General features: G+C 49.6%; 2 protein-coding genes across 3 annotated transcripts in view; one reads left to right on the top strand and one right to left on the bottom strand.

Moving 5' to 3' along the window:
* Positions 1-33,828: 33,828 nt before the first annotated feature.
* On the bottom strand, positions 33,829-76,987 carry PIANP (PILR alpha associated neural protein). Of its 2 annotated transcripts, none has more exons than XM_077345787.1 (6): positions 76,573-76,987; positions 51,053-51,120; positions 49,317-49,885; positions 48,200-48,281; positions 39,129-39,356; positions 33,829-36,012 (listed from the first exon to the last, which is right to left on the bottom strand). In XM_077345787.1, the coding sequence occupies exons 2-6, from the start codon at positions 51,067-51,069 to the stop codon at positions 35,991-35,993; spliced, it is 918 nt and encodes a 305-aa protein (XP_077201902.1). In that variant the 5' UTR covers positions 51,070-51,120; positions 76,573-76,987; the 3' UTR covers positions 33,829-35,990. The 2 variants fall into 2 exon arrangements, with proteins under 2 accessions (XP_077201902.1, XP_077201903.1); XM_077345788.1 differs by lacking the exon at positions 76,573-76,987 and adding an exon at positions 51,372-51,402.
* Positions 76,988-109,026: 32,039 nt separating this feature from the next.
* COPS7A (COP9 signalosome subunit 7A) overlaps positions 109,027-111,238 on the top strand; it is an 11,422-nt gene continuing 9,210 nt past the window's right edge. The window contains exon 1 of the mRNA XM_077345786.1: positions 109,027-109,178. The gene's annotated coding sequence lies outside the window, so the exon portion shown is untranslated. The remainder of the gene's footprint in view (positions 109,179-111,238) is intronic.

Raw genomic sequence — 111,238 nt, 5'->3', positions numbered from 1 at the left:
TTGCTGACTGTCCTTCAAGCTAGAAAGGGTGTCATTGTTTCCCATGTGCAGTGCAGTAAGCTAAGACTACTGCCACTGTCTACCCACATACAGGGCCACACATCATTCACCTCCTAGCCTAGGCTTACCCATTTCAAGGGCCTGGAATTCCGATGGATCTCCAGATGTCAGAAATCCCACCGAAGAAACGGCTGCTTCGGAAGGCAGACAGTATAGCATAGGTGCCGAACCTTTCTGAGCCTGTGGCTGCCTTTGGGATTCTGACATCGGGTAGTGGGTGCAACCCCAAAACACCTGCCTTGGGAAGAGCCAACTGCAAAATGGACAGGCATGAAGTTTAGGTGCCTCTCTGATGAGAACTCGTCAGCATTTCAAGCAGAAGCTCTGTATAACAGGATGCTTTCTAAATGAATATATTGCTTAAAAATATCTTCCTGTAGGCACACAGTAAAGACCCTTCTGGTTTCAATGCACAACCAGGGTGGAGTCTGCATGGAGCTTTTATTCCAATCCCAGGTCGATTCAGTCCATGCCATCTGCACTGAATGCAATTTACATTTTGATTTTGTACAATTTAAATTTTCCCTTTGCAACAAGCATGATTGATCCAGAGTAACCCTACCTGTATCCTGCAATATCCTAGAGTGGTTTTAATCTTCAATATTTGAAGAATCGGATTGAGAAAGCATGAGAAAGCATGAGGAGCTCCAGCTGCTTCAATTTTGTTCCTGGACTTCGTGGTAAAGAAGCCCTGATTGGCCAAGGCTGCCCAGGTGACAAGCTTGCATTAAAGGGGAAGCCCCTAATTTCTCTCAGCAGAAGCTCCCAGAAGCATTAACTTCTCTCAGCAGAAATTTGACTCTTGGTTTTGTTTCTCCCTCCTCTGCTGCCTCCAGTCCTCTCTCCCCCCCTTCAAGAAAACAAAGAAAGATGCTCCAGCTGTTTGGCTCTCCCCGCCCCTTCTGAACAACCCTAACCATGTGCAGAACACTTTTTTGTTTCAATGCGGGTGGAGAAGAAGATCTGAGTTCAAATTGATCTGGATTCAGCAGGATCCACAATGGAATAAACAAAGTAAGTGCAGATTCAGCCAAGATCTCCAAGAGCCAACAGGAAGCCCTGCTGGCCAAAGCCCCATCTGGCTCCACCCACTCTCTTAAAACACTTGGCCAATGCCAGGACAGGGATTAGCAGCAGCAGCTGCCACGGTACATACGAGCACCACGTTGGGGACACCTGCTCTGTGATGTATCATAAAGTCGCGGATAAAAGAGTGAGGGCATCCTAACATCCCAGCAGAGCTCTTTCCCCAAATTCTGCCCTGGCACTGCCTCCAAATCTCCAGCAATTCAGTGCACGTACTAACGGGCTCTTAGGCTCCGCAAAACACAGTGAGCTTTTGTGGATTCAGCTGGACCAAACTGGAATCCAAATTCCCTTTTTCCAAAACAGGACTCTTTTCAAAGCAAGTCATGGGAACCAGGACACCCAAAAGTGCCATCACATCCAACCCACCCCTACCCCGTGCTGTAGAAATTTGCTCTATGGTAAAAATCATAGAAATTGGAGACATTCCTAGAGTGTTAGGTGTGTGTGTGACATCATCCCCCCATTTTTCTCCATCTGTCCCACTGCCCCATCTTTCTTCAACTGCACAGGCAGTTGAAAGTGATGTGAGGCTGGGGTTCACCTGATACCTGCAGCACCATACCTGTTGTGTCGCTAGTTCAGGGTGGTGGTGGAGGTTATTTGGAGATGTTGCGGGTGGAACTAGGGTTGCCAGCTCTGGGTTGGGAAATACCCAGAGACTGGGGGTGGAGCCAGGAGTGGTCAGGATCTGGGATGGGGAGGGACCTCAGTGGAGTAGAATGCTACAGAGTCCACCCTCCAAAGCAGCCATTTTCTCCAGGGGAACTGATCTCTTTAGTCTGGAGATGAGCTATAATCCCAGAGGATCCCCAGGTCCCACCTGGAAACTGGCATCCTTAGGTGAAGCCTCAGAAAGTGGGGTCTGGCGTGTGGAAGGATCTCAGAGGGTTTACGATGTCTTGAGAAAAATCAAATAGTACCTTTAAGACCACCCTCCAAAGAGTCCAACCCCCAAAGCAGCCATTTTCTCCAGGGGGAACTGGTGCCTGGAGATCAATTGTCCTAGCTGGCCCCCCTCAGCCTAGTCCCCTCCTCTGCCTTGCCTACTACCCATGAGAGAAAGGTCTTTGTAGTACCCTCTGAAGCGTGGTGCCTACGGGTAACCCTACCTAACATCCTAGATCCTAGTCTGTTTCCCGTACAAAGGAGGCTCTTGTTCCTTTCTCTCTCCTCTCCTTCCAGCGTTTTCGCAGTCTCTTATCCCTCACCCGCAGCACGGCGCCTTCCCTGCTGACATTTAGAGTGGAGATGGTTTTGATTTGGCAGGCTTGGCTCAAGATGTGAAGGCCCAGTAACGTGTAGGGAATTCCTTTTCCCCAGAACTTACCCTCCCCCCCCCATGTTTTTCCAACAGGAAAACAAAATCTAGCTGCTGAAGGAGCACAGAACAAAATGACTATTCAGAAATCATTTCTTTTTTGGAAGGATTCAAATGTTGGAATGAACGAGATCTGCCGGGCGCGTGAGTCAGCAGCGTGAGAAGGATATCCTATGGGGAATTGGAGCAGATGTATATTTAGGGCCATTTCGCACGGCTTCAAAGTAGCAGAATGGTTGCTATTTGGAAACGCTACTAATTTGCCATAACCCACGACGTCGTAGACAATCTGCAACAATCCTGAAACCAATCAGCAAAAAGCGCTTCGTTGTGGCGCTTTCAGGGGAATCCAGAAAAGTGGATTCACCCTCCGGATAGCGATACACTCCTGCAACCAATCTGCAACAGTAGCGCTAAAGACCTGTGGGTTACCATTGTTGCTGGTTCTTCAAAGTCCCTCCCCCTGGCTCTCTCCTCCAAACTTCCGGCGAAGCGATCGCCATTTTTTTTTCTCCGAGCGAGCGGGGATAAACGCACCGGCGAGCCTCTTTCTGTTTAGAGGCTTCCCTGGCTTCAGTCCTTCACCTTTAGTCACTAAGCACAAACCACTGAAAAGCCCGTTTGCTGAAATAAAGTCCCTTTATTTTTTACAAATAAATTCAGCCGAAAATCGGGCCCGTGAGAGGGGGGGGGGATTTTTTTTTTATCACTCGAGGCAGCGTGCAAACGATCATACAATCAAACGAAAGCTCACATTAGGCAGCTGGATGGGTCTCTCCGTAGCAACGAATCTACCTAGATTCGTTGCTATGGGTCGTTTTTTTTTTTTAAAAACCTTTCTTAAAGGGAAAGGGGCTGTTTGGGAGCATGCTAACGGCTGCCCATTGGCTGCTTGACGGCCAGGGGCGGGACGAGCTTGGCAATAGCGCTTCCTTTCTAGCGATTTCTGCCGAGACCGGAAGCCTGTGGGAAACGCTAAAAAACGCAACTGATTCCACTACAAAGGCAGGTATGCATAACGACGAATTCCACTATTTTAAATGGCGATTTTTCATTCCGCAAACAATTTGCAACAAAGATCCCTGTGCGAAAAGGCCCTTAGAATAGTTAGAACAGGAACTTCCTGATTGGTTCAAATACTCTCCACCAGTATCCTGATTGGCTCCTTTGGAGACTTCCTGCTCCTTTGAGCTCAGTTCCTCCCTGCTTGCCTCCAGAACTGAATGACAGAATTTAAAAAGAAGAGACAAGACTCTCTCTCTCTCTCTCTCTCTCTCTCTCTCTCTCTCTCTCTCTCTCTCTCTCTCTCTGTCCAAAGCTGTTTCTCGTCTTAATAAAACCATTTTATTCCATAAGCTGTCCGGTACTGCTATCCTCTTTGCGTATTTAAACTCTGCCAGGATGAAATACTTTTTAAGCCAAAGTTTTACTCACTCAAAACATATAGCATGGACATGTTTACATTAGAAAATCACAGCATTAGATAACAGTAATTTCTCTGCGCGCTACACACACGGGCGCCAAAGTTTAAGGATACATTTAAATGTGACTCATGTTGCACACAGCCAATATGCTCTAGAAGATCAGGATACACAGATTCTGGGCTCCTCTAACAACAGTGTATGTTCTCCCCGCTTCTGGGATATTCCCTTATCTTACAAATCCATGCCCATGTATCTCCAGATTTTGGAGACACACCAGTTAAGAAGTGCATTTCTAGTAGCTCGCTTAAACATCTTTCCCTCAAATGTCACCCGAGGTAGATTTTTGAAGATCCCTCCTCAGGAGAGATACTGTTTACATGGATGTAGTGTCCCTGACACGTTGCACCATATACTTCTGGAGTGTCCTAAGTTTGAAGTTTTTCGTCGCCCGTTAGCTAATCATCTGAAGAAATTGAAATTCAGCTGTGTTAATGAGAAACACTGTGTTAAAATGATATTAAATGTGAGGGACAGAGCAACTATTATAAAAGTAGCAAAGTTTTTACTGGCAATTTTAAATGAAAATCTTTTACGATAGATTTTACATCTGAAATTGTTTGAAAATTTCATTTTATGCTTTGCAATTTTATGCCAATAAAGGTATTCTGATTCTGATTCTGCTCTAACGTGAACGATGATAATGCTCCATTGAAATGTTCAGTGTTACAAAACAGAGGTCCCCAACGTGGAGCCCATGGAACCTGCCGACTCTTTCCCTGGCAACCACAGAGTGTTTTTACAAAGTGAGCCAGACCAGCAGGGCTCCAGTTAGCCATGGAGAAGTGATTGGGTGTTCAGATTAGATGAAAATGGTGTTGGCAGCTTCTGCCATCAGAGTCTTGGTTTTATTCTCTCCCTCATTCCTAGAGTTTTAAAAAAATAAATGATTATTCCTCTTATCCCTTCCATTTGGCCATTTGGTCTCTCCCTCTCCCTCTGTGGCTTGTTGGCAACTCCTCCTATGGTGCCCTTTTATAGCCAGCTTTGCTTCTTGTGGCTCAAAAAGCTGGAACCCATTATACAGCGTACCTTCATATGCAGAAATGTTGCTAGTCGTCTTGTGCCTGGCTGTGATGTTTTCTGTCCAAAGGATAAACTTTCTACAACATTAGTTTTCTCTTTCCACCTATTCCTCAAGATGGCAAAGCGCCATCCCTTCCTCTCCCCGCGACAGGTACCCTTTGAGGTAGACGGGGCTGAGAGAGCCCTGAGAGAACTGCTCTATGAGAACAGTTCTATCAGAATTGTGTCTAGCCCAAGATCGGCCAGCTAGCTGCATGGGGAAGAGTGGACTTGCACTTCTTGCACTTGCCAGCAATGGTGCAGTGGTTAACAGCGGCGCTTTCAAATCTGGTGGGTTGGATTTGATTCCCTAATCCTCCACATGCAGCCAGTTAGTCGCAGTCCTGACAGTACTGTTCTCACAGAGCACTCCTGCAAGAGCTCTCCCAGCCCTGCCTACCTCACAGGGTACCTGTCTCAGGGAGAGGGAAGGGAAGGCGATTGTCAGCCACTTTGAGACTCCTTCGGGTAGTGAAAAGCGGGGTATAAGAATCAACTTTGTCTTCTGCTGCTGTTTTTAAAAATTGGATGGGGCCTTGGCCAGCATGGCTTCTGACTGCCCACCAGAGATCTGATTGACTGTACAGACTTTTTTAATATGTTGCTTTGGTAGCAGCTTGAGCTGGAGAAGGCTTCTGCGGATTTCATAGACAGCAAAAGGTACACGTAGGAAAATACTAGTATGGTGTTTGTAGACCTGTGGAGCTCAAGCTCAAGGTCTGAGGCAGGATCATAGCTTACAGTGTAACTCAGTGGTCCCCAACGTTTTTCTCACCAGGGACCAATTAACGCTTGACAATTTTACTGAGGCCCGGGGGGGGGTAGTCTTTTGCTGAGGGATGTCACTGCCGCCTGAGCCCCTGCTCCGCTTGCTTTCCCGCCAGCACCCCTAACTTCCCACCACCCGCTGGGGGGCGCTGGCAGCAGCAGCTGCGCAGTGCCATGCTGAGGGGGAGCCCCAGCCATGGCGGCCGCTGGAGAGCACCAAAGGTGAGCCGGTGGCAGAGTGGCAGGGCAGCCCCTGAGGCAGCAGCCAGGGAGGAGGACGAGGAGGAGCTGCAGCCTGGTACCAATTGATCCACCGGTCTTCGGTGTAACTGACCAATGTGCAGCTAGATCTCATCTTCTGGATCCAGTCACTTTAAACTGAAACTGACCAATGGAGAGCTCTGGTGAGAAGATCCATTGTTTGCTTGTGTATATAAGTTGGGTTTGGGGGGGGGGGGCTTGTTGGTTTGGTTCACGTCTGCTTGTATCATGCTGGGGTCCTAATAAGAGCCAAAATCGCTTCCATTGTCTGTGTCCACCTCTGAGCCCACGCCTTTAACAACTAGAGCACATAAAGCCTCATCTATCCCTGGAAGGCAAAATCCGAAAACTCTTACTGTGGCTGTATCACACAATGCAACTCAATGGAGAGAGCAATTGTGCTAGACCCAGTCAGTGGTGAAAGGAAACCAGGCCGACAAAGAATACGGGGGTCAGAGACGATCAAAATGGACACTGGCCAGGGCATTATTCAACTAAGAGAAGAATGCAAGATCGAAAAACATGGCGGCAGTTGAGCCGTGGGATTGCCAAAAATCGGACACGACTGAATAGTTGACATCGCAGCACACCTCAATAACACAAAGATTTTGACTTTGACTGATCTGTGTCTGGCTCCGCCTCCTGGAGCAGCCATTTTGCGGCAGCTGTTTTTGTGGCTTCACCGCCATTCTGTGCCGGAATTCCAAAGGCAGCTGTAGGCTCCAAATGACTGGGACCCCTGGACTAGGAGCCATGCATGAAGGTAGCAGCAGGGGTATCTGTTGTGCCGTTGCAAGACTGCTTATAAAAAACCAAGAACGTTGTATTTTAAAATCTAATCAATGTGTCCGCTCGTTCAATTTTTACACGCTAAATTAGAAATGGTGCTGTTTTATGAGATTAAAGCAATAAAACAAGTTTAGGTTGGATAAGGAAGAAATGCAGAGGTTTCATTTCCCCCAACGTTTCTGGCTCTCCCCCCTCCTCCCCTCCCGAAATATCATCATTTTCCTTTCACCTCAAGGGAACGCTTCAGAATTTCTGGGCACTCTTCCTTATCCAGGCTTGGTTAAAAGAGAAATTGGTGGCAAATTTGGCACTGGATGCCACGGGTCAGGGTGTTTAACGACACGGCTGATTCCTTTGCGTAGCTCTCTGGAACATTTGATATTTCATTTAAGCCGTAAGCTTTTACTGGCACAAGCCACCTCGAGGACCTCGGTGGTCAATAAAGCAGGGTATAAATATAAATGCATCTCTATTCTGGCCGCATCAATCTTTCAGCAGTCCTGGCCGTTGAACTTTTAATTGGTCGCAGTCGTGATTGGAATCGTATCTACGCTTGGCCTTGGGGAACAGAACCCTCCCCCGAATAAAAAAGGAGGGGGAGTAATTAGCAGAGGACAGAAGATTTCTAAGCCGTAGGAAATTCTCAAGGAGTGGGAGCGAGACATCAGCCGGACATGCTCCATTCGCGTCTCGAAGGGAGTGAAACCAAAGGGCAGCAGTCCTGTGAACCGGAGGGAGGAAGTGTGACCATATTAATTGGCCATAGGATGGTCTTTGATTGCAAAAATTCCAGCCCCGGTTTAGTCTTCAGACTCACTGCCCCCTCCCATCCTTGAGACTGTTCGTGTGGTGGTCGGGCTGTCAACCTCCAGGTGGTGCCTGGAGACCTTCCAGAATTATAGCTGATCTCCAGGACAACACAGATTAGTTCCCTCACAGAACACTGGTGCTTTGGAACATGAAGACTATGACATTGTACCGTGCTGAGCCCCCTCCCCTCCAGGAGTTGGCAACCCTAGGAGGTAGCTGATGCCTTCCTGTATTTGACTGCTGGAGATAACAGCAGTCTCATTTAATTTGCAGTACCTGGGGAAAGTGAAAGGTGGGTTGGGGGAGGGGATTGCTCTCCTGGAGCCATAAGGATGCCAGCCTCCAGGGGTGGGTCTGCACTTGGCTTTTTATCCTCTCCAGTCCCGAATAAACCCCCCACTCTGCACTTCATTTGATTTCCATTTTGATTTTAATTGGTTTACATTTTCATTCTGCAACGTCCATGATCAAGTCTATGGTGACACTACCTTTTCTCTGCGATATCCTGGCATGGATATAACTTGCTACATCTGAGAAAAAGCACTCCGCAAGCAAGTGTAGATGTCAGCATTTTGCCAGATTAACTTCTTTCCCCTTATCTGCACTTCCAACACTGACGTAGCAAAGCAGTCTGTCACTGATTGGTCAGGGTGTCAGTTCAAGGAGTGCCTGGTTCCTGGTTGCCATTCCCTGGCAAGACTTATTTTTGCCCTCATTTTGGGATCTGTTTTAAAGTGACTGCGTTCCAAAAGCCCACATTTCTGTGAGCAGAGATTTGCCACTTGGATTTACTTTCCCCTCCTCATTCTCTGTGAGGCTGCTACCTCCCCTCCCCACATTTCTGCATGAAAAGAAAGACAAACAAACAACCTTGTGCTGTACTTGCCCCTTCCCTGGCTTGCTGTGGCTGTATTGTAAAAGGCAGGAAATAAAGCACTCTCTGGCCTGGAGTCAGACAAGGAAGGACACTTGAAAGGAGAGAAGGCGCCAACCTCACTGTCTTATCAAACTGTCTTCTTGCTGCCCCCTGCAGATTCTTCTTCTTCTTCTTCTTGTACGAGATATTTACCTTTTCCAACAGAAATAACAAAAAAGGGTGGGTGGGTTGCAGGCCATGTGAGCGGGGACTAGCAGGGAAAGGCAGGGGATGCGCGGAATAGAAGACCTATGGAATCAGAGCAGTGAGGAACCATCTAGTCCAGCATCCTGTCTCACACAGTGGCCAACCAGTTTCTCTTTGGACAGAACACTATTCAATATCTTCATGTGCAATGTTGCCCAACCAGTCCAAAGCTATGGCCTAGGCCAGGGGTAGTCAAACTGCGGCCCTCCAGATGTCCATGGACTACAATTCCCAGGAGCCCCCTGCCAGCATTTGCTGGCAGGGGGCTCCTGGGAATTGTAGTCCATGGACATCTGGAGGGCCGCAGTTTGACTACCCCTGGCCTAGGCTGTCACCAGTCTGCTGATGACACTATCTCCTGATGTACGGTCAGTCTGATAACCCCCATGATTCCTTGGCCAGATGTAAGATGTAACAGAATGGTTTTAGCATAGTCATATAAAGCTCAACCCCTCGAAGACGGAGGTCCTTTGGGTAGGTGGGTAAAGGTCAGACCAGGAAGCATACCTCCCCGGTCTGAATAGTGTGCAAATTAAACAGCACAATCGGTCAGGAACCTGAGCGTGATCCTTGACATCTCTTTAGCTATGAAATCTCAAGTCATTAGAGTAGCACAGTTGCATTTTCCCCTCTCTGCCAAGGCAAGCTACTAGCGCCCTGCTTGGCCTCAGAACACCTCACCACAGTGATCCATGCAACGGTCACCTCTACGTTAGATTACTGCAATCCGCTCTACGCAGGTCTTCCCATATCCCTGCCCCAGAAACTAAAATTGGTCCAAAATGCAGCTCGGGGTGCTTTACTCTCTGTCCAACAGCTGCCACCACCTGGCCTTTGTAGGATAGAAGAGTTGTTTTTTAAAATCCACACGCTTTTCTCTACCAGAGGGAGTCTCAAAGCGGCTTACAATTGCCTTCCCTTCCCTTTGCTCACAACAGACACTCTGTGAGGCAGGTGAGGCTGAGAGAGCCCTAATATTACTGCTCAGTCAGAACAGCTTTATCAAGGCTATGGTGAGCTCAAGGTCACCCAGCTGGCTGCATGTGGAGGAGGAGCAGGGGATCAAACCAGCTCGCCAGATTAGAAGTCTGCGCTCCTAACCACTACACCAAGCTGGCTGTCCTGTCTAGGTAGATATCATCTGTCTAGCCGTGGGGGGAGGGGGACATGGCCATCCCATTGTCTATTGCTAGACCTCTTTGCCTCTCTCTTAGGATGGTGGGGCGAGGTTGGAAAATAATTGCTCTGACTTCTCCCGTCTGCCAAGAGGGAGAAAAACTCCTTAACGCTCAAGGTGAAGGTTTTGCTCAGTTCACAGCTCCAACAAAAAATGCATTTCTTCGTACATCCCAAATGGACAAGGAGAGCCTCTATTTTTAATATAATTGGAATAACATGCATGGAAACTCCTTTGCTCGTCTGCTGGTGCAGATCCTGAAATCGCACAATTGACCGTTGGGGAGAATCGTCATTCATGTCAAAGAAAGCAGATTTGGTCAGCCTTCTCTGACCTGTCTTATCTATTTTGATACAATCGCAGAGGGTCAGTTCCGGGCCGGGAAGTACTGAAGCGGGGAAAGCAGACAGAGAGGAGGAAGAAAGAAACAAGTTGGGAATAGCAGAATGAGATACAACCCAGAGAATGCATCCCCCTAGAGGTATTCTGTTAGAGCAGGGGTAGTCAAACTGCGGCCCTCCAGATGTCCAGCATTCGCTGGCAGGGGCTTCTGAGAATTGTAGTTCATGGACATCTGGAGGGCCGCAGTTTGACTACCCCTGTGTTAGAGGAAGTGCTACTCACCAGCGGACACAACCCAAGATGCCAGGAAATGAGAAGCCTTACGGCTTCAGGCAGACTTGCCAATTCTGGCTTAGGAAATTCCAGGAATTTTGGGGGGGATGCCAAGGAATTTGGGGAGAGAACTCAGCAGGGTTGTGATGCCATAAGAGCCTGCCCTGCAAGACGACCATTTTATCCGGGGGAACTGATGTCTGCAGTCAATTGTAATTCCAGGTGAATTCCAGATCCCACCTGGAGGCTGGCAAATCTAGATCCAACAAAGGGGGGTTTGGACTCCTGAATGTTGACACTCCACCTTCCACCGCAAACCAACACCGCTCCTCTCCATTGCGGAACCCTAGTTGCGTTGTTGTGTTGTCTTGTGCGTGTTGCGGAGACAGAGTCACAAGAGCGCTCTAAGATCTATTAGGCACAGCATCGCGTGAGACTGCTATAAATAAACGCCACTGGCTGATTTTTCTTTTTTTCTTTTTCTTTTACAAAACGCAAAGAAATCCCTGCCTGAATATGCAATGCACAGGCTCACTTAATTGCTTACAACAATCCTCGGTCCTCTTGAGAGGAAATGATATATGGCTCCGAAATCGGGAAGGCGTTGCATTTGCTCCCTTTGAGGACCTTCCGTTTATAGCATCCCTCAGGCAGTCAAGTCTCCCCTCACAAAGCCGTAACGCCAGAGCTCTGTTCGCAACCCAGAAACGGACGGAGACATTTTAGGGACTGGCTGAAGTGGATGTTCCAACTGGTGACTTTTCGCAAGGGAGGTTTACATATATAGATATACGATCATAAACAAAATCACTGACCCTTTCCTGCTTTTTAATGGTGTCCTGAAATTTCTTTCACTCATTGGCAGAGTTTGAATATGTAGGGGGAGCCGAGCACCAGGCTGCTTAAAGAATAAAATAGTTTTTATTCAGAAGAGAAACGAATATGGGGAGAGAAGGGGGGGGGAGGGAGAGAGAGACCTGCAGTCTGATGTCTGCAGTCATTCTGTTCTTCAACTGCTGTTTTGGAGGCAACCAGGAAGGGAATGTGCTTAAAAAGCCAAAAGTCTCCTGTTGAGGCAATCAGGATGCTGCCGGAGATAATTTGAAAATCATCAGGAAGTTCCTATTCTAACTATGCTAAATATACATCTCCTCCAGTGCCCCCTGCAGGACGGCCTTTATATTCCGCTCCATTATGTGCCCTGCAGAGCTTGCATTTCCCAACCCAGAGAACCCTGCCTAACACACAGGGCCGCTCTGTCATCGCCCACCTTCCAACACGGCCCACACGGAACTGTGGGGCTGCATTTCTCCTGCGCCTCTCTAGCGAAAAGGATCCTGTGGAGACAATTGTTGGCACTTTTCAAATAAAAGGAACTGGCAGGCCCAATCACTCTGGTAATTAATTTCCTTATTAATTGGGGTTGTTTGAATTGCTTCCTGAATATTCATGAATTCTCATCATTTTCCCTCTTCAATCTACCGCAATTTATTCGCCCGCTTGACAGATCAACCTCGGAGGTGACATTTCTACCCCAGTGTCAGGGCTCAGCCGAAGAGGGGGCAGGATCCAAGCGGCATGATGCAAATCGGGTCTGTTCACCGCTGAAGGAGAGCATGAGCCGGGTTTCTCTGGGCCCTGGCTCTTCCCAGTGATGGACTCTGTCTCTCTCCCCGGCAATTATTCTGGTTAAATCATGCCCCCACGCCGCCTCAGACAGAAGGAAGGGACGCAACGGGAAAGAGACGGATGACGAATGCAGTTCTTCAGTGTCAGAAATGGCCAGCATTCAAACTCGCGCCTAGGGTTCTGTGTGTCAGGAGCCGGGCTGCAGTTGAAAGCACAGGGCCAGAAGCAGAAAGTGGGACACATACCCAGGCGAGCAGTGCACGACACGACCAGCGTCGTGCCTTTACTTGAGGATCATTTGGATCTCTTCAGCCCCCGTAGTTTGGGGGAGCAGCAGAAGGAGGCGGAATGCAGGGATGTTCAGGACCTGTTCCCGTCAAGAACATCTTTCCCTGGAAGGGACGTGCAAAAATCAATAGGAATTCTTGGCAGCAGGTTCCGCAGAGCCCAGGCAATGCACCTTCTGTAATATCTGCAGGAAAAACGGAAGGCACAAACAACCCCACTCTTGGACGTACCAGCAGGGCCAGTTTATCTATGCAGCACATTAGGATGTGCTATGGGCCCCTGCACTTCCAGGGGTCCCGCAAGGTGCCTTCCTCCTATGGATCAGGGCCATAGACTCTCTCCTCCCCTCCTTTCCCCACTTTAAGGGTACTCAGATTGACATCCCTTTCCACCCTTGGGGGCCTTTCTGCTCCCCGTCTGGCTGCTCCAGCCACAATTGCACTCTGTTAGGGCTCTGCAAGCCCTTAAACTGGCTCTGGTGCTACCGGTCTTGCAGATCCTTAAACTGCTCCTGCATACCGGACATCTATCAAAGCCGGCGTCCCCTGTCCTGACTGGTGGTCAGTGTCTGGGCGCTTGGGCAGAGCTCTTTCACACCACCCTTGACCCGACACTTTTAGCTGCAGACGGTGACTGGAGAGCAGGCGACCGTGGGACAGACGCCCCGGTGTTTTCGTTCTGGTGCAATGGGGCTCAGCTCCCAGCAAGAACGAGGCAAACTGAAAAATAAAGCCCAAAAGCACTTGATGCCTGTTAGGAAAATCCAGTGGCCCTCAAAGACATTTGCCCCAGACTCAGGCCTATTCTGCACTTACTTTGTTTTTTTTCCATTGTGATCCTGCTGAATTAAGATCGATTCGAACTTGGGACTTCCTCTATTTCTCCCCCTCCCTTTTTGAAACAGAGTGTTCTGCACTTGATTGGGGAAACTCAAAGCAGAGAGGTTAGCCAAGTGCAGTAGGAGCCTCTATCTTTCTTTTCTTGAAGGGGGTGGGGAAAGATGATTGGAGACAGTAGGGGAGAGGGAATAAATCCAAGATGTAAATCTCTGCTGAGAGAAGTTAGGGCTTCTGGAGCGCAGTCACTTTAAGACAAGCCCTGCAACCAGGAACCAGGAAGTCTTTGAACTGATGCCCTGGCCAATCAGGGAAGACTGCTTTGATACAGCATTGGAGGCAGAGGCAACAAGTTAATTCGCAAAAAGCAGAGATCTGCACACTTACTGATGGCGATTTTTCAAATGCTCTGGATACTCTAGATGCTCTGGACACTCCAGAAAGCCACTCCTCAAATCACAGGCTGCTTTTCGGCACAGTTTTGTTTCTCCTGCCCAACCTCACTCACAACCGGCTCAAGGGGGTGGCAGGTTACAATGGGTGAGTGATAGGGTTGAAAGTGTCCTGCTTAGGGTTGGACTAGATGACCCAGGGGGTCCCATCTAACTCTGTGATTCTAGGATTCTAGGATTCTAACAGGAATGGTTGCCAATCATGGGGCCAATCCCAAGGAGAGAAAGGACTTGGGGTCATTTTTGCCAACTGTTGGCACCCCCATTACTCTTCCCCCACCTATTTTGCCTGTCGAATCAAAAATGCAAATATTTTTGCACAAACGCTACCAGTTGGGGAAACTTCCCCCCTTTTGTGCCATCGTTGGATGCTAGCATTTCGAGAAGCCCCAAGGCAACACAATTTCCCTAAAACAGCATCAGCTCCTTTAAGAGAAATGTGTAGATCCCCCGTCCCAGATGATGAGTGTCTTTGCTGCACTAAGACATGACTCTCTGGGCCAGGGCTCTTTTTGGCTTCTCCTCCTGGCCTCGCCCCAAAAACCTAACCTTGCTTCGTCTTGGGCCTCTTAAAGAGCTCCACATGCCTGCCAACTCCATACCTGCCATGAAGCTGCCGCATACTGAATCAGCCTAGGGTTGCCATCTCTGGGCTGGGAAAGACCAGGGGGCTTTGGGGATGGGATGAGAGTGGGTGGGATTTGGGGCAGGGAAAGACCTCAGAGGAGTATAATATTATGGAGTCCCTCCTCCAAAGAAGCCATTTTCTCCAGGAGAACGGATCTCTATCACCTGGGGTTGAGCTGTAAAACTAGAGGATCCCCAGGTCCCACCTGGGGACTAGCACCCCTAATTTGGCTCACTTCCTTGTTCTCTGTACCTTGGGAGAAAACCTGCTGAAGGAACTATACCCAGAACTATGCCCCTCTGCCTGTAATTTCCAGTGGGAATGAATCGCACAGACATTTGTTATTTAGCTTTCATGGAATCCCAGTGTAGGAGGGGTCCCTACAGGCCGTCTAGTCCAAGCCCTGGCTCAGTATTTCTACAACTTTTGCCCTGCGAGAGAAGCAACGGTGGTCTTAAAAATAGCAAATACGGCTTCATATACATAGAAATCGGTAAGCCACCACGAATAAAGATTCTGTTTCAATTGGGGGGGGGGGGATAGAGGAAACCTGAGTTCAAACCGATCTGAATTCAGCAGGATCCACAACGTAAAAAACAAAGTCAGTGCAGAATCAGCCTAGGTTTGCTCTGGATGGGGAAATACCCAGAGGTTTGGGGGCTGGAGCCTGAGAAGGAAGGGAATTGGGGAGGGGAGGGATTTCAGCAGGGTGCAATACCATAAGATCCAGTTTTTCTCTGGGGGTGCAGATCTTGGCAGCGGAGATCAATCGTGCCAGCAGGAGGCCACCGTAGCTTAATTCTTTCTGTTTTGCTGACCTAACACAACTCCAGGGAGCCCCTCTTTGCCCTTCAAGGGAAACTGATAGCCATTGAGACTGGGCCGCTGTCTTGCATATTTGAGGGTCCCTTGACCTCCTCTGCGGAGAGCCTAGCGCTAGAAGAAAACAGGCGGCTAAATATCCTTCGCTCCTTTGCCTGGCAGTCTCCAGTTGTCAGGAGCTGGACTGTCTTTATAAAAAACCTCTGCCTGGGTAGCCGGAACGTGCTGGAGGAGCAGACAGCCGGCATTCCAGAGGCCGTGCACAGCTGCATATAAATGAAAGACAATAAAACGCAGCTAATAAACGGACCCCCTGAATCACCCGCGCCAACGAGATAGCTGCTGGAATCAATCTCATTATAAACTGCGCCGGGGAGGAGGGGGAGAAAAAAAAATGAAAATAAAATCCCGAGCCCACCATGCCGATAGAACAGGAGACGTTCAAAGGCAGAGGCTCCCCGAATTAGGAACGGCTACAATTCAAGGCTGCTGGCTCAACCTGACCCCCCTTCCCCAATTTGGCACACCACAAACTGCTTAATTACGCGGCCTCATCCTGCTTCCAGAAACCGGCTTCGCTCAGCACCCGAGATGGATGGCAGTGGAATGAGGTTAGCTTGCCAATAATCTTTCTCCGGCTCATCACTGGGTACCTGGCCCCGAGCCTTATTTATCACACGCCACGCGAGCGCTGCTCGGAATACGGAATCATCCATTCTCTCGTCCTGTTGATTTCCGCGGCACCAACCCCTGCAGTGTCTGTTCCTTCCGCGGCGTCTCCTTAGACCGCGACGGCGCCACGTTTGAGGAAAGATAACGTGGAAGGAGCCCTAATCTCATGGAGACGCTGCTTTCGGCGTGGGCTGCGTCCCCTCGGCTCGTCAACGGGAGCCACTGCAGGGGAAGTTTTATTGGTTGTTTGTTCCACAGGCCCTGTGTGGTTTCTCTTAGAGGTCTTGTCAGAGGCAGCAACCAGGCACTTCTGCCAGCGGTGCGTTGCTGGGCCTGGAAAGATCAGCCTGTGGTTACTGCGACTGGGATTTCGAAAATCCGAGTCTTCTCAGCGTCTTTCTGCTTGGATATCTAAGCCTTTCGGTCCTGCTTGGCTCCCGCAACGGCTTAGAAAGGAAACAGGAAACTAAATGTAATTTCAAAATAAGAACTAAAAACATAGAGCAGAGTTCTAACTTCTGCAGTAGCCGCAGCTGAGAAGTTCCCTTGCGTGCCATGGCCTCCGCCAATACCTTTTCTGGTGCCCACAAGGTATTTTTGGGCAGTGGGTGGGGTTAAGTAGGGCTTTTGCCCAGCAAGGGTTCTGATTGGCCATTGAAGATTTGATTGGCTGTGTACATTTTTTTAAAGCGCTGCTTCGACAGAGCAGGGAGGGGAGCCAAGTACAGCAAGAGTCACTTTTCTTAAACGAGGTGGGGATGGGGGAATTGAAGACAGCAGGGGAGGGGGAATAAATCCAAGAGGTAAATCTCTGCTGAGAGAAGTTAGGGCGTCTGGAGCGCAGTCACTTTAAGACAAGCCTTGCAACCGGGAACCAGGAAGTCTTTGAACTGACGCCCTGGCCAATCAGGGAAGACTGCTTTGCTACGTAGGCATTGGAGGCAAGAGGCAGGAAGTTAATTCGCAAAAAGCAGAGATCTGCACTTTTACTGATGCTGGTTTTTCAAATATTGAGGGTTATATCTACTCCTGGATATTGCAGAGGAAAGGTAGGGTCACTCCGGATTAATCATGAATGTTGCAGAGAGAAAATTTAAAGTGCCCAAAATCAAAGTAAAAAGTTAATTCAGTGAAGACGGGAGGGATTTATTTGAGCTGATGGTGGGTAAAAAGCCCAGTTCAGACTACGCTCTACATTAAGTGAACACTCCTCGTGCGCCATTGTTCCAATTCAATTTGGGCCTGTGGCCCAGAAATTGTCTTTGTCATGTGTGAATTGGTATGGATTGCCTTGTTTTAGGCTGCTTTAAATCATAGAGTTTGAAGGGACCACCAGGGTCATCTAGTCCAACCTCCTGCAGAATGCAGGAAACTCACAACTACCTGCCCACCCACAGTGGTCCCAGTTCCATGCCCAGATGATGACCCCCAAACCAGTCTGGCTTGGAGAAAATTTGCCTCCTGACCCCGAATTTACAGAATCAGAATTTCTGTCAGGTGGCTTTCTAGCCTCTGCCTCCCAAGGAAGCTTCCATAAGGGGGCTGTGCCAAGGTGGGGGGAAGGACGCTGCACGAAAAGGGGAAACATCTTTTGTGACTGAATAACCCCAATGTGTTTCGCATGCAGCCTCATCAGGCGGAATTTAGTGAAATAATCTGAAGCACAAAATACATTTAGTCCATCATGTTACAATGTTGATAAATTAAAGGACCGTTTCACAGTGCATGGACAGAGTGCAATTCATAACCAAGTTGTTAATGTGCAGGAAACCGAACCAGCATTAACCTGTATGACAATTTCCTAAAGCATGTACAGAATGCAATTCACAGGATGGAAGTCCAAAGGAATCTCTCTTTCAAGTACTTGTTAAATAGGCATGAGAGGACCACGCCGACCTTTCATACTCTTTTTCACTTCCTTCCTCGTTTCCTCTCCAGTTCCCCTTGAATCTGCTCTTTCTCCCTATCCTCCGGGTCAAAACTCCATGGGAGGTCACCTATAACAGGGGTAGTCAACCTGTGGTCCTCCAGATGTCCATGGACTACAATTCCCATGAGCCCCTGCCAGCAATTGTAGTCCATGGACATCTGGAGGACCACAGGTTGACTACCCCTGACCTATAATTCTAGGAGAATTCCAGGGCGCACCGTGAGGAGGCTAACCCTATTGCTGGGTAGGGGGGACGTCTCTCCATTCAAAGCCACCATTTCAGAGCACCTGTGAACTTGCCAGATTTGGGTTGGGAAAGTCCTAGAGATTTAGGGGATGGAGACTGGGGATTTGGGGTTTGGAGAGGGCTGGGACTTCAGCAGGGCATAATGCCAGAGAGGCCAACTTCCAAAGCAGCTGTGTTCTCCAGGGGAACTGAGCTTCGGCACTCGGAGACCAGTCATAATTCTGGGAGATCTCAAGTCACCACTGGGATGTTGGCCATTCTCTTATGAATTATGTTTGAGAACAGGTTTCATCCTTCTTCTCCTTCCTTTAAGTGCCGCTCAGAAATAAATCACTTCCTCATACATGGGGGGGGGAAACCCATATTTTGGTGTTTTGTTCTAATTGAGACCCTAGACCAGGGGTAGTCAACGTGTGGTCCTCCAGATGTTCATGAACTACAATTCCCATGAGCCCCTGCCTGTGTTTGCTGGAAGGGGCTCATGGTAATTGTAGTTCATGGACATCTGGAGGACCACACGTTGAATATCCCTGCCCTAGACCAGAGTGGAGCCTTGGTATGGCAAGAGAATAAGCTACAGTTTGCACACTGGAGAGGAAAACAGTCTGCTGTTGTTCAGTCTGATCTGACAAAGGGAGCTTGGATTCTCAAAAGCTTATCCCCTCCCAAAATTTTGATGGACTCTAAGAAGTTACTGGACACAAAACCTGGTGATCTACTGCATGCTAATGTAGCTACCCTGCTAAATCTGTTATTTGTCACTTCACAATACTTTATCATATAAGACAGGCAAGACCTTGATTAATGGACTTTCTAATGAATTCCACTCAGCCGTAAGAAAACCACTTCCTAAAGGGCTTGCTAATGAACTCCACCCACACACAGAAGTACTTCCTAATGGACTTGCTAATGAACTCCACCCAGACGCATAAGTACTTCCTAATGAACTTACTAATGAACTCCAGCCACTTCACCTACCTCATGGGGTATCTGTTGTGAGGAGAGGAAAAGAAGGCAATTCTAGGCCACTTTGAGACTCCTTCATGTAGTGAAAAGTGGGATATAAAAGCCAACTCTTCTTCAGACACAGGAAAAGGATTTCTTAGTTCCCCTGGGAGTCTCCCTTATAAGACAGGAATGTGATGTGTTAAATCTCAAGAAGCAAATAAAATGCCCAGCTGCTGTTCACACACTCCACACTTGGGCACGGAGGGACTCCCATCGTGCTGTGTCCCACCTCTGAAGATACCAGCCACGGTTCCCTGTGAAACCTCAGGGACCAAAAACACCAGACAGCCCGGAAAACTCACAACCATCGTGTTCGCTGATGACTCTTGCCTCTTCCTTTCAGAGGTGTGAAACAGTATCTCTGCATTTGGTCTTTTAGAATTCTGGAACCATTCGATGTATTTCATTAATTATATGTGCATAATACATTTTCTGTCCTGTCATAGCATTGACACACACACCCTCTTTCCCGAGAGAGAGAGAGAATCGCTCCCTGTACACTGCACTGAAGGTTCTCAAAATGACATATTCTACCCAGAATGGTCTTTCTTGAACTGGGGATGCTTTAGATCAGCAGTCCCCAACCTTTTTATCACCGGGGACCGGTCTACGCTTGACAATTTTACTGAGGCCTGGCAGGGGGATAGTCTTTTGCCGAGGGACGTCGCCACCGCCTGATACCCTGCTCCACTTGCTTTCCTGCCAGCACCCCTGACTTCCCACCACCCATTGGGGGTGCGCTGCCAGCCATGGCAGCCACTGGGGAGCACCAAAGGTGAGCTGGTGGCAGAGTGGCAGGGCAGCCTCCGAGACAGCAGCCAGGGAGGAGGAGCTGTGGCCCGGTACCAACTGATCCACGAGCCAGTACCGGTCTCCGGGCCGGGGGTAGGGGACCACTGCTTTAGATACTTGGAAGGGGGCTTCAGGGTGTCAGAAGAGAAACGCTTGGGTCAAGAATTGCTGCTCTGGAGGATTGAAAGAGAACAGTTTTTGTTAACCACCTCAAGGGTCTCAGAGAGTGGATCAGGCTCAAGTAGGGTCATTATTCTAGGTGACAGATGTCAGCCCAGGCCAGTGGCGGTGGGGAGTGGGGTCGAGGATAGGAAGGCTCTTGCTACAGCAGGAGACCTCTGGCTTGAACCACATTGTCCTGAGCCAGCCTCTGACCAGGGGACAGGCAGAGCCCCAACAGGAGAAGAGGAGGCAGCTCAGGACTCTCAGGCAGAAACATCACAGCTTAACAGCTTGGCCTGTCTGCCCAGCTCAAGCCCAGCCAAAGAGCAGGCTGCTCAGGACCCCCTAGTAGGAGTGCCTGCAGAAGTTCCTCAGACCAGTTGCAGGTCATCACCGGCGTCTTTGGAGAGAACTGACAACTGCTAGTCCATCATCCGTTGCTTCCAGGGAATGAGTCATCTCATGATGAGGACTGAGCCAGCAAAGATGCCTATTTAAGCACAGCTGGGAGTCCCAGCTAGTGTGGAATTAAACATCAGCTAGGACCCTGGCACCTACCTTGTCTGATTCCTGCCTGTCTCCTGCTTTGCAAGTCATGACCTCGGAACAGATTTGGGACTATGCTTCTGGATTTCACCTACCTGTTTGTTAGGCACTGTTTAGCTATGACTTGGCTCCCTTTGGCCATACCTTGACCAGCTCAGTCTTCTAATTAACTCCACCCAGACACAGGAAAAACACTTCCTAATGGACTTGCTAATGAGATCCACCCAGGCACAGAGAAATTGCTACTTAATGGACTTGCTAATGAACTTCACCTACCTCACCTACCACACGGGATTGTGGGGAGAGAAAAGGAAGGTGATTGTATGTCACAACATCGCTGGAGCTGGCAACCCTACTCAGGCTGGCCCCAAGGAGTTCTCCCTCTGGCCAAAGTAGGCCTGGAAACAGCCCTGCCTTTTACAGACAGAACCAAGCCTGGAGTCTGTCGTTGCTTAGCAACAGCCATGAAGCTCCCTCCTATCATTTTCAGGTTTTTAAACACCCAGATGCATTTATTTTAAGATGTCCGATATTTCTGCAAACCTGGGCCCCTTTTCACAAAATGGCTGCCACAAAATGGCTGCTGTAACCAGATATCACTGTGCCAAAGGCAGCAGTAGGGCTTCCACCAATAGGGGAGGGCAGGGGATAAGGGTACTAGATCCATTAGGGGAAAGTCCTGGAGATATGGGGAGCTTGGGGAGGAAAGTGGGGCACAGTGCCATGGTATTGTGCCCTCCAAAGGAGCCATTTTCTCCAGGGAAAATGATTTCTGTAGTCTAGAGATGAGCCGTCATTCCAGGGGATCCCCAGGCCCCACCTGGAGCCTGGCACAGGGAGGATGCTCTGATCACACCTGCAGAGAGGATCTCTCAAAGGTTCTGGGTGTTTTGCTGAGGTTTCAGGGGAATGGGAGGGGAGGACATGCCACTAGTGGAAATGAGTGGCAGTGAGGGAGCGCATGAAGCTGGGCAGCTCTGGTAGAACATTTCTGTCTGTGTGCAAGCCATTGCGATAGCAGTCCTCACATTGTGGAACAGCAAGTCAGGAAGGCATCCCCTTTGTTGACATTTAGGGAATGGGAGGAGGCGGAATTGTTTAAGAGGGATTTTGACTGAACGGTTTTGGTGGGTGGAAATAATGGTCCCTGACCCCATTGCTTGAATGATTGATAATCATCTGGGGAGGAGTGGCCTAAGAATTCACAGCCCCCCCCCCCCCGAACAAGAGCCTGATTCAGTGCAAGGTGAGTTAATGTATGATTTCATGATCTGTAGCTTTCAGTCTGTCAGATACCCTGAGCGTGCTTGCAGACAGGGTGTGATTACAAGCATTTTCAATGAATGGGAATACATTCTGCAGGCCTGACGATTGTATTAAGAAAACAGAGAGGCCCAATTCGCAACACAGGAGAGATTTCTTGGCACTTAGTGGATGGGTGGGATCTGCCAGAGCCCTGGATGGCAGGTCTAATTAATATGCACATGGAGCAGACAGCATGCCCCATTAAGGCTGCACGCGATTCCCTGATCTGCCATGAATCTGGCTGGGCAGTCTTAGGCCAGTCTCCTTCTGTCAGCCTGCCTACCTCACAGGATCGTTGTGGGGGTTAAAATAGGAGAGAGTCATGGGTAACACCTGGAGTGCCTCAGCGGGAGGGTGGGATAAAAATGCAAGAGCTGGGTACCAGGACAGGGATGCGTTCTGGCTTGGCAGCACCTGCTCACCTGCAGCCCACGTGGAGTTGCAGCGATCCTGTCAATTCGCCGGACCTCTGCCGGATTGACTCGTGGGTAGCGTTTTTCTCCTCAGGTTATATTTTTAGATCCAACACCACCCACTCTCAGCTGCCGCACAGTCGTCCTGTAATTATTGTGAGAACCGCGGTGCACATGTGATCAGAATAATCTGATTTGGTGAGCCGGCAGAGGCCTGATACCTGTTGGATTGGATGCATGGCGGTCTCCTCCGGATGCCTCTGTATTCAGAGTCGGAACATTGTTTGCTTTGAGACATAAAGAGAAATTGCCCTGTGGAGGCCGAAGACAGAATCCACTTCTCTATGATCTCTCCCCCCCCCCCATTAATCCACACATGGAAAACTCAGGACAGAATCCACCCTCTGCATTAACGTCAGCTTCCTGCCCCCCCCCCACCTTGTAACCTGCCCGATAATGATTGTTGGATTTCCACACACACTGAACAAAGTGATATTTTATTCATCAAACAGCACACTGAAACCAGCATTGTTGAGTCGAGGTGCGGCGGAACTTTTGTTTCGTTTTGCTATGGCAGGAATGGTTGCCACCCTCCAGGCGGGGAAACGAGAAGGAAAAAATGGCTGGACGGCACAGGCTCAAGCCATGGAAAGAAACATCTGTGGCAAAGAGACAAGAGGGCATACTTGAAAATATTCAATGAGTCCTTTGAGACGGAAAATAATTCTCTTCCGCAAAGTTATTTCATGAATATCTCAATTGCACGCGAAGATAATAAATCCCAGCAAAAATAGAAAGCCAGTCAAACAGCCTCCGGTAAAGTCGATTTTGACCTTAATCAGGCCTTCTTCAGGACTTATAGCCACGTCACTGCTTCCATAGAGCCATTTCTTCACAGGAGCTCCCGACGTACATCGAAATAGACTTTACTGTAGGTCGTTTGACTTTCCATTTTTGCTAGAATTTATTATCTTACGTGAAATTGAGATATTCATGAAATAACTTTTCATGGAAGAGAATTATTCCCCACCTTGCAGGACTCATTAAATACTTTCAAGTATACCTTGGTCGAGTCTGCACTTTGCTTTTTATCCACCCCCAGCCCGAATAAACAGCTCCCCTCTGGACTGAATTCGTTTTCCATTTTGATTCTGGGCGCTTTATCCGGGGGTGGGTATAAGTCAGGATCTTTGAAAAACCGGCTTTTAAAGCCACTGGTAAAAGTGTAGATGGTCCGCATTTTGCCGGATTAACTTCTTCCCCCGCACCTTCAAAGCTGACCTAGCAAAGTAGTCCGGCCCTGATTGGTCAGGATGTCAGTTCAAATACTTCCTGGTTCCCTGTCCCAAGATTTGTTTTTGCTGTTTTAAAGTGACTGCGCTCCAGAAGCCCACACTTCTCTCAGCAGAGATCTGCCTCTTGGATTTATTTCCTCTTCCTCATTCACTGTGAGGCTGCTATCTCCAATCCTCCCCCCACCTCATTGAGGAAAAGAAAAATCCTTCTGCTGCACTTGGCTCCCCTCCCCACACTGAGCTTCCCCAATCAAGTGGAAAATACTTGCTTTAAATTCGGGGCGGGGGAAGGAAGACCCGAGTTCAAATCAATCTGAATTCAGCAGGATTGACAATGGAAAAGACTAAGTGAAGAATCAGCCCTTGTTTCTTTTTGTCTCAAAACATTTTTCAATGCTTCAACCTCCAGGTAGGACCTGGTGGTCAATCAGAATTGCAAATGATGTCCAGAGGACAGAGATCAGTTCTTCTGAAGGAAATGGCTACTTTGGAAAGGTGGACTCCAAGTTATCATACAACAGACCCTCAAGAATTCCCCCATCTGGAGTTAGCCACTTTACTCCATCCTCGGAATCGTCTCTTTCCCAGAAACTTTGCAGAACTCTGACCTTCTCTGTATATTTGTGGGAAACAATTCTTCAAATTAGCCAATGTGGGTTAATGTTGTGGGTTTTCCAGGTTGTACGGTCGTTGTCTGGTAGTTTTAGTCAGACATTTAGGTAATTTCCCCAGATGTTTCACCAGTAACTGGCTGGCATCATCAGAGGTTGCCATGGCAAGAGGAGAATCTCTCTGTGTCAAAGTGTGTGAACAACTGCTGGACATTTTATTTGCTTCTTGTGTTTGTATCACATTCCTGTCATATCTGGGAATCCCCAGGGGCTGGACTGGAGCTAGGAAACTCCGTTCCTATATCTGGGTAGAGTTCATTAGCAAGCCCATTAGGAAGCCTTTGTTTTGTACATGGGTGGAGTTCATTAGTAAGTCCATCACTTTTGCCATGGAGCTCATCTTGCTGTATCCTACCTCTGAAGATGCCAGCCAGTTACTGGCGAAATGTCAGGGACTAAAACTACCAGATCATGGCCACTTGGCCAGGAAAATCCACAACAACCAGTTGACTATGGCTACGAAAGGCTTTGATGATTCAGTAGGGGTTATTTAACTCAGTCCACACTCAATCAAGAACAGAAGCGAGGCCTAAAGCGTGCTACTGGGGTGCTCTGCCCAGCTTCCAGAAAGGCCTTCCTTTCCCTACCGTTGACTGCCAGAATTGATGAAACGGGGGAGTTGAAGTGAATCAGAATAGGCCACTGCAGAGCAGCCCTAGAAACCCACATCTCCCAGCAGCGGCAACAGCAGCCTGGGCAGAAGAGAAGACCTAAGAGCCCTAAATAGAAAATGTGGAGGCAGCTGTGAAGAAGGCAGAGAGTGAGTTTCCTGCTCCCTGCCTCGCTCTCCCTTTCCTTCTAGCTATTTCTGTCCTCTCGAGGCCCCCCCCCCACCCCCACGCCTCAGCCTGAAATTAAAACGTTAAAATTCCCAGATTTTTGAAGATGGGAAATTGTATGTTCTGGGCAAAGTGGCAATTAGAGCATGGAGCATGGAGATTGAGAGGCAGTCCCGCCACAAGGGAAGAAGAGGCAGCTGTTTGGGGGGGGGGGTGGATTTAGGATGTTATTACGGGTGGGAGCCTGTCAAATGGGGCTGGTGGAACTCAACCCCTCAGGAAGTTCTCCCACGAAAGCGCCCTTGAAAGGAACAGAGGCCTGTTCCCGTCAGTGGCAGGAGACTGTGTGGGTTCAGACTCCGTTAAGCATCAGGAAATTATAATTACTGCATTTATTTTCCGACCTTTTTTCTGAGACACAGGGCGGATTACAGAAATGAAAAGCATATCAAATTGTAATATAAAAAAAGGAATTTAAATACATAAAGTTATAAATATTAAAACAAGAGTTAGATTTGCTTCCTCCCTCCGATGCCAAAATATTTTGGGCTGGTCCTTTGGGAATTCCTGGCAATTTGAGCATTGCAGAGTCTCTGCTTGAGGTGTTCCATATCCAGGTTTTGAGGGGTCAAAATATGCTAATGCTGGGCCTACCATATTTAGCATAGGCCCTACCATGTTGCCTGGGAGAGCATTTCCCTTCCCTTCACACACATGCTAACCCACGCTTTGTGGTTGTCTAAGCCGTCTCCCTAGACAAGACTTCACTCGTGAAGAAGCGATTCAATCATCAGCTTTTCGCTTTTGGTGTTTTTAATAAAGATTTTATTACGTTTGTTTTTTTTAAAAAAAAGAAATGTCGAAACTTAACATCCCACAAGAAGAATCTTAAGAATTTTCACCACGAGGAGAAGAGAATCCTACAAAAATATATCGTACAGTGCACGAGGGCGGGAGAGAAGGACACGGAGACCCTGCACACATTACAAGGTTTCTATACAGATTTATCACTTCCATGAGGGAAAACGGGATGTACGCTGTCCAGGTGTTATGAATTCATACACCAGTTCTGCTTCGCGTCGCCTCTGTGGGGGTCCCGTGGCATGTACACACAGCGAAAACGGTATTTGTTACATGTGACAGTATACACCCTAGGTACGCCATGTGTACCTTTTAAGAAATTTTGCAGGTACATTTGGCCTCATTGCTGTAGCCCCGCCCCTTCTTTAACCACCCCCATTCGCTCACCCCACCCACAATGGACCACACCCCTTCTTTAAAGCGACAGCTCCACTGTAATGGCACACCGTTAGTTGTTTGATTTGTAACCACAAACCAGGCAGCAAATGTTGAAAAGCAACTGAAATTCCACTGCAACAATTAAAGCAGGGCTCGACATTTGACTGGTACTACTGCCTGCTCACGTTCACCACTAGGGTGGACTTGCATTTCTTACCCAGCTGGCACTGTTGTGTGTAGGAAATTTCTCAGGTGTGAAGTAGGCCCGCAGGAGGCAAAGGAAGCAAAATGTGCGTAAAAGAAGGAAACATTCCTCTGATCTCGCACAAATTCATCGACCTGCCTCGGTCTTCCACAGCTGTGTTCTTTTTCCCTCTCCTCAACTCTCTTTTCCTGCATTTCTTTTTCTCCTCCACTCACTTCGGTTTTTCTCAATTTAGTGAAGGTTGAGGTCTTGACAGTCACATTTAGTACAACTCCCCTCATTTGTGCCTGTGGTTACCACAGGGGTCTGTCACACAGTTGCTGTGCTCCCATTCTTTCCTCTTTACTGCCCTTTTCTCCCCTTTGCACGGTTTCACCAGCAGGTGGGTGGTCTGTTTCATCACGGTCTCAGGACACAGGTGAGGTTTGGTGGCGTGACAGGTAAGTATTGTTTTGGTTTTCAGCATCTGGACCGCTTGCAATAATTACTTTTTTTTAGAAAAATGATATTTAAGTTATGGCACCAGTGAGAACCGACAGCTTTTCTGTTTCTAGCATTTGGCAATATTACTGGCGTCGTGAAATAATAGCACTAATTGGTTTGAACTGTCAAAAAATTGTGTAGGCATATCTACCAATGGCAGCGGGCAGAGGAGAAAGCGGATTTCTGATCACAACAGAAGACGGTCTCGTGTGGATTGGAAAATACGGGAGGTAAATTTTCCCAAAAGAGCAATATTCCCCACTACATGGGGTAGCCTGCCTTTCTGAACCTTTGGAGGGCACCATCGGAACATGGCCGCCGCAGAAGGGCCAACTGCAGAATGTCAGGGCGTGAGTTCACGCATAACTCTCAATAGCAAGCCCTCGACATTTCAGGCAGAAGTGCTGTTTTAACAAGATGCCTTTAAATGTTAACATTTTGCTTAAAAACATTCCCTTGCACAGCTTACCCAAAGTCCATGCGCTGTGTCAGCAGCAGCTGCCTGAAGTAACTTTTTAAAAATCTGCACTGCCAGTCAAGTCTCACGGTCCACTGGAAGCTCAGTTTGGCAAAAGCCCTGCCTGTCTCCTCCCACATTTGTATGGCATTAGAAAAGATACTGGTGGGCATCATGGTGCCCACGGGCACTCTATTGGGGAACCCTCCTCTGCTGCAAGAATGGCAACATCTTCTTTGTAGACAACTACCCTAATGTGGAACCACCCCTGGATCTTTACATATTTTCTGTGGCATCAGAAGGAAAGATAACATTTGTGCCTTCAATAAAGCTAAAGCCAGCTGCTTAGGTCCAAATGCTATGGAAAGTGAAATGACATGGTTAGCATGTTCCACTGGTTTCATTGGGTGGGTGGATCAAATTAGGGTGGAGCTTGTGACGGGTATCTGACCAGCCATCCATGAAAGGTCCACTTTCGAATTTCCCCACATTCTACATTCCTGCAGCCCCTTCTGACACTGGAAAGATCATTCTTGGGGCGCATGATCCATGCGCAATAGTTCTGCGGGCTGGGATGTCGAGGGGATGAACTCGGACCCTTTCCTCCACAGAACTGGGCATGCATGAAAAGGAGAAAGGATTTCACCGTCGTCCTTCAGTTCCCCCCAGCTCCCAGGGTTGTCCCCCTGCCTGGGGATCAGCAGGAACCATAGGAACAGGAGACTGTGGGAGAATTCCATGCTTCATGCACGGTGTGGTAGGACCCAAGCCATTACCTATAAGCTGAGAAAGGGAAAGGGGTCGAAAAGAACGAACGAAAAGAACCAAGCTGGACAGTGGAAGACGACACACATCCTTCAAGCAGGGCTATCAAAGGCTGGAGACTTGAGAGGACAAGAAGACTCACAAGCGCTCAAGAGATGTGCATGTCAGCTAGAAAGAATGAGGAAGTCTCTCAAGTGGGAAGAATTGGGGGGTGTCAAAGCCTAGGCCAAGGGTGGCCAAGTTGTGGCCCTCCAGATGTCCATGGACTACAATTCCCATGAACCCCTGGCAGCTGCAGTTTGGCTATCCCTGGCCTAGGTCAGCCTAGAGTTGCTCTCTGCCGGGGGGTGGGGGGTGTCTTTACTTTCAGAAACCTGCTGTCTTGGGCAGCTCTCACACACGCCAACCCAGGGTCTTCTTCAAGTATTTAAAAGGGTTCCATAGAGGATGGAGCAGAGTTGTTCTCTCTTGTCCCGGAGAGACAGAGCAGAATCAATGGGAAGAAATTATTTCAAAAGAAATTCCGTCTCAACATCCGGAAGAAGTTCCTGACAGAGCGGTTTCTCAGTGGAAGGGGCTTCCTTGGGAGGTGGCGGGTTCTCCATCTTTGGAGATTGTTAAATAGAGGCTAGATTCTATGAAGGTTCAAGGGGGTGGCAGGTTACAGTGGATGAGCGATAGGGTTGAGAGTGTCCTGCATAGTGCAGGGGGTTGGACTAGATGACCCAGGAGGTCCCTTCCCACTCTATGATTCTATGATTCTGGGGTGGTCATGCAACAAACCCTGGCATGTGCTTCTGAGGCACACACAGTCTCGTATTGGGCACAGAATCTGGCCTCCCAAGAAGTTCTTAGCCCCTACAGTGTGGGCAACAGTGGATGAATAACGTGTCCAGAAATAGTGCTTACCAGACTCCGTCAGACCAGACTCCGTCAGACTGAAAGATGAACAGGTTTCCCCTGAAGAACTTTTTTTGGCAAAATGTGCAGGGACGTTTCAGAGACTTAAAACTGAATGTTTTAATGCTTACCAATGTTGACCAATGTTTACCTCATTGTTTTGTACCAATGGTACAAAATGTTTACCAATATTTACCTCACCCTCATTTTTTAAAAATATTCTGGGACTGGATTTTCTTGTCATCCTTAGAAATATCAAGAAATACCAAAACTGAATAAATTAAGAAGAGTTGGTTCTTATATGCTGCTTTTCACTACCCAACGGAACGTGAAAGGGATTAACAGTCGCCTTCCCTTTCCTCTGAGAGCGCTGGCAGAATTGCTCTGTGGAAACAGATCTAACAGGACTGTGACTAGCCCAAGGTCAGCCAGCTGGCTGCATGAGAAGTGAGAAGTCAAACCCATTTCTCCAAATTAGAGGCCGCCGCTCTTAACCTCAACACCCAGCTGCCAAAACAGCTAGAAATCTGCAAAACCATGCAATACAGGAGCTATTGTCAGATCTGCGTTGTATATACAGATCTCAGACTTGACACGGTCAAACCTATTTTCCCAGTCACGAAGGCTTTGATTTGTTTTAAACAAGAGCGGCAGATCTCAAAGTTAAGGTTCTATACCTAGGCTTGTCTTGATGCTTGATTCCACAGCATGCACCCGGAACAGACAACAGCATCTGTGGCTCAGGGAGAATTGGTTCTCCCAGGTCCTTGAAGGGCTCATACATCTTTCCCTGTTGCTTTGGAGTATTAAACCAGAATCGTCCTGAAGCAAAGCCAGAGAGCTTATATTCCGGAAGTTTCCTGAGCCAAGGGTCATGCCAGCTGCGCGGCTGGCATCCCTCCCACGCAGACTGTACTCCCTGTGTAAGTGGACCACCAAGAAATGGCCCATGAACACTTCGGCACATGCCTACTGCATGCTTTACGTGAATCTCCCCCCTCCCGCCCACCCTTTTTGGAAATCTTGCTCGCTGATTTAAAGTAGATGTTAAATGCCAACGGTGCTGGGGATGAACGGATAATAATCCTGATGTTGTGGGAGTTTGCTTTCCTTTAAAAAACCCTAATCGGAGGGATTTCGGTTCCGTAGGGCCAGAGGCAATGAGCAGTTTTGTAGCGAGAGGGAAGGGGTGGGTGGCGGCAGCATTACTGCCGGGGGCAGGGTCAGCGGTCCATTATCATCCCCGAGCGTGGGTTTGACGGCGTCTGGTAAGTACTAGAAAAGCCTGCGGGACCCGTTTGCCCAGCAGAAGTGAGGAAATAATCGTGCTTACCAGTAAATAACCAGTCTCCCCTCACCCCCGGCCATCCTACTGTTTTTAAAAGCTGCGCTAAGTACGAAATAATGGTAGAAGGGGTGCTTTTACAGCAGGGGTTGTCAACCTGTGGTCCTCCAGATGTCCATGGACTACAATTCCCATGAGCCCCTGCCAGCAAACGCTGGCAGGGGCTCATGGGAATTGTAGTCCATGAACATCTGGAGGATCACAGGTTGACTACCCGTTTTACAGGACAACGTGCTTGCATTTATTTATTTCTATCTCCCTTTTCTCCCCCATAGGGACTCAAAGCAACTTTTAGAACACGGTTTTCCTCTTCTCCGTTTTCTCACAGCAATCCTGTGAGGTAGGCCAGGCCGAGAGTCTGTGATGGTCACCCAGCGCGCTTCCAAGGTAGAAGAGGGGATTCGAACCCAGGCCACCAGGGGTCCTGTGTCCACCACTCATATTCACCACACTATGCTGGCTGCAGTGTACTGATCAGGTATGGATGCCGCTAGGTTCTTATACACTGCCCGGCGATTTGAATTGGGGTTTGAGCAGGAGACATTTCTGGCTCACTGGGCCCCGTGCTACTTAATGGGAAGCACTTAATGCCGTGTGAAATAAAACGTCCCGAGCCGTTCCCAGTTCGATACGGTTTCAACGGCATGCAAAGAACTGTCTCCCCGCCCCCAGCCTGACAAACTACAACAATAACATGCTGTGCAGAAGAACTCCCATCATCTCCACGTGGACATTCCAGACACAGAAACTCAACACTGAATTCGACAGACAGAAACAACAAGCATTCTACAGTCAGTCTCTTGAACCCTCCCCTTCCTGTCTTTCTTACATCTTTCCTGACTTTCTAAATCAGGAACAGGACGACCCCTAAAGCAATCAGTTGCTTTGGAGCAGGGGTAGTCAAACTGCGGCCCTCCAGATGTCCAGGGACTACAATTCCCAGGAGCCCCCTGCCAGCGTTCGCTGGCAGGGGGCTCCTGGGAATTGTAGTCCGTGGACATCTGGAGGGCCGCAGTTTGACTACCCCTGCTTTGGAGCCTGTAAAAACACACACACACGCACAATTCAAGGGGAACTTTAGGCAATAGCTGAGATGGCCAACTTTTCACCCATGCCCCTGCAGCTATGCATTTAACAGCAGCCGTGGCTTGTCCATTGGATGAGAGGGTCCAATCCCCGTGGGGGTTAGGTGGGCAAAGGATTTTGCTTTTCCAGGTTGGAAATTCCTGGAGATCTGGAGTGGGGTCTAGGGGGATCAGGGCTTGGAGAGGGGACAGAACTCTGTAGGCTGTAATGCCATAGAGGCATTGGTGGCCAAAGTGTGGCTGTCCAGATGTCCATGGACTACAATTCCCTGCCAATTGTCCATGGACATCTGGAAAGCCACACTTTGGCCACAGGGGCTCATGGGAATTGTAGTCCATGGGCATCCGGAGAGCCACACTTTGGCCACTCCTGAGTCCACTTTCTATAGTGGCTATTTTCTCCAGGGGAAACAATCTCTGGGATCTGAAGATCTCCAGCCACCTTTTGCCATCTTGCTGTAGTGGTACCAGGCAGTTTGTGGGTGGGACTCTCCCCAACAACCGCAGCGTCACTTCCTGTCACCTGGCTGTGATGTCACATGCATGTACCTCAGTGGCTCCCAGGTCTGGAATGGTTGAAGATCCATGACTTAAGCCTTCATGAGGGTCTTCAAAAGAGATTGTTTTAAAAAGAATACTACAGAATCATTTTAGATCACTGCAGCTTTTATGTATCCCAATAGCGCTCAGCAGGAACTTGCAGATAAGGTGATTTCAACATTCTATTAATTGTCTAGAAAAGGCCATTTTCGCTGGTCCAGCTATTCTACACAATGAGCAGTATAAAAATGGTGCCAGAGGTCTTCTCATCCTCAAGAATGATATTCATGGCTATCCTAAACCAATTTGAGAAGAATCAAATTTTAATTAAGACCTGTGTTTTTGTACCCCCGCTTTTTACTACCAGAAGTCTCAAAGCAGCTTATAGTCGCCTTCTCTTCCTCTCCCCACAACAGATACCCTGGCAGGTAGGTGGGCCTGAGAGCTCTGAGAGAACTGTGACTGGCCCAGGTCATCCAGCAGGCTTCATTTGTCTCAAAGGGACTTACAATCGCTTCCCCTTCCTCTCCTCACAACAGGCACCCTGTGAGGCAGATAAGGCTGAGAGAGCTCTGAGAGAAGTGTGACTGGTTCACAGTCACCCAGGGGGCTTCATGAGCAAGAGGAGTGGGAAATCAAACCCGGTTCTCCAGATTAGAGGTCGCCACTCTTAACCACGACACCAAGCTGGCTCTCTGCAGAGTCTTTCCCCCCTCCAAAACATGGGAATTTTGCAGGCTCTCTCTGGGTTCAAGCTATATCCCCCTAAGGTCCCAGAAGGTCCTTGCAGGTGGAATGTGCTCCTTATCTGTATCTCGTGGCCAGGAACCTGCAGTATATTGGAAGAGATCCTGAAAAACAAGCATGGCTTGGCAAAAGGAATGGAGGGGCGGGAGCAGACTGCGGAAGAGAACTGTATGGAGCAGCAATTTTGTTCCCATTATCCAAGGTCAGAAGCCATCGACTTCCATTCTTGATATACTTTTCCCAACAGAGGTATTAATCTTTCTCCTTAATAATGCCCGTGACAGAGTCAATACCGCAAGAAGCAGGCCTGGCTCAGGAGACGAGGGGGAAAGAATTATTCTTCTCATTAAGTCATGTAGTCCCCGTACGGGCCGGGCACAGACGAACCACCTTCCGGATCCATAACCCTTGTGGAATTTGCGGCCACCAAACAGGTCACAGAATGACTTTTTATGTGTGGGACAAACCCACCCATCATAGATTAATTAGCCGTGATAGCTAAATGGCACTTCCACAAGCAAAGATGGTCTGCACACCTGATGCAAGAGGCAAACAACAGAGGATGCTCATCACCTTCACGCCCTCCTTGTGAGATTTCGGAGGTGTCTGGCTGGCTAGTTTTAAAAAGCAGACTTTGTCTGACCCGGCAAGACAGTTCTTACGTTCTGAATTGACATTGGAAAGTTAGTTCCAAATCCCGCCTTTGGTGCCTTTTCCAGGGGGAGGACGGGATGCTAGATGGGACCAGAGCCAAGGGACAAGGATAATTTTCGCAGGGTTGCATGCTGGCCCAGATCTGAGCCAAATAAATTGTGTGATTCCGCCAGTATCGGCAAGGGCCGCTCTGCTCAGCTCAGCTCTCAAAGGCTCATCTACCGCAGCAGTCTGCAGGGGTCTTTCCTGGGTCGAGACTGCACAGGGCTTTTTATCGTCTCCCGGCCCGAATAAATCCCTTTCACCTGCATTGAATTCGATTTCCATTTTGATTTTGGGCGCTTTAAATTTCCCCTCTGTAACATGCATGATTGATCTGTGGTGACCCTATTCCCCCCCCCCCCCGCCGCAATATCCAGGAGTGGATACAAGCTGCGATATTTGAAAAACTGCCACCAGTATAAGTGTAGATCTCTGCTTTTTGCAAATTAACTTCCTGCTCTGTGCTTTGTAGCAATGCAGTTTTCCCTGATTGGCCACGGCATCAGTTCAAAGACTTCCTGGTTGCAAGGCTTCCCTCCCTGTTTTAAAGTGATTGCGCTCCAGAAGCCCACACTTCTCTCAGCAGAGATTTGCCTCATTCTCTGAGAGGTTGCTGCTGGCTTGGGAGTCAAAAGAAAAGAAATAAAGCACTAGTGCCGGCTGGACTTCCCCCAACCCCCATCCCCTTGCTCGTTCAAGGGAAAAAATAAACAAGTAGCTTTGCAACCACCGCTCTCCTCCCCCCTCCGAGCTCCCCCAATCAAGTGCAGAACACTTTCTGTTTCAATTTGGGGGAGGAAGGAGGAAGACCTGGGTTCAAATCGACAATGGAAAAAACAAAGTAAGTGCAGAATCAGCCCTGGTTAGCAAAAGGGAATTATCTGTTCTACCTCACAGGAAGGAGGACCCTGCTGCACGCTTCGCAATGAGACACCTTTAAGGGCGACATGCTCTTTTTCGCCTGCCCCCTCCTTTATCTAACTCCCCACCCCAATCCAAGATTCAGAGCTTTTTGATCATTTCATCAAACCAGCTTAGCTAAGGCCAAAATTTCCCCATAAGACCTTCTTTATTAAAAAGAAAAGATGCTCCGAACTGCGTAAGAGCAGGAGCAATTTCATCCGTGCTTCCTGAAAATTAAAAAAAAAAGTCTCAGCACTTTGGTATAACTCTATTCCACATCTGGCAGAGGTATAAAGGAACTGCATGCTTTGGGGGGGGGGGTAGGGACGGTCTGGGTCGGGGAAGCAGTTCTCGAAGTAACAACCAGAAGGGTAGACTGTCTCCTCCCCAACGCTGTCTTCCAAGTTTGCCCAAAGGAAATGGTCCCAATATAGCAAACAAGGAACTTTTACGGCCCACAGACCTTATTGGGACTTGGCTTCAGAGTCCAAATGCTCTTAGTTGTGCCAAAAGCATTGTTCCCAAACAGGATCCCTTGGCAATTGCTGTTTGGGCTCTATCAAGCTTCCCTGGATCGGGGCCCAAATACTGAGAACTGATAAGGAGAGAACAGCTGTAATTATGGCAAAATGAGTAGCCACCCCCAGCCCCCGAACAACAAGCACAAAGGAGACAGATATCACCACCGCGTTTCTTTTGCCTTCTCTCTGTTAGAAGGATCTCACTTTTAAAAGTCTGACCCTATTTGTTTGACTTATGCTTTCTTTGGAATGCAGACCTACTTGGGTAGGCCCCCAAGTGACATTTGGATACGAAGTGGTGCATTATTAGGGAGGGGGAAGGGGAGGGGAAACGCAGGCAGAGGCAGGGGAAAGGATGCCACCGGGAAAGGCAGCGGCGGGCAAGAGATGAGAGGGGAGGAAGTAACCATGCAGCTGTGCTAGGGTCTGAAGGAGGGTGGAGGGGAAAAAGAGGCACTATGGAACACAGGGGGAGGATGAGGCAATGCGCCGGTTGACTGTGAGTGGAGAGCGCATACTTCTCCGCTGTCCCCACTTCCGCATTGTATGGGGTCGGTCCCTGCCACACTGAAGGCTTTCGTCACCCAGGGAAACAGCAAGTCGCCCTCTGGGAGACGCCGCCAACCACACGGTGCAGGAAGAGGTGGGATGAACGGAGAGACATGAGGCCGCCTGCCTCTTTCCCCCAGAATCAAGCATGCTCGCTCACAAAGATCAAAAGTGCACACATGTGGATGCGTGTGGAGGTGCTCAGGGAAGGAGCTGCATGTTCCCAGCCCTGGAATCTCTTTTCCCTTTGCCCGACCTCCCAGACCTCCCCATGAGGCTGTCCCCGGACCTCTTGCCCAACTCGGCAGGCGCCTGTCCACAACCTCGGTTCGGCTAGGTCCGCGATGGCGATGGAAGGTCGAGACACAAAGGGATCTACAATGCGTCTGCTGTGTCAGGGGCGGCAGTACCACGCTCGCAGGACGACGGGGGCCAAAGACGGGGCTGCCAGTTCTCGGGGGTCAGCCGCAAACTCGGCGGTTGGTCAGCCTGCCAAGGAAGACGGCCCGCTGCTCCCAGTGCCGCTACAGGTTCACCAGTGGGATCCTGGGGGAAGGGGGGAGGGGACAAAATCAAGGAGGGGTGAGGAAGGAGAGAAAGAGACGTGAAAGGCAGAGCTCGGAGGGAGCTGTGGTTAGCCCAAGGTCACCCAGCTGGCTGCACGTGGAGAAGGAGAGGGGAATCAAACCCGGTTCTCCAGGTTAGAGTCTGTCACTCTTAACCACTACGCCATGCTGTCTCTCAAGCGATGAAAGTCGGCATGGTTTCAGATCATGGAAGCTCAGCAAGGAGACCACCAAGGAAGGCTCTGCAGAGGAAGGCAGTGCTATACCACCTCTGCTTCTCTCTGGCCTTGAAAGCCCCTTGCTGGAATCAGAATAAGTCAGCTGCGACTTGAAGGTGCCGTGTACACACAGTCTAAACTGGGAGATGGGAGATGGTATGTTTTAGCCCCATCTCAGAAGCTAAGCAGGGTTGGTATAGAATCACAGAGTTGGAAGGGACTTCCTTGGTCATCTAGTCCAACCCTCTGCGCTATGCTTGGATTGGTATACGATGCTAAGCAGGGTTGGTACTTGGATGGGAGAACACCTAGGAAGGCTCTGCAGAGGAAAGCACCTCTGTTTCCCCCTTGCATTGACAGCCCCTTACACACGCACACAAAGAGCCTAAAAAACACCACACTTGTGAGTCCTCCGGGCAAGATAATGGGGTAGGATCCTACCCTTATCCGACCATTCCATTGAGCAAGGCTTATTTCTTTACACCCCACATTTCTTTTTGGCTCGGGTTTGATGCCAAATTGCGGTTTGGCTGTGAAGCCAACTTGAGCGTTTCTTCGATTAGAGGAGGGATGGCCAGACTGTGGCTCTCCAGATGTCCATGGACTACACTTACCACGAGGCCCTGTCAGCATCATATTATTTATTTACTTATATTAGTTTTTATTAACCGCCACTCCCGGACCCTGCGGCTTAGAATAAAATCCTTAAAACAAATAAAACTACAACAATGATGGTGGCACAATCCAATTCTAAACCTACCCTTACCCCCTCCATGCCCGGTAACAGAGATACAACACCCTTCTCGGGAGAGGTAGTCCTTGCCTAGATGTCTTGCATGCGGGCTTGTGCAGGGAGGGACCCGATCTTCCTCAACCGAATGCCTGGTGGAAGAGCTCTCAGGCCCTGTAGAACTGTGATAGTTCCACCAGGGCCCTCAGCTCTTCCGGGAGCTCATTCCACCAGGTTGGGGCCAGGTGTATCTCCTGAGGACCAGGAACAACCAACAGATTCAAACCCACAAAGTGGAGAACCCTGCCTAGGGCTTAAGGAGATAAATGGTCCCTCAGTTATAAGGGACCCAGACCACAGATGGCCTTAAAGGTAAGAACCAAAACCTTGAACCTGATCTGGAAGCTAACTGGTAGCCAATGCAGTACCTTAGCACAGGCTGGATATGGGTCCTCCAGTATGACCTCGTGAGGTCCCTAGCAGCCGCATTTTGCACCAACTGCAATTTCTGGGTCAGAGGCAAGGGAAGGCCCATGTCGAATGAATTACAGAAGTCTAATCTGGAAGTGACCTTTGCATGGATCACGGTGGCCAAGTAGTCTGGGGACAGGTAGGGGGCTAGTAGCCTCACTTGGCAAAGATGGTAAAACGCCACTTGGGCTACCTTCGTGACTCGTGCCTCCATAGAGAGGGAGGCATCAAAGATCACCCCCAAATTCCTGGCAGTGGGTACAGCCATAAGGTGCATCCCATCCAGGCAGGGGAGACATGCTTCCTGGTCCTGACCCTTTCTGCCCAGCCACAGGACCTCTGTCTTGGAGGGGCTGAGTTTCAGGTGATTCTGCCTGAGCCATGCAGATACCACTTCCAAACATCTGGTGAATGTTTCCAGGAGGGGAATCCAGCCATCCATCCATCAGGAGATAGAGCTGGGTGTCATTTGCATACTGGTGACATCCCAGCCCAAAGGCCTGGACCAGCTGTGCCAGAGGGCACATATAGATGTTAAAAAGTGTGGGGGAGAGAATCATCATCCCTGCTCTAATCAAAGAAACCCTCAAGTTAGCAGAAGGCTCCGTGGGGCTGGAGGAGGACCCCATGGAGGAAGAGCAGATCTACCCTGGTAGCTCCCCAATCAAAGCACCCTCGCCACTTTTAGGAGAGCCTTTGGCCAATTAAAGGATTTGTAGTTTGTTAACTGATGGCATGCCCTTGAAACAAGGAATTAACTTAAATAAATGGGTGGCTTATCAACACGTCGATAACGGCTGGGTTTTCAAGGCGCGGAAGCAACTCGAGAGAACTCCAAACAGAAAAAGCAAAAAGGGTAATTCATTCACAAAAGATCGGCAGTTTCAGATTCAATATTTCCCACTTTGCCTTAATGGACCAGAACCATAACTGTCTCGAGGCCCACGTCAGTAGCGCTCCTAAAACGCACGGCTCTGCCAAGTAAGACTCGCTACTTCCTGAATAAGGAGATCAACCAGCGGGGCAATCCCGCATGTAGCTAAGCTTGCTTAAATCCTCGGGAAGCGGTGGGTTGTGAACAGGCTAGTTCTAGGCAGGACTGCAGCCTGGCTTGATTCATCCTCAGACGAAAACAGGTTCACACTCTCCTCCTTCTTTTTCAGTGCTACAGCTGTCCGGTTGACACATCCGTCCAGGCACTTTCGGAGGTGATGCTGCGACGGCAAACACCCCCCCTTTCCCCGGCGTCAGCTGCCTTGGATGTGTGTCTTGAATTTAGGGAAATGCAAATCTTCACCCAGATCCCCACCCTGGATCCTATGACTGTTGTCTGGGGTGATCACCACAAGAACCGGCTGGGACTTTGGCAGGAGGGGAACACGGCAGGAGAACAACAATCCCTCTTCCGGCTTTGTGCTTTTTAAATCTTTTAAAGCCAGCTTGGTGTAGTGGTTTGGAGTCCTGACTACTAATCTGGCGAGGCAGGTTTGATTCCCCGCTCCGCCACATGCAGCCAGCTGGGTGACCTTGGGCTTGCTACAGCACTGATAATGCTGTGGCCAGTTAGGCTGCCTAAATGCCTCCCACACTCCCTCAGAGCTGTCCTCATCGCCTTCTCTTTGCCCTGTCCCTATGCCCGGGCATTCCCGTGCCCTTCTCTGTATTTCCATCGCGTACCTGTTGAGCTGGAAGGCGCTGGTCTTCCCGATCCCCTCTAGCTTGTCCAGGCCCTCCAGGCCCTGTCCGGTCTTGGTCATCTCTGGCGGGGGAGTCTGCGGGTCCCCGTAGGGCCCTAGGATGCTGACTGCAGCTGGCGACAGATCTGTCAGGGGCTGCTGACTACCTTGCTGCTGCGCTCCACTTTGCTGACTCGAGTGGCGGCGGCGTTTCTGGTTCCGGTCCCAGCTGTGGGGAGAATTGCAAAGGGGTGGGGGGTGACATGGGAGGAAGAGCAAGCCAGCAGACCAGACCCAAACCCATAGCTGGTAACAGAGACACTGCAGTAGAAGATGGTCTCTGAAGAGCCAGACATGGATCTGCAGCCAAGTGCCAGAACAATGGCTCTCCAGCTCTCAGTTGGCAACAGAGAGCCATTTCTAAGCAACAAGAGCCACCTCCCCCATCACCAGAGCCTTAGGAACAGCATAGAAGGAAGAGTAGGAGAGAGTGGCAGCAGGACAAAAAGCACAGCGCCAGATTGATAGCACAGCAGTGGCTCAATATCAAAGATGAGGAGGAGTGCTAGCAGGAGCAGGACTGAGGTGGCTGACTTGTGTTTAGCCTGATGAATGAAAGAAGCAAACATGTAGAAGCAAGTTGTCTGCTTGCTGCTGGTCTTGCAGTCTGTACTGTGGACTGATTTCCTCACATCTGACCCTAACCTGTACCTTAGACACTTTGCTTATTGATTCGCCTTTGGAGCTTGGAGCTGTGAATAATTTCTAACCGTCATCTAATCTTTGGAATTGCATTCTGATAGACTCTGATGTTGAGAAACTACTTCCATCTGTCTGCTGTACTCTGCAATCAGAACCAGGGGTCATGTTTGGGGGCAGGAAGGCCATCACTGGTTGGACATTTGGGATTAGGACCTGAAGTAAACACCATCAGGACCTCCTCTCCACCCGCCAGTAGTGGGAGGGGCGGAAGTTGAGTTGCTGATCTTGCCATGTTGGTAATGCTGGGAATGTTATTATTGTTTTAATGGGGTTTTAACAGGGATTTTAGGATGTTGTAACCCGCCACGAGCCGCAAGGTAGTGGCGGGGAATAAATATAAATATAATAATAATAATAATAATAATAATAATAATAATAATAATAATAATAATAATAATAATAATAATAATAATAATAATAATAATAATAATAATAATTCACTACACAGCTCTTCCAGAGGAATCCAGATGTTGATCTTCCAGGTCATTCACCTGTTGAAGGGAAATTGCATTTTCCCATCACACAAATTGCAGTTTTGGCAGTAGGGAAGGCAAAGTTTCCACCCCGATGGTCAGCACATGGCCTGGGCTCCCTTGCTGAGCTGAAGCAAGGGGATTTGATGAATTATGCGGCAAGGGTCAAGTTACGGGAGGTTTTCCAGCTCAGAATAAAGAGCAAATTAAAAAGATGGCGGCGGTCTACAAAATTACGCGCAGTGTAGAGAACGCGGACAGAGGGAAATTCCCTCTATCAGAGAAGGTGATTAGGTCTGATTGCTTTTAATGCAAACCAATTTGATAATGTTTGTAATGTTTATTTATTGTTTTGTTATATCTCATAAGCCACCTTGAGCTCTCGGGGAAGGGTCGGATGAGTTTAGACGGCAAGGGGGAACAAGCGCACACCTGCATGATGCTTCCCGGCTGTGAGACAAGCACCTCTGCTGTAAATGAGGGAGTAAGGGAAAAGCGGGCTGGGAAGGCATGATGTCAGGTTACTGCCCACCTTGCGGCCACTGGGTCTGCCTGCCTTTCGTGACTTTGACTCTTTGGATCGCATCTCAACTTCTGAATCTGCCCTGAGCCTGCCCTTATGACTAGCTTCATGCTTGACCCATAAACTAGATTTTGACCGTGCTACACTGGATTGTGCCTTTGCCTTGCCGAGTTTGTAGTCTCGTTCTGCGAAAGAGCCCCATGCACGTTCCAGGACAGGTAGATTCAAAACAGAAGTTCTGTGACCCACGTTGGACAGCTGTGGACCTCACTGCCATGAGACGTGCAGAAGGCCACTAGCAGAGACAAGGCCTAAAGGGGGCTGGACAGATTTAGAGAGGATAGGCCTCTTAGAGAGGTTAGAGTAGTGTAGTGGTTAGGAGGGCGGACCTCTAAGCTGTGCAGCCGGGTTTGATTCCCCGCTCTCCCCCATGCAGCCAGCTGGGTGACCTTGGGCTTGCCACAGCACTGATAAAGCTGTTCTGACCGAGCAGGAATATCAGGGCTCACTCAGCCTCACCCACCTCACAGGGTGTCTGTTGTGGGGAGAGGAATGGGAAGGCGACTGTAAGCCGCTTTGAGACTCCTTCTAATAGAGAAAAGCGGCATATAAGAACCAACTCTTCTTCTTCGGTAATCAGGCTCTCTCAGCCTCACCTACCTCACAGGTGTGAGGAGAGGAAAGGGAAGCCACTTTTGAGACCCCTTCGGGTACAGAAAAGCGGCATATAAGAACCAACTCTTCTTCTTCTTACAAGCCCAGTCAAATGGGCATCCAAATTAAAAAAAAACTGTCGGCAAACTTTTCTAATGGGCCCTGGTTGTGGACTTCAGTGCGGTACCCGAACAAACAGCAAACAGGATACAGGACTAGATGGGCCACTATTCTGATCCTGCCTGGGTGCTCTTCCCTCACATTTGTTTTCCTGCTTTAACATCCCACAATGACCTCCTCGCCATCCCGTGCCTTCACTCACTACAACGCTGGACAGAATTCTGCTGTGAGTGTCACAGGTGTCTGTTTGACAAGCAACAGCATCCCTCTGCACAACTCCTGGGCTAGTCTTAAGGCGGAATCATGATGGCCCCGCATACCTCCTGGCCCATAAGGAACAGACTATTGCTCAGAGGCAGAGCATCCGGTTGATGTGCGGAAGACCCCCAGGTTTGATTTCCAACATTGCCAGTTAAAAGGGTCAGGGAGCAGGTGATGAAGAATACGCTTGCTGAGACCATGGAGAACTGGTGCTACTTAGAGTAGTTGATCCTGGTGTTGATAGACTGAAGGTTTCACTCAGTAGAATGCGTCTTTATAACTTCAGGATGACCTTCTCCCACCTCTTCCTCCCCTGAGCTTGGCAGAGGAAGCACTACTTTGCCTAGGATGGCCAGGTCTACCGGGCTGGGTGAGGGTCCCACTACTTTCTGGACTCACGTCGCCCTCCCAATTTCCTCCCAAACTTAAACTGGAGGAAAGCCACGTTTTAATGCAATGTGCTCTGGTTCTTGGGCAAAACACGTTGGTCGAGGGATGCTCTGGCTTTTGGGCAAAACTCTATGGTGTGAAGCAAATTCGACCATAGAGTTTTGCCCCAAAGCCAGAGTATCTCCCTATAGACATGCTGACGTCACTTCAGGTGATATCATCACATTTCGGCGCTCCTGTCCATTTCCAGAGAGCTCTCCCCAGTCCTCCACCAGCAGCACTGAAGGACGTGGCAACCCTAATATGGCCCCTCCCCTTTTCCAAAGTAAGACTGAAGAAGACTCAGGAGTTCAGTCTTTGAGAGGTCGTTGCTTTAACCCTTTGTAACTCCAGTGCTGGATTATGATATGTGAGAACTAAGTCTAAACCTCCAGCCTGCAAGGGAGCGTTTGTGGGATTGCCTAGGGCCAGCTGCACTCTCTTGGCATAACCTGCCTTACAGGGTTGTTGTGACGATAACATGGGGAGGACAAAAACCACAAAAGCCACTTTGGATCCCCATTCCGGAGAAAGTTGAGATATAAATAAGTTTTTAAAATAACATATTCATATTCCTGTTGCCATCGGACCCAGCAGAGGCTAGCCCAGAGTTTTCTTTTTGCGCTATTATTTACGGCGCTGTCTGGTAATCTGTTTTCCTGCCTGTATCTGGATCGCAAGGTCCCGGTTTTTGCATTGTTTTCATTTGATTTTGCAGCCCCTGCCTACGCCAAGTGGGAAAGCGGTGCATGAATAATTTGCAATAAATAATAGCAACAAATGCTGGAGCCGTTCTGTGACCTTTGCAAATGTATTATTTCACTTCTGACATATTAGAGACGGTGTTTTCCCTGCTCCAGCACGGAAGCACGCCTCCGTTATGAGACCCTTTGAGCCTCGCCCTTTACAACCTCAAACCAGAAGGATCCGGTATTGTAAGGATTCCCCGTCCCATCCTCCCCCCGCCCTTTCCCAGGACTGTAACTAGTAGCAGGTGCCTTTTTTTGAGCATATGCCCATCTCTTCCCTTTGGGGGGGAAATTAAAACCTGCTCTGCTGCAAGAACACTACTTCAACCACCAAGGCACATTGAGGGGATTTATCTGTGCTCCTTGGTTATGGCTTCCACAGATTCAAAGCCCCATGTGGTGAAGGTCCTGCGTATCAAAAGGACCGTCTGTCTATGCTCCCCAAAGAGCGGCTCGCTTTATACATTCCAACAACCTAGTAATTCCTGGCCCCAAAGAAGACCGCCTGGCCTTGGCCAGAGCCAGAGCCAGAGCCTTCTCATCTGTGGCCCCAACCCGGTGGAACGATCAAGGCCCTATTGGAACTCAAACAGTTCTGTAGGGCAGTGGTCCCCAACCTTTTTGAGGCTGGGGACCGGCAGGGCAACTGCCCACCCGCGCATGCCGCACATGCGTGGCCGCGCCATGCGCGAAAGTGCTGCACATGCGCGATTTCGGCCGTGCATGCGCAATGCGCTGGCGCGGCCCTGATTCCCTCTCCCTCCCCTCCCGCAGTAAGAAGCTTCCCGGGCCGCAAGCTTGCGGCCTGGGAAGTTTTTTACTGCGGGGGGGGGGCGGGGAGAGGGAGTTCTTCCGCCAGGCTTTTGGATAAGCCCAGCAACAAGGACCCCAAAATGGACCCGATCGCCAGGAAACTGCAGCACCGACGCCCTGTTGTCCCTCTCATGTTAGGCTGTTCTTTGTGATATGTTATATATCAATTATCAATTATATTCCCTTGTTTCTAATGGTTGAAAATGTTATAATGCATTTTCTAGTTTCTATGGTCTATGTACACTGCCCCTAAGACATTAAGTGAGGGGTGGTATGGAAGCTGAATGAATGAATGAATGAATGAATGAATGAATGAATGAATGAAATAAACGCTCAAAGACAATGGGGGTGGGTTGCCTTAAGGCTCTAAGCCAGGGTTTCTCAATCTTGATGGTCCTGGAAGGGTTTCCCAAATGAGTGCGAGTTAATTCATTTATATATATATATATATTTTAAAAAATTAGTTAAACATTTATCAGGTGATACAATCATATATGATCATGCTGACCCACGTACCCCTCCCAAAAAGGCCAATGCTGGGCATGGAGGGGGTGGGAAGGGGAGGGGCCCCAAGTGGGCATGTACGCAGCTATACTTCCAAACCATATTCTGCACAATTGCACCACTTCTCAAAGTCTGAAGAATGTTTCTGGGGTTTCTCGACGGTAAAAAGGTTGAGAAAGGCTGCTCTTAGCCAACTGTTAGCCGCTGGAATGAAGACTATGCAGCTTACTGAATTTCATTAAAAGCATATTTCAGCCTTGTGGAGCCTCAATTTTCCTCAGGGCACCTTCAGGGAATGTAGAAGGTGTTTAACCCTTCGAATGCCACTTGTTTTGCCACTGGAAACCAGCCTCCTAGCCAGTATATATCAATGGTTAATACAGCTGGCTAAGGTTTTTTTTTTTAATAGGTGCCGTGTAATATAAAAAATCTCAGAGTTATGATGACTGTGTTACAACTTTCTTCAATTCAATTTGGCATCTCAGGAACATCGAGATGGTTTTCAGGACAAAGCCAGACATAATATTTATAGGGAAGTCACAGGGGATTTTTTGCCAGCAGCATAAACTGAGCCACCTTCTGGCTCCACAACTGGCACAACAGACACACATTCTATCAAGTTACATGCTGGGTTAACCAGCTGTCTTTGTTCTCCTGTGCTTCAGGTGACCTGTTCAATTTACATATACATATAAAGAACCCTGTCTCTCCGTGTCCATTTATCCCCTTGTCCACCTTTTCAGAAGGCAACATTATAAAAACAGGGTTAGTGACAGCACAGGCGCTAGCCAAGCAGCACCCCCTTGCAAACAGCTCTGTTGGAGAACATGAAGCAATACTCCCCCCATGCACACACACATAGAATTCAACCCTGAAAAGAGACAAGGGCTTTTGTGACAAATACAGTAAGGGAATTTCTAAAGGGGCTCCACAATCGGTACAACTTCACCCAATCTTGGAACTTTTCTTCTTCTCTTCCGAATAACTTCTTCACAGAGAAACAGTGCTACTATGCAACTTTTACATACCTACACCTCCCCAAATCAATCTCAAAAAGAGTCTAAGGTATTTTTAAAATGTACAAATATAATATGGAACCTTAATTATATATTCTTACCTTGCTGAAAAGCTGAAACGATACAATCCCATCTTTATACCGCTCTGCGGTATAAATAAAGCAGTAAGCGATGTGGGGGTGGGCGCTGTCCGGGATGGGGGGGCCAACGATTGGCCCCTTGGCCCAGGAATGACCAGTTGGGAGGCGCCTCCCAACCCGCCCACCCCCCAACGTGGGCCATGTTCGGCCCATGGCTGTCATTACCGCACTGTCCGCCGACACGCCAGGCAGGCCCGAGGCCCCAGCGTCGGGCGGGGAGGGGAGGCCTCGGCCTGGCCAAAGGGACAGCCCCGCGGCGTCGTGAGACACGGCAGAACTGCCCCTTTGCCCGACCCAAGGCTAGCACCCGCTGTATTTAACATACAGCAGGCTTGCTTTCTAGTATTGTATATTTGGGCAGCATGTGGCCTGCAAGAAACTTCTTAGAGGGTTGGATCCAAATGAAATTTTGGCCCGCTCCTCTTTGCTGCTCATGTAATTCCATGGGATCCCCTCTCCTGCAGGGACAGCATTTTGTGGAGCTCAGAAGGCTGGGGGGGGGGGGGAGAGCAGGACAGTTCCATGCTGCTACTGGAAAATGTAGCCTGGGTTCCTCCCATAGTGACTTACAGTGCAATTCTAAACAGAAGTGCATCCTTCTAAGCCCGCTGTTGCATGCAGTCAGAAGGCCATAACTCTGTCTACGATTGAGCAGGCAATCTTATGTGTAGATTCTGATGCATATTCTGCACAAGGTCTGCTGAAACGCTGCCAAATGCATTCTGGCCTGTAGGTCTTCAGCAGCTCAAAATATCAACAGCTCAGCATGATCGAGGGTTGCCAGGTCCAGGGTGTAGTCTGCACGGAGCTTATTACCGACTCCCAGATTGACTAAATCCCTGCAGTCTACACTGAATGGGATTTACATTTTGATTTTGGGTGCTTTAAATTTTCTCTCTGCAACATGCATGACTGATTCGTGGTGACCCTACCTTTCCCCCACAATATCCTGGATATCAATATTTCAAAAACTGCCATGAGTAAATGTGCAGATTTTTGCTTTTTTCGAATTAACTCACTGTGCCTCAGAGCAAAGCAGTATTCCGTGATTGGCCAGGGCATCAGTTCAAAGACTTCCTTGTTCCTGGTTGCAAGGCTTCCCTTAAAGTGACTGCACACCCTAAGCCCTTACTTCTCTCAGCAGAGATTTGCCTCTTGTTATTTCCCTCTCTTCTGCTGTCTCCAATCCCCCCCTCCCCGTTCAAGAAAAGGAAGAGACTCCTGCTGCAATGGGCACCCCTCCCCATTCTGAGCTTCCCCAGTCAAGTGCAGAACACTTTCTGTTTCAATTGGGGGGAGGGGGAATAGAGAAAGACCTGAATTCAAATCGATCTGAAATTAGCAGGATGCACAACAAAAAAAAAACAACAACAAAGTAAGTGCAGAATCAACCCAGGAAGGGAAATACCTGGAGATTTGAAGGGGTGGAGCTTGAGAAGGGTAGGGTTTAGGGTTGCGTGCTCCAGCATGCTTTGGCGAGTACCGAAGCCTGAGGCAGCCAGCTGGCATGCCACCGGCACCCCTCTCCTCCGTGCCGCTGGCTGCCTTGGGCTTCAGTGCTTGCCAAAGTGGCCTAAGCACACCGGAGCGCACAACCCCAGTAGGGTTAGGGGAAGGACTTCAAAGGAGGCCATTTTCTCCAGGTGAACTGATCTTTGTCACCTGGGATTAGTTTCTCATTCCGGGAATTCTCCAGCCACCCCCTGGGGACTGGGGAGCCAAGCATGATACACCTTTTCGTGTATATCATTTCTGCTTAATCTATCATGCTTTGTTCTGCACTTTCTTTGATGAGATCTGATTTCATGCCAATTCTATTCTGCCCTTCTTCAAGCGTTGAGGGTGGTTCTCACTTGCTCTGAAAGGACTTATTTCTCACTTGCTCTGAAAGGACTTATTTCTCTTTGCTGAATTATCTTTTTCAGGTCACCTTTTCTTGGGAACATCTACGCATTCCCAGCCTTCTGTGGCTTGTGATTTTAGGCTAGCCATTCTCAACTTTTCCACCGTTGAGAAACCCCTGGAACATTCTTCAGGCTTCGAGTAGCGCGATGGTACAGGACATTAACTCCCACCCAATCAGAAACCCTGGTAGAGAAAGCCTGTTTTAGGCAGAATCAGATCTTCTAGGGAACGAGTCCTTCCGGCATTTGGTGGAGTAAAGGATATTGTTGTGCAAATTGCGCATGAGCGCATGGTGGTACCTCCCGTAATTCAGGAAGCCCCCGATAGCCAGATGATGAGCCCTTAGTTTATCCAGCCTAACCATGTGTGAGAAGGTCTATTTGTGCAACGGAATTAATAGAACCATAAGAGTTGGAAGGGACCTCCAGGGTCATCTAGTCTAACCCCGAGGAGTGGAGGAAATTCACAACTACCTGCCCACCCACAGTGACCCCAATTCTATGCCCAGATGATCCCTCCCCCACAAAAAAAACCCCAGAATCCCTGACCAGTGTGCTTGGGGCTCCTGGAATGCTACAGGAAATACCCAAAGAACCCAGAAGCGGGTGAACCCTGGGTTTATGAGGACTTCCCGTTCAGGACCTTCCAATGCTACCCTTCCACCTTCATGGTGCTCCTACTGATGTCAAAGGTAAGGCGGGGCCCACATGAAGATCTACTCACCAGAATTTGAGTATTATCGCCATGGCAACTAGTACGATGATGACGGAGATTGTAATGGTGACATACAGCTGAGGGTCCACTCCTGGAAGGGACAGAGGAGAGCCCGTGAGAACGGCCCCAGAGTCAGCTTGCATCATCGTGTTGCCCCCAAATAGGTAAACCTGTTGCCTCCTGCTGTCCACACCTGTGGCAACACCACAGGACTACAATCCGACAGGGGGCGATGCGGGCCTAGCGAGAGATACCCGCCCTGTTGCCGCTGATACCTGGGAGCAAAAGCTACGCCCTCAAACATCTTTGGCACTGCGTACTTTAGCCTCAAAACTGCCCCTGGGGCCTCCCGACCATCTCTGGAGAAGATCAGATTAGGTTAGATGTGTTTTTCTGAGGTAGCCAGCATTTATTTCCCAAAGCAAATGAAAAAGGCCTGTCGGCTACGAGTAGCACCAGAAATGAAAAAATGCTTATGTGAATGGCGATGAACATCTCGAAATTCTCTCCCTTATTGCAATAAATCTCATAAACTCTTATAAAATATGTGCTTCATTCCAATGTATAGCCAGTGCTTTTCAATATCAATCAGACCGCAGGATCTAATAGTCCGACATCCTGTGCCTGGCTGAGATCCTCCTTTTTATTGGGAAAAAGGAAGAGAGTTATTGAGGAAAGTGGCTGAAAATGAGTTTAAGTACGGACCTCGTTCTAGCTCTTGCTGTTTGGCTCTTGCTGTTAAAGAATAAAGAAGACTTTTGCGACGTTCATAGCCATTCATGTCGGCTTTTTTCCATTTCGGGGCATTTATTTTCCAGGCCGGAGTCCTGTGCCAGAAACCCACCAGGCGGAGCATCCAGCGCAGAGGTAGTCAAATTGCGGCCCTCCAGATGTCCATGGACTACAATTCCCAGGAGCCCCCTGCCAGCGAATGCTGGCAGGGGGCTCCTGGGAATTGTAGTCCATGGACATCTGGAGGGCCGCAGTTTGACTACCCCTGATCTAGCGGCTGTCGCCAGAAGCTTGACCTGTTGGATTCCTGTTATTCAAGCCTTGCCGGTGGGGGGGGGGGGAATAATGCCAACCCTCCCCTTGGAAGGAATGGAGGGGGAAAAAATGGGGTTACCTTCTCCGGGGGGCCCAAAGAGAAAGGGCCTAAGCGTGGCTGGCGTTTGGCGCAAGTTAAGCCCTTCATTCTGCAGCAGCGAGTGCGAATTTGGTTGCGCTGTCGCCATTCCGCTGGATGAAACGAAGGTGTAGCCCAGCGGGGGGAGACCCGGGTTGGCCGAGTTGGGATCCCCACCATCCTCGACCGATATCGTGGGGCCCCAGACGATGGCCCAGGGGTACTGCGAGGAGGACAGGCCATCCTCCAACCCCGAGGGCGTGGCGGGCCGACTCCCCTGGGCCTGGCGCCTCAGCCGCGCCGCAGTGCGCCGCTCGGCCCCTTTGGGAATGGGGGACCTCTGCCGTAGCGAGGGGGCACGAGGGCCTCTCTCCGTGGGCGGAGTCTTGCCCCAGAGGCAAACGGATCTGGGGGTGGAGGGGTTGCGATGGCTGCAGAGAGGTCGGGTTGCCAAAAGACCCCGGGGCCGAAGAGACCAAGCGCTGTGCGGCGGGACCACCGAGGCCAGAAGCAGGAAAGGCCACATCTGCAGCAGACGGAAGCAGGAGACCAAAGGGAGCATCACAGTACTGAGGGAGAGAAAGAAACAGAGAACAAGAGATGGGCGTTACTCATTCGGAGAGTCTCCTCTGTTTGGCAAAACAAGCCGGGTCCCAAGCTTACAGTGGGGGAAGGGGAATCTCTGCCAGGCCTCATTGCCCACGGCCACTCTGAGCCTCGGGTGCAAACAGGAAGTTACCAAGGGCAACTCTAGGAATCACCAGACTCTCTATGGTTTTACTTTATGGTTTGTACTTCTGGTAAGTATGAGAGGATGTGTTTTGCAAAAGAATTTGCACTTCTTGGGGTGTGGGGAATGTCTCCAGTGTGGCCGCCCAGAAATAACGCTAGGATATGACTGTTCTCTGCTCTTGTGCTCTTTGCAAGGACAGTCTAGGGTTCCCATCCTCCAGGTGAGGCCTGGAAATCACCTGGAATTACAACTGATCTCCAGACAACAGAGAAGAGCTGCTCTTTTGTATCTCACTTTTTACTACCTGAAGGAGCTTCAAAGTGGCTTACAATCACCTACCATTCCTCACTCCACAACAGACACCCTGTGAGACAGAGGGGGCTGAGAGCTCCGAGAGAGCTTTGACCAGCCCACAGTCATGTGGAGGAAGGGGGAATCAAATCCAGTTCTCCAGACGAGAGGCTGTCGCTCTTCACCGCTACACCGAGCTGGCTAGAGCTCAGCTCCCTTGAAGAAAATGGCTGCTTTGGAGGAAGGGTTCTTTGGCATTGTCCCCTGCTGCATTCCCGCACCCATCACTCCCCTCCCGAGAATCCACTCCCCAGATCTAAAGCTAATTCCAGTGTGAACCCTGCTGAGGACCTCTCTGATCCCGTCACCCCACTTCTCTTGGGGTCCCCCCCCCGTCTGTCCGGCTTCCCTCCCTGCTTCTCGGTGAATGGCAGCTCCTTGAACCCATAAGGGGTGTGCGCACCCAGCCACCCTCTTCTGTTGCCTCCTGTACTGTCGGTTTGCTTGCTTGGGACTCCTATGCCATCCCTTTCCCCTCTTTACTGCCCGGGGCATTGCACTTTTCCTTTGCTTGCAGGTGACATGCAACCGAGCCCTCTTCCCATCCTCAAGGTAGGAACCCAGAAAGCCAATGAGGTGTGGCACATGCCGGCCCCGCCCTCTGGTCCCATCTCCCGACCTGCTTACACCAGCAGCAGCGTTGTGATCTTACCAGGTCCTCTTCTCCATATCAAAAGGCAGCTGCTTCACCAGTCAGCCGCAAATGTGTCATAGTCCTCACTAAAGCCGGGAAGAAAAAAGGGAGAGAGGTTAACTGCATGTTCTCTGTTCTCCCCCACTCCCCCCTCCCCCCCCAAAAAATAATGTGCAGCTGAGGTATGCTTCTCCAGGCCTCTCTGGCCTCCACTCTTTTCTGCTGACTCCCTGCTGGAAATAGGTCTCTGTGCGATGTCTCCTGACTCAGACAGGAACTCTCTGCACCATGGTGGGATCGATAGGGACACTGACTCTCGCCTTCTGCCCTCACCGACCTGTCCTTAGAGGGCAATTTCCTGTTTCGTGAGTCCTTCCTTCCCTCCTCCGCCATCCTTCAAGAATGCAACGTGGTGGGTGCAGAGATGCCTCAAGCATCTCTCTCCACCCAGCTATTTAGATTAGAACAGGAACTTTCTCTTGACCTCTAAGTATGTAGAATTAAGTTGCTAATAAATAGTTACTATCTTTGTTAAGTGCCGCCTTGGTGAATGTGCTTTGCTTTGTTTGTTGTTTTCTGACTGCATGCACTCTGCCCACGCTGCCATACTAACGCACTCTGCTAACTTTCGGGATATTAAGACTTTATCACAAGTCAATCCAATATTTAATATCCTTCCAATGCATCGCAGGCTGGAACGCGCGCAGAGAGGCTCAGGAACGTGCACGCTCCGGCGCATGTGCGCCCGCGCCACCACAAAACACACATGCGTATTTTCTGGGCATCCACAGAGTAACCCATGAGGAGTTACGCGTACAAGCCCGGCTTATAGGAACGCCTGCGCTGCTCCCCGAGGAACCCTTGGGGGGGAAATTAGGTGCCTCTGATTTCTGATCACCAAAAACAAATGGGATTCTAATTCCTGGGTGTATTTATAGCTAAGAGCGTGGAATCCATTTAATATCAAGAGCCACTTTTGCTGAGTGTGGAGACAAAGGGCGAGGGGGGGGGAGGTGGAAGAAAGAATAGGAATAAAATTAGAATGATCAACAGAGGAGATAGCAAAAGGGAATGAATCAGCGGGAAAAGTGCAAGCCTGTTAAAGTATTTAGGGGGGGGGTGCCTCCATAAAATATTCAGTGTTTACTTTCCGGCTGGCTAGAACAAATTTTCCACACTCCCCCTTCCCCCCCCCCTTGACCTCTTCCATCACCGCCCCTTCAAGGCTTCTATCCATCCATCAATCCATCCACCCAGCCCACTTTTTTCTCGCACAAACAGAATCACTTTTGAGACCAAGGCAGGCGTCCAGCTGGACACGCAGCCAAGAGGGCAGGCCTGAATCCTGTCAACTCAGGCTTCCTGGTTGCCAGAGAGCCTGGCCTTGGAGCTGGTCTGAGGATCCCCAGTCTTCTCAAAGGCGAGCTGTCCTCTGCATCCAGGGGGACATCTAAGGATCCATGCATGGAACAAGATCTCATGGGTGGTGGTGGAATTGGAGGTGCTCCCTGGAGGTGTCAGACAGACATTTGCACGGCTGGCAGAAGTCTTCGAAACTTAGAAGGGGCGGTGGGGGGGGAGAGGGGGGGAATCAATGTGTTAACATTTTGCTGACTTGTTCGCCGGAGCTGTCAGACAGACGACGGTGAGCCTGAAAAGACAAGAGCGGACTCTTCCCTTGTCTGTCAGTTTCCTCTGGTGGGGGCGGCGGGGGGGGGGGAATCCTCCTCCACCCCATCTTGTCCCCCTCCCCACCCTGGATTTTGGGTCCCTGTGCACGTAGACACACCTGGGGAGCAGGAGAAGACAGGGAGAAGTGACATCTTAGAACATAACGGGAGCAGATGGCCATATTCTCAAAAAAAGAAGAAAGAAACAGACAAAATGCAGGGAGGGTATATTTTTGTCTCCCGACAGAAGAAGAAGAAGAAAATAAACTTGCTTCTCACTTTATATTCTGGTAAATCTGACGTACGTTTTTACAACATGCTAAAATGCTTCTTTTATGGCAGGCAATTATTGCTTTAATACTTTGAACACGCTCGCAAAGAACATGATTCAGTGGTGATTAGACAGTTATGCTGTATTTAAGGAGAGGCCACGATCCTTGGGTTAGAGCCCTGCTTGGGGTGGGGGAGCTGCTCGAGGGCAGGGGGAAAGCCCGGTCCCTTCCGTGCAAGGGGGCTGCCAAGGAGATATTAGCTGCTCCTGTTTCGGGGTGTGACATCGAGTTTGGCCCGGCCTCGAGAGAGAGCAGGTAGGGAGGAGAAGGAAAACATGGAAACCATTAAGTTTTTTAAAAACGTGTAAAATTGAGATAAGATTTGCTGGCAATGTGATTTTTAGATGAATGATGACAGAAGAGAAATAAAAGGAGATGTGATATCTGCAACCTGGGTAAGAAAATGAAATTTTAGAAGGGAGATTTCACCAACAGAGGAATTTTAAAAGTCGTACCGTATATACTCGCATATAAGCCGACCCACATATAAGCCGAGACACCAAATCTGACCACAAATCATGGGCAAACTTATTGACTTGCATGTAAGCCAAGAGTGGGAAATGCAGCAGCTACTGGTAAATTTACATTAATTGAGGCATCAGTAGGTAAAATGTTTTGGAATATTTATTTCAAAGAAAAACAGTAAACTAGCTCTGTAAGTGCAAAAAAGGGTCAACAAGAACATCCAGTCTCCCCCCCCCTCAACAAATACAGAAAAGGCAAAAGGATGAATCAACAAATACAGAAAAGGCAAGAGGATGAATAGCTGCTGGTTTTTATACCCCGCTTTCACTAACCAAAGGAGTCTCAAAACCGCTTACAATCACCTTCCCTTCCTCTCTTGATGCCAGACACCCTGAGAAAGCTCTGACAGAACTGCTCTGTGAGAACAGCTCTGGCAGGAGAACCAAATAGTGCCCCCCTAGACCAACAAACCAGAGCAGAACAACAGTACCATAAGGAGGCAACAAGTACAACACCTTACCAAACTGGGAGAATGGACAACTCTAACTACAACTACAGTCCTCCCCCCCACCCCAGAACAAAACATTGAAATAAAGAACTGTAAAACTGAACACTGAAATAAAGAACTGTAAAAAATCAACTTTTAAAAGAACCCCAAGAAGAAAAGGCAAACAATGCTACCCCTCAGATAAAAGAAGAAACACTAGGCGAAAGAAACAGTAAACCCCCAAGCACCACAAAACCCACTCCACCCCAGGCCCAGAAACCAAAAGAATAGTTTGGAAGAAGTTATTAGGAAGAGAAGAAGAAAAGGGGGGAAAAAAAAGTTATAGTCCCTCTGTCAAACCTTTTATGTCCTACAAGCTGCCAGAGCAAGAAGCTCAGCTTGCAAACACATTGCAAAAGGCAATGCAATGATTGGCTGGCTGCATTTCACAGCCGGAGAAGGCTGTTATTTCAATTGCTGTATATACCCACATATAAGCCAAGGAGGGCTTTTTCAATGTGAGAAGGAGAGCTGAAAAACTCGGCTTATACACGAGTATATACGGTGTGTTATCTTAATGTTGATTAGTTTCAAGTTTCCTTGAGGAATTGTTTTCAGCTGTAAATTTAAGGGCTTCTCTAACCTGGACAGAGGGTGTACATCAGGGGTGGCCAAACTGTGGCTCTCCAGATGTCCATCGACTACAATTCCCATGAGCCCCTGCCAGCACTTTCAGGGGATCATGAGAACTGTAGTCCATGGTTATCTGGAGAGCCACAGTTTGGTCACCCCTGATGTACACGAAGGCTCAAACAGACCATGGAAGACCCTGCCTCTCCCTGCAAATTCTCAAGCACAAGAAGCCTCAATTTGCCTCAGGTTGTACAAGGAAAGGAAAAGGGGAGAAATCGTTCAACCTCCTCTTGGGGGTTCCCGGGTTTGCTCTTAGCATTTTAAAAGACTGTTTTTTGAAAGGACCTCCCCCCCCTCCCCGCCTTTAAAAAGCTAGCAGCAAAACAGGGAGGCTGGATTTAACCAACAAAACGGAGTGGAGGTCGGAGGGTTAAACCCCTTCTCCCTTGCCCTGCACGGTCCCAAGGCGAAAGGAGGCTGCAGAAGACGGCGATTCGCATGGGAGCCAGATGGATGATCTTCATCTCTTCTGTCTTGAGCCTTTCTGTCAGCACAGATGTCTTCCTCCCTGTTCAAACAACGCCTCAGCTGTTAATCCCCTAGGCGGCCAATGAGCAAGCTACACTCCAAACCTGATTTCCCTCTGCAACGGATCTACAAAAAGTGAGCCACACATGGCAGATGACACAAGGCTGCCATTAAAAGCAGCAGCCTCCTGTTTCTTCTTCCTTTCTCCCCTCCAAAGTTTAGGGCAGATGCAATGCAAAGACTCCCTTGCAAGCAGCAGCGGATGAAGCCGAGTCGGGGGCCATGATGTCACACCCCACACTTTGCGTCCGTGGGAGATGCAGGGCAAACGACGCAGGGGTGCCGTTTTTGATGGCAGCCACGAGTCAACCTCTAGCCATCTTTTCTCATCACCAAGTTATCCCGCCCTTCTTCCAGGGTGCTGAGGTGGGGGAGATGTGGATGGTTCTCCCTTCCTCCATTTTAGCCTCACAACAGCCTTGCGAGGTAGCTGAGAGGGGCAACTGACCCAGGACTGAGGACTCGAATCCAAATTCTGGTCTGAACGGTAGCCACTGCACCACCCGGCCTCTCTCAGAGGGTGGTTTGCAGAGGTAACGCTGGGGCACAGGGAGCTTCAGCCTCTGTGAAGGGCTATATAACTGCAATCTATTATTAGTCATCCTGAACTGTCCCCGACAGGCAGCTGTCAATAATCCCGTGAATTCCTGTCTCCAGGCATGGAGATTCTACCTCCTCTCCAAGCAATTCACTCCCATCACTTGAACTTAGCCTGACGTTCCTGGCCGTTCAGCCAAAAGCCTGCCTGCCTGTTATTTAAACCCGCGGCTGCCCGTGAACCCGGCGAGCATTTGTTCTCCCTCTTCTTTCTGACATCCTCTTAAATATTTAAATACCACTCCTTAATCTTCTTCCCGGCCCCCCCAGCAAACCATACCTGGCTCTTTCGGCTTTCCCTCATGCGACTCGCTTCCAAGACCTTTTTATCCCCAACGCGGCTTATTTCCAAAGTCTTTCTTTTGATTTATCAGCATCTTTCTTCATGGCAAACCCCCTCCCCTTCCAACCTTCAGACTCCGGAAGCTTTGATGGTACAGTTATACTGAGGACAGGTGTTCTGTCCTAGAAAATTTGATGAAGGCCTTTATTCTTCAGCTCTGTGAACTACGAGTTCCAGTATTATGGGCAAGTAGCAACCCAGCTGCAGGAGGTGATGTCCTGCAACTCTAGAGTAGTCTCCCACTGGACGCTGACCACAGCCAGGAACACCGTCCTTCAACTCCTGTCCCATGCACACAAAACAGTGCTTTGCAAGAGCTTAAACCTGCCTTTTTCAACCTTGGATCATGGAGGGACCTCTGAAATAATTTTTAGGCTTCAAGGAACCCCCGGAAGTGGTGCCATGCCCCTTCAGAGAAGTGGGTGTGGAAGTAAGATGTGGGAGCCAAACAATCAATCGATTCATCATTACCATTGTGGAGAAAGTAGGGTGTAGTCTGCTCGGGGCTTTTTACCCACTCCCAGCTCGAATAAATCCCTCCCGTCTACACTGAATTCGATTTCCATTTTGATTTGGGGCATTTTAAATTTCCCCTCTGCAACCTGCATGATTGATCCGGAGTGACCCTACCTTTCCCCCACGATATCCAGAAGTAGATATAAGCCTCGATATTTGAGAAACCGCCATCAGTAAGTGTGCAGATTTCTGCTTTTTGTGAACCGCCCAGAGCTGCAAAGAAATGGGTGGTATAGAAATCTTAATTAATTAATTAATTAATTAACTTCCTTTTCCGTGCCTCGCAGCAAAGCAATCTTCCCTGATTGGCCAGGGTGTCAGTTCAAAGACTTCCTGGTTCCCAGTTGTAAGGCTTGTCTTAAAGTGACTGCGCTCCAGAAGGCCTAACTTCTCTCAGCAGAGATTTGCCTCTTGGATTTATTCCCCCCTCTTCTGCTGTCTCCAATCCTTCCCCGCCCCCCACCTTGTACAAGAAATGAAAGAGACTCTTGCTGTGCTTGGCTCCCCTCTCTGCTCTGAGCTTCTCTAATCAACTGCAGAACACTTTCTGTTTCAATTGGGAGGACGGATGGATAGAGGAAGACCCAAGTTCAAATCGATCTGAATTCAGCAGGATTCACAGTGGAATAAACAAAGTAAGTGCAGAATCAGCCTAGGCCTGTACAGCGATGGGGGAAGGGGGCTCCAGGGACATCTAGTGCTGTCAGCGGCCAACCAAACTTCTGGGAAAGGCTGCGTAACCCTGGGGAGCTCTGGTGAAACCCTGGTTGGGAATCCCTGGCTCAAACAGAGATTCCTCAAAGGGTTACTTTATAATTGAACACGGAGGTGTCTAGGAAGAGTGAGTTTTGCCTCTTCCCCTTAAGCAAGAAGATAAGAGTAAAGAAAGAGGGGGAAATGATAAGGGAAAAGAAATAACCGTAATGAAGCTTTTGAGGCCGGGAAGACAAGCTTCAGGATTGTATGACTTTCTCTTCTCTGAGGCATCTTTAATGTTACAGGGCCCCTGAAACAAGCCCTTTGGGGTGTTGTCTGCTTAGATCTTGAGAAATGTGGCTTTAAGGGCGTTCTTTCGGCCCTTCCCTCTGGGTAGTGAGAGTAGGCTGTTCCCTCCAAGGCCACTGAGCCCCCACTGAGACCTTCTGGGCAATTTCTTGCTGGAAGGGCACTGCGACCGAAGTGGGGCCATTCGAGTTCCCCTCCACCAGAAGGCTGGGGCTGGTGGGTCTTCTCTAGCCTGAGACAGCCCCCTCACATCTGTTCTGCTAGAAGAACAGCTAGGAAAGCCTGAGGGTTGGACTGCTACCCCCCCCCCCCCCACACACACACACAGTCTTAGCAACAGATTATTTACAAGTGCTCTCTCTCTCTCTGCATTTTGCAAAAACATGCAGCCTTGAGGAAAGCCACTAAACCCGTTTCCGCTTTAAATGTGACAGGGTCAGCCAGCCCTTCCTGCCTGGTACTTTTCAGCTTCAGAATGCCTTTTCCTGACTCCCTGCTTCACTGCACCCCAACAGAGATGAAACTCACAAGCAGCCCTTACAAACCGAAGGGAGGATGGGAGACAGATGCTCACATTTAAGAGCAGGAGGCTCCCTCAGCCCCTTGTAAGCACAATTGGACCTGGACCGATCCCCCCTCCATGTTGATTGGATCTGGCCCTCACTCCTACTATAAGAGAACTGACACTTGGGCTGAATGGGGGGGGGAGTGAGGGTTAGGGTGCCTATAAGATTGATTCGCCATGTCTAATTGTGATAATTTATCATTGTTTTTATGGGACGTCTTACGGGTTTTATTGTATTTACTGATGTTGGAAACTACGAGACTGTCGGAGAATGCGGTATAGAAATCTTTTATATATATATATAATTTATTTCCAGGTCAAATTTGAGGTACTGCAACTTGCTCTTTTTTAAAGCCAGTCTGTCAATTGGAGTGTTTCAATGCTGTGCACCAGTGGAATTGAAAGTCATCTGCCAGTAGGAAGTCCCTCTGTCTCCCCCATTTGATTGACCCTTCAATTAAACATTTCGACATCACATTTCCATCTGTGACAGCCAAAGCTGTTTAAAAACAATCCAGAGATTTATTTTAATGCTGCAGAAGGAGGTTTTGCTTTTATACCCCGCTTTTCACTACCCAAAAGAATCTCCAGGTGGCTTACCATCGCCTTCCCTTCCTTTCCCCAAAGCAGACACCCTGTGAGGTGGATGGTGCTGGGAGAGCTCTGAGAGAACTGTAACTGGCTCAAGGTCACCCAGCAGGCCTCATGTGTCACAGAGGGGCTTACAATTGCCTACCTTTCCTCTCCCCACAACGGACACCCGACAAGGTATGTGGGGCTGAGACAACCCCGAGAGAACTGCTCAGCAACAGCAGCTCTAAGAGAACTGTGACTGGCCCAGGGTCTCCCAGCTGGCTGCATGGGGAGGAGCGGGGAATCAAACCCAGTTCTCCGGGTTAGAGGCTGCCGCTCTTAACCACGACACAAAGCTGGCTCTCCCTTGATGTCCACCCAGTATATTACAAACCACGCCACCAAGCCAACCTCTCTTTCTGCAGGATGAATCAGCAACACTTTGCCAGCCTTGCACAGAACACTCTTGAACTACGAATCCAGCCCAGCATCAAAAATATCATCCCAAACCAGGTCTAAAAAAGGCAGGAGGGCCTTATGTCCCTATAAGAACATAAGAAGAGCCCTGCCGGATGGGGCCAGTGGTCCATCTAGTCCAGCATCCTGCCTCACGCAACAGGCAACCGGTTACTCTGGAGGTCCAACAACAGGGCATAAAGACAAAAGCTTTTGCCCTGATGCTGCTTCCTAGCACTAGGTTTTGAAGGTTGACTGCCTCTGAATGTGGAGGTCCCCAATAGGCACTGATGGTCCTAACCACCATGTATCTGCCTAATTCCCTTTTAAAGCTGCCCGTGAGACTCTCTGTAACCACCTCCTCTCTCTTCCCCGCCCTGAACTATGGTTCCTTCGCTGCTAAAGGTTCAACTCTTTCTTCTGGCCTGAGATGAATGACAAAAAAGAGAACAAAAACCCAACCTGAGAAAACAAGTCAGGAACCTGAAGGTTGAGTAGCAAATATATATTAAAATACAAAAACAAATATTATTAAGTTTTATTAATAAAATTTTATTAACAAATTTTATTAATAAAATATTATTATTATTAAGTGCACGCTAAGAAGATTAAATGAGCCTCTCGTGGCACAGAGTGGTAAGGCAGCCGTCTGAAAGCTTTGCCCATGAGGCTGGGAGTTCAATCCCAGCAGCCGGCTCAAGGTTGACTCAGCCTTCCATCCTTCTGACGTCGGTAAAATGAGTACCCAGCTTGCTGCTGGGGGGTAAACGGTAATGACTGGGGAAGGCACTGGCAAACCACCCCGTATTGAGTCTGCCATGAAAACGCTGGAGGGCGTCACCCCAAGGGTCAGACATGACTCGGTGCTTGCACAGGGGAAACCTTTACCTTTACCTTAAGAAGATTAAGGCATAGAGTTGAGGCCAAACTCCACCTTCCGTTCCCTCCATCTGAACCTGGGCAACAAATTAAATCCGTGTTTCCTGAAGGTGGTTGTGGAGCATTCTTTTAATTAGGAACTGAGTTTTAATTGCTAATGGTTTTAAATCTTTCATGTATGGCCTTTTAAATGTTGTTAACCATCCCGAGACTGTCGTCAGAGAGGGGCAGCCTAAACATCAAATCAATAAATAAAGACCCAGTCTGTGCAATATTGCATGTACAGTCTCAGTGCTTGCCCATGCTATGACCATAGATCAAGCGCATTTCCATCCAGATCTTCACTGGTGGTCAAATAAGCTATGTGCAGAACACTACGGTTGTAAACGGTAATGACTGGGGAAGGGAATGGCAAACCACCCCATATTGAGTCTGCCATGAAAACGCTAGAGGGTGTCACCCCAAGGGTCAGACATGACTCAGTGCTTGCACAGGGGATACCTTTACCTTTACAGCACTACAATATTACAATGAGACATCTGGTTGGTCGTACAGGAATCATAAAACGTGAAGCTCCCACCAGGAGATAGTAATTATTTCTGATGTGGAGCTCACAAACAAAATTCAAGTAGTCAAGAACCACCATTCTGTCCTGGGCCAAGGTTCAATTCTGAGTGTGCATCCTCGTGCGAAAACCAAATCGTTTTCTTTTCCACTTAACGATAAGCATTTGTATTTTAATACATATCTGCTACTCAACCTTCAGGCTCTTGACTGAGTTGAATGACACACACCGTGTTGTTCCCCAGCTACATTCTTCACTTACGGCTGAAGGCGGCAGAACACATACAAAGCTACTCTATCAAGGAGAAGCGTAGGCAAAAATCATCCTTACGGATACCTGTCATTTAGATTTTATTTATTTATGGGATTTATCGGCCGCCCCTCTTGAGCCCGTCGTCTGGGGCAGCGTACAACATTGTAGATAAAAAGCCAACAAAATACAATACAGTAAAATAGAATAAAAGTACTAAAGCTAACGCAAAATATCCTATGGTGGCTCATTGCTTATTAATTCCCTTTTTGGAAAAAATGTAGGAGGAGATCCAAAACCGGAAGGGGAAGCCCATATGTCGTTCTGATCTTCGTAGCGTCCTGGCCACAACCATATCCCTGGCGGAAGAGCTCTTCCTTGCAGGTCCTGAGGAGTTTTGCTAGCTCTGCCCGGGCCCTGGTGTTCTCCGGCTCTTTCCACCAGGCAGGGGCCAGAACTGAGAAGGCCCTGACCCATCGAGGCCAATCAGAACTTCTTTGGGAGAAGCATCAGGGGGAGCATTGGATCCTATGACCCCCTAACTCAGGGGTAGTCAACCTGTGGTCCTCCAGATGTCCATGGACTACAATTCCCGTGAGCCCCTGCCAGCAAACGCTGGCAGGGGCTCATGGGAATTGCAGTCCATGGACATCTGGAGGACCACAGGTTGACTACCCCAGCCCTAACTCACACATGGTTTGCCACCATCTCTTCTGCCTTCTGTTTGCCTTTTATTTGCCTGGCAGCTGATTTCAAGGCAAGGGATATTCGGAGGTGGTTTGCCATTGCCCGCCTCTGTGCCCTGACCTTGGGGTTCCTTGGCAGTCCGAGATCTGACGGGGTCACTCTAACCTGGACTATCCAAGGCAGGATTTGTGTGACTGACTCAAGTAGCTTGTGCGACTCAGGCTTCATCTCCACGGAATTAAGGCGGCTTTGGCTTTTTAAATTGGGGGTCGGGGTATTTTTCAGCTCCCCCTTACCATTCTGCCCAGGAAGTGTGCCCCCCTTTTCGTGTGGGAAAACCTTTCTGCCTCAGGGCAATGGGCTGGGATGAGCTGCAGACATCAGAAAGAAGTGGGGGGGGGGCACTAACACATCACAGTTAATGCTTCATGAGGATATTTATAGGCTGTGCCGTTGCTAAATATTTAAACAAGCTTTGGTGAGAAAGGGGGGGGGCTCCTTTCCTGCATCTGCTAATGCACTCCTCCCCCCCCACACACACACACAGACACACTCCCACACACAGCAAGACCCACCTACCCACTCCGCCCCATTCTGAAGAGAAAGCCAAGGAATTTTGGGCATCTCTCTGCTGCCCATTGTAAAACTGTTCAATGGGGAATGGTTCAGGCCAGCAAACCTGGTACCCATATGTGTGTGGGGGACGACAACACGTGGGATTGTCATCTGGCAAAGGACGGACTTTTCTCGGCTTTACGTTTTAGACAAGAATTTCTCCTCTCTCTCTCTCTCTCTCTCTCTCTTTTACAGGCAATACAAGCCAAGATCAAAACATGACGATAATATTTAGCATTTCTAACACATGTCAGAGCAGGCGGCTCGCTTCCTTTTATCCGGTTCTCATCCTGACAAAAACTCTGGGTGTTCACTCAGCTCCCTTCCCTACCTTGGGTTCTTTGCTTCGGTCTGACCCCCTAACTCTTTTCCAGGTTGCTTTGCGCCCAAGGCCTCCAAGCTGTCTGTCCCAGCCGCCTCCTGCCCCAAGATGTCCCTATGTTTATTTGCTGTTTTCGAAGGTTGGGCAGCTCTCACTGTTTACTAATTTAACAGGATTAACTTTTGCTTATATATTCCCACTGTCATGATGGTCAGTTCATAGTCTGAGGGAGAGTGCTTGCACTCGAAAGCTCACGCCTTGAATAAATCTTTGTTGGTCTTAAAGGTGCCACTGGACTCTGATTGCATTGTGCTACTTCAGACCAACACGGCGACCCATTTGAATCTCTCGTCTGGTGTGTTATCTACGCCTTTCCAACTTCAGTTTAAACTCCTCGCTCTCCACTGACCTCGGGGAGAGAGGGGGGGAAACGGATTTCCATTCTGCTTACATATTCTGAGCTCAACTACATGTTACAGCTGTGATTAGACTATTCCCCCCCTTGCACATTTAGCTGCCAGGACTGCTTTATCAAGGAAAAGAACGGCATGGGCGGGTGGGAAGGATTAACTTTTTCCTTCCCTGCCATTTTTTCACTGGAAAAAATGCCACTGTTGAGTTGTTTGTACAACCCTTGGGAGGGGACAGGGCTGACAGCTCCAGGTTGAGACATACCTGGAGATTTGTTTTGGGGGGGGGTGGAGTCTGAGGAAGGTGGGGTTTAGAGAGGAGAGGGGAGAGGGGCTTGGGGTCAAATGACGAAGCGGACATTTCCTCCAGGGGAACACATCTTTGTCACCTGGAGGTCAGCTGTAATTATCTCCAGCCACCACCTGGAGGTTGGCAGCCCTAGGAGGGGGAGAATGGTAGTTGCAGGTTACCCTTCACAGGAATAAAAGCACCCAAAAGAAGCTTGAAAGCCACAAGCATTGTCCTGAGGTAACTGCGCTCCATCCCTTTAACCCTTCCCGTGGGTTTTGTGTACCCTTTGATGCCACCCAGTGCATTTCTCATGATTTACCTTCCTTTTTTAAGGATGGAGACTCAACTGGGCTACATGTGTGGTGGCAGTGGTAGCCAAATGAATCAGAGCAGGCTCTGGGTTCGAATCCCTGCTTGTGTCAGCTGCCTGGGTGAACTTGGGCCAGCCACACTATCTCAGCCTAGCCTACCTCACAGAAGTGTTGCAAGGAGAAAACAAAAGCAGGGGGAAATGATGCAAGGTGCCTTAGGTCCCCAACTGCGGGGAAAAGCAGAATATAAATGGATTGAATAAATTTCCTGCAGCAAGAGCATTGTGGATTCTGTGCCAAAATGGGCCTGCTGGACTTTTCATTGATTCTGCATAAATTTTGCCACTATTCATAGTTTGCATAATGCATTCTGTTTAGGAATAATCTTCATATGGGATGGAGCAATTAGGGAGGGGGGGCGACTCTAAGGAGGCCAGCCTCCCAGCTGCTAGAAATCCTATTCGGTTTTCCACACTTTCAAGCGTCGTATGTATTGATCATGTTTATTTTTAATCCGCTCTCGCCACGTTAGATGCTCAAGGCAGCTGACAAAAAAAGAATAACACATATCAATCAAGCATCGAACATCGAATAAAATGAAATATCCAATAGAAAACAACAAGCCAATTTCAAACAAAAACAACACGATGGAAGCACATTAATGAACCAGCAGTACATAATTTAAAGAATTGAAAATGGCAGTAAAACAATTCCATATTATTCCGAGCGGGGCATAAAATTTTAAAGCCGGCAGCTTCCAAACTAACTTTTGTTTTAAAGCTATCGATTTTAACGACAGGAATCGGAGCCAGGGGAATAAACAAACGAGATTAAGGACAGAAACAACAACAATGAAAACCAAACCAATGTGATCAAGTAAAAAGGAGATTTCATCTGGCACATGTCATTCTGTAGGTATACAGTATACTGCTACGGGGTGGAATTCAAGGGGCAAGGGGCCACACACGAACAGGCCATGCCTCTGGTTATTTGCAAGCCAGCTTGGTGTAGTGGTTAGGAACACACACTTCTAATCTGGCGAGCCAGGTTTGATTCCCCGCTCCCCCACATGCAACCAGCTGGGTGACCTTGGGCTCGCCACGGCACTGATAAAACTGTTCTGACCGAGCAGTGATATCAGGGCTCTCTCAGCCTTATTCACAGGGTGTCTGTTGTGGGGGGAGGAAAGGGAAGGCGAATGTAATCTGACTTGACACTCCTTCGGGTAGAGAAACGCGGCATATAAGAATGAATTCTTCTTCTTCAGTAATATCAGGGCTCTCTCAGCCTCCCCTCCCTCACAGGGTATCTGTTGTGGGGAGAGGAAAGGGAAGGCGAATGTAAGCCGCTTTGAGACTCTTTCGGGGAGAGAAAAGCGACATCTAAGAACCAACTCTTCTTCTTCAGTAATATCAGGGCTTTCTCAGCCTCACCCACTCCACAGGGTGTCTGTTGTGGGGAGAGGAAGGGAAGGCGAATGTAAGCTGCTTTGAGTCTCCTTCAGCCAGAGAAAAGCAGCTTATAAGAACCAGCTCTTCTTCTTCCTCTGGTTACTACGGCTCTCGTCGCTACAATTGAAGAAACACAGCCCACCTCGAATGTGGCATTTCAAGAAGAAAAAGATCCTGGCAGGGTTGCTTTACTGATGACAACACTGAAGGAGCTCCAGGACAAGCCCTTGCCTAAGTGCCTCTGACGAGGTCATGTTCTTGGGCGATTGGCAAGACACGACTGTCCTCCGGGCAAGATGAGTTTGGAATCAATGGGATAATCTGGCTGAGGTTTATCCGACTTGGCACCATCACGCCGATCTTCCCAAAAGGCTTTCCTGAGGCAAATTGACCACATCCACGCTCACCTCGATCAATTGCCCCTTGTCTAAACGGGAAGGTACATTGGCGGAAACGTGGGTACACTTTGTTCTCCATCACAGAACGGCGGCGGCTTGATTTCCCGAGCCCTTCCTCTTCTGTCAACGGTCAAAATGAGCTCATTAAATCAGCAGTGACAGACTCAAACAAAGACATCTGTTTCCGAACCTGCCCCGGGCTGGAAGGCACCGAGAGCCGTACAGAGATATCATGGCCCCTCCTGCGGCACAACTCCAGGCTGAGATGTCAACAGATGGACAAGTCCCATCCTCACCCCCCATCAAGGGGTCATCGGAAGGAAGGTCCTTCCAGGGCAATGTGGATTCCAATTTCTGAGCGAACCAAGTGTAGGGAGCAGAGTCCCAATCCCACTGGGCGTGCCACCCGAAATCTCAGGATGGAGAAAAATCCTCCTGTGACTCGCGGTCTTGCAAAGGTGGCGCAGAAGAAGGTTCGTGGCTCACTTCTTGGCTTTCTTCAATAGAAAGTGGAACTGGCAAAATGGTGTGAGGGATGTACGGGCCGCTGCGCCATCCTTTCCCAAGCAAAACAAGGGACTTGCATCCAACATGACCTGATGGGCTTTCCACTGACGGAAGAAGTGCCAAGTGGCCAAGCCTGAATCCTTCCTCTGAGGGCCTCTTCCGTCGGTGGAAGTCTCCTTGAGTTAGAGGAAAGCTTTGGAATTGGCTCAAACAGAGTGCTGGGATATGAGCCAGGGTCTATAACAGCCATTGAGAGAAGGAAAGGATAATCCCTGCCTCGGGGAGCAAGATTCTGGGCCAAGGCTGAAGCTCCATGATAGCTCTGGTGGTGCACACAGAAGGTCCCGAGTTCCATCCATGAAGTCTGTGCTTCAACAAACTTGGCATCTAGTGGGCAGCTCTGTTTGGAGAGCGGGTAAAAAATCCAGCCGTTTCCAAATCCTGCAGCCCACCAAACAGCTGGGCCTAACCAATGAAGGAGCACGTCTCACCAACATGAGAACTTTCCCACCTTTAGGCTGATCCTGTGTTGAGCAGGGGATTGGACTATTTGGCCTGACTGGCCCCTTCCCACTCTAGGATTCTATAGCAGCCTTTCTCAACTTTTTTACTGTTGAGAAATTCCTGAAACGGTTTTCGGGCTTCGAGAAACTCCAGCAGGGGCACGATCGTGCAGAATATGTTTGGGAAGCATGGCCCACCTACTGCCCCTCCCCTCCCCACCCCTCCAGGCCCATCATTGGCCCTTTGGAGAGGAGGGGAAAATGAGTCGGCATGACCATATGTGGCCATAAAACCTGATAAATGGTTATCAAATTTAAAATATATACAAAAAGTTAATTAATGCCCACTCACTTGGGAAACCTTTCCAGGGCCATCATGAAACCCTGGCTGAGAAAGCCTGCTCTGTATGCTTCCAAACAATGCTGCAGTTTGGGACACGAAACTCTACCTTCTTCTACTGTGTCCCACTCCCCTCTCATAGAATCATAGAGTTGGAAGGGACCTTATGGGTCATCTAGTCCAACCCCCTGCACTATGCAGGACACTCACAACCCTATCCTTCATCCATTGTAGCCTGCCACCCCCTTGAGCCTTCACAGAACCAGCCTCTCCGTTAGATGGCTATCCAGCCTCTGTTTAAAAATTTCCAAAAATTTCCAACAAGTCGCAGCCAAGCTCTTGGATGTTCATTCAGAGGGTGTTCACCATTGCATGTTTCTGGGATTCCTCCCTGGTCTCACACCCAAATATTGACCAGGGCCAACCCTGCTTAGCTCCCAAGAACAAACAAGACCAGGCTAGCCTGGACTATCCGAGTCAGGGCTCCTGTGCCTTATCTTGTGTTTACTCCACTTTTCTTTAAAGGTGCTCCAAGATCTCTCCCTTCCTCCATTTATCCCTCAACACAGCCCTGTGAGGTAGGCTAAGCTGAAAGAGAAACCTTCAGTGAGTTCCACAGCAGAGGAGAACCTGAATTTATGACTCCCCGGTCACATTCTGACATTCTAACAATCACGCTACTCTGCCCATTCACTGAACTCATCTTCAGAGGCGTTACTTTGGGTTCCTTCTCGGGTTCAGAGACTAAGCTGGCAGCAAAAAGGAGCAGGGCCTGCTTGGTTGTGGCACTTCAGCTTCCCAAAGATATATGCCCACATGGCCTCCCCTGCCAAGGTACTAAGGAAAAACTCTTTAATTTTTTTCAACCCCTTCTCGATTATAGCCTCCCGCTCCCAAGGGATGCACTCTTTAATAGTATTAGTAAAATAATCCCCCAAATCCTAATAACATTAATAAAGAGCCATATTTTTTTTTTGTATTTTAAACATTTGATGAAATAAGTATTGTATTGTTTTGTACTGTATTGTTTTACAATGAACCATTGCGGAGGCGCCAGCAGACATCAGCAAGCCAGTTCATTGGTTCCCCATCTTGTTGGTACGGTGGCCCACAAGACCAAATTTACTTAGCCTCGTCACCCACTTGGGAAAAAGAACGCAGCGAGCATGGATCAACACAACTGCAAAATCTGCTTCTACGGGTTTTGAGATCTACTTTGGGGGGCAGGATCCACAGACTGGGAGACGCTGAAACGGACTGATGGTTCAGCCTGAAGCCATGCAGCTTCATATGCTGATAACCACATTCACGCTGGAAAATAAAGGACTATGGTTGAAGGAACGGGGGGGGGGGGGGGGAGAAGAGGTCTCCTTGGGGCTGAGGAAGAGTTGAGAAACCCTCTACATTTTCTTTAAAAAGTACATCTTCCAGGGGCTTTTAAAGCTGCAAAGGTGAACCAGTGTGTCTGACATTTCCCCTGATGTGCTCCCCACCCCAGTCCTTGTGACATGCACCAGTTTGGAGAATCTTACGCCCAGAGGGGCCTGCCCTGTAGCTGCTGTGGATGGGGGTGCGTGGACAGTCAAGAACCATTTCAACATGAATGTCTCCTCTCTCTCCCATAGCCCTCCTCCCTGTCCTCCCGTCCGGCCGCTCCAGGAATTAACTAAAAAGAGGGCTTCTCTTATTGTGCAGCCATGCCCAATCGTTGGCAAGGGGCCGATCCCCTCTGAATATGCCTAATTCTCTCTCTTTAAAAGCCATCTGGCCGGCTCCCTCTCTTGTGGCAACTGCATTCCACCAGTTCATTATGGGATGCTGGGACGCGGCTCAGAAACAACTGGAGGAAATTTAAGGCGGGAAGGAAACGGCATGATTATTATTATTATTTTTAAAAAGACTGAGAAACGTGCCTCTTATTCATGAGCTATTTCCTTAACCAGCTCGGAGTATTTCATTTCCTTGCTTGAGTGGACCACGGCCTGGAATCTTTGCTTCCCTCCCACCCTTCAATTTTAACATACCTCCTTTTAAACTGGATTATGGACGTAAGGCACCTTGAGCTACCTGGAAAGGTGGATTTTATCTTATTTTGAAACCCCGAGATAATGAAAACAGAAAGAACCGAGATAGGAACTGTGCTCAAGATCTGGAGTTTGCAGTTTTATTTCGGGCAATGATTTCTTCCCGTCAAATGACGGGAAGAAAGTTGATTCATTGGACATGTGGTGACGGAGGGGAGCTTTACAGATACTGCATGACACCAAAAAGAGAAATCAATGGGTCCTAAACCAAATAACGCCTGAGCTCTCCCAAGAAGCTAAAATGCCTAAAATCAAGGCTCTCATGCTTTGACCAATTAAGAGATGTCAAATGTTTCTGGAAAAGACTACAGTGCGAGGAAAAGGGGGAGGCAGCCGAAAAAGTGGCAGGCCCGACATGAGAGGGAGTGACTCAGTCAAGGAAGCCACCAACTTCAGTTGGCAAGAACTGAACGAGGCTGTTAATAAAAAGCCATTTTGAGAAGACATTCATTCACAGGGTCGTGTTGAGTTGGAAGGGATTTGACAGCCTGTACCAAACTTGGGTTTTATTTTTGGGCTTAACGGAAAGCGTTCCAAACTGGCGCAGTAAGCTGCCTTACACTGCAAGGAAAGGCCAGATAGAAATGTTTTAATTCATAAATAAACAGCTGGAGGGGGAGCCTATACCTCTTTGTAGGGGTGTGCATCTGCAGGACCTGCTTTCCACAGGCATGGTCAGAGTTCAAGAGACAGCGGCATGGAGTGGTTAAGGAAATCTTTGCTCTGAGTATGGGAGGGGGAATGAGCCAAGGCCCTCAGCCTGGGGATTTTAATAATCTGTATGGGAGATGTGGAAAATCCTGGCCTACCTTCCCGAGTTGTGGCAAGAAACACCTCAAAATCTCTCTAGAAATGACAAACGGCATTTTGACACCAGGCCATCCCAAACAACAATCACGAAATGCAGGCGAATCAATTAAAAACCAGTATTTTATCGGTCTATGAGGATTTTCACTTTAACCCATAACAATAGGTGGTTTGTATTTTCCTGGAAATATATCATGCAGGAACTTATGCAGCGGCTAGAATAACACTGAGCATTGGCATAGTGCTTCTGGGTGTGCAAAGCATGTCACATGTTTTATAATGCTAACCCCCCTGCAAGGTAGGCCACTGTCACTATTCCTATACAGGAAATGGCAGGGAGAATTAAGCCAACAGAGTCGCTTGCCTCAAAACACCTATCAAAGATGTGACAAAAACAAGATCTGAACCGGAAGCCACTTTGGTTAAGTTCCTTACTTCCAGGACTACATCAGTTTATAAACCCCTATAAGCATAAATTATTTTGGGAACAAAATAATTGGTTCATCAGGGTCCCATAGCTCAGGGGTAGTCAACCTGTGGTCCTCCAGATGTCCATGGACTACAATTCCCATGAGCCCCTGCCAGCATTTGCTGGCAGGGGCTCATGGAAATTGTAGTCCTTGGACATCTGGAGGACCACAGGTTGACTACCCCTGCCGTAGCCGACAGTAGATACCTATCAAAGTTCCAAAGAGAAGCAGAACTTATCCAGAGAGCCAGCTTGGTGTAGTGGTTCAGAGCTGCAGTCTGTAATCTGGAGTGCCAGGTTCCTCATACAGCCAGCTGGGTGACCTTGGGCCAGTCACAGTTCTCTCAGAGCTCTCAGCCCCACCTATCTCGCAGGGTGTCTTGTTGTGGGGAGAGGAAGGGAAGGCGATTGTAAGCCACTCTGAGATTCCTTCAGGTAGTGAAAAGCTGGTTATAAAAAACAACTCTTCTGCTATCTGGTTCCAGTCATTTAAGCACAGCAACATAGCCACAGGCGATTTAAGTAATATTTTGCCTAATATCTCATGGCATTCTCTTTCTCTAAGAACATGCTCCTGAATCTTAGGAAGGGAGAGGAGATTTATTGCTCCAGGAAGGCCTTCTGGATTCCTTCTGGAAAAACTTATATATCTGTCATCAAGAATATTCTATGGATTTCCTCTTCAATATGTGATGAACTTTCTCTTTGCATTATGGCATATTGATGACCACAGTTAATATGTTCAAGTTGATATGTAGAGGGGAGAAGATGTTGAATATAGAATAAGTGGCAATGATGAAAATTAACAATATAGTGGTAAAATTGATTAGCTATAAAAAATCTGAAGGAAGGACTATTGCTAAGAATAAGAGGAGGAGGTGGGGAGAAATCTTTTGCTTTCTGCTTGTCTTTTAAAATATATTTTACAGTGTGCAGTAATTGCTGAATGTTATGATTTGTTATATATATTATACACAATCCTTTGCTTTCCTGCATTCTTCTTGTATGTTTTTCAGGGGCAGGATTGGAGTTCAAGATTCTTTTGAAGAATTCTTTTAAAATATCTGTTTTAAGAGATAATATTCTATGGCAGGGATGGCCAAACTGTGACTCTCCAGATGTCCGCGGACTACAATCACCATGAGCCCCTGCCGATTGGCCATGCGGGCAAGGACTCATGGGAACTCCATGGAGATCTGAAGAGCCATTCCTGTTCTATGGGAAAAACATGCTTTTGGACAATACTGGTTCCAGGTTTTGCAGGGTAGACAGTGCCCCCTCCTGCCCCTAAGAGCTACCTCCTCATGCTTCCCTTTCCACTTCCCAAAAAATGTGCATCGTTCCTAGCTCACTATTTTCTTTATTCATATCCCAACTCTTTCCCTAATGGGGACCCAAAGCAGCTCATGTTGTTCTCCTTTCGGGATACCCTTCACAACAACCCTGCAAGGTAGGTGAGGCTGAAAGCATATGACTGGCCCAAGATCCACAGCAGAGTGAGGATTCGAAACTGGGTCTCCTAGTCTGACACTCAAAGCACAACACCATGCTGGCCTTCTGACTCACTGCACCACACTCATGTCCAGCAGCTCTGGCTGACAGGTGTACCTCATGCTGCAACTGTGCACCAACCACAGACACATCCCCATCAGTGCAAGGAGTATGGCTGAAGAAGCACTTGTGTGTGTGTGGGGGGTCAGCAGCAGGGGGCCCCCACGGTTACTCCTGCCCCTGACGCCATCTCCACCAAACTATTCTGCAAATATCCGCTTCAAAACCCTGTCTCCCGAGTTCCTTTGATCCCCACTAACTTCTGTACAGCATTTAATGTGAAATCCCAAGCATGTCTACTCAGAAGAAAATCCCAGTGTACACAGCAAGGAGCAGTGATTAGAGAGTTGAGTTATGATCAGGGAGATCTGGGTTCAAATCCCCACTCTCCCATGGAAGCTCACTGGGTGGCCTCGGTGGTGCCTTAGCCCACCTTGCAGGGTTGTTGCGGAGGAGAGAACACTGCCAGCCAGTCTGGCTCCCCCTTGAGAAGAAAGGTGGGCTGTAGATGCAGTCAGTCAGCAGCAAGGATGTCTACCTTATCATTTCAACCACACGTGTGCAATTCTTCCTGCCAAGCCAGCTCAACGGGAAATCGTTCCCGGCTTCAGATCATACAAAAGCTTTCCCATCACTCTTATCATTTTTTCTCCGTGCCTCTCTTTGCATACCCCCACCTTAATTTGGTCACATCAGACTGGGATGGGGCAGACGCACAACCCGAAATGCACATACACACACACCCCGGATTCACACAGCGGCAGTGCAACGTTTGCTCCGATTCTATGGGGACATCAAAAGGACCGTCCCCCGTCTCTCCCCACCGCACACGAACCACGAATAAGGTTTTACTGTCCCCGCTGCTCAAGATCATCTACCGTTTTACGGCTGAAAGCACCCAGTTGTATGATGACCTTCCCGACGAAAACAGATCCGCTTTGGACATTCAAATTATGTCTGCTGTCAACGGTTCCACCTTCCGAATCCTTCCTCTCCTTTTTAAAAAGATCACAGCCTGGCGCTGAATGCATTCGATGGAGAGTTTTGCAGATAATGATGTTCAGTACTGGGTTGGATCCAACCATCATTTCTTGCCAACAAAAAAACGAGGAGGAGGACCATCCCTTTAGCCGCCCGAAACAGCTAAGCTGGGATAAGGAGGAGAATCGGGGAAGAAGGGGTGAAAAGGCTGCCTGGATCCAACCCTATTTCTCTTGGACCGGAACATTTATTATCGCCGCGTCATCCTTCTAGTCCTCAGTACGGAACTAGTCCCACTGAAACCCAGAGCTGGCGCAAAACATTTCGGGGCCAAAGAAGAAAAGCCAGAATTGTCCCCTCTCCCGGTTCTGTGATAAAAATACGGCAATCTTGCTAAATGACCCTTTCTTCCCAGCAAAATACCTGAAGCTCCAAACCCAAGGATGAACCACCTCCCTAAAAGCAAACCTAGCTCTCACCAGGCTTGTGCCAAAACAAATTTCCTTAGAATCAAAAACCCACATTTGCTTTGTGTCCCCCTGTTTTTAAAACTCCAGCCATTACCCTTTTCTCTGGAATGACTTTTGTTTCTTTAAGAGCCTTAGATGAAGGGCTTTTGCAGAAAAGCCTTCTGAAAATCCAATCGCGCTAAATCAACTGGGTCGCCCTGTTCTACACACCGGCTGACATCCTCCGGAGGATTCGGCTAGATCAGTGCCGTGTCACTTTCCCTTATTAATCCCACCGCTGACTGTTCCCTGACATCACAATATTTAGCTACAAGCCTCGGTCTGTTTTTCTGTCTGTGTTCCAAGGATCCCTGCGACTTCCCGACAGTAAACAGAGCTTTAACCTAGCAGATAAAAGCACATAATTATTTTTTTTTGGGGGGGGGGGGGAGGAAACAGACTGAGCGGGAGCAAACAAAAAGTACCCCCTTTTCTTTCTTCCTACCTCTCCCCCCAAAAAAAAAATAATCAGAGGATTCATTAACTGGAATAATTGAGTCAGGCGTCTGCCGGGATTTCTGTCTTCAATGTTTTAAAGGAGTGTTTTCACGCTGGCAGAACTAGTCTCAGAGGAAGGATCCGGAACGGTTCGGGATCCGAAAAGGATAAAAGATCTGACCCACATGGCAGCAGGGAATGCTCTCAGCGAAGTGAACATGTGAGGCATGAGAGAATGGTCACACTGTCCCCGTTCAATGAGGTTTCTGTGGGAGAACCCCCCCCCCACCCACACACACACGTACACACTGGATTGTGCCTCATTTGGGGAGGGAAAGAGGGTGCCCCTAAATTGCCCGGCTCAGGTGTTGGGAAGTCTCGAGTGCAAACCGCAGCTGGAAACCTGCTTAGTTTGGTTTTTGAGGCGGGTTGGTCCCCGCTGTTCAGACGTGCGCATCGCACATCAGTGCTCAGTTAAGTCACACCAATCTCAGCAACATGGGCAGGGGCAGGCAGGTAGGATCCTGAACCACCATTGTGAATCGCACACAAGCAGAGGCTTGAGGGGAGCAGACCGGTAGCCCTTTGACCGGGGGAGGGAGTGGCGCATGTGACAAATCCTTCCCCGTTGGAGAAAGAAGAGAATACAGAATGAAGAGAGGAAGGGGGGCACGAGAGGTGTAGAAATGTTAAATAAGGCTCTCCCCCCCCCATACAATACTCCAGAACTCTGCAGTCTTCAGTTCAATGGATTGGCAGCTGATTCAGGTCAGACAAAAGAGTTTCTTTCACACAAGACATAATGAACTTCTGGAATTCATTACCGCAACATGCAGCCAGGTCTGCAAGATTAGGTGGATTTTCATTTCTAACAAAAGGGACACATTCAAGGAGGACGGATCTAGCAAAGACACAGAGGAGAGCCCTCCCTGCTTAGAGGCAGTTGTGCCCCTCTGATTGATAAAGGAGTTTATAGCCTACCCCTTTGCCCGAAGGTCCTGGGGGGCGGGTTCCAAATACAGAATAAAACCATTTAAACATTTCAAAACATAACCCCCACCTATCCTGGCAGGACAGCACACAGAGGGACCTAGATGTCAAGGGCCAATGAGAGGTGTTTTCATCAGGTGCTGGAAACTACATGGTAGGCACCTGGCGAAGCACTAGAGGAAGGCTGTTCCAAAGTCTGGGGGACACCACCGAAAAGGCCCTCCTGTACATCACCACCCCTCATCCGTCTGAAAGAGATGGAACTGCATGATGGCTCTTTTCTTCAGATCTCAGCACTTGGGCAGGGCTGTATGCTGGACACTGCGGGCAACCTCTTGCGTCTTGTCAGGCTTATGGGGTCCTCAAGAATTAGGATCAGCGCGCCCATGGTGGGAGCCAGACAGGCGAACCTTCTGACTGGGGATAGAGCAGATGTGGGAATCCAGAAGATGCGGGTGTCCTCTTAACATGTGGATCCCACTGTCTGTTAGAGATGAGCTGTGACTTCACCAAGGCAGTGGCTCATTTACTCTCTGCAGACCCCCAGGCAGCATCTGGCAGCCAGAATCTGGTCCTTTCTCACCTCCCCCCAGGAATCAGGGAGAGAATTAACCCTATCTTTGCTGAACAAAATCAGAGTCCAGTAGCACCTTTTAAGACCAACAAAGCACTCGAAAGCTCACCCCTTGAATAAATCTTTGTTGGTCTTAAAGGGGCTACTGGACGCTGATTTTGTCGTGCTACTTCAGACCAACACGGCTACCCACTTGAATCTATCCTACCTTTTCTGGAGGGTCTTCTTTGAGGGCTGCCCAAGCTCACTTCCCTAACAGCTACCTGTGGAGCAGAGCAGCACAGCCCTTCCAGGCTACAATGGAGCCGCAAACTTGGAGGGGACTTCCCTTGGAGACGGTTCCAGGGGGAAGCCAAAAAAGAAACGAGCCAGGGGTCCCCACAAAAGACAATGTATTCCAGCAGAAACTGTTTGGTGCACACCTTCACAGCTGCCATCCAAAAAGGCTGCTGTGGAATAAAGCCAGGTTGGGGGTTTAGGGTGCCCCCCCACACTCCTGTCAGTTCCTGAGAACAGGAGGTCCAGTTTGCAGGGGGGAGGGAAAGCTTACGTTGGAATCAATTATTTTTGGACTTTCAGGGGTTATGCTTCAAAGAGCATCCCTTTGAATGAAGGGGGGGGGTTACTTTGGGCAAGTGTGCACAGGATGAGGGCGTCAATTCTGGGAACCGAACGGATTCCGGGAGGGTCTGTTAAAACAGGAGCTGGGAAAGCGTGTGGCTGTATCCCCAGCGTGCCCGTCTGGGCACCCAGGCTGCCTGGGGCACCTTTCACCCCTGATGACATGGGGTGCCTGGCCACCTCTGTGGCGTGGGGGTTGCTCAAGGCGTGCCCCTCCGGCCGGGCATGTCCGTCCAAAGCCTCCTGGCTCATCCGGAGCTGCGCTCTTCCCGGGACACAACAGGTCTCGCCTCTGTCGGTGCGGGCTTCATCCGAGGCAGGGAGGGGGCTGCCAGGGCGCCTAAGGAGCCTAAGGAGGGCAGCCCAGCCTTCCCATCCCCGCCGTGCCCAAATGTCCTTCTTGACGGGCCGGGCTTCCCTCGATGGGAGGAAACAGCCTCGATTCCCGACAGACTCACACGCTCCACGGCACACCGCGTCCCTCCCCTCCCCAGCCCGGCCACCCTCCCCCCCTCCCCCCCCCATCGGTCGGCTGACTCCTGCAGTCTCGCGTCCCCTCTGCCCAAGGATGACCCGCCCCCCCTCTGCCCTCACACCCAGACCCCAAAGCCCCCCGCCCCCTGCCGGACCCTCGTCCGCCCCGTCCCATCCTCCGCAGCGGGGGCCAGGCGAGGCGCGAAGGGCACGGCGAAGGAGAGCGCGCCCAGGGCTGGACGGCCGGACTGCCGGACGGTCTGCGCCGCGGCACGACTCACCTTCCCGGCGGCGGCGGCAGAGGAGGCGGGGGCGCCGGGCGGGCTGGGCAGGGTCCGGCTGCAGCCGCTGGCGGCGGTCTGGCGTCCGGCGTCGCCCTCCATGGTCGGCCAGGCTGGAGTGGCGAAGGCGGTGGCCGCTGCGGGCTGCTCCAGCCTCTCTCCGCGCTCGCCGGCCGCCCTTAACCCTCCGCCTGCCGCTGCCGCCGCGCCGGAGAGGCCGCCCCCTCGAGCTGCTGCTGCTGCTGGCGCGGGCGCAGCCGGCGAGGGACTGGCGAAGGCGGGAAGCCCTCTCTGGGCTGGGGGAGGGGCCTGGCCGGGCAGGGGCGGGGCGAGGACGATGTGGGGGGTGTCCTGCCCCCCCCCCCAGCGGGAAGCGAGTGGGCTTGCAGACGGCCCTGCGCGGCTCGTGGCTTCCCTTTGGACGCCTCCTCCCCACCCCCCGATTCCCCGAAGCGCGTGCCTGCTGTGTGGGTGGGTGGATGTCTTGCTCCGACGGTGACTCTGAGCGTGTGCAGAGTGTTTCCCCCCCCCCTTCTTCTTCCTCTCCCCCCCTCCCCCTGTACTGCTTCTCCGTAGCCCCGGCGGGATTCAACCCCGGAACCTCTCGCCGGAGGCGTGTCCGCGTTGTGTGTGTGTGTCCCCCCTCCCGCCCCGCTTTGGCAGCGCTGCCCCTCCCCTCTCCGTCCCTGCAGGTTTCTTCCGGCGCCCCCCCCCTCCGTCCCCCCCTCTCCAATTCCCTTCCTCCGGCGTTGCTATGGAGCGAGGCGTTTCCAAGGGACCGGGCCAGGCAGCACCTGTGGCTCCGTCTCCAGCCAGGCTTGTCTGCAGGGAGAGAGAGGGAGGGAGGGGGGAGCCCCCCCCCCGGACGCACACTGGCGGGGCGGGAGGAGGGGAGGCAGGCGAGCCGCCCGCCCGTCGGTCCGTCGGCCCTTCCTCCCTGGCTGGACTTGCCCGCGACTGCGGGAGGCTCCTGCAGTTGGGTCCCGCCGTGGCGCGCAGCGCGGCCCTCGCTGCTCCCGCACCCGGCACCCCTCCCCTCCCGCGCCGCCATCAGCGCCTCCACGCCCGCCCCCCTTCTGGAAAAGCACCAGCCCCCCCCCACCACCACCATCACCACGATGCCATGCTCGGGATCCAGCCCTCCCGCTGCTCCGCATGGAGAGCCGAGGAGCCTCTTCGCCCGCCCACCTCTGGAGCATCGCTGGCGCGGGAACGGGGGGGGGGGCGAGGGGACGCGTCGCGCCCCCCCCCCCCCCGTCTCTGCCCGGGAGGATTTCGGGGTTTCGCCTGTTTCGATCCGGGCTGCTCGTTGGGAAGGGAGCTTAGAAAGGAGGGGGGGGGTCAGGGGCTTTAGCCGACCTACCTGCTTTGAAGTCTAGGGTGCTTATGATGGACCCACGTTTGCAGGCTGGGTCAGCACCCGCAGATAGGCAGGCGCTGCCCCTTGTCGGGGGCAGCATATCCAGGTTTGCCTCTGAGGAATATGAAGTGGCCCTGTTGAAGGAGAGCTGGTTTGGTACCCCACTTTTCACTACCCAAATGAGTCTCAGAGGGGCTTACAATTGCCTCCCCTTCCTCTCCCCATAACGGACACCCTGTGAGGGAGGTGAGGCTGAGAGAGTTCTGAGAGAACTGTGACTGCACAGCAGGCCTCATGTGTCTCAGAGGGGCTTACAGTCACCTTAACCTTCCCAAAACAGACACCCTATGAGGTAGGTGAGGCTGGTTTTATATCCCACTTTTTACCATCAGAAGGAGTCTCAAAGCAACTTACAATCGCCTCCCCATTCTCTCCCCACAACAGACACTCTATGGGGTAGGTGAGGCTGGTTTTGTACCCTACCTTTTACTATTGGAAGAAGTCTCAAAGGAGCTTACCGTAGCCTCCCTTCCTCTCCCCACAGCAGACACCCTATAAAGTAGGTGGGGCTGAGAGAGCTCTAACAGGACTGTGACTGCCCCAAGGTCACCCCACTGGCTGCATGTGGAGTAAGAATGGGGAATTAATCCTGGTTCTCCAGATTAGAGGCCTCTTACATCAAGCTGGAACACGTCCGCCGTCCTCTCCTGCCGTGGCCAGTGGGGGGCGGGGGTGGGGAGCTCGAGAGGCAAATGGGCCCTGGGTACCAAACCTGTTTTTCTCCCCCTCTGTACGAAGGCCTTCATCAGTGGCCAGATCGGAGTTATTGTGCAGAGTCAGCCATGCTTAGTCTCAAGGGGAACCACCAAGGAAGTCCCGGGCTTCTACAGAGAGGCAGCCCCTGGTGGAACACCTCTGTTCATCTCTTGGCTTGAATACCACCATCCCCAATAGGTGAGGTGGCCTGCCTGGGGTGGTATGTTTGTACGTACTGAGAACTGACGTGGCATAGCAGTCAGACCGTCAGATCAGTGATAGGCATGTCAGCACCATTTTAAGAGTGCATCGCTTGAGCTTATAGACTAACATGGGTTTATAAACCAGCTAAATTCATTATTGTACAAAATAGGGTGTGGTTTGTTATGTTGTTATGTGCGAAGTCGTGTCTAACCCATCGCGACCCCATGGACAATGATCCTCCAGGCCTTCCTGTCCTCTACCATTCCCTGGAGTCCTTTTAAGTTTGCACCTACTGCTTCAGTGACTATATCCATCCACCTCATTCTCTGTCGTCCCCTTCTTCTTTTGCCCTCGATCACTCCCAGCATTAGGCTCTTCTCCAGGGAGTCCTTCCTTCTCATGAGGTGGCCAAAGTATTTGAGTTTCATCTTCAGGATCTGGCCTTCTAAAGAGCAGTCAGGGCTGATCTCCTCTAGGACTGACCGGTTTGTTCGCCTTGCAGTCCAAGGGACTCGCAAGAGTCTTCTCCAGCACCAGAGTTCAAAAGCCTCAATTCTTTGACGCTCGGCCTTCCTTATGGTCCAACTTTCGCAGCCATACATTGCAACTGGGAATACCATAGCCTTGACTAAACGCACTTTTGTTGGTAGGGTGATGTCTCTGCTTTTTAGGATGCTGTCTAGATTTGCCATAGCTTTTCTCCCCAGGAGCAAGCGTCTTTTAATTTCTTTGCTGCAGTCCCCATCTGCAGTGATCTTGGAGCCGAGGAAAATAAAATCTGTCACTATCTCCATTTCTTCCCCATCTATTTGCCAGGAATTGAGAGGGCCGGCTGCCATGATCTTTGTTTTCTTGATGTTGAGTTTCAAGCCAACTTTTGCACTCTCCTCCTTCACCCGCATCAACAGGCTCTTTAGTTCCTCTTCACTTTCTGCCATTAAGGGTGTGGTTAAGGGGGCAAAATGTCTGGCAGCCTCTAGGAACAGATATCTGGGAACACTGCTAAATAAGCAGAACTGCTGATGTAAAAAGATAAGTATTGTTTTGAACCTTGTTCTTGACAAGTCTACGGAAAACCACACGCTCATCACATAAGGGCAAGGTACATTTATTCTTAACAAAACGTGTTTCTACGAATGTGAAGAAAATATGTATACAGTAATCAAAAGACATCTGTGCACGTCTAAAAGTTGTTTGTCACACTATATAAACGGTTATTGCTTAGTGCCTTACTGAGATACCCTTTATTGCAATACAGTTCTGTCTACTTCAAAAATGTCCCCGTTGTGGCCTACAGGAGCTTAGAAAAGAGCAAGAATTCCAGAAGCACCTTAAAGATTAACAGAACGTGTGGCAGGTCCGAGCTTTCGTGCGTCACTGCTCACTTCTTCAGATATTGCTATAATATATCTATATACCGGAAAGTGGAGAGTTTAGGATCTTGGAGAAGCAAGTTTGAATCCCCCAATCTGTCCAGTAGCTCACTGGATGACCTTTGGCTAGTCACCCTCCCTCAGCCTAACCCAGGGACGGGCAATCTTTCAGGCCCAAGAGGCCCCCAAAACAGTGAATAAAACAGGAGGCTGTTTGGCCAGGAACTCATGCAGCAAACCAAGCCCCAGTGGCATGATCAGCCACTGCAGGGATTCTGGAGTGATAAAACACTACAACCTATAGTGGAATGACAAAGGGGGAGCGGTTCTGTGCTCTCAGATATGGTTCGGACCGCAGATCTGTGATGCCATCAGAATGGGAACTGAGCAGCACTGGTCTTTGGGGTCCAATCTGGTGGGAAGTGTCCCTGCATCAGCCCTCCTGAGAGAAGCAGGAACATCACAATGGGTACAGCAGAGGTTGAGAGCCTGCTTGGTATCGTGGTGTGGGAGATTAAGGGTAGGTGATTGTAAACTGCTTTGAGACTCCTTCGGGTAGTAAAAAGCAGGTTGGAATCACAGAATAACAGAGTTGGAAGGGACCTCCTGGGTCATCTAGTCCAACCCCATGCACAATGCAGGACACTCACATCCCTATCGCTCATCCACTGTAACCTTCCAACCCCTTGAGCCTTCACAGAATCAGCCTCTCCATCAGATGGCTATCCAGCCTCCGTTTAAAAATTTCCAAAGATGGAGAACCCACCACCTCCCGAGGAAGCCTGTTCCACTGAGAAACCACTCTAACTGTCAGGAACTTCTTCCGGATGTTGAGACAGAATTTCTTTTGAATTAATTTCATCCCATAGGATCTGATATGTCCCTCTGGGGCAAGGGAGAATTCTGCTCCATCCTCTATATGGCAGCCTTTTAAATACTTGAAGATGGTTATCAGATCCCCTCTCAGTTGTCTCCTCTCCAGGCTAAATAGACCAAGCTCCCCCAACCTTTCTTCATGTGTCTTGGTCTCCAAACCCCTCACCATCTTTGTCGCCGTCCTCTGGACACGCTCCAGTTTGTCTACATCCCTCTTCAACTGGGGTGCCCAAAACTGAACACAGGACTCCAAGTGAGGCCGAAACAGAGCAGAGTAAAACGGTACAAAAGAAACAGCTCTTCTTTCCCTAGGGAACAGATAATGTTTGGAGCAGGGTTCTATTTCTTGTCTGGGGGTGAAATCTGTATTGGAGGGCAGCATTTTGAATGAGGTCAACATGATGAGGGAAAGAATGGACTCTCCCTTGCCTAGGAATTCCATATTCCTCTCCCCGTTACTGACTTTAGGGCTCCGTAATATGCCTAGAGATGGTGGTCCCCAGGCAGGATCTGGGGGTCTTTTGGAATTATAGCTCAACTGCAGTTCCCTGGGAGAAAATGGCTGCTTTAGAGGTGGACTCCACAGCATTACGCTCCACTGAGGTCCTCCCACCCCAAATCCTGCCCTCTCCCGCCTCCGTCCCCAAAGTCTCCAGGTATTTCCAACCCAGAGCTGGCAACCCAAATTCCTCTGGAGAAAAGGTCTGCTTCAGAGGGTGGACTCCACAGCATTATGCTCCACTGAGGTCCTTCCCCCATCCCAAATCTCACCCACTCCCAGCTCCACTCCCAAAGTGTGTCATCCCTAAATATGCCTGCAGCTTGGGGCAGGGAGGATCCTGTGAAGAGTTCAGTCTTTAGTAAGAACTGAAGGAATGAGCTGTATTTGTGCTGCCAACTGAATTCATTCTGAGCATCCACGGAGGCTGTGAACAGGTTGGCTCATTCTCAGGCCCAGGGCTGGCTTGTGACTGGGGAAAGGCACTTAAGAGGCCCACACAATAAAAAGTGGAAATTTTCACAGAAAGGGTACCAGCGGTGTGTGTGTGTGGGGGGGGGAATGAACTAATCTAACACTTGAGTTCCCTCCCCCCCAGTTATGTAGACAGGGATCCTGAGGTCCTAGGGCCAACTTGATGTAAAGGTTAAGATCAGCAGACTCTAATCTGGAAAGCCGGGTTGGATTCCCCGTTCCTCCTCAACAGGCAGCCAGCTGGGTGACCTTGGGTCAGCGACAGTTCTCTTAGAGCTGTTCTCACAGAGTAGTTCTCTCAGCGCTCTCTCAGCCCCACCTACCTCACAGGGTGTGGGGAGAGGAAGGGAAAGGGGTTTGTAAGCCGCTTTGGGAGTCCTTTTGGTCATGAAAAGCAGGGTATAAAAACCAACTCCTCTCCTTCTGATGTGGGGGGAAAGGCACTGTCTCTTTCTCATGGTTCCCCATGGTGAGAGACAGTAAGCGCACGGTGCTGCCGACTGCGCATAGGAACCCCACCCTATCTGATTCCCTCGCATTTTCAGAAACATGGCAGGGGTCCCCCCCCCCGCTTCATAAAGAAGGAGCCAGGATGCAGAATATTTAGCCATGGAGCCTGTTCTGTGGTGATGAATTGATCCACACTTCAGTCTGAAAAGAGGCCCCCTCAGACTGTGATTGGGGGACGCGGAGGATAATTGATGGCCATTTTACGACATGTGACCGTTTGGCTAGCCGATCATCTGTATCGTCTTGCCAAGGAGAATTTTCCCTTTCTCTCCCTCCCTCCCTCCCTCCTTCCCTCCCTCCCTGCCGCTTCCCCAGATTTCTGATCACAAGGAAATTGCCCTCATTTCTCCATCATTTTGCTACAGGCGACGGCTCCTTCCTCAGATGCGACACTCCAGGCAGCCGAAAGAAAGTCCTTCCTCCCTCTGACACCAGCCGCTGCTTTAGACGGCTTTCAAAGGAGAGCAGACAACTTGGTGAACTGGGGGGTTCACAGAACCTCCATGTTCGGAGGCAGTAGCCCACTGCCGGGGAAGGGGCATCCGTAGGAGGAAGCTTTGGCTTCTGGGCCCTGCAGGTAAGCCTCCCAGGAGTATGTGGCCAGCCACTGTGTGAAACAGGATGCTGGATTAGACCAGCTAATGGTTTGACCTCTGAGATTCTAAGGCTGATGCTCAGCGGCTGGTCCCTTGTCTTCCCCTGACAGCAAAGAAGCGAAGGGGCCAGAGGAACACAGATCACAGTTCCTGAAGTTCATGTTCTTGGGAATGTGCCGCAAATAACTTCAGTAACTGCTAAGTACTTACAGGGAGGGGTCCTGGCTTGGTGCCCAATTTGGGAGAGAAGCAATTTAAAATAATAATAATAGAATCATAGAGTTGGAAGGGGCCATAAAGGCCATCTAGTCCAACCCCCTGCTCACTGCAGGATCACTCCAAAGCATCCAGGATAAGGAATGGCCCAGCTGCTGCTTGAAGACTGCCGGTGAAGGGGAGCTCCCCACCTCTTTAGGCAGCTGATGATTCCACTGCTGAACTACTCAGATTGTGAACATATTTTTTCCTGCTAGCCGATATTGTTATCCACATAGTTGAAGGCCGTCACTGCGGGTCCTCTCCTCTGCTGCCAACAGAAACCTTTCCCTGCTCTCCACTAAGTCAGGAGTAGTCAACCTGTGGTCCTCCAGATGTCCATGGACTACAATTCCCATGAGTCCCTGCCAGCAAATGCTGGCAGGGGCTCATGGGAATTGTAGTCCATGGACACCTGGAGGACCACAGGTTGACTACCCCTGCTCTAAGTGACAACCTTTCAGATACTTTAAGAGAGCCATCCTGTCCCCTCTCAACCTCTTCTCCAGGCTGAACATTGCCTGATCCCTTAGCCTTCCCCAATAGGGCTTGGTCCCCAGGCCCCGGATCATTCTCGTCACTCTCCTCTGAACCCTTTCAATTTTGTCCACACCCTTTTTCAAGTGGGGCCTCCTGAACTGCACACAAGACTCCAGGTGAAGTCTGACCAATGCCATATCTAGTGGGACTCTTAGCATCTTGCAATTTTGATGTGATGCCTCCGTTGATACAGCCCAAGACTGCATGTGCCGTCTTTACTGCCACATCAAACTGTCTGCTTGTATTTCGCTTGCAGTCCACAAGTACCCCAAGATCTCGTTCACATACACTGCCTCTCAGAAGTGTATCTCCCATCCAGTATGCATGCCTCTCATTTTTACGCAGGCCTACCCTTTCCCTGATGAGCCTCTTGTGGCGCAGTGATAAGGCAGCAGCCATGCAGTCTGAAAGCTCTGCCCATGAGGCTGGGAGTTCAATCCCAGCAGCCGGCTCAAGGTTGACTCAGCCTTCCATCCTTCCGAGGTCGGTAAAATGAGTACCCAGCTTGCTGGGGGGTAAACAGTAATGACTGGGGAAGGTACTGGTAAACCATCCCGTATTGAGTCTGCCATGAAAACGCTGGAGGGCGTCACCCCAAGGGTCAGACATGACTCGGTGCTTGCACAGGGGATACCTTTACCTTTACCCTTTCCCTGACCCGGAAACTGCAATTGGTACAAAATGCGGCTGCGAGGATCCTCACTAGGTCATTGTGGGGTGCCTATATCCAGCCGATGCTGCAGCAGTTGCAATGGTTGCTGATTAGCTTCTGGATCATGTTCAAGGTTTTGGTTTTGACCTTTAAGGCTATAGGTGGCCTGGGTCCTACCTATCTGAGGGACCACTTATCCCCCTATGCACTAGCCACAGTGATCCACGCAACGGTCACCTCTAGAATGGATTTCTGCAACTCACTTTACGTAGGCATACCCTTGTTTGTTTGTTTGTTTGTTTGTTTGTTTATCAATCCAGAAATGATAAATGGGTCAGAATGTCGCGGCCAGGATCCTCACCAATACACCTTGGAGATCCCACATCTGGTCGATACTCCAACAACTCAACTGGCTCCCAATTGAATTCTGGATTAGGTTTAAGGTTCTGGTAATTACCTTCAAGGCCATATGCGGTCTGGGCCCAGTGTGCCTGAAAAAAAGGTCTCTCTGCCTATACCCCAAAAGAGCATTATGCTCTGCCACCACCAACTAGCTAGAAATCTCTGGCCCCAAAGAAGTACGTTGGACCTCAACAAGAACCAGTTGTTGGTTCTCTGTCTTGGCCCCCACCTGGTGGAATGAGCTCCCTGAAGAGATCAGGGCCCTGACCAAACTCCCAGAATTTGGCAGGGCCTGCTAAAGGGAGCTCCTCCACCAGGCATTCGACTGAGGTTAATCTGACCTCAAAACATCTGACCTAAAAAACATATGGTGGTCTCCCTCAAGCCACGCCCTCAAGAATCTGAAGGATTCTGTCCTCCCTTGGGGCTGTTCTATTGAAATGTTTAATGAATTAATTATAGTAAGCTGTTAAACATATTTGTTTATTGTTAGAACTGTTTACTGTTATGTTATGTTGTGACTGTTATTTAATATAATGTTCTATGTTTCCTAAAACGTTCCATGTAAACTGCCCTGTGCCATATGGAAAGGGTGGTATAAAAATCTAAATAAATAAATATATAAAGAGTGGGCTTCCCTGGCCAGTGGCAGCTCACTCCCAGCTTTGGCCTCTTTGATGGCTGACCTACAGTGCCTAGTACCCTCCAGATACTCTTCTTTAGAAGTCTGTCTTACCCTCCATCTCTTGAACTTTTCCCTTTTCTTCCTTAGCTTCTCCTGAAGTCCTCTGTTCATCCAAATAGGCTTCTCAGATCCCCTACCATTTTTCCATCTCGCCAAAATAGTAATGGCTTGAGCATGCAGTAGCTCTTGTTTAAAGGGAGCCCACCTGTCACTTGCTATTTCCTCTCCAGCATTCTCTCATCATGTCTTTGAGTTTATCAAAGTCTGCCCTATGAAAGTCTAACAGACACGCCTGACTGCAAATTTCCTTGACCCCCCCCCCCAATCTTATAAGAAATTCCAAGAGGAATGGTCACTCCCCCTTTGGGTCCTCCCTAGGAGGAATGGCCACCGTCCCCCCAGGGTTGCGACCTCCTTCACCCCACCCACCAGCTCTTCCCTGTTGGTTATTAAGTCGAGTCTGGTGGAACTTCTCGTAGGTTCTCCCACCATTTGATAAATGAAATTGTCAGCCAGGCAGGTCAGAAAGTGGCCTGACTCAGGATACTTGCAAAAGGAATCAGTTTCAAGTGATGGCAAATAACAGTTTGTTCAAATGGAAAACAATTTATCAAACTTTCCAAATCGTCAAAACTATCTCCAAGGTATATTCTGTTTTCGGGATCTTCACCAGTGATATGCAATACTATTAATATTTTATCAATGAATCCTCTTTAAATAAATTTTTTTTGATGGTGCAAATGTATTAGAGAAATCTAAACAGAAGAAGAGTTGGTTCTTATATGCCACTTTTCTCTCCCCCAGGGAGGCTCAAAGCGGCTTATAGTCGCCTTCCCTTTCCTCTCCCCACAACAGACACCCTGTGAGGTGGGTGAGGCTGAGAGAGCCCTGATATCACTGCTCGGTCAGAACAGCTTTATCAGTGCTGTGGAAAGCCCAAGGTCACCCAGCTGGCTGCATGTGGGGGAGTGCAGAATCGAACCCGGCATGCCAGATTAGAAGTCCGTACTCCTAACCACTACACCAAACTGGCTTAATCCTATGGTGATATGTTAGTGTAGATGGTTCACTTTCAAACAGTTCTACAGTGTCCAATACAGAGGTCTACAAGTATTACCTTCTACAGAGGTCTACAAGTATTAACATCACAAAGTGTAAATGCTCTTCGGTAGTGACAGGCGTCCCTTCCCCTCACATACAGCGCCACTCCGCCTCCTCTTCAACCTTTTCTGTTTCTTTTGAACAACTCATATCCATCCTCTACTGCATTCCAGTCATGGGAATCATCCCACCAAGTATCTGTAATGCCTACTAAATCATATCTCTCTGTCTGCATGAAAAGCTTGAGCTCTTTCTTTTTATTGCTATACTAGGAGCCAAGCCTGTTGCATTCAGGAATACAAGGAGCACTAGATTGGGGGGTGGGATGGAAGAACTCTGCGGACGGCCTCCCCCTCCACCCGGGACCTGGAAAGGCTGCAGGCAGCTGTTAGGGAACTCATGGGCAGGGGCAGCTCTCATGCAGCAGGGATCAGCAGCCTCCGAGCCTCAGAGGGAAGTGGAAGGGGGAGGGGGTGGTCAAGGGTGGGGGACGGAAGGTGATTGGCTGGTCACTGGACAGACAGGCAAGCTGGTTGGAGGAGGAGGCACTCAGGGGCGGGACAGCCATCCTGAGTGAGTGTTAAGCGCTAAGTGGCACTTAAACCATGAGGCATGCTCCTCCTCCAAGGCCTTACCAGAAATATGTGGAGCAGATGGATACCTGAAGCCTCTTACCCTTGGTTCTATCTGACCCGTATTTGCTCTTCTGCATTAGAATCCCTATGTTTGACATCGCCTTCCCCTTGTGACTTCAGTTTAAAGCTCGCCTGATGAATGTCCCCAGGTTCCTGCCAAACACCTTCTTCCCCTACTTGGAGAAGTGAAGCCCAGCCAGCGGTTTACTTCCATTATCTTTAGCAGGATCGAAGAGAAAACCACTTGCGTCCCCATTCGCTTCAGCTGCCTCCCAAAAACTTCGAAGTCGGCCTTAACACGAGCAATTGTTTTGATGGCCTTGTCACTCGTTTCCACGTGGACCATCACAGACGGGTAGGGATCCATCGGCTCTATCGGTTTGGGCATTCTGTCCGTAAGATCTTTAATCTTTGCCTCTGGCAAGCAACATACCTGTCGAACAGGGGTGGGGGTCAAGCCTAGCTGCATGCCGCTCCATTCCTTTCAACAGAGGGTCACCTGTGACTAACTTCTTTTCCTTCAAATGCCATTTCCTCCTGTCCCCATGTCCTCTTCACTCTGTCTTTGAATTAATAGTCCCAGGCTGAATCTGCACTTACTTTGTTTATTCCGTTGTGTATCCTGCTGAATCCAGATCGATTTGAACTCGGGTCTTCCCCCCCCCCCCATTGAAACAGAAAAGTGTTCTGCACGTGGTTAGGGAAGCTCAGAAGGGGCTGGGAGGGAGCTGAATGGGGTTATGCTACCAGGGGATTTATAACTTTTTTTACTGATGTTTTACTGGGGGTTTTATTGTAAACTGCCACAAGCTGGCTTGGGCCAGGAGTGGCAGTCAATAAATTAAATAATAAATAAATAAATGAAGTATGTACATGAATGAGCCAAAAGGAGAGAGCTTCTGTGGCCTGTGCTGATTATACAAATCAGAAATATCTTGTGCATAATTTGTTCAGCTGCAGCTTGGCACAGAGGGTAAGAGGACACTGGGAAAAGCACTGGAATATCATTCCATGACCACAGTGGTTAAGAGTGGCGGCCTCTAATCTGGAGAGCCTGATTCTCTGCTCCTCCTCCACCTGCAGTCAGCTGGTGACCTTGAGCTAGTCACAGTCCTGTTGAAGCTGTTCTCAAAGCAGTTCCCTCACAGCTCTCTCCTCCCCACCTACTTCACAGGGTGCCTGTTCTGGGGAGAGGAAGGCAATTGTCAGCTGCTTTGAGACTCTTTCAGGTAGTCAAAACGCAAGGTATTAAAACCAACTCTTCTTCTTCTTCTTGGTCTGGGATTCACCAGGCATCCCCGTCCAGCAAAGCCTTTCCTCGCACTCACAGGGGCTAGAAACTTGTGCTTTAGAAACAAAAGCAAAAGCTGAAATCCTCAGGAATGCTGTGCAGCGGATGGGCTGCTCTGCTTTCCCTCTCCCTGGCACCTGCCTAAAATCACACAATCCCCGGCGCTCTAGTTCGACACCGCCACTGTCAACGTCACCTGATATTTCTTTCTTTATCCTGGATGGGCAACTAATTAATTCCTACTCACCAGCCCCCAGGAGCAGCTGTTACATGACAGGATTTGTTACACTTGGTATCACCGCAGCCGCTGAACGGCTGCCAATCTGGGCCACTTGGGGGTCCCCTTTTTTCCTGTCCCTCGGCATCGCCTGTAAAAACGCGATAAATAATTGAGAAAGAACAAGGACACGGCAGGGGAGTCGTTCCTGGAGCCGAAGCGGCCACATCTCGAAGCCGCCGCTGCCTCCCGAGGAATCACAGGGTTGCGCTGCCTGTGTCCCCGGCGTGCGACAAGCCAGCCGCTCTCCCATTGTCCTTTGCATTATTCACAACGCGTGAATTAGCACCGTCGCTTCTTCCAAAGGATGTCGCTTTAGACCTGCAGGACGGATGCCCCGGCAGGTTAACAAGCCATGCGCCAAAGTTGGCTCACGCCAGAAGGGATGCGCCCAAGGGCCAAGCACAGAATGCGTTTCCGTGATAGGCTTCGTTGTGCCGCCGCTTCGCGCATCACCTTGTTTTAGGTGGCACGCCTCCAAGGTGCTGTGAGCGGACACTTCAAACGCGCATCGTGCGAATTTCGAGAAAATTGGTTTGCAAGTCATATCAGCGAGCGGCTACTTCGACTTGCTGCCTAGCAGTCCTAAGAGGCAGAAAGGTTCAAGTGGGACTTCACAATTGCCGTCTTGAGCCTCAGGGTCTCTCAGACATCCGTCTGGACAAACAAACGGGGACCTCTGCAAGGATCCCAAGACTCCCAAGATCTACAGGGAGGAGAGGAGGATGTGGAGCACAGAAGCAGTGGTATGCTAGGAGAAGGCCCTGCATAGGCTGAGCATGTATGGGGTAGAATGGAAGGGGGAAGGAAGTAGGAACTCCCCACACTGGAAAGTCTTTTCATTTCCAACCATCTCTAGTCATTCAGGGGTCCCCAACGTACTGTCCTTGGGCACCAACACTACACTTCCTTCCTTCCTTCCTTCCTTCCTTCCTTCCTTCCTTCCTTCCTTCCTTCCTTCCTCCCTCCCGCCCGCCCGCCCGCCCGCCCGCCCGCCCGCCCGCCTGCCTGCCTGCCTGCCTGCCTACAACTGTGTTAGAAAATTCCTTGTTGTTGCATCTTCATCCCTCCCAAAAAGTGACTGGGCCTGTAAGGCAAGGACTTTAGAGTCGAACTCATGAGACATTCTGGAAGCACAGCGCAACTGCAGAAAGAAAAAGGTCAGGTTGTGAATTCCAGGGTAGGAAATTTCTGGAGATTTGGGAGTGGGCCCTGGGGAAGGCGAATTTGGGGAAAGAGAGAGACCTCCGCAGGGTCAAGTGCCCTGGAGTTCACCCTTCAAAGCAGTCATTTCCTTCTGATCTTGGTCATCTGAAGATCAGCTGGAATGCTGGGAGATCTCCAGACGTTACTGGAGGTTGGCAACCCCAAGTCCTGGTCCTCTGTCTTTGGTGCAGTTGGAGGGGGCAGCAGGAATAGTCTTTTGCCAAGTGCCCGAAAAACCTCTGCTTAGACAGCCTTTAAAACAACATAAACCTGCCCCTGACTATTAGCCAGAACAGCCTGATGGAGCCTCCAGCTTCAGAGACAGAATACCTCTAAATCCCAGGTGCTTTGGGAGACTTGGAGAGCAAGCTGCCTTCATGGCATGGTTCACATTGCCCAGGGGCATCCAGCTGGCTGCTGTTGCAAACTGAAGACTAAGCAAGACCTGTGGGACTTCTGCAGCTGCCCCAGAGGAGAGGCCAGGGTGGCTGGAAAAGCGGTTTGCTGAGAGAGGGGGCCAAAGCACGTGACCAGGCAGGATCTCTGTTTCGGGGGGATCAGATGTGGGGAAGCAGGCCTGTTGTCCTGTCGCAATGCCTTTCTGCCTCCCCCTGTAAAGTGGGTTGTCAAATCACAGCCGAATTATGGTGACCCCCAAGAGACAGAGGTGTTTCACCATGGCCGCCTCTGCAGAGCGACTTTCTTGGAGGGCTCCCATCCAAGTTAACCAAGGCTGACCCTGCTTAACTTCGGAGATCTCAGAACAACAAAGGCACACAGGAGTAGGGATGTGCACTCCAGAAGTATACAAAATACTGTGTACAAAAAGCAGAGACCTTCCCCAAAATACCAAAAATCATTAGTCCACACACTGCATGAAAAGCTCTTGGAAGATACTCGCTTTTTAATTTTCTTGCCTGGTGGAACTTTCAAAAGATCATAGAATCATAGAGCTGGAAGGGACCTCCTAGGTCATTTAGTCCACCCCCCCCCCCCGCACACTGCAGGAGACTCCTCTTATAAACAAACGAAGACCAACCCAACTCCTGGGTATATTTCCTGTTTCTAAAATCTTCTTACAGTTAGGACTCACAAATACGTCTTGTGATTGTCATCACAATCCGGCGGACCACAGCCTTGCATGAAAATATCTACAAGCGTTCTGTCTAGTCTTGAGAGACATTCTTACACCAGGCTGTTAATGTAGCATATGATTTGTTAATACATGCTATATGGTTTGAATAAGAGTCTCCCCCTTCTGTACACAGTAGCTTCTGAGATCTGACGTGATCAGGCTAGTCTGGGCTGAGAGGGTCAGGCCACTCCCTGGGTAGCTGTAAATAAATATGATAGAGGCATTACAAGACTCCACTGCCCCCTCTCCATCAATACCAGCCTCTGGAATTCTCTAACCCCTTAAAGAACAAGGACAGACATCGTAATGTAATTGTAATAAATAAACAGAAGGAGTCACATCAATAGCATAAAATCTCTAGGAATGATTTCCATGGTGTTGTTCTCCCCACCCACCCAACCACCATGTAATCAGCCTGCCATTGTTGCAGAAATGTTTCCCTTAGACGGAGAGCAGCTGATTCTGAGCTACTCCCTCTCCCAGGCCCTGCAAATATAATACCGGGTTGTACAAAAAATGTGCTGCTACTCCAAGATTCTTGTGAGAATGAAGACAATCTGTAATGTGTGCAGGATTCAACATGCCGGGGGCATTGGAGGACATGTGTAGGTAGCATATTTAGACCAGGGGCTTCCTGGTATTTTTCAAATTATAGAGGACAGGAAGGCCTGGAGGATCATTGTCCATGAGGTCGCGATGGGTCGGACACGACTTCACACCTAACAACAAGAACAACATGTCCTGATTGGCTCCACTGGTCCTGATTGGCTTCAACATGTCCTGATTGTCTCCAACATGTCCTGATTGGTTCTCTTGAGCGCACTTCCTCCTTGGTTGCCTCCAGAAGAACAGTCAGTTATTCAGTTAGGACTATCTCTCTCCTCCCCCATTATAAAGTTGTTTCTCTTCTCAGTATTCTTTAAGCAACGGGGACTGGGCTCCTCCTTTGCATATTTCAACGCTGCCAACAGTTCTTTGAGCAGCCCCCGCAAATATCTGTGATGTCGGAATGAGGATACCATTCCCCTGTGCACACCTGTGCGCATCCACGTGTTCTGGTGCTGTGTCTTTTACCCAGCCACTCTGCGCACTTCCAAAACTCCCACTGCAGCTGTAAAGTCTATAGATCGGCTTCTCAATAAAGAGAGCCAAAGATTCTCAGGATGGTGGATTCTGGGTCCTCCTGGGCCACATTCTCTTGCTATAGGGTGGCCCATCTTCGGATGGAGAGTGGAGATCCCCACGGATTACACCTGATCTTCAGAGAACAGGGATCAGGTCCCTAGGAGACAGCAGCTGCTTTGGAGGGTGAACTTTATGGGAGGACATACTCCTCCAAGGTTCCTTCCCTCCCCAAACGCCTCCCCCCACCCCCAGGCTCTATCTTTGTTTTATTTTTTATTTTTTTGGCCATCAAGTCACAGCTGATTTATGCTGGCCCTGTAAAGTTTTCATGGCAGGGGACATTCAGAGGGGGTTCACCATTGCCTACCTCTCATGTCATGATCCGAGTATTTCTCTCGTCCGAATACCAGCCACCCTCTTTAGGCCAGGGTGGTGTCGTTGTTAAGAGTGGCAACCTCTAATCTGGAGAGTCAGGATCACTTCCCCATTTCTCCTCCACATGCAGTCAGCTGGGTGACCTTAGTACAGGCACAGCCCTGTTAAGAGCTGTTGTCACAGGGCAGTTCTTTCAGAGCTCTCTCAGCCCCAACGACCTCCCTAGGTGTCTGTTGTGGGGAGGGGAAGATAAAGGGGTTTGTAAGCTGCTTTAGGACTCCTTCGGGGTGTGACAAGTGGGGTATAAAAACGCAACTTTTATTCTTAGCTTCCGAGATCTGATGAGATCAGTCTAGCCTGGGCTATCCAGATCGGGTCAAGATCTTGCCAGACGCCTGGAGTTTTCCTGAAATGAAAACTCCTCTCCAAAGAAGAAGAAGATGAAGAGTTGGTTTTTATATCCTACTTTTCACTACCCAAAGGAGTCTCAAGGCATCTTACAATCTCCTTCCCTTCCTCTCCTCACAACATACCTGAGGGAGGTGAGGCTGAGAGAGAACTGCCCTGTGAGAACAGCTCTTCACCAGACTGTGACTGGCCCAAGGTCACCCAGCCGGCTGCATGTGGAGGAGGAGCGGGGGAATCAAACCTGGCTCCCCAGATTAGAGGTCACAGCTCTTAACATCAAGCTGGCTCTCAGCTCTTCTGGAAGCAATGTCAGCTTCAGAGAGTTCATTCCCTGGATTCATATCCTGCTGGGGTCCCTTCCCTCCATAGGATCCATTCCCAAACCTCCAGGAATTTCTTAACCCAGAGATGGGAACCCTGGAAATTTCTGGCAGGACCATGGCTGCCCAAAAGGAGGAGAATTCTTCTGCATCTGAAAGCTGGGTAAGGAGGGATGTGTGCATAAGATACAGTTGCCAGTGTTATTCTCCCACCCTCTTGTTTGCATGCAGGGTGTGTAGAGCTGTCTTTCAGCTTCACACACAGATACGATTTTATGTCGTGGATTATCGAAGTTTCTCTCCCTTTCTTCGGGCTTTTCATCTCCTGCTCTCTCGGGACATGTACAAACCATCTTTACAAATCACGCTTGGCTCATCCATATCCCGCACTCGGCTCTTCCTGCAGCTGGCTTCAAAGAGAGGGGGGTTTCTTTCCATTTGGGCCAGGGGATGGGCCTGGGGCCACCTCGGCTTCTGCAAGGCACCCACCGGATCTCGTGCCCGTCAAGGTGTAGCCAGGCTCCGGGGGTCACCCCACACCTTTCTCCGAGGGGCTGCAACGGGCTTTGCCCGTGACCTTTTCAGATGTGGAGTGCACTTATTATAATTTGGAAATGCAGAAAACCTTGGAGGATGTTCAGCCACATAAAAAAGGTCAATAAGCAGCAACCGTCTGAGCGATGCAAAGCTAGAGAATTTATCGAAGAGGGAAAAGGCGAAAAGAATATGAAGTGAGCAGGACAGAAGAGCAGTGAGAGGTTTGCCAGCAGCAAACTGAACATTCCTGCCCTGTGAGAATTGCCCTGGAGTTCTAGAAGGAGAGCCGGTGACGGGCAGGATTTGGGAAGAGGAGGGACCTCAGAGTGTGAGAGAGCTGGTTTTTGTACCCCACTTTTTACTACCCGAAGGAGTCTCAAACCTAATGGCTATCACCTCCCCTTCCTCAGCCCACAACAGACACCCTGTGAGGTAAGTGAGGCTGAGAGAGCTCTGAGAGAACCATGACTGACCCAAGGATAGAGCAGAGTTGTTTACTGTTGCCCCAGAAGTTCGGACCAGAAGCAACGGGTTGAAATTAATTCCAAAGAATTTTTAGCTAAACATCCGGAAGGAGTTCCTGCCAGTTAGAGCGGTTCCTCAGTGGAACAGGCTTCCTCGGGAGGTGGCGGGGTCTCCTTCTTTGGAAGTATTAAACAGAGGCTAGAGAGTCATCTGCCATAAATGCTGACTTTATGAACTTAGGCAGATGGTGAGTGAGTGGGTGGGCAGGAAGGGATGTGCCAGTGTTTGTCTCTTGTGTCCCTTCCTTGCACATGCAGGGAATTGCTGATCGCCACTGTGGGATGGTAGGTGAATTTCCTCCAGGCCAGGCTGGATTTTTGAGATTTTGGGTGGGAAGGGATCACTTGGGCATGAAATTGGGGTCACTGTGGGAGGGCAGGCAGTTGTGAGTTCCTGCACTGTGCAGGTAGTTAGGCTAGATATTGTAGGTCCCTTCCAGCAATATGATTCTATGATTCTAAGGTCAACCAAAGGCCTCATGTGTCTCAGAGGGGCTTACAATTGCCTGCCCTTCCTCTCCCCTGTGAGATATGTGGGGCTGAGAGAGCTCTGAGAGAACCATGACTGGCTCAAGATCACCAACTGGCTGCCTGTATGGGAGTGGGGCCACTACATCTCACGGGTGGGTATAATGCCATGAAGTCCACCTTCCCAAAATAATCCTTTTCCTCCAGGGAAACTGATCTCTGTAGAGGGGAGATCAGTGGTAATTCCAGGAGAATTCCAGGCCCCACCTGGAGGTTGGCAGCCCTAAGCAGAGAGAGAGAGAGAGAGAGAGAGAGAGAGGGGAAAACACCTCCCTTGGATGAAAGTGTCCTGGCCAGGAGAAAGCTGCAGAATGTCAGTAGGAGAGAAGCCAGAAGGCTCCATGCCTGCCATGCATTACATTTTAATGCGTACACCTGATATTTTAAGCATGCATCTAGTACCAAAACTTGTTAATGCGACAGACGGAGTGTGACAGACAGACGGAGTGTGCAGGAACATGCACGGCTTTGCAAAAACGACTGCAAAATCCTCAGGATGGCGTCTCTCTCTTGTGCAGCCGAGAAGTAGCCTTAGCGGTCTGTTGAGCCGTTTGTATCTGTTATGAATGTGTGAAATGATCCTGTCGGAAGATTCACATGGGCGCAGGGGTGGGATGCCTGGAAATGGCGCGGAGGTGAGAAAGGGGGGATTCAGAGGCACTGGAGACAGCGGGATCGATTTAGAATCTTGAGGCACCTGGAAAGCGAACAAGTATATAGTAGCAGCAGCTTCCATTGGGGTGGTATACAGCAGGGGTGTCCAAACGGTGGTTCTCCAGATGTGTATGGACTACAATTCCTATGAGCCCCTGCCAACATGAGGCGGATGTGGTGGCACAACGCAATGCAATCAATAGGATGGTACGTCTTCTAAGCAACGTAACAGGACTAGCATTTGTGGAAATGTGACATGGACACAGCCTAAGTATTAAGCATGTTGAACCAGGGGTGTCCGAAAGACAGCCCGGCCTGTCCAGACAGGCTCTTATCCAGCCTGTGAGCTGGATTACCTTTGTTACCAGGTGACAGCGGCTATGCATTATAGACATCTAGAGAGCCACCCTTTGGACACTCCTGCTGTAGGTATTTGGAAGCAGGGACGACTTCCCTGACCCTCCTAACCTCCTGTTACAGCGCCATCTTGTGGTGCACAACATTAAATGACTGCAGTTCGTGGAAATATAAGCAGGTTCGACGATTTCTCTACAAAGAGAAATGAAAGAGAAATTCCTCTTTTCAAAGAGAACAAAGCATATAAGAGGAATCGATGGCTAGATCTAAAGGGAGGAAAGAAATTCTCCTTCTCATAACGACGCCATTTCACACACCCCAGCAGCCACTTAGAAGCCTGGAGGATACATTAAGAAGCAGTGTGTAAGATTTTTAAATACTCACTCCAGCTACTTGAAGAAAAGATTCATGACAGAATTGCCAAGGGCTGGCAAAATACTGTGAACAAATGTTTGAAAATAGTGTCTGTGAACTACTGGAAGTGAAGAGGCGGGAAATGAAGAGGCTGAGTTGGGGGCTGTGTCATTGTGGCACCCAAAACACACCTCATCCTTTTTGGAAAAAGAATACAGTGCTGCAGGATTTCCCCACAGCTTATATTAAACTGGGGAAAGCCAGCTGGGCAGCTATTGGCTAGTACCTGTAACATCACCAACACTCCCATGTTTCCAGGGCAAGTTTCGCGATTCGTTTTCAGTTTGCTTTGGGGTAATTTGGGGAAGTTAAAATAATTTGCTTGGTAAGAAGGCTAAGATATTTCCTTAAAATGGAAGGAACTCATCCAGGGAGCCAGGGTGGTATAGCGGTTAAGAGGGCTGGACTCTAATCTGGAGAACCAGGTCTGATTCTCCTCCACAGGAAGAAGAAGAAGAAGAAGAGTTGGTTCTTATATGCCGCTTTTCCCTACCCGAAGGAGGCTCAAAGCGGCTTACAGTTGCCTTCCCATTCCTCTCTGCTGGGCGACCTTGTTCCCTCAGAGCTCTCTCAGCCCTACCTAACTTCGGAAGGAGATTGTTGTAGGGAGGGGAAGGTGATTGTAAGCTGCTTGAAAAGGTGGTATAAAAAACAATTCTTCTTGCATTCGTTGGCTTGATCATTTGCAACCATTGTTGGCAAGCTGATTTCCATCTGTGAGTGAAGCGGCCATTCTCCAAAACTATGTTTAACATGTTTGAATGTGCAGAGAGGGTGAAGCACCAGGCTGCTTAAAGAATAAGCCAGTTTTTTATTCAGAAGAGAAACAACAGTGTATAGAAAGAGGAGAGGAGAGACCTAACTAACTGGCTAGCGATTGTCTGCAGTCCCTCTTCTCTCAACTGCTGTTCTGGAGGACATTGGGAGGAAGGATACTTAGAAAATCAGGAAGCTTCCAAAGATCCAATAAGGACACCGGAGGAGATCATTTGAAAAATAATCAGGAAGTTCCGAATCTAGCTATGCTAAATCCATATCTCCTCCAACGGCCCCTAAAGGTAAAGGTAAAGGTATCCCCTGTGCAAGCACCGAGTCATGTCTGACCCTTGGGGTGACGCCCTCTAGCGTTTTCATGGCAGACTCAATACGGGGTGGTTTGCCAGTGCCTTCCCCAGTCATTACCGTTTTACCCCCCAGCAGCAAGCTGGGTACTCATTTTACCGACCTCGGAAGGATGGAAGGCTGAGTCAACCTTGAGCCGGCTGCTGGGATTGAACTCCCAACCTCATGGGCAGACAGATTCAGACAGCATGTCGCTGCCTTACCACTCGCCACAAGAGGCTCTCCAACGGCCCCTACAGGACACCAACATATATTCTGCTCAATCAGGCACTCTGCAGACCCTGCATGTTCCAGCTGCATGTTCCTTCATAGACAGATCTGCCATAGTTATCTGTTAATCAGAAACTAAGCAAACCGCTAAGTTACGGCTTCTGCTTATGGCTGAAGTTAATTCAGTTTCAGTTTGCCAGATGGAGATCGGGTAACACCTCTTGTTTTCAAAAGCATAACTGAGGGTCTTCTTCAACAGCTAATAATGCAACAGATCATATTACAGGCATTATTATTGTGTGTTTTTTTCCAGTTATTACCACTGAAACGTCTATAATGTAATATAGTTACCTTTTATGTAAATAACCTAGAATCGCCATTTTTTACTTCCTCTTGGCCACCTCTAAGACAAAACACCGTAGGCATCAATAAATGCCTGCCACAGACTTCCCCAGCAGAAACTCTAGAAGGCTGTGGCAGGAATATCTTGCTCTTTGGAGCCAGGAGGGGGGATTGGGCATTTAACGTACAGGGAAATTTCCTAGTGGGGCGTTAGGCAAGAGCTGCTGGAGGTCGGGAGAAAGCAGCACCAGGGCCCCACATCTTAGGGTCCCCTCGGCTCAATGCAATGGGAATGGATGGCAGCTCCCCAGTTGTTTTGTCGGCACCACTGCCAGTTTGGGGAAGGATGTGAGGGGCAAGCCAAGGCCCATGGAGTGCTGCATGGAGCTGAGTGGCCCTACAGCACCACCTTGTTGCACTAACACGTAGAGCCAACATGGTGCTGTGGTTAAAGAATGGTGGACTCTAATCTGAAGAACTGGGTTTGATTCCTCACTCCTCCCCATACAGCCAGCTGGGTGGCCGTGGGCTCGTCACCGTTCTCTTAGAGCTCTTCTCGCAGAGCAGTTCTCGCAGAGCTCCCTCAGCTGCACCACCCTCACAGGGTGTCTGTGTTGTGGGGAGAGGAAGGGACAGGTGCTTGTGAGCCTCTTTTGGGGGTATACAAAAACAGCTCCCCTTCTCTTCTTCTACAGGGGCTCCTCAGCTTGGCTCCATCCAGGCTGTTTCCTCATCCCCGTCTATTCCTGCGTCTCCTCCCCCTTTAGGAAATTCTCCTGGAAGAAGTCACGCATCCATCCCTCCGTCCCTGGCTTCCCACAGCGTCTCTTTATTCCGTTCACTCACAGCATTACTGGCATAGGGCACAGGTGTTCCTAGTCACTTCCCCCTCACTTGCAAAATTCTGTCCCGTTCCCCCCCCCCCCGTAGGAGATAGGGTGACTTGTTAGGATTGGGAAGCTCCTAGAGATTTGGGAATGAGGCCTTGGGGAGGCCAGGGACGTCAGTGGGGCACAATGCCCCACTCTCCAGAGCATCCATCTCTTCCAGGGGAACTGGTCTCTCTGGTCTGGAGAGATGCTGTAATTCCAGGAGCCTCCCCCCCTTCCGCAGACACCCAAACAAACCCACGGTGTGTGGTGCTATAAACAGCACGCTCATATAGCCAACAGCAGCCAGCTGGATGCTGAGCAGGGCTTGGATGCTGGATCCCTCTGGATTCTAGAGAGGAGGAAGCCCTAAGGCAGGGGTGGCCAGGCTGTGGCTCTCCAGATGTCTATGGGCTACAATCTGGGAAGCCAAACAGTGGCTCTCCAGATATCCATGGACTACAATGACCATGAGCCCCTGCCAGCGGCAGGGGCTCATGGTCATTGTAGTCCATGGATATCTGGAGGGCCACTGTTTTGGCCACCCATGCTCTAAAGGAAGGCAGCATCACTGTCTAACCCTGGGTGGGTTTGGGCTTCGTAGGAGGGGGCTGTCAGTCACAAAAAACATCTCCAGACATGCAAATCGGTCCTCTCCCAGCATGGGTGTGAGGGGCAAACCAGCCGCAGGCCCCCTTCCACTTGATGGGTGGGGGGGGGTATCAGCGTTGCCAAGGTTGCAGGGGGCCTTTGCGCTTATTGCGGTTGCTGGGTTTTTGCATCATGCCACTGTTGGTGCACTGACACACACACACACAAACACACCACCCCTCTGCTCCGCGCACCACCCCGCCCTCTGCAGAGTGGGCTTGTGAAGCCTGGCCAGCTCCCTGCAAAACGGCGTGCTTGAGACAGAGTGAGCGAGTTCTGTTCCAACCCCCCCAGCCCACTCCAGTTTATACCAACCCCCTTGAAAGAAAGAAAGGATGCCTCTTTGCCAAGAGGGGGAGGGGGCATTCAGGCCAGCCTTCATCTGTGGGGCTCAGCCACGGTTCTTTGCCCTGTTTACGACGGAGGGAGGCGAGCTCTCCAAGGGAGGGGAGCGGAGGGTCTCCTCTACAGGCAAGGAGCCGTCAGCCAGGAGTCAGGGAGGAGGGCAGAAGCCACCCGAAAGGGAGGAGAAGGCGGCCGGGGCTTTATCTGACTAATGAAAAGCAGCAAGCGTGTCGGAGAATGTGGGAGCAGCCGATCGATGGAGAGATAAAAACCTGCGGCAGGCGAGGGCCTGGTGGGGGGCGGGCGGGCGGGCAGGTTCTTTCCAGTGCTCTCCCGCAGCCTCGGCCTTGCAAATGTAAATCGGATGTCGGAGCACAGTGGCTTGGCGCATCCCGTCAGGAAAGGATGGCTGTGGGGGGAGTCTGGCTGGCGAGACCAGGGAGCCAAATCAGGATTGGGAAATGCCTCGAGGTTTCGGGAAGGACCTCAGTGGGGTATAATGACACACCTGTTGGGTTCCCAGCCCTGGGAAGGGAAATACCTGGAGGTGTTGGGAACGGCAAATGGAGAGGGCGGGGCTTGGGAAGGGGAGAGGCCCTGGCAGGGAATAACTCCATAGTAGAATCATAGAAACATAGAGTTGGAAGGGACCTCCTGGGTCATCTAGTCCAACCCCTCCACACACACACCATGCAGGACACTCATCTTGGATGCTTAGGGCTGATCCTGCGTTGAGCAGGGGGTTGGATTAGATGGCCTGTATGGCCCCTTCCAACTCTAGGATTCTATGATTCTTCCACTGTAGCCTGCCATCCCCTTAAGCCTTCACAGAATCAGCCTCTCTATCAGATGGCTATCCAGCCTCTGTTTAAACATTTCCAAAGATGGAGAACCCACCACCTCCCAAGGAAGCCTGTTCCGCTGAGAAACCACTCTAACTGTCAGGAACTTAAAATCAGAGTCCAGTAGCACCTTTAAGACCAACAAAGATTTATTCAGGGCGTGAGCTTTCGAGTGCAAGCACTCTTCCTCAGAAATTTCTTCTGGATGTTTAGACGGAATTTCTTTTGCATTAATTTCATCCCATTGGTTCTGGTCTGTCCCTCCGGGGCAAGAGAGAACAACTCTGCTCCATCCTCTAAATGGCAGCCTTTTAAATACTTAAAAATAGTTATCAGATCCCTTCTCAGTGAGGGTTGCCAACCTCCAGGTGGGGCCTGGATATCACCTGCTATCACAATCTTCAAGCAATTTTGAAGGGTGGACTCTTTGGCATTATACCCTGCTGAAATCCCTTTTCTCACTATACCTCCCCATCCTCAACCTCCACCCCCACCCCCAAATCTCTAGGTATTTCCGCACACAGAGCTAGCCATCGGAGGCAGAGTCCCCCCTCAGCTCTCGGTGGAGAAAAGACTTGAGAGGGATGGAGCCTGGCAAGGTCAGGATTTCAAGAGGGGAGGGACATCACTAGATAAATGCAATAGGGCAGGGGTGGCCAAACTGTGGCTCTCCAGATGTCCATGGACTACGGTTCCCATGAGCCCCTGCCAGCATGTGAATTGCAGTCCATGGACATCTGGAGAACCAGTTTGCCGTCCATCGCCCCACTACCACCATTAAGTCTACCATCTTCTCCAGGGAAACTGACCTAGGAGGTAAAAAAAAACAACTGTAAACGCAGGAGATCTCCAGGCCCCACCTGGAGGTTGGCAACCCAAGGTCACTCAGCTGGTTGAATGCGCAAGAGGAGTTCGGATTCCAACCCGGTTCTCCAGTTTACAGGCTGCCGCTCTTAACCACTGCTCCAAGCCGGATCTCATCTCAAGGAATAAAAAAGGATAATTCATTCTCTCTCTGGAGCGCTTCCGAGTGAATTCAAATAAGTTAAGGAATGGCCATTCGGAAAGCTGGAAAGTCAATACAAACTGAGCTCTCCGCCCACCGCAGCCCCGCTCACTCCAAAAGATACTGGCTTACAAATGTCCGGAATGGACAGTCCTCCCCGTGGAAGGAAGGAAGCTTAAATACCTTAAGAACATACAGTAGGATCCCACAATACAGCGACCCCAAGGCCCGGCTTAGCATCACACCCTTTGAAACCCACCATCCAGCCGCCATTCAAGCCACCAAGCCGAGCGTGAAGTCTTCCTCTAGACGTGTAATTAAAAGGTAGCCGAGGGTAGCCGTTTGGAAAGGACCAGCGTTCTTGGCTTAGTTTGCGCGAGATGCTTCTCTTTTCACAGTGACTGGTTTCAGGGGACTTTTACCTGAGAAATGCTCCTGTCAGGGGACCCCCAGTCTTTTTCAGCCCACGGGAAGCTTTGGAATTCTGAGACAAGGTGGTGTGGGCAATCACAATATGGCTGCCGCAGGGGGTGGAGCCTACCACAAAATGCCAGGGAACGAGCTCATGTGTAGTTCTATTAGCAACTCTTCAACACTGCAAGGAGAATCTGTGTTGGGCAGGATGTCTGTTTAAAATCAGCACAATGTTTTCAAGTATTTTCTTGCACACACTCAGCTTACTACAAAATGGCTGCCAGAGGAGGTGGAGCCTACCACAAAATGCCAGGGGGCCTGGTCATGCATAATTGTAGTAGTAACTCCTCAACACTGCAAGCAGAAGCTGATTTGGACAGGATGCTTTTTTAAAATTACTAACACATTGTTTTCAAATATTTTCTTGCGCGTACTAAGCTTATCCTTGTGGTGTGGTGGTGGCCGCAGCTGCCAAAGCAACTTAAAAAACAAAAACGAAACCCTGCACAGTCAGGCGGGTCTCCATTGGCCAATCAGAAGCCCTGCTGAGCAAAATCCCCACCTGGCCATGCCCACTTTGTAAAGAATACTTGGGGGGGGGGGGAGAACACCAGAAAGATTTTGGTGCCATGGTGCCCACAGGCACCACACTGGGGATATCTGTCCTAAGTTCTTTGCTGTCCGTATTGTGGCCAATTACCTCAGCTAGCTCCAGGTCTGTTTGATCACCCCCAGCCTGGGAATATTCTTCCTTCCTAGGATGGTCTGTTGTTGATCTTACTTTACATTCTCCAAAAGATTCAAGGGGTGATTTCAGTGTGAGGTTGCTGAACTGGAATTCATTTGCAAATTGTATCCTGTGGAACTGGAGGACAACGGAGGCTGAGAATGTCTGGGTCATTTCTGAAAGCCCTTCTTTCAATGTCCATCTACTTTACTTTTTTGTTGTCATGCTGATTCATCTTCCAAGCTGGCTATTTGGGAATCAGGCCCCACCCACTTTGATTGGATATTGTATTCCTGTGATTGGATATTGTACTCATTGATATGGTAATGTGATGATGTGCATACCATTGTCTCTTTGCATTGCTTTTGCCTCACTTCCCCATCTATTTGTCAGTCTCGAAGAGGCGGTTATATTTTTTCTGCATCTACCACTCTGTGGGACAGGGAGAAGTCACTGGAAGGAGAACCTGCCAACAGCACTGGATTTGGACAACCTACATTCCTCTGTCTTGTCGTTTTCTTAGACCAAATCCAAAGTTTGCTAAATACTGTATTGTCCTTGTCGTTCCCGCACAGGAAATTCAGAGGTGAATGATTAGTGATCAAAATGTAACGATGTGTAGATTTATTTATCTATTTACAGTTCAGTTTCTAGACTGCCCCTCCTCAAATAGCCTGTGTGGGGTGGTTTACAACAGCCATATACATTTAAGAGTATAAAACCATAAAAATATAATACTTGTAGATTCCAAAGCCACTGCAATTTAGCGGGTGATTCAGTTATTATGATGGTAAAAATGTCCCCTGTACAGGGGAAATCTCATGGGAGGGAAAACTCATGGGAGGGGAGGAGAGGAGAGGAAAGGAGGGGAGGAGGTGAGATGAGAGGGGAGGGGAGGGGAGGGGGAATGGAGAAGAAGGGAGGGGGAAAGGGGAGGAGAAGAAAGGGGAGGAGAGGGGAAGAGATGGGAGGAGAGGGGAGAAGAGAGGGGGATAGGGGAGGGGGATGGAGAAGAGAGGGGAGCAGAGGGGAAGAGATGGGAGGAGAGGGGAGGGGGAATGGAGAAGAAGGGAGGGGGAAAGGGGAGAAGAAGAAAGGGTAGGAGAGGGGAAGATATGGGAGGAGAGGGGAGAAGATAGGGGAGGGGGATGGAGAAGAGAGGGGAGCAGAGGAGAAGAGATGGGAAGGGAGAAGGAATGGAGAGGAGGGGAGGGGGAGAGATGGGAGGAGGGGAGAGGAGAGGGGAGAGGAGAGGAGGGTCATAAGCAACCATAGGCCTGGTGGAACTTTGACATCTCCCTCAGGGCCCAGACCTCCACTGGCAACTCATTCCACCAGGCAGATGTTCCGTGTCTTATAATGTGACGCTCCATGTCTTAGGAGGGTGTGTTCCTGTGAAACTCCATTAGGACACTGTGCTCTTATGAAGCTCCATATCTTAGCATGCTGTGCTCTTGGGAAGCTCCACATCAACATGGTTTGTATCAAAGAACTTCTCGGTAAGAGCTGCCTGTCTCGTTGTCACTCTGCCATTCTCGAGAATTCCATCACCCGAGGCAATGTGACCTTATGCTGAAGTCAGAGGGGCACCACTTTAGCTAGGAACTTTGGCTTAATACGACCTCCAAATTGCTTGTATGTGCCATTAGAGATGACAAACTTACGAAATTGCTGCCTGTTAAGATGACAGATGCACCAATTATCAGTGGCTTTTGGAGGCTGATCTGAAGAGGGACTCTCGTGGATTATTTCTTTGCAGCTCCATTTCTGAGCGTTTGTCACAAAACTGAAGAGTCTGGTGGTTTTATATTTAATTTTTATGTTGCATTTTAACGAAAACTACCTTGAGACTGGGGAAGGCCGAATGCAAATATTTTCAATTAAAAACAAACAAACGTGAAGCCGGAGAGAACAGACGTTCCCCCTTCTTAGAGCCGAAATGATTATTTGTGGATATTTAAGAAAACATTTCCCCTAAGGTTGTCTCTCAAATGTGCACTGTGAATGGTTACTTTTGAAATCCAAGTGCTTTGGGTCTGTTTGCGTCTCTTGATTGTTTTCACAGGCACCAAGTGTGGAATGCTGTTATTATAAGTGACCCCCTCCCCTGCAAAATACTCGTGAAGTGTTGTGCCAAAAGGGAATGGTGATGAACGTGAAATAGGATTTGTTGATTTAACCTCAGGGATGCGCTGCTTTTCTCTCCAACAGGGACCCAAAGGGGCTTACAATGTTCTCCCTCCTCCGTTTTTACCGTAACAACAACCTTGTGAGGTAGTTTAGGCCACGAATGTGTTTGCGTGACTGGCCCAAGATCACCCATCGAGAGTCCAAATCAGGGGTAGTCAAACTGCGGCCCTCCAGATGTCCATGGACTACAATTCCCAAGAGCCCCCTGCCAGCAAATGCGGCGGCACCGTGTCCTGCCTTACAGTCCCTTAATTCTGGTCACCTTATGTTATGGGGAGAGGAAGGGAAGGGGATTCTAAGCCCCTCTGAAAGGCATGAGGCCTACTGGATGACCTTGGGCCAGTCATAGTTCTCTCAGAGTTCTCTCAGCCTCACCTACCTCCCAGGCTGTCTGTTACGGGGAGAGGATGGGAAGGGTGGTTGTAAGCTGTTTTGAGACTCCTTAAGGTAGAGCGAAGCCAAGTATAAAAAACAACTCTTCTTCATCCCTTAAAACACCTTTATACTCCTGAGGGAAAAGCTGCTTTATCCCTGTTCTTGCACCCTGCTTAAGGTGCTGAGATTTTTGAAAATGCGCCACCAGTATGCTTCCTTCCAAGAAATCCTAGTGGCTTCCACAGACCTTTGTACACTCCATATGTTAGACCACATGGAAATGTTCTGTCCCATTGACCTGGAAGATAAAATCAGTGCAGCTGGGCATACAGGGACAGTAAATGGGCAGAATGCTTCCCCAAGAAATTTGCCAAAGCTCCTCCTCCCTTGTTGTTTTAAAACGATTTGGCTGTATAGTAATAGACTTGACCCCATTACATCTGTGCCATTTTGAGCTCCCTATTCTGATGGGGACACGCCAAAGTATATGTTTTCACAGTAAAAGTGCAAGATGTATTTTCAGGCCCAATAGTGGCTCTCCAGATGTCCATTAATACTTCTAGGATTTGATAGGCACAGACTAGACGTCCTCAGTAATCAACTCCAGCTCAAAACACCAAACAGAGAAACCAGGCACACACACAAACTTATATACACTTCAGGCAGCCTGCCAAGAGCTCTGATTGACCCTTAACGAAGGAGCTTGATTGGCCATGAACAGCTCAGCCCCCCCCCCCCCGCCCATTTGATCCATTAATAGAGTCTTAGGTAGAGACTGGTTGGCCCTCAGGACATCATTTGCATGTTGGCATGCTGTGCAGAACGTCCACATACACGGCAGGGCCTCGTAGGAATTGTAGTCCATGAACATCTGTAGAGCCACAGTTTGGCCACCCCTGGTCTTGGGCTATGGAGAGTACCTCAAAGGCACTTTGAAGACTCACCAGGCTGTTGCGTATGCCAGACTTTACTCCTGCATACTAGCAGAAAAGCCCGTTGTACAAAAAATCCAACAGGCACCAGCCCCCCCCCCCCCCAATCCGGGCATGCCTGTGGAGGCCTGGTGAGGCCACGGTGGGGCTGGGTGAGGCGGGGAACACTGGCAGGGCCGGCTCCCTCCCTTTTCCCTGACCCAGGCAGACCAACTGAGACCCCCGACCCAGGCAGCCCTGCCAATGCTTGACAAGGCCATGTCAGGAGCTGCTCGGGGCAGGCGAAGCACTGGTGGGGAAGCACTTGCTTCCCTCTCCCCCCACCTGGGCCTGCAGTCCCAGACCCTCCCCCTTCCCCCCTAGCTCCCGTTTGCTGCCTGGCTTATCACGGGCTGGCACTTCTTCCACGTGAAAGAAGTTGGAGGGGGATGCAGCCAGGAATGGGACAGCCTACCTGGCTAGCCATTTGTTAGATGGATGGCCAATCAGGTAGACAATAAGTCCCAACTCCTCCCACTATCCCACTCAGGCTTTTATTTATGCTACAGATATACTGGAGTACTGCAGTGAGTTAAACTACATCACATAGATTTTTATATTTGCATCACTGTGCCGCTAGAAATCACATCAACCGACATTCTTAAATTGCCATGGCTTTGGCATACTTGGTCACCATAACTTGTGATTATACTGGCTGAAATAAAATTTACTTAAAAAAACAACAGAAAAAGCTAACTGGATTCATCTCTGGCCAAACATTAATGGCCCACAGGGCTCTTGACATAAAAAATAAACAAGAGTTTTGCAGCATTTTAGAAGACTAAGAATAAAAATAAAAATCCGGAATAAATGTCGGTGAAGTGGGGATACTGCTAGATGCAATGCAGAGGCTCCTAGCTATTTATGCAGGAGGGAGGGAGGGCATCTGTTGTGGGTGTACTGCTGTTGGCCTTGCTGCAAGAGGTAGAGTTGTCAGCTCTGGGTTGGGAAATTCCTGGAAACTTGGGGGGTGGAGCTGAGAGCGGGTGAAATTTGGGGCAGGGAGGGACTTCAGTGGAGTAGAATGCTGGGGAGTCCCCCCTCCAAAGCAGCCATTTTCTCCAGGGGAACAGGTTGCCAGCTCTGGGTTGGGAAATCCCTGGAGACTTGGGGGGTGGAGCCAGGAGTAGGTGAAATTTGGGGCAGGGAGGGATCTTAGTGCATCATCATCATCAACTTGATTTATTTGCTGCCCTGTTCTGCTTACAGGCTTGGGGCAGTGTACAACATACAGTTCAACAATGACAATAAAATCTCTACAATGGGCATATTAAACTCTACAGTTATGGTGGCAAATAATAACAGCTCTGTCCCGATGCTCAATCTCAGTATTTAATTCTGCATGGCATAAGGCTCTCTGCTATGGAGTCCCCCCCTCCAAAGCAAACATTTCCTTCTGGGGAATCGACCTCTTTAGTGTAGAGATGACCTGTAAAACCAGGGGATTCTCCAGGTTCCACCGGGTGATGGGCATCCTTAGCAAGATGCTCTCCCCCCCACCTGCCCTTCCCAAATGCAACATCCTAGGCTTTCTTTTGGCTCCTGGCTAGACTGATCATACATACCCTTTAGAAGGAAACTGTACCTTTTTTAAACATTTCCTGGCTGTCCCCTAATTTTAATAAAAATGTCAATTCCGTCCCCTTTTAAATAAAAGGTATACTTGCTGTAGAATTAGATTCAGGTGAGTAGCCGTGTTGGTCTGAAGTAGGAGAAAAAAACTGAGTCCAAGGGCACCCTTAAGACCCTTCTGTCAAAACATTTGAACTGTGATTTGTATTTTGCAGAGCCTCTTGTGGCACAGAGCGGTAAGACAGCAGACATGCTGTTTGAAACTCTGACCATGAGGCTGGGAGTTCGATCCCAGCAGCCGGCTCAAGGTTGACTCAGCCTTCGATCCTTCCGAGATTGGTAAAATGAGTACCCAGCTTGCTGGGGGCTAAAACGGTAATGATTGGGGAAGGAAAAGCAAATCCACCCTGTATTGAGTCTGCCAAGAAAACGCTAGAGGGCATCACCCCAAGGGTCAGACATGACTCAGTCCTTGCACAGGGGATACCTTTACCTTTATGATGTTTGCAGCTCTGAGACTTCTGGGGTGGGGCGGTATACAAATTGTATTATTATTATGATTACTATTATTGATGACAATGATGATAATTAATAATAATAATGATGAAGAAGAAATCAAGGGAATAGGACCAGTCTACTCCTAGCTCCTGCCAGCCGCCAGGGCGCACGCGCGTATGCAGCGCGGGGGGGGGGAACCTTAGGAAAACACAGCCGCGTGGCAAGCGTACGCAGCTGCCCACATCTGGCGGCAGAGCATTGCCCTCCCCCGGGGAGATCCGACCAATGAGCGGCCGAGGGCGTGGCCGGGAGGGCAGCTTGTGACGCCACCAACCCGGAAGTGGTCCCTCTCCGGGCCAGGACGGCCGGTCTGCCCCGCGGCGCAGGGAAAGGGAGCCGTCAGGTGAGGGGCCCGACGGGCCTGCAGCACCGGGGGAGGAGCAGCTCGCTTGGGGGGGGGGGGGGCGCCCTGTGAGTGACAGCTCCCCCTGGGGAGGGGCTCCCTCTTGGCGCCCCTTTGGAACTCGCTCTGCCTCTCCCAACCAGCCAACCCCCGGGCTGGCCCCAGAGCCGGCCGCATTCCCACGGGCAGGTTGACCCGCGTGCTCCTTCTCGCGGGTGCCGCAGCGGGGTGGGGGTGGGAGTAGGGGGGAGGCGTGCCGAGGGTGCCGCGAAAGAAATCTGCCGGCCTGCGGCACCGCGAAAGGCCGGCGATGTTTATGTCGGTGTGGAGTGATTGAGTCGTGGGTGGGTGCGAGTTTATTTCGGTTGCCCCCGTGCAGAATGCAGATAGGGATCCGTTTGGGGGGGTTCCTTTTCTTTTTCTTTTAAACCTGATTTAGAAAGATGTAGAAAGCAAACTGTGATGGAAGTTCCGCCCCCCCCCCCATCCTTTTATTTTGGGACGCCAAAATGTTCTTGACCTTATATATTTCTTTGCTTATATAAGCAAAGGACAGGACTGTTTAATGATGGCTTGTTTCCGTATGTGGTATCAGATGGTTTAGTTCTGTTGCTTTTTTCGGGTGTGCATTTTGTTTAGATGTGTGCGATAAAACGTTTTTTTAATAATTAAAACCTGATTTAGGGTATCTGAATGGTAGGGTACTTTACTTGTGTCTCTGGTTAAAAGGAACATAGGCCTGAAATGTCAGGTTGTAGGCCTGAATTTCCATTTTGCTGAATCAGATCATTGGCCCATCAAAGTCATTATTGGCTGCTCAGACAGGCAGCAGCTCTCTCCAGGGTCGCAGAGGTCTTTCGTATGACCTGCTGCCAGATCTTTTCAGAGATTGAACCTGTGACTTCTTGCATGCCAAGCCGATGCTCTACCACTGAGCCACAGGCACCAGACTTCAGCCCGAAACCCTGGGCCAATTCTGCACACAATAGATAATGCACTTTAGAAGTAGATTTTCCTGTTCTGCACAGGAAAATCCAGCTGCCAAAGCACATTGAAAGTGCATTATCCTTTGTGTGCAGACTGGGCCCTGGAGAGCCACGACCAGTTAGAAAAAAGAGTCCGGCTCTTGAGAGAACCATAATCCCACTCAGTATAATGCAGTATCATGTGCTTTACACCCTTTAATTGACCTCAGTGGGTGGATGGGGGGGGGGAATATACTCTGCATCCGCTCAGGAGCATTTTCACCTTTTCCTTACATTGTTTACTAATCCAGTTAGACAGAACTGACTTTGATAGACTGGCTCAGTATGAAGCAGGTTAATATGATTTGTGTCTAACCTCACTGCATATAGATGGATATTTATTATACAGTCAAAGACCAGCAAATCATGAGATCCAACAAAGATTTAAATTACAGTGTCAGAAAAATAAATAACAATGTCTAGCATAAAAACCATAAAATCGTCAGGTCAGTTTAAAATTACATAGTCTTTATCCCAGCCCTTGGATTCACGATCAGTTGGCAGGTTTTACAAGCTCTAGCAAGAAACTTTGCTTACTGGCACTGTAAATTGTGGGATTCTGTCTTCCAGCGACTGCCTGGTAGTGCAAATAGAAAATTAGTGTGCCAAGGGGTGGACTGAGCCAGTACCTTTCCCTTGATGGGGTAGGTCTTCCTTTGCAGGGAATGATTGAAAACAGCCAGAAGCGGATAGTCCTTTCCGCCAGCTCATTCTAATGCATATGCAGACACACTTGCAGACGCCTGTATTCAGAAATCTTACTCCCAAGTCAGTAAACCTGCTTAGGACTGTAATTGCCTTTATATTTAATGACCTTGGTTTGCTGGGAGTGGGAGGATGTGACCTGTGAAATAGTACGAGGGTGACTTTAACTACCTGAGGGGGTTCAGTGCTTTGTGCTTGGTCGGCTCTTGTAACTTTTGCCACTCCAAAGAATATAAAGTCTGCTGGAGAAGCCAGAGCTGGGGGACTCTCAAATCATGTCGCTTGTCTTTGGGGGGGAAACGAGGGCCCGTGTCCACCGCTATTTCAGAG

This window comes from Paroedura picta, chromosome 7 (assembly GCF_049243985.1).
Source record: "Paroedura picta isolate Pp20150507F chromosome 7, Ppicta_v3.0, whole genome shotgun sequence".
NCBI classification, from domain to species: domain Eukaryota; kingdom Metazoa; phylum Chordata; class Lepidosauria; order Squamata; family Gekkonidae; genus Paroedura; species Paroedura picta.
Note: the sequence above shows the minus strand (reverse complement) of the source record. Positions and strands in the feature narration are given on the sequence as shown.

Excerpts from the sequence above, each read along its gene's own strand:
- PIANP (XM_077345787.1), bottom strand. Across the intron at positions 48,282-49,316 it reads CTTTGGGCCCCCCGGAGAAG|GAGTGGACCCTCAGCTGTAT; the intron begins GTAACCCCATTT and ends TGTCCCTTCCAG. Across the intron at positions 39,357-48,199 it reads GCGATAATACTCAAATTCTG|CTGGGACCGGAACCAGAAAC; the intron begins GTGAGTAGATCT and ends TTCTCCCCACAG.